Below are 144,179 nucleotides of genomic sequence, written 5' to 3' on the forward strand. Positions count from 1 at the left end.
GGCTCTTACTTCCTGGAGGAGAAAGGATGCAAATTTCTCCAAGAAGGGCCTTTGTTATCATCTAATTTCAGACGTTTTATAATACCTGTCAGCTTCTGTCTCAAGGAGAAGACCTTCAACTAAGATGGATATTAAAAGACTCCTATATTCTAGATTTAGAACGGTGTGTCTTTTTTTACTAAATCCTTCCACAAACACTTCAAAATATTTTGCTTTTTTCAATGTGTACATAGTTTCATTGATGTTTAGGGAAAAACTGAAAAAAAAAGTTTCTATCAGGTTCTGAATATCAGATCCAATTAGGCCAATTTCAAAAAAAACCTATTTCAAACATTTTGTTAGGTTTCAGCTGAGACAAACACTGAATATTTCTCTCAGTATCGAAACACTCAATGGACACAAGAGGTACCACCAAAGACGTGCAAATGATGCTTCCAATATCCAGAGCCATTCCCAAACATAACCAAAAAAGAAAAAGATTTAGACAATTTCCCCCTGCCACTGAGCACTGGCAACAGGCGGTAGGCCCCTAGCACCCCCAAATCCTATCTGGCTATATTCTGAGCATCACTACCCTGATGGGTGATCTGACTACACACACATAAACCCACATGCGCCAATCAGGCAGCAACATAAGTCAAGTTCTTAGGACGCAAAATGAGACAAACAAGAAGAAAGCCTGACAACCAACGGTTACCCAAAAGCAAAATTCACAAGCCATGATTCAAAGATCTATACCTTACAAATGTTTTTTACCTGCCAATCTGAAAGGAGCAATGTAACATTTTATCTTTCTCCCTTGACATGGCACCATAGATAGAGATTTGGGAGAAGTGACTTTGACAGGAATTCTCACCCTTTGCTGACTTCTACAGTCTTCCCATGATGCTCTCTACAGGCTCTGGAGCAAGCTGGGTGTCTCAGTGGATCTCATCCTGGTCACCAAAAACTGTGGAGAAGGAAAAGCAATTTCCCCTCTACCCTTCATACTGGGTGCTTGGCTAAGGCCCCTTTTTCTCTAAGGGTACTTCATAAATGGATAAGTATATTTAGGTGAAAAGTTCTAACTGTGGCCACCGTAATTTCAAGATTACCTTTGTTAAAGTTTAACCGCTTTTTCAGCCTTAAAACAAAATTTTACTTACCTAAGGCTTCAGTTCCAGCTTAAACTGGACCTAGTCTGACACCCCCGGGGACAGTTTCTAAGTTGGACCCAGAGTGACTAGGGTCCAGTTTCTGGACCAGTCCAGACAAAGAAATACTCAGTGTCTGAAAACACATAATGCAAAAGGTGGAGAGGCAGGGTGTGAGAGAGACCTACCCACAACCTTGAGGCGGAGAGAAAAGCAGCGAGCTCAAGGCCCAACAGCTACGGCGTCTAGCTGCTCACTGCTCCTAAAGGCCCACTGGGTTCCCTCCTCTGACTGCGGAACTATTAAAAAATAAACTGAGCACGTTAAAATGTTTAAGGGTTTCCTTGATCAAGTTCAACTCAAAAATGGCAACATTCAGTCAAGCAGATAGAAAAGAGCCCTGAGGAGCCATAAAAAAGAAAGACTTTCATGGACAGAAGGGAGCCGGTACAAGAAAGTGATTGAAAGGCAGGTTGATTATTGCAAAGTTACTTTCCTTCAGGGTTGGCAGGGATTTCTCAGGCAGATTACCTAACCAGTGCCCAACCGATGATTCCTTTTTGACTGGTTTAGGATTCCGTTTCTGGGAGAACTGAAACGAATTAAGTCCCAGTTTGGTGACAGAGGGCTTTAGCATAAGTGACTTCATTTGGGACCTAATGTCTTGTTTTTAACACATCTTAATAACCAAATCATACTATAATATGGATTTTTTTTAATATAAAGGCAATTAGCTATGTTAAAATACTTAACCATCTAGAGGCCGTAACAGACTGATGAGGCTGGGGTGCTCGTGGCCTACGTAAGTAAGCAAACAAACCACCTTAAGCCCACCAATGCCTCTGGGTTTGTAAAATCAAAATGCGAAGGCCATGTGTTCCCAAACAGCCAGCTAGGCTTTAATCTATAATAACCACTAATGTCCTTCCTTTGTTTCCTTCTTTGCTCTATAGAAGTGTCTCCTCTTAGCTCCTGTCAGTGGAGTATCCTAACCACTTCCAGTTTGGCAGCGCCCCATTTGAATCACTTCTTGCTCACATAAATCCTTATCATCCTTAATATGCCTCAGTGGATCTTTTAACAGCTCCAAGTTACTTTTTATTGTTTTTTTCCTATTGTCCTTTTATATTTAAGCTTCCAGTTTTGTGCATAGCCCTGGGCTTGGCATGTCTGATTTGATAATTCTAACCCACTGTGGGATGAGAAACAAAATAACTGAGCAACTGAATAGTATATAAGAATAACCTTTTTCCTTTAGTTCCTTGGCTTTAATGGATCCATGAAATTCATGATGAAGAAAAAGCTTTAAACTTCCTGTTTGTGGCTCTGTTTGCCTCGACTACAGTGGTAGAAGCACTAGCTGAGACCAAGCAGCATGCAAATTATGATATTTTACTATGCTAATTACATTTCTTTTGAGATTCAACACACTAATAGAGGAAATCCTTCTAACTAATATATTTGTTTGGGGAAGAGGCTATTTTTGAAATAGTTAAAACACAGGCTTTAAGGTACAAAAGACTCGCTGATGAGCCCCAGTTCTGCCATTGAGTGGCATGAGAGTTTAGAGAAGACACTTAAATTTACTGAACACAATGATCTTGCCTGCAGCCTAGGACAATACTGCACTCTAACAGAGCTGCTGTAAGTCTTAATATAACGCATTAATTCTATTGCAAAAAGCAGATAGGCCACAGACAATAAGCAATAACAAATCTAGGTTCTTATAATGATAATGAAGACTTTTTAGTGTAGTTGACATATCTATACTCTTTAAAAATTGTCTGACAAGTTTTTCTACTTGGCTTCATATGAGTTAGCACCATGTCAAGTGAGTATTAGCAAAAATCAGTGGTAAACTGTGAAAGCCTTCAATACTTCCTTTTAATTGATATATATATATAAAGGCAGTAAATTGGTTGTTTGGCTTTGGAGGGAGCTAAACAATTCCACTGAGGTCTATTTACTCTGATAATAGAATGGGTTCCACTTAGTAAGTATTTAAACCTAACTTTGCAACAATTAATTTATGTATTTTGGAATTGACGGTCATATTTTTCATCTTACTGTTCTTCCTTCATGGATTTTTCAGAAAAAAATATAATTGGGATGATATTTTAGTAGGAAATATATAACTTTGATGTAGCCTATGTCCCTGACTTAAGGTAAAGCTTTATTCCATTGTTGATTTTAGAAGTAGTTTGAAAATCTTAAAGTTCTGCTGTGCAATCTGACCTTTGCAACACCCCAAAAATGTAATGCTTATGTCCCATGCTTAAATTCCATTTTACAATATTTTGTCTTTTTTTTCAACAAAGCATAGTCATTTCAGACCACTGTAAGCTTGACACCTGATTTCACTTTTACAGCACCTGCCCAGAGCATAATTAGCAGTCCACTTTTGAAAAAGGACTTCCATACCGCACAGATGGCATTCCTCATACCAGACAAGCAACGATGTATGTTTGGAAACCGGCCAAAGTGTCTGCAAAAATTGTGAGAATTTCAAGACCGACATCTGAGCAAAAGGAAAAATTTCCCTTTTCTCTCAAACCGTAAGTGAACATCTGTTAAAGACTAGTCTCCTTAACTTTTCTTTCTATTTAGTCTCATCTGACTTGATATATTTTTAGTGCTATTTCAAAGGCTGTAACCAAATTTCTGTTTTATCTTGTGACACCCATATAATGGCCATTAAAACAATACTCCAGAGCTACATTTTGCAACTAATTTAGATTTATAGCTATTTCTTTGAATAGGGGATGTCATTTTATTCACGAATTAATTCAACAAATATTTATTGAATCCTACAACATGTCAAGAGCAGAATCAGTATTCATAATCGTGCAAATCATCCACTGCACATCTCCAAGGGATGACATTCACATCAGAATTACTAGTTTTACAACGATCATGATCATCACCAGGTGTTGCATTCTAATATTTTGAGACAGAAGTGGCCTTTTCTAATGCATAACAACCCAAGCTACAGGCTGGTGGTGGGGCTCCCAGGGACTGTTTAAGATGACATGGCAATGAACACAGCAAAGTTCTTGCTCTCAGGAAGGCTGAAATCACTAAGGGGAGGAACTAAGCAGTACCTACCTAAAGCTAACAGGAAAAACAATAGGACTTAAAGGGGCAGAATGTGACAAGAGGTAGCATTTTATTTAAGAAGATCAAGGATTGCCTATGAGGAAGTAGACACCTAAAAGGGATGAGGGAATAAGTCCAAGATACATGTGATAATAAAAAGCAGTCCAGGCAAGGAACTAGGGAAGGCAAGACTGAAATGAACGAGTCCTCAGGTAGTCGAGGGTAGGCAGGAAGCAGGAATGACTGGAGCTGAGGCCATGCAGAGGAGATGTTGGCAGACGGGGCGAGTTGCCAGTTGGTGGCCAGATCTGACTCCCTCGAGGCCCACATAAAGGTTTTAGTTTTTATTCCAGGCCCCTGGAGTGTTTTGTGTAAAGGAGGGACATGATATGATTTGCTTTTATAAATGTCTATAAGTGTTTCATTATGCACTACTGCTTTCACTTGAAATTTTCTATTTGCAAAGTCACCAAGAACCACTTATTAATCTGATTTGCGTTGTAAAGGAATGACCCTGGCTGCAGTGTGGAGACGTGATCACAGCAGAAGAAGGAAAGTAAGGAGGGCAGCTATTTCCAAGAGTCAGGCTCCCTACATGGCTTAAGTGGCTTCAGTACAAGACCAGTTCTTCTGTCCTCCTGCCCAGGGAGCCACCTAAAATCTCAGTGCTCTCTGATAGAGAATTGCTATTTCATATGGCTTTATTCATGATTACTATTATTTTAATTGCATTTGAACTTTAACTTTGAACGTGTTAAAATTATTTTGAACATCCTTAAAATTCACTTTAAAATTACCTTTTATAATTGGACTACTAATTAGCAAGAATGACAGAGAGTAAAATAGGTGTACTCAAATTTCTAAAATAATGACTTAGAGGCAAGTTTCTGTATAATCTCATAAAATTCCATTTAGTAGGCTAACAAACTTCTAAAATATATATTTTTTCAAATAAATAGAAATAAAATAGTAACTAGTAAATACGGTGTGTAAATGATCAGAGTCATTATTGGTTTTGCCACAGTATCTTGCAAATCTGTTGGCAGAAATACAATGATAGTTTAAAATACAAAAAGTGTGGTCATAAGTGTCCGCCAGCCCTTGTTCAATGCTCCCTCTCCTAAAGATGCTCCAAGAGTAGCTTTACCTGACCCATTTTTAAATACTCTTATGGGGACACCGGGGTGGCTCAGTCAGGTTAAACATCCGACTTCAGCTCAGTTGTGATCTCTTGGCTTGTGAGTTCAAGCCTCATGTCTGGCCCTGTGCTGGCAGCTCAGAGCCTGGAGCCTGCCTCAATTCTATGCTTCCTCTCTCTGCCCCTCTCCCGACTCACGGTCTGTCAGTCTCTCTCTGTCTCTCAAAAATAAATTTTAAAAAATGAAAGCCCTGTAAATAATTTACAGGGATTTGTAGTTTGATTTTAAACAAATAATGTACGTATGATGTTTCCTCAAAAAACTGGGCAAGTAGTGATATATTGTCAAAATTAGCATTTGTACTAAATTAAAAAAATAGAATCTGTACTAAATATTAAAAAAAAATTTAATGTTTTCAACTATCGATAATCATTTACACATGTGAAGAAATATGTTCAAATAATTTTAGGGTAGTGTAATTATTCTTAAACCATGTAATTTCTTTTTCATTTAAATCAAAAATATTTTACAGTAGGTCATTTAGTTCATAAAGGTCAGAATATACAGTACAGCCCAAGCTTGATGTATAGATATACCAATATCTATAGTATATAGATATTACTATATACTAAAATCACTGTGTCATTCCTTATATGAAGTGTATGTGATAATAATTTTATTTGCCAATACGTTGTGTTTTGGAAATTTTTTCTGGAAGCATCTTTTTTTTTTTTTTAAATTTTTTAATGTTTATTTATTTTTGGGAGACAGAGAGACAGAGTACAAGCAGAGGTGGGGCAGAGAGAGAGGGAGACACAGCATCCCAAGCAGGCTCCAGGCTCTGAGCTGTCAGCACAGTGCCTGACGTGGGGCTTGAACCCACAAAGTGTGGGATCATGACCTGGGCTAAAGTCAGACGCCCAACTGACTGAGCCACCCAGGTGCCCCTAACCCATCTTTAATAAAAGTAAATAATACTAAGTGGGGGTTTACTGAACTGGTTGAATATAATATGATGCAATAAAACGGTGTGGGATGGATGGCTGGGGTGTGAGGTCTGGGTGGTTCAGTCAGTTTAGTGTCTGATTGGTGATTCTGGCTCAGATCATGATCTATGGTAGTGAGATGGAGCCCCAAGCAGGGCTCTGTGCCAAACCTGGAACCTGCTTAGGATTAGTCTGGCCCTCCCTCCTCAAGCACAAGCATACATGTCTCTCTCTCCCTCAAAATAAATAAATAAGCTTTAAAACCATTTCTTTCTTGAGTGTTTTCTTGACTGTGGTTTCAAGCTGGATTTGAGTAAAACTTAGCTATTAAAGAAAAAAAAAGATATAAAAGAAAACATCTTTACTCCTTGAAATGTACCCCTAAACTATTTAACCATTTTAAATGTCAAGATGAGAAGATTATAAAAAATATACGACAAAAAATAATTCCTTAAAGAAAAGCCACGTTTAAATCTCAAAATACACATTTTATAGGTTTTCAGAGTTTGCTGGAGCAATGTTTTTTATTTTTTTTCTGGAGCTGTTTTATTCCTTTGTCTACTACCTCTAGCATTATTTTGTAAGAACTGAAAGCAGAAACATTGAGGCACCCATGGAGAAGGATTGTTCAATATTCTGCTCAACTTTAGGTAGGGAATATGAAAATATAGCAAAAAAACCCACACTTTTAAAACACATTTTTGTTTTTGCAAATCAATGCTGCAGATTCCGGACGTGTTAAAAATTTGAAATATTTAGAATACCAAACTCAATGTTAAGTTCTAAGTAGTCATGAATTCATTTTTATAAATAGATTGTGTTTTGCTGAAAAAAAAAAACGGAGTGCCAAGAAAATACAATTAGAGTATCTGCCACATGGTTCAAAGAACTATACCAATTAGTATTTGTGTTTGATAGTTTAAACAATGCATTGTAATCTATATACCACTCACTTCAAATATTAACTGAATTATCTTAATGACATTTTATTAGAAAAGAGGTTATGGAGTAAATAACTTATTCTTAAAAATCACCAGCCTAAGTATATTTGGAAGTTAAGCTGAAAACATATTACAATAAATGTTTCTCATCACTAACTTGATACTCTACTGTCTTGTTACTGATTTTGTTTTAGTTCCATAATAGTTTCCTCTAAACTTCTCTAAGAAGAAAATTAGCATTTGCCATTACAATTATGCTAGTAATTTTTTTATGCCTTTATTTTGAGAGACAGAGAGTGGGGGGTGGGGGGCAGAGAGAGAGAGAGGAAGGCACAGAATTCAAAGCAGGCTCCAGGCTCTGGGCTGACAGCTCAGAGCCTGACACAGGGTTTGAATCCATGGACTGCCAGATCATGACCTGAGCCTGAGTTGGACGCTTAACAGACTGAGCCCTGCTAGTAATTTTTTAAAAGTTATTGGAAACCAGTACCATTAAAAACATGAGGGGAGAGGCCAAGATGGCTAAAGAGCATAGAAGGTTTTTGTTTTTGTTTTGCATCTCTCCTCTCTGAAATGCAGCCAGATCAACACTAAACCATCCTGCACACCTAGAAAACTGATTTGAGGATTAACACAATAACCTGCACAACCTGAGCCACAGAACTCAGCAGGTAGGCGTCCTGCAGAGGTGAACTGGGGGAGAGAGTATGGGGAAAAGCTATGCCCACCAAACACAGCTGGAGAAAAGAAGTAGAAACAGCCACAAGGGAATGAACAAAAAAGGGAGAAGGGAGAAAAGAGAGGGTTTAAATTCCATTAAGACTTATAAAAGGGGAGCAGAGAGCCTGGAACCTTTCAGTGCATACCTGCTGGTGCTCTGGTGGGAGCCGCAATCCCCAGGAGCAGAGATGACGTCTGAGAAGGTCCTTGGGCCACAGGGAGAGGTGGATGGATACCCTGCTGGGAGGCTGTGTGACCTTCCAACAGCAAAGGTCCCAGTGGACCCCGAGAGCGGCTACATTCACTGGTTTGGGAACAAGGACGTTAAGGGTGAAGACTGGCGTCACATGTGTGTTGCGGTTTACCAGAATCCCTGAAAAGCTGCTGCTCCAAGATCGCGCAAACTTTTTCTGGGGTAGGCTGCACCTGGCCGCGTCTTTGGGCATCAGCAGCAGCACAGTCCGTCTCGCGAACGTTTCTGGGGGCACGCTGGCACTGGCCGTTTCTCTGCGATACCCTTCCCCAGAGGGTCTGAGTGGGTCAAAGCCATAGTTGCTCAGAAACGAGAGGTTGAAAAACACAGCTCCTTCTGAGATAAAACGCAGGGGGGCGGTGCTGCCTGGAAGCCCGATGGCCTGGTCGCAGACAGTGTAGAGCAGGGGGTAGATGGAAGCCAGAGACAAAGGAGGGGTGCTGGACTGCAGGTCCTCCGTGAGAGGACAGAATTCTGATGCTAGAACCGTGTAGCAGCGGGGTGACGCCATTTTCGTCCCTCCCGCGCATGTGCTGCACACCTACACGTGCCGCATCTATCCACCCCAATTAGCTAAGCAGCGCCATCTAGTGGATAATGGAAACATTACACCCAGCCCCGCCCAACTGGGCCTACCATACTCTTGAGAATCCAAGTCTCCCTGGTTGCTGAGTTTATGGACTATAAAGTACTTCCTACTTTGACTTCTAGGGGAAAATGGATGTATTTCAATCATATTTCACTCTGTTCATTGGTCCATCTATTCAATTTTTTCCCTTTCTTATTCCTGAATACAGAAAGAGAAAAAAAATTATTTTTATTTTTTATTTTTATAAAAAAGATTTGTATTTTTTACTATTTTTTTTTACTTTTTGTAAATTTATAAATTCTGTTTTACTTTTATCATTTCATTTTACTCTATTTCTTGTATTCATTTTTTAAAGTTTTCAAATATTTACATTTTTTCTTTTTTCTTTTATTTCCTTCTTTTCTCTAGTCTATCAAGCTTCTTTCAACAATCAGACCAAAACAGACCGAGTTCTATCATCCTTTATTTGATTTTGTCGTGTTGTTCTAAATTTTTAACTATTCTTTTTTTTTTTTACTTTATTAATTTTTTTTCTTCCTTCACGGTGATGAAACAAAGGAATTCACCCCAACAGAAAGAATAGGAAGAAGTGACGACAGCAAGGGACTTAATCAATTCAGATACAAGCAAGATGTCTGAACCAGAATTTAGAATCATGATAAAAAGAATGCTAGCTGGAGTTGAAAATAGCATAGAATCCCTTTCTGTGGAGAAAAAAGAAGCAAAACGTAGTCAGGATGAAATTTAAAATGCTACAACTGAGCTGTAATCTCAGATGCCATGGTGGTAAGGATGGATGAAACAGAACACCAAATTAGTAATACAAAGACAAACTTATGAAGAATAACAAAGCAGAAAAAAAGAAGTAGACTAAGGCAAAAGAGCACAGCGTAAGAATTAGAGAACTCATTGACTCATTAAAAAGGATAATATCAGAATCATAAGGGTCCCAGAAGATGAAGAGAGAGAAAAAGGGGAAGAACGTTTTTGTGAGCAAATCATGGAGGAATACTTTCCTAACCTGATAAAAGGCACAGACATCAAAATCCAGGAAGCACAGAGAACTCCTATTGGATTCAACAAAAACCAACCATCAATAAGCATATGATACTCAAATTTACAAAATACTCAGGCAAGGAAAGAATCATGAAATCAGCAAGGGGAAAAAAGCACTTAGCCTACAAGGGAAGACAGATCAGGTTTGGAGAAAAACTATGCACAGAAACTTGGCAGGCCAGAAAGGAGGGGCCGGATATAATCAATGTTCTGAATCGGAAAAATATGCAGGCAAGAATTCTTTATCTGGCAAGGCTGTCATTCAAAATAGATGGAGAGATAAAAAGTTTCCCAGACAAACAAAAACTAAAGGAGTTCATGACTAGTAAGCCAGCCCTGCAAGAAATATTAAGGGTGACTCTCTGAGGGGAGAAAAGACAAACAAACAAACAAAAAACAAACAAACAAAACCAAAAAGACCAAAAACAACAAAGACTAGAAGAGACCAGAGAACACCACCAGAAACTCCAACTCTACAGGTAATATAATGGCAATAAATTCATATCTTTCAGTACTCACTCTAAATGCTCACCTTAAACATCAGTGGACTAAACGCTCCAATCAAAAGACAAAGGGTCACAGAATGGATAAGAAAACAAGACCCATCTATATGCTATTTACAAGACACCCATTTTAGACCTAAAGACACCTTCAGATTGAAAGTAAGGGGATGGAGAACCATCTATCATGCTAATGATTGCCAAAAGAAAGCTGGAGTAGCCATAGGTATATCAGACCATCTAGATTTTAACCTTTTTAATGTTTGATTTATTTTTGAGAGAGAGAGAGAGAGAGAGAGACATCATGAGCAGGGGAGGGTTAGAGAGAGACACACACACACACAGAATCTGAAGACAGGCTCTGTGCTGACAGAGCCTGATGCAGGGCTTGGACCCATGAACTGTGAGATCATGACCTGAGTCAAAGCCAGAGGCTCAACTGACTGAGCCACCCAGGTGCTCCAGACAATCTAGATTTTAAAATAAAGAATGTAATACGAGATGAAGAAGGGCATTATATCATAATTAAAGGGTCTATTCACCAAGAAGACCTAACAATTGTAAACATTTATGATTCAAATGTGGAAACCCCAAATATATAAATGAGTTAATCACAAACATAAAGAAACTCATTGATAATAATACCATAATAGCAGGGGATTTTAACACCCCACTTACAGCAATGGACAGACCATCTAAAACAGAAAATCAACAAGCAACCAATGGCTTTGAATGACACACTGGACCGGATGGACTTAACAGATATGGTCAGAACATTTCATCCTAAAGCAGCATAATACACATTCTTCCTGAGGGCACATGGAACATTTTCCATAACAGGTCACATACTGGTACACACAAATCAGCCCTCAACAAGTACAAAAACATCAAGATCATAATATGCATATTTCAGAGCACGACACCGTGATACTCAAAATCAACCACAAGAAAAAAAATTGAAAAGATAACAAACACTTTTCCTTTGATGTTGTTCCCCAAAAATAGAAATGGAAGGAAAATTTCCAAACTCATTCCAGGGAGCCAGCATTACCTTGATTCAAAAACCAAAGATCCAAATGAAAAGGAGAACTACATACCAATTTGCCTGATGAACACGGATGCAAAATTCCTCAACAAGATACTAGCCAACTGGATCCCACAATATATTAAAAGAGTTATTCACCATGGCCAGGTGGGATTTATACCTGGGATGCAGGTTAAATACCCAAAAAACAATCAACGTGATATATCACATCAATAAAAGAGATCCTCTCAAGAGATTCAGAGGAAGCATTTTACAAAATACAGCCTCTTTTCTAAATAAAAACTCTCAAGATAGTAGGGATTGAAGGATGATACCTCAAGATCATAAAAGCCATATATGAAAGACCCACCTCTAATATCATCCTCAATGGGGAAAGACTGAGAGCGTTTCCCCTGAGGTCAGGAACATGACAGGCAATTCCACTCTCATCACTGTTATTCAACATAGTGTTGGAAGTCTTAGCCTTATCAATCAGACAAGACAAAGGAATAAAAGGCATCCAAATCTGCAAGGCAGAAGTCAAACTTTCACTCTTCGTAGATGACATGATACTCTATATGGAAAACCCAAAAGATTCCACCAAAAACCTGCTAAAACTGATCCATGAATTCAGCAACATGGCAGGATATAAAATCAATGCACAGAAATTGGTTACATTCTTAGATGCCAATAAAGAAGCAACAGGAAAAAAAATCAAGGAATCAATCCCATTTAAAATTGCACCAAAAATCATTAAAAACCTAGGAATAAACCTATCCAAGGAGGCGAAAAATCTGTCCATTAAAAACTATAGAAAGATTATAAAAGAAATGGAAGAAGACATAAAAAAAAGGAAAAGTATTCCATTCTCTTGGATTGGAAGAACAATTATTATTAAAATGTCAAAACTACCTGAAGCGATCTACATATTCAATGCAATCCATATCAAAATAACACCAGCACTCTTCAGAGAGCTAGAACAAACAATCCTAAAATTTGCATGGAACCAGAAAAGACCCCAGATAGCCAAAGTAATCTTGAAAAAGAATACCCAAGCTGGAGGTATCACAATTCTGTACTTCAAGATGTATTACAAAGCTGTAATCATCAAGACGATATGGTACTGGCACCAAAACAGGCACTCAGATCAACGGAACAGAATAGAGAACCCAGAAATGGACCCACAAACATATGGATAACTAATCTTTGACAAAGCGGGAAAGAATATACAACGAAAAAAAGACAGTTTCTTTAGCAAATCGTTTTTGGAAAAATGGACAAGGACACGCATAAGAATAAATCTGAACTATTATCTTACACCACACACACAAATAAACTCAAAATGGATGAAAGACCTAAGCGTGAGACAGGAAGCCATCAAAATCCTAGAGGAGAAAACAGGCAACACCTCTTTGATTTTGGCTGCAGCAACTTCTTACTCAACAGGTCTCCAGAGCAAGGGAAACAAAAGCAAAAATGATCTATTGGGACCTCATCAAAATAAAAAAGCTTCTGCACAGCAAAGGAAACAATCAGCCAAACTAAAAGTCCACCAACGGAATGGGAGAAGATAGTGGCAAGTGACATATCAGATAAAGGGTTAGTATCCAAAATCTATAAAGTACTTAACAAACTCAACACCCAAAAAACAAATAATCCAGTGAAGAAATGGGCAAAAGACATGAATAGACTTTCCCAAAGAGGACATCCAGATGGCTAACAGACGTATGTAAAAATGCTCAACATCATTCATCACCAGGGAAATACATATCAAAACCACAATGAGATACCACCACATACCAGTCAGAATGGCTAAAATTTACAATTCAGGCAACAACAGATGTTGGTGAGGATGAGGAGAAAAAGGAGCCCTTTTGCACTGCTGGTGGGAATGCAAACTGGTGCAGCCACTCTGGAAAACAGTATGGAGGTTCCTCAAAAAATTAAAAACAAAACTACCCAATGACCCAGCATTACACTACTAGGTATTTATCCATGGGATACAGGTGTGCTGTTTCGAAGGGGCACATGCACCCCAATGTTTATAGCAGCGCTGCTGACCATAGCCAAAGTATGAAAAGAGCCCAAATGTCCATCAACAGATGATTGGATAAAGAAGACACACACACACACACACACACACACACACACACACAAAACCACACACACACTGAAGTATTACTCAGCAATTAAAAAGAATGGAATCTTGCCATTTGCAACTACATGGTTGGAACTAGAGGGTATTATGCTAAGTGAAATTAGCCAGTCAGAGAAAGACAAATATCATATGACTTCACTTATATGAGGAATTTAATATACAAAACAGATTAACATAAGGGAAGGGAAGCAAAAATAATAGAAAAAGAGGGAGAGGGACAAAACATGAGACCTTAAAACATAGAAAACAAACAGAGGGTTGCTGGAGGGGTTGTGCAAAGGGGGATGGGCTAAATGGGTAAGGAATATTAAAGAAGACACTCGTTGGGCTGACCATTGGGTGTTATACATAGGGATGAATCACTGGAATATATTCCTGAAATCATTGTTGCACTATATGCTAACTAACTTGGATGTAAATTAAAAAAAATAAAAAAATATAAAACACTTATTTTTATAATTTACTTTTTCTATCTGCCTTTTAATCTCACCGTATAATCCTATAAAAAGCCCTTACTGAATTTTACGAGTCATTCCTACATTTATTTTACGTAATCACTCAAGAATATATTAAAACCCCAAGTGGGTGGAGGTTAAGTGCATTTAGTTACTTAAAAAAAGGAAAAAGGAAACTCATCTTAGGTCTCTGAAAAGGAAAATATAGACTGACAACCCTGGACGGAAGGGGTGATTGGGGTTGTGTTAATAATGAGTTAAAAATTTGTGGATCAGCTTTCGGAAAAACTCTGTAGTATTCATCCCTCTGAATCCTGCTGGAAAAATTGCTCTAACCATGATTCTATACTATATTCAGTAAGGTACTTTCATGCTATTTTAAATTTCCACGGAGCTACAAGTTCTGAGACAGAATTACATGTAAAGGGCATTATGTGAAAACATACCCTGGCCAGCCAGGATCCCAGTGTAGAATAAAAATGAGTAGAGTTCTTTCAGATTTTGCAATTTCTGGGGTCTTTAAACCTGATGATATCTGAGAATATCTTCAGTGATATTATCTTCAGAGAATTTCCTCAGAGAATTTTAATCCTAGAATGATGTTGAGGTATTATCTAGTAAACCTATTAACTACTTTTAAGATAGAAGCATACAGAAATACTCCAAAAAGATAGCAAGTTCTAATTAAAATTAATCTAGACCACTTGTTTACGTGTCCATGTGTTGTCACTGTGCTAACATATTCGAGCATCTTATATTGTGATCATTTAAATCAATTATGAATAAAATGATGCCCCCTTTTGGTCAGCCAGTGGCCTGTCCTGCCTGGTGATTATTCATGGTCTCTGGAGTCAAATTTCATTACCTCGTTTTAGAATAGCTCTCAACTCTCTAATAAAGTCCACAATACAAATGTCTCACATTTCCTAACTGTCATAGCTATTCAGAATCACTTTTTTCTACCTCATTTATCATACGAAATTATATTTCTTATATCTTTCTGTTTGGTCACTACCCTTAGTTCTCTTTTAGGCTGCTCCTAAGCAGTCTTTTCCTCTTATTGCTGGAAATTATTTTCCTGCCGCAATGAATTATCCTCCACTTTGTCCCTATTGAACTCAATCCGATTTATATCTTCCCGGTTCTCCAATTTATCAAGATGTTTTGAATTTAAATCTTAAAATAAGAAAGTCAGTTCACCCATGTAGATCTCATCAGCACAAATACACTTTGTATTCATTCGAGTGATTGATAGAAGTGTTTGTATTATACCTGGAAGGTGTCAATCTGAATGGTCTTCACGCCTAAAGTTAATTCAGAAATACTGCTAAGTGCTGTAATAATATTTTTTACACAAAGGGAAAAATGTGATATAATCTAATATTTAATATTTATTGAATACATATACCATACTAGACTAAGGAAATGGAGATTAATCAAGTCTATTTTGTCAGTATCACCAATCTAAAGAAAATGAAATTAATTAAATAATAAAGTTTTATAAATGTTTAATGATTAGTTTTCTATTTTTTTATTAATTAGTGGGGAAAGGGAGCTGCTGGAGATTTCTAAACATTTTAGGTTACAATAAGGAAGAAATGAAAAACAGTATTATAAAGCAATCAGTAAAACTTAGGTATCCAGTGTATGTGTAATAATGCATGAAACAAAATATATGAATATAATCCTTAACTTCTTACATTGGTAATGTCCATAAAAATTTGAATTAGCTCATTTAGCTTATTTTCACATCAAAAGCTGGGTATTTTGATATATAAACAATCATTGGATTCACATCTATTATTTGTAAGTTTCAAAATGTATGACTGTTCCCTTTACCTCACAACTGTAAATACTACTTTTTCCTCCCTTTTTTATCTTCAATTTCATGAAATACATGCAAAAATCCATTTCGCATATTCTTCAAATCAGAAAAATGGCTTAATATGTACGTATTCTTAGGTGCTCTTTGATTACTCAAGGATTGATGTTTTTCATAATAAACAATTTCAGAAACCAAAAAGAAACTGTAGATGATTCATTTATTATAATCACCTAGATATATGCAAATGCAGATGAATTTGAGACTTAAGTGTTTACATTAAAACCCGTAAAAATTTAGAAAATCACAATAGGGAGACCAAAATTATTTACAAAGGATCATTTATTAAACTTTTTTTTTACAAAATACAAAGATTGTTGTTCTGCATGAATACATCATATATGAAAAAATAATGTTTTTACTGAATCTAATTTGAAAACATTCAGAATTTTATCTTCTACCAACTTGAGGAGTCAATTTTGCTTTGCAACTTGTCCACTACCACCACCAATCAACGGGAAACCTTTTTCTTGTGAATTAAATCATACAACAGCTAGCATTTTCAAGAAATAAAACCAAAGTTTGTCATACAAAGCTCTTTCTGCAAGTTAACTGATTTGCCTATGATCCTAATTTTTTTGTCAAGCTATAAGATAGGAAGAATTGAGGAGCTAGGTAAGTTTTATAATAATGTATTAGCAGCAGTTGATAGAAAATGCAACATAAGATTTGTTTTGTCTGTGGTACAAGAATATGTCCTATCAGACTCTAATGTGTTTTTCTCTACTTGAACACAAGTAAGCACGTGCTGATTGTTTCTGGGATGACAAGATGCATAAACAGACAGGAAGCTGGTTCTGGTTGTCATCTTAAGTGCCTATTTTCATCAGCTAATATGAATGCATTGCTAAACTTAGTGAAGACAGGAAAATGACGTAAGGGTAATATATACAGAGTTAAAATACATTTTTTATCCACTTGAGTGATTTCAGGCACTGTGGCTATTCAGGATAAAATGCTTCATGGTTTATTCTCGATAGCAATTTAAGTGTCAGTGCAAGCAAAAGCAAATACCTGCCCACTGTCATACACATGACCTTGTACATCTGGAGTGTTCAAAGCAAGTTTATCTTCTACATCTTCACTCTGGAGGCATCTTGAATTAGAAGGTCTCATAGTTTGCTCTTGAAAGCAATTTAATTTTCAGTGCAAGCAAAAGCAAACATACCTTCTTACTGTCACATACACGACCAACACATCAGGAACAGTCAAAGCAAGTTCACCTCCATCTTCACTGTGGAAGCATCTTTAATAAGTGGCACTTAGTGTAAACCCTCTACAGATCATGAGAAACAGACTGGAGATGCCTGAATTTAATAATACTTAAAAATCACGATCATAGTCATCTCTCTGTGTAAACGATGTTTGAGTAAGGCTTGCCATCACGACATTTCTTTCCTGAGAATGGAGCTGATCCTCTCTGTGCATCATAAGTGTGCATGCTCTGAGCTGTGGTCACTGTCGTGGCTGTCTTCGTTTGCTAGAGAGTCCCCTGTTTGCTGGAGGGTGGCTGCACCGATCCCCGAGAGCTCAGAAGGAAGAAGCGTTCCCTTTTTGACATTCACCAGTTCCTTTTCTCGAGCTGCAGCTCCTTGCTGCCCTCCTTTTACCCTCTTCCATTTCATGCGCCTGTTCTGGAACCAGACTTTCACCTTAACAAAGAAAAGGAACAAACAAAAGAAAGAAACACAAGAAAGAAAATGAAATGGCATTTTTCCCCTCCTTTTTTGGTCATCAGTGAAAAAATAGCTCCTCAAAGACTTAGACAAGGACACTGTGAAGGAGTGACAATGAAAATAAACCAGCATTGAATTTAATCAGATCCCATACTTATGATAGTGATTTAAACTTGCAGAAGATTCCCACAAAGTAATCTATTTCATATTTTATGACATGCAGTATCAAAAAATAGATGGGAAAGAATGCTGCCACTCTGGGTTGCTCAAGGATATTTGCTTTATAAAGAGTTTCTAGGAATATCAGCCAGTATTTTAATAATTATCTTGGTCAAACATATTTTCATCCTAAGTCCTTTGATTTGACATGTAGCTGTCAATTCCTGACCCAATCTGCAACATACTCAGAGGGCTCCTGGGAAGCTACATCTTGAAGGACCATTCTGTGCCGTTGCAGCCCACTGCTGCATTCATAAAGCTGTACGTGACTGTGTCACCTCACTGTGAGTTCATCTTGTAAACTATATATCATATTTTGAACTACATATCTATATATAACAATATATATAGATATATAATTCACATAAGCTTTGTAGATACAAGTTTTCCTTCTAAAATTTAATTGAATTTGCCTAATACATTATATATAATCATAAAACAAAAAACTAAATAAATTTACATTAAATGACCATTTATTTTCAGAACCCAAATAATATTGGCATCATTTTATCTTCTCGTTTTAGAGGAACTTTATGTCCCTTTCATACTGTGTGTCTCATCTTTGTGGATTAAATGTTCCTTGTACATTGCATTGATCTGTCTACTCCATTCAAAAACTGAATTTTGTGCTTATGATCTCTAATCCTTTATATAAAACAAGCAAACATAAACAACAGTATTTTTCACAATAAGTGACCTGAAAAAGTACTGTGTAACTTTGCTTGTGTTTTAGGTTTATCCAAATTGAATGTTTCTAACTACAGGCTTCTTGACCTATCCACATTGATTCAAGAGACTAGAATCATTCATTCTTTATGATTATGTACTATTCCACTGTATGAATATACTAGTTTATTCACTGTTCTGTCCATGGGCGCTTGAATTCTTTTCTCTTTCCCCCTTTTATAAATGATGATGCTATAAACATTTTTGCATTTGTGTTCTGATAAGCATATGATAGAACTTCTCTGAGTATATAACCAGGGTTTACATCAATGAATCACAGGGTATATGAACATTCAACTTAACGTGATAATACAGAAAAACTGTTTTCTAAAATGTCATCAATTTACCCACTGCCGCCACATACACACATAGAGTTCAGAGTGTAAAAGTTGTTATGGATCCACTTCTATATCGATTTTTATCTAATATCATGACTATAAATGTGACCATATTCCTATTTTGCATTTGCTGATTACCAGTGAGTAAAGTATATTTAAAATGATGCCTAAATCTTCCTTGTGAAATCCCTCTATATATCCATTGCATTGAAGTCTTCTTAATTTACTTTTATTCTTTATAGACTTTTAAAATATATTCTGAATGCTAATTTAATGCTTTGTGCTTACATGGCTGCTACTATATTCTCTCAATGTATAGTCTTTTTCCTTTCTGTTGAGTGTCTTTTGATATCCAGAAACCCTGAACATTAAAATTTGGGGCTCCTGGGTGGCTCAGTCAGTTAAGGGTCTGACTTTAGCTCAGGTCATGATCTCTTGGTTCATGAGTTCACGCCCCACGTCGGCTCTGTGCTGACAGCTCAGAGCCTGGAGCCTGCTTTGTATTCTATCTCCCTCTTCCTCTGCCTCTCCCCTACCCCTACGCACGCTCTCTCTCTCTCTCTCTCTCTCTCTCTCTCTCTCAAAAAAAAATATTAAAATTTTTTTAAAATAAAAAAATACTCAAATTTATCAATTGTTACCATTTTTATGTCTTCATTAAGAACTCTCTTTCTGCTGAGGCCATTAAGATATTTTTCTAAGTCTTCTTCTATGACTTTTAAGGTTTGCATTTCACATTGAAGTGCTTAATCCATGAAGTATTAATTTTAGTAAACATAACAAAGATCAAAATTTACTTTATTCCATATGGATAACAAGTTGCCACAAACCTTTTATTAAATAGTCCACCCTTTTTCTCCAGTGATCAGTATTTCACCTTTGTCTCAAAGGTTCTCGAACTCAAGTTTCCATGAGTGCCACAGCTTTAATTATTAAATATCATAAGTCTTTCTATATGGTAGAGATAGTTCTGTTTTAGTCTACCTCAGGAATATTTTCAAAATTCTCCACTTTCATTTTAGAAACAATATTAATTTCTATAAAGGCACAGTGCTAAAAGGATGGTGAAGAGAAATATATTAAATTTCAAAAAAATATTTATTTTAGTGCTCTTCAAATCACAATGCTCCCTCAAAATTAGTACAATTTCCTCAGATGTTTGCATCAAAAAAAATTAACTAAGACATTTCTCAACTCTGTGTTTTCATTGGCCTATGAGGCCATAACTGAAATTTTATATCATACATTGTTCATTCATACATTAATCCATTTGGCAATTTAAAAAGATAAGAAAATGTTGAAAAAGATTAAGGACTCAGATAATGCAGTAAAGGAAGACTGACTAAAAACTAGCCGATTGGGGCACCTGGCTAGCTCAGGTGGTAGAGTATGCAACTCTGATCTTCGCGTCATGAGTTCAAGATCGCTAAAAAATGAGGAAACTTTAAAAACAACAAAAACAACAACAATAACAACAAAAACTAGCTGATAGGTGTTCATGCGTTATTATCACTTAATAAGAAAACAATCAGTAGTTACCTTTCATTATATACCTGTTTAAGGCTAGGCAACTCTACTATTAGTGTTGTTTATATAATATTTGTAATAATCACAATTTTTTCCAGATATCTTTAACTTATTCCTATTTTATAGATGAGGAAGTTGAGACGCTGAGGTTAAGTAACTTGCTTAAGATTACACAGAGGGGAAAATGTGGTATGAGAATTTAAATCTGGGGGTGGTTTGGCATCAGATTGGGCTTTTGTTGATGTTCCTGTTATATTTCAAACCCCTACATTTTAAGTAGTTAGAAGACAAAAGTAAAGCTTATAAAGTATGTGAACTCCATCCATATGATTACTATCATTCATATAATTCTCCTACACGATATAATTAGGTTTATAAATATGACACTATTTCCTGTACTATAATTTAGGTAATTACACTACTCAATTTAATTACCTTTGCAAGCTTGACATTGCATGTTGCACTAGATCCTTTCCACATGAGTTGGGTTCTACTCCTGGCTTCACTTCTGAGTTTCTGTGTGAATTTGAGAAAATTATACTTCTCTCTGCCCCAATTTTCATATTTGTAATATTGGAATAATGAGCCTTTCAAGATTCTCCATAGGGACATTTTCTCCATGGACAATTCCAGATGGAAGAAACACATCATCATCATTGTCACCAAGAGCTGAAACATTCAGTCAAAATAATCTTGGCAGAAAATGGGAGGAATAGGCTTCTTTTAAAATCTACACTTATTTCCTTTTCTGGGAGAAGGGGCACAGTAATTCTATAATAACAGTATAAAACCTGTAATGTGCAATTCTAAATAAGAAAAATGTAAGAATATGGTATTGATTTTAGAGCTCATATAGGCTATTTTCTGTTGTTTTCTGTGTTGCCATGTGAAATTTTGCCATTTTTTAAAAACAGGCTGATAAAAGACCTTCATAGTATTTAATGGTAGCTATATATCCATAAAGACACATACATGTATATATGTGTAAAATAATTTGATAATTATAAAGTAATTATTTACTATTTTCTTTAGAGGCTGGATAACTTATTTGATACCCAAACTACATGAAATTAATAACAAAATAAAAACCAGAAACAATTACATGATTGGTACATCCTATAAAAATGGAGATGAAGAATGCAAAGTCAGTGCATCTAGATTTATTTTCAAATATACTATAAAATACTAAGGTGAAATCACATGAGAGAAAGATTTCGAGGAAAAGCTTACGTTTTCCAATTAGCACCACAGTATTAAAAACAAATCTACAAAAGCAATTCCCAATCATAAAACAATATTCCCACTAGAATATTAATACCACAGTTTTATAAATAAATAAGCCATAGTTTAATTTAGTATCACTTTATAATCCAGCGTTATTGGTTGAATTGAAAAAAATAGTTTTTGTTTTGTTTTGTTTATAACTAAAGCATTAATACTAAAATGTCTAAACCTTCATAAAAGATTTTTTAATGTTTATTTCTTTTGAGAGCAAAGAATGTGAGTGGGGAAGAGGGACAGAGAGAAAGAGAGAGAGAGAGAGAGAGAGAGAGAGAGAGAGAGAGAGAGAGAATCCCAAGCATTCTCCACGCTGTCAGTCCAGAGTCCCATATGGGACTTGAACTCATGAATTGCGAGATCATGACCTGAGGTGAAATCAAGAGTAAGACACTTAACCTACTGGGCCACCCAGGCACCCCCTGACACTTCATTTTTTAGAAATAAATATACTATTTATTTTAATTAAAGCTTACACATGTGTTTCATATAATGATCTGCATTTATAAACTAAACAGAGTAAAGCTAATCTCCAATTTCCTTGGTGACTTTCAAGCTCCATTTATTCATTCATTCATACACATGATAGTACTAAATGTTAGCAACAGCTACTGTGTGAAAAAATGGAAGGAGTTGGAGTGAGGAATGTACAAATAAATAAGACAAAGTCCCTAGGCATTCAGAGTCAAGAAAAGAGTCATGTAAGTAACAGTTTACTGGCTGTATATGAGAAAGCCTTTGGCATAAGAATTAGCTTAATATTTTATAGAATATCCTTAAATTGGGGTTCTGGGTGGCTCAGTAGGTTGAGCATCAGACTCTTGAATTTGACTCAGGTCATGATACCAAGGTCATGGGATCAGGCTCCGTGTATTGTATGAAATGAAATGAAATGAGGAATATCCTTAACCTGTTGTTCTGGTTGGTATCATTGCTAATTCACTATTAAGAGATCCCCCAATGTTCCATGATGTGATATATACACTATTCCTAGGTTCTAGGTGCCCCTCTGCTTATACTGCCACATAATTATTGTAACAAATTATTTATTTCCTCTGGGAATCTTGTGCTCTTGATGTTATTGGTCTCTGAATATTTTGTCCCAATAACGTAGATTAATATCATAGGTTATAAGATATTGGGTCATCAAACATTTTGCAGACTTGAAAATAAATCTCTCCATCTTGGAGCATGAAATATAAATTCTGTGAGTTTTTATTATTTTGGGGATCCTAAAGCCAATTTATATTCTAGACTGCCATTTTTCCTGAAAAGTACTAGATAAATGATTTCTTTTTCTTTACAAATATTTTCATTTTTAAGCCTTGATCTAAGGCAAGATTGCATATATAGTGTGTATTGTTATGTTACATAGTGTGATTAACAACTATGATAAAAATAAATTCTTGGGGCACCTGGGTGGCTCAGTTGATTAAGTGTCTGACTCTTGATTGCGGCTCACGTCATGCTGTCACGGTGGTGAGATTGAGCCCTGCTATCAGCACAGCGCCTGCTTGAGATTCTCTCTCTATCCCTCTCTCTCTGTGCCCCTTCCTTGCTTATGCATGTTTGCTCTCTCATCTCTCTAAAAATAAACTTAAAAAAATAAAAAAATAAATTATTTATCCCAAGAATCTGAGTTATGAAAAAATACTATTATTCATGAAATCAAACTATATGAACCAAACCTTATAGACTCTTAATACCTAATCATGCAGGTATTTTTCAAAAATATTCACATTAAAAAGTAACAAATATATAATAGCCTGCTGTATTATAATAGTGAATACTTAAAGGGCTCAGTCATATGCCTTACATTTCAGAACATTTACTTTTTGAAGAATTCTCACTTTTTATTCCTTACTCAACAATGTATTTAATACCTTTATTGTCTGGATGATCAAACTACTATTTAAATAAAAAGAAAAGCATTTATTCACATCTTGACTCCTTTAACTGAATAAAGCAGCCAAGATATTTTGCTGTGATTAATTTGTTTGAATGATATACTTCAGAATCTAGTGATCATATTTTTGTCTTTAATAATACTGTGAGAATCACTGTTGCCACTTGTTACACATTCATTTTACATTATTACTTAATTTACTTAGTCGCTCACATTACAGCCTTCTATATGAAAGTTTACAATACCGGATCTTTTAGGGTTCACAATATATCACTGGAAAACGCAAATGAAATACACGTCTGCAACTGCCACACAATTTCCTAAGGCGGCCACAGGCAAATAGGTGGAGAGGATGCTGAACAACATAATGCTATAACCCATATTTATTTAACATCATAAATGTCTGTCTTTTGAAGAGACAATTATAACACCAAACATCTGGATGAACACTATTTCAGTGACATATCTAGAGGTCTCTAAACATCTGGAATTTGTAGCTTTAATATTTCAAATGTTTTCATTTGTATCTAGGCACTTGAAATACTGTAGACATGGTCTAACAAATATTTGTTCACGTCTTTACCACGTGAAAACACGCAAAGAATAATTTTATAAGTACAATTTTCAGATGTAATCACATTCCCTGTCATGGCAGCTGAACTGGTGAGCCAAGGTAAATAGGCCCTAGAAAGACTTACCCACATAATTCAGTGGCAAAGTCAGCAGCTGAACTGAAGAATTACAACCAAGAATGCTCCATAAGGTAAACATGAAAAATGAGGAAAAGAAAGCTTCTGTACTCTTCCTGCCTAAATAGACTTATATCTTGTAAAGAAAAGGAATCCCTCAGCTCTTTCCAAGAAATGCATGGGAGCAGCCACTTGACTGCACTGTTTCCACAGACATGCAACGTGGGTTTGGGAAGCAGTTGTTTGCATGTGTAGGAGGCTGACGGGTGTTAGGATATATTCCATGACTAAAGACTGATTCTTGTTTGGATGGCTGCCTTTCATGTTTAGCTTTTATTTCAGCACGATGTTTATGGACAATGGGTCATTTCCACATCTTTATAATTTTTGGTTTTGAAGCCTCTTTTTCTTTCCTCTTTAGAATGCTTGACAATTAGGCTCACTAAAGGTCATAAAGCATTTACTATTTTGAATATTTTTAAACAGACTAAATACACATCAGCTGTTGGGAGCCATAGGCAAATTATATATTCAACCAAATCAATAAATTTTTGAGGCAACAAATGAAATTTGTTATTATAACAAATTACAATGTGATGGGTATTGTTACAAGTCAACAGAGCATTCTCCTTTCCAAAAATGCAAACCAAAGTAGCCTTTCAGATGGTGAGCAAAATTCTTAGAGGAGTGATTCCTTTTGACTGATTTTTTTTAGGAATGTCACAGTAGTAATAGATGCTAACAATAATATCTTTTCTGTCATACCTAATGAAATTCAACTTAAATGGCCTATTTCAATAATATTAATTTATAATGAAAATCCATTACTCCTAACACTATTTTTCATACAGTTAAAAATATGTGTACTTTTTAATTAAGTGAAATACTGTTAACTAAATGAACATAAGACTTCTGCAAATTTGTGTGGATATTTAATATTTAACATTTCCAATCAAAATTAAATCAGATACCTTAATCTTTTATTGTGTTAAAAAATTCTTGACTAGCAAATCTTTACTCTATAGAATTTATATATTCTGAGCCACAACTGGTACTTATTTTGTTGTCTAGTTGACCAACTAGAATGGCAGCATTTGTTCTCAACATTTTGCCATCATCTGGGATGATGTTTAACAATCACAACGTATCATGGTCAGTATATACGAGTTTGACTAACAGACAGACTCCTCTAGCCTTGATCTAATTAAGTGAAATCTATCAAATATAAAGATGTGGTTGAAACTTAGGAGCACACTATTCTTAACAGGACACTAGAATAATGGGCAACTTCTTATGATTCAATCTAAGAAATTAATATTCTGACTATTTCTAGACATCCTCAAGTTCATTATTATAAAATATATGAGCCTTGGGATGCCTGGGTGGCTCAGTTGGTTGAGCGTCCAACATCGGCTCAGGTCATGATCTCACAGTTTGTGGGTTTAAGCCCAGCATCGGGCTCTGTGCTGACAGCTAGCTCAGAGTCTGGAGCCTGTTTTGAATTCTGTGCATCCCTCTCTCTCTGCCCTTCCTCTGCTCATGATCTGTTTCTCTCTGTCTTCCAAAAATAAATAAATGTTAAAAAACAATATAAGCCTTCACTACACTTGTCACTTCATTTTTTAGATATAGGAACCACCTCCTTAGAACCAATATTATTTTAAGAAAATAGTAATTATTACTATCATATTCATATGTACTGGCAACAAAAGCATCAATGACCTTAACAACTGGGAAAAGTTCAAAACTTAAAAAAAGGTCCAGCATAAAAATAAGGAATAATAAAGAGATGGTAAGTTAAAAATCTATTCTTTTTTGAATGTTTATTTATTTTGGGGAGGGAGAGAGAGTGAAAGAGAGAGTGCATGCACAAGTGGTGGAGGGGCAGAGACAGGGAGACACAGAATCTAAAGCAAGCTCCAGGCCTTGAGCTGTCAGCACAGAGACCAACGCAGACCTCGAATTCATGAACTGTGAGATCACGACCAGAGTCGAAATGAGCCACCCAGGTGCCCTAGCATTGTACTTTAAATGGTGATCCTGTGATGCAATGGTGTTATGTTTCAGAGTGTTATTGTTGATTTAATGTTTAAGTATAAATATATTTCTTTTTGTATTGAAGAAATTGGGAAATAAAATGTGGCAATTCTGAGATGTAACAGAAAATTATCTTTATGCTTTCATTATATCAGTTTGATGAAAGTCCACAGCAAAAACCTGTAAAGCAAAGTTCAATAAAGTTGCTAAAATAAAGGCTCATTTTATATATATATGAATGCATGTGTATATATCCATATATACATATATGGATACTTCTATCTCTATTCTTAACAGCATTTAAAAATTGATTTCTTATATATTTTCAAGGATATTTCAATTATGGTAGGGCTTTATTTTTCAGAGATTTTGTCTATATTATTTCACATATAGATATTTACGTTTGTAAACTATTAGAAATCAATTGCTTATTTCTCAGTCTTCTACTTTATATAGGTAGTATTTCTAAAAATTAATTTAGGAGAAGCTTAAATATTTGACGTTTTTATTTATAGACCTTGCTTTATAATCGACAATCATACGTTACTCTTCTTATATCATAGCCTGTCTTTTGTAGTATGTAAGGCAGTTCTGATTCTGGGTACATTGTCAATATGCATTTCTTAAAAGTAACAAAAAGCTGAAAAGTAAAGTAAAACAAAACAAAACAGAAGTCCTCAGGCAATACCCCTCTCCATTAAAAACTAAGATTCTGTCATGTTCCACCATCAACAACTCTATCCTATGCTTCCCGCCATTTTTCCGGGGGAGTAAACTCATATTTATGTATCTTTTAAAATGGCTGGCACATCATGATTTAAGCAAAAAACATCTTACTATTGCTGCAGGTGACTGTGCAATACTACTCTATGAAATGAGAAAATGTTCTAACATCATTGGGTATACAGGTTGTCTCTAATTACCTTGAACAGACAATATGTCTGGTAATGGAGAATGATTTATTAGCCAAAAAGTATCCATATGAATGTATAGAAATAAACTTGCAGAGGACATGAATTGTGTAAACTGCCGAGCAAAAGGCAAAACCATTGTTTATTTGGTACATGGAAAATTCTTCTTTATAGTGATCCAAAAAGTAGATGCCTGTTTTGAAAATATTTGGCATTGAGCCATTTAATGATTTATGAGTGACAAACAAAGCATAATCCTTCTCATTTCCACTAATGGAATATGATCCAGCTAGGTGGGATTTTCAATTTATCTTGGCAGAGGTATCAGGGATTCGGTCTGTTTATTCCAGTAATCTTTGCTAGTTTACAATTCTGCAATATTGCACCTTTTATTAGCTTTGTGAAATAAAAGGATCCCCCATTCTTTTTATATTTCGCAAACTTAGCTGTACAAAAATGTCCATTTGTCACTCCTGCTATAGTTTTATGCGGCTGCCTTCCCTCCTCTTCCCACTGTGAGATATTAAAAAATCGGCGGGACTTTCTCCAAGTGTGTCTGGATGGATGAAAAGGCCAGAATGAGCATGTCAAATGTAAACATACTTTGGGACAGGAGGGTCTCTACACTGACTGGCTCTTCAAAATACTCCGAGTGGCTCTGCCAATTGAGGATTATTAGCTGTTGATTGAGAATACGTCGTAAAATAGAAACTGTGAGATAGAAGCTGGGAGATACTGGACTGAGAGCTTCCACAAGACAGTTATATAGTTAAGCATACTTGAAGTTCAATTTTGTTCTAGTATCTCCATTTTTATTTGACATAAAATAATGTTATTTAATACCTGCATGCTAATGTGGAATTACTTTACAGAATGAGCCTCTTCTTGGTCTTGTTTGACCAGATGGAATTCAAAGCGGATTATAGGCTCCCCTGACCTACAAAGGCACTGAGAAGACTCTAACATAAGAATCTGACTTCTCTGTGAGATTTCAGAACTGTTCTTCACATAGGGGTTTGAAAATTCAAGTCCTGAGTGATATTTAAGGACTCAACATATCTTACTATTTTCCTTAAGGGAAACCTAATCATCATAGAAAATCTTTATAATTACATGTATATGGCCTATAATAAAATGTAGCAAATATATTGATTAGTGATTTATATCACTAAGCAAGGTAGGAGTATATACAAATAACTTAACAGTTATACATATATATATATTTCATGTGTGATTATATCGAATTTTTACATGAAAGTACACCTAAAGACTAATTCTGATTATAACGTAAGTTTCCATTTAGGAAAAAGTTATTGCTTTATAACAATTCTGCCATAAATTGTTATAGCTTTTTTAATATTTATTTTTCCCTTTATATTATATACCTATGAGTTCTACCTTTGCGTTTAAGTCTTGGAAAGCTTTTATAAAGTCAAGAAAAATATTTTAGGAGATTGAAAGTTCTATTAAAGTTAAGGAAAACACTGCACACTATGGAGTTAGATATAAGTGTCAGGTCATTTTAAAGTATGGAAAGATAAATCTTGAGAATGGAAATGAAAAAAGTGCATGTCTATAATTGGAATATTTTACATCTGGAAATCCTATAAAAGGGGTGTTATTTAAGAATATATAGTGTTAGGCTATATATTACATAGATAAGCATGTATAGCATTAATTCAAAATCAAAGTAATAGAATTACTGTAAAACCATTAAAAGAAGATGAATGAAATGGGTTCAGTTTATAATGCTATATTTTTAACTTTAAAAGCCCAACCTTGAGAAAATAAACTGAAAATACCTCACTGGGACAAGAGTGCTGGCATCTTGGAGGAATGTTTTCAGACCTTTAAGACTAGCAAAACTGATGACTGACAGCATACAATATTTTTCTGATAAACTTAGCACAGTAAAATTCATCCCAGAGAACATAAATAAAGACTTCAGATTCTCAATTTAAGATACTGCATGTGCATAGAAGTCTAGGAATAAAATGCACATCTGGCATAACCAGGAACATTTTCCCATACAACCCTGTCATTCCTCTTTTGTAACATTCAACACTCATCACGGTTGTTAATACTTGTTTGATTTTTGCCCTTCCATGAGTTCTAGCAGAGACTTGTCTAGCTTATTTTAGCAAGATTTTATTTCTAGCATCTAGCTCAACAAATATTTGTATTACAAAATAATTAATTCACTATGCCTTGCATGGCAAAGATTTTTCACCCCTCTGGTTGACAGTTGTATTTCATAGTTTATGCTAGAAATATTTTCATATTTATTATGACATACAGACCTGAGTAGAAGCAAGAGAAGGTAGCTTGTTTTGTTTTGTTTTGTTTTGTTTTGTTTTGTTTTCTTAAGTAGGCTTCACACTCAGTGTGGAGCCCAATGTGGGGCTTGAACTCAGATCCCCGAGATCAAGACCTCAGCTGAGATCAAGATTTGGACACCTAAGCAACTGAGCCACCCAGGTGCCCAGAGAAGGTAGTTTTAATTTCCATTTTGTGCCTTAGGGAAATTGTTACCTGCCTAAGAATACACAGTTCCAATTGGACAATCTAGTACTTTTGTTCAAATTTTTATCGTGATAATTCAAGTTTTTGGCCCACTAAGAACTTGCTTTTTTTGTTGTTGTTGAGAGAAAGAAAGCATGCAAGCCAGGGAGAGGGGCAGAGGGAAAGAGAGACAGAATCTTAAATAGACCCCAAGCTCAGTGTAGAGTCCAATGCAGGGCTTGATCCCACGACCCTGGGATCATGACTTGAGTAGAAATTACAAGTCAGATTCTCAACCAACTGAGCCATACAGACACACCTAAAGAGTTAATTTTGATTGGGAAGTTGGGTTCCACATGAATATATCTCCCTTTGATATTAACTTGCAAAATTGCAAACACAGATTTTTATAGGATAAAAAAATCTGCACAAAACCAAATTTCAGATTTTTGCAAACCCAGTTATATCTCAGTTTATTTTTTTTGCTATTTTCCCCCTATAAAGCTATAGTTAGATTGTTTCAGTAATGACAGATCTAGGTAAACCCAGGCGTATAACAATCCACTTGAGCCCAGTCAAAATTCCTCACCTACAAAATTGTGAGCAAATTAAATATTGGTTATTGGTTGAAGGTACTAAGATTTTTGAGTGCTTTATTAGATATAAAAAGCTAACTGATACAAAACTGATAGGGGACCTTAAAAAAAAGAAAATCCAAAATTTAAAATTGGGAGGGGGGATGCCTAGGTGGCTCAGTCAGTTAAGTAACCAACTTCATCTCAGACCATGGTCTCACAGATCATGAGTTCAAGCCCCACATCAGGCTTTTTGTGGACAGCTTGGAACTTGGAGCCTGCTTCAGATTCTGTTTCTCCCTCTCTGTCCTGCCTCAGCTCACTCCTTCACTCTCTCTCTCAAAAATAAATAAACATTAAAAATGTAAATATGTGTGCATAATTTTGCATATAATTGCACATCACTCTTTATCAGGAATGGCAACTCATGAAGAATACGAAATATCCAAAGTACCTTCAAAATTCCCAGGCCAAATTTATAGAACTGCTTCTAAAATGAATTAATCTAAACTAAATGTGAAGCCTCTGCTTTCTAATCAAATAACCAGGGATAACCATAGCTATCTCCAGAATACCAAGAACAGAACCTTGATGTGTTCTTGACTAAGGGAGTGGTACTGCACCCATTATTTCTGTAACTTGGAAGCAAATCCTAGTTTGTTTCCTTTGTGTATCATATAAAACATGATTGCATTTTCTAGAATTCACTGTCTATATATGAAGACATTAACCTTTAATTCCTTGCCTCCTTTATATGCTCCCAGTTTTTTAAAAAATGAATGAAAAAAAACCTCAGATGTCTGGTAATGCAGATTTTGGATTCTCCTTTCTTGCATGCCAAATGTTGTACACTTACGGAGGGAATTTTGTATGTGAAGTTCAAGGGAAGGAGAATGTTGTGCTTCACAATGTAGGCGCTAGTCATAATATTTAATAAAGTATAAACTGCTAATCAATAAAACCACATAAAAGTGTTTCTCTCTATATTTCCACTATCCAGAAATATCCCACCGAAAGCTGAAGCACAGAAATTAGCAGAAGGAAAACAGATGATTTTAAAAATTGGATAAAATAACTTGTTCTCCTAAGATAGTATTCATTTGTCCACACCCTGTTGGTATTTCTTTGGTTCCAATGGGATCCCTGGAGGAGGTGCACACAGTGAAAGAGGAAATGAGACTCCAGTCCTGGGAGTGCCAATCATAACTGCACTGTCCATAAAGTTGTTTGGATTTGCCTTTCAGGAATGTTTTTCTAAAGATTAGCAACTGTTGACCATCAGTAGTCTAGATTCTCCCAGGGCAAATCCGAATCCATAAAAAGAATGCACGGGAAGCACTATTAGAGCAAATAAAACCCAAGAAAGAAGCTAAAATGTAATTAATTAAAAAGTATTTTTTTAGGTTTTATCACTGGGGGCAGACAGATTATTAATAATTTCAGCGTTTTATGAGTTGATGTCAGAAGTTTTAGATTTTTGGGACCAATATAATTTCAAAAATAGTTGGGAAATATTACCAATAATCGACAGGCCCTTCCTTGCTCCCATCGTTTCCCAGCCCCCTTGAACTTAAATGGCACTACTGATGATTTCCGGACCATAGAGTATAAATGGAAGTGACATGGGTCATTTCCAGGTGAAAACATTTAGAGGTCAATGCATGAACCTCCAATTCTTTCTTACCCCCTGTGGTTACCAAGGACACCACATGTTGAGATGCCAGAGAGTCAGACTGGGTCCGCGCGTGTTTGTAATACTGGACTTGTAAGTACGAAGAGTGAGCAAATAGTGAACATTTTTGTTATGTCATTAAGGTTTGGGGGTTAATGTGTTATGGTAACGTAGCAAACCCTGTCCTGAGCAAGAGAGGAAACTAGCATGGGTTTGCCAGCTCTCTATTATACCAAATAAGGAGATTTTAAAATGTAAGCAAACAAAATTGCTCACTATATGCCATCATTATATACAAGAAATGGTACTTTAAAAACAATTACAGAACAAAGAATGATTCCTTAAACTGAATATAGTTTTCCTGAAAACAGTGCTATTTTATCCTTAATTTTGTTATTCTGCTGTGCCCAAACATCATCATGCAACACAAGACCTGTCTTCCATATGGTATTTAAGAACAGCAAGTCTAGATATTTCAAAAATGGCAAGAGAAGATTACTGATTCAATGCAATTAAAAATACCATAATCACAATAATGTCCAACTTTACCTGTCTTTCAGTGAGGTCCAGATTCACTGCTATCTCATATCGCCTCAGTCTGGTCAGATAATTATGATGGGCAAATTCTGCTTCAAGTTCTCTGATTTGCTCTTTGGTAAAAGCTGTCCTTTCCTTCCTGGGTTTGCTATTGACTTCTGACTTATAATTTCCTTCCTGGGAATCTGAAAAAAAAAAGGAAGAAAGAATTAAATTTACTTCATTCGTTCAAATGCATTCAATCACATCATTCATCCCAGAAGCATTTATGTAGTAACTACTCTTATCAGGTACTGTGTGAGACATGGGAAAAATAGAGCAGAGAGAGTTAAGGCTGATCTCACAACAGGATAAGATACATTTTTTATTTTTCAATCTCCTCTCATGTGACACATGTGACTCATCTTCCAAAATATAAACAAAAAAATGTAATGGCTCTTAATCTGCTATTATAATAAAAAGATCAATATAGAAGATAAACCATTTCTAGAAAATAGTTTTAGGTGTAAAATTGTGTCTAGTAAGTTTAACATATATATATAGTTGGTATCTAAGTATGACTAAATTTTTTAATTCCTAAAAAAAGTATTGACTTAGTATATGAACATTTAAGCAATTGAAATGTTTAGCAACTAGACCACAAAAGCCACTTCAAGCTCAGACAAAGCATACATATGAATATGTTTAACTGACCTTTAAATTTCTGTTTAAGTTCAGCTTCTTCATGGACAATAGCATTGCTATTCTTTTATTTTGCATAATACATATTCCAATGTGGAGTCTATAAATAAAATTGTGTTCATATAACTCAAAATATGAAAAGTTTTTTAATGTTTTTTCATTATATATGAGATAAACATAAGGTGCACAACACCTAACCAAAGCTCTCCAAACACCAAATCTTCTATTGCCATGTAGAAATAATAATAACTTAGGGAATACATTTCCATCTTTTTTTTTTCTGGGAGTTTAAGACATAAGTAACATATAGTATTTCACTTATCCTCATCATATCACTGAGATGTATGTTAGAATTCTGAGAACAGAATGTGTGCCTATGATGGAAAAAAATCCCACATAAACCAATAACAGGGCATTGTACCAGCTGGAGTAATTCATGTTGAATCCCTCTTCAGGGAAAGAGCAACAGAACCAAGGTAAAGTGGTGTGTTTGTGCTCTCTTAAAAATCACTTCACTTCTCTATTTTTTGCGCATATACACACACATTGCGATGTCTTCATCAGGTAGAAGTACAATGAACTCTTCTTGAGCCCAAATGAGAGAATCTAGGAAAATGATGGTTAATCAAATATTACAAAGAGTGACATTTTATTTTTTAAATTGACAAACGCAATATGAGATACTTTGGGAAAGATCTTTTTGGGCAATACTTGTTTCTTCATTCAATGATGCTTAAATATGCTAAGTACTATATGCATATATATATACATATTTAAATATGCTAATATATGTAGCATTTTATATATATGTAAATGTTCTTTTATGTCTGGCTGGAAAGTCTAACTGAAGTCAAGAGGGCCCGGCATAATGGGAATCCACTAGACAAGGTCTAATGTAAAACAGTTTAGTTCTGACTCTTTCTAGAATCTTGTTTGGCCAGCTGTAAAGCTGTGTAGGTCCAGCAATGGCAGCAGCTACCCAAAGCCTGCATCAGAATTTTGGCACACTGGCCGTTACTTGTTGTCTGAGGGATCACAGAGCATGATTCACTGATGTGGTGGCAGAGTCAGAGATTCCTCAGATTCCACTGACCACAATTCTGGGCTTCTCACTTACCCTGTATTGACTGGCTCCCTACCTTGCCAGAGCACCCGGGGCTCCATCCAAGGCAAAACTGGTTTGTGATATGTCACATACAGGCTGTACTTTAGATTAAGCCACTAGGACCATATATACATTATATAATAAGTGGAACCTGCAGTCCATCATCCACTTTTTTTTTTAATCTATAGATTTACCAACCTCTTCATCTTTGGAGCATTTAGCTAACCCAAATCTTCTCGATGACTGTTTTAAATTTAATTTCTCCATTGGTTATCCTGGCAGACTGGAAACTCAGTCACAGCCCAGAATATTCAGATAAGTCCCTCCCACACGATCTGTCCTCACGTGAATCAAAACTTGTATTGCCAATTTGGAGCCATGCTAAGTCTGAAATCTGCAGTTGATTATTCTTTATATGGGGACAATACTCTTTTCCTTTCAGAAAAGCAACTCTAGAAACTGACGGCAAAGCCAGAACATTTTTTCTCATGAGCAATTCAATTTGAATGATTCATGGTTAACAGTCCCTTACATAAGCATGAATGAACAAATTCACAGTGAGGAAAGCCTATCAATTTATATTTATTTTTGAAATACTTTAACTTTTGTAGTATTCAGAAGTACTTAAGAACCAACACACACACACACACACACACACACACACACACACACAAATAACAAGCACACAAAACTTGGGCCAATGCTTATAAGAATGGTCCTTTGGAGTTGATCTAAATACATGTCCATTCTAACTAGAAATATACAACAGGAGGTTTATACATCCAGTGACTGAATTTAAACAAAAGTCTGGCTATAATTCAAAATTTAAATCCAAAAGCAATTTATGAATGCTTGAGTTCCAAACCAAAGTAGCTCAGTAAAATCCAGTGACTAAAACAATGTGAACTGTGCATACTTAAACTTACTATAATCGTGCATGGATTAATTATACTACAACTAACATGATGAAGAGTGGGTGTGTGCTTCCCTAATTCATCACATAAGAGAGAGAAGGTCAATGTAATTGAGGCAGCACCAGTGTCAATTAATTCTGTGGACAATTTCATCTGTGTATCTGTGATTCTGTTGTGGTTTTCACCAGGTTTGCTCCCACATTTTCTGTCCTATTGAAAACAAGATCCTTGGGACTACAATTCTGGACTTGTATTTACTATAATCTTTGATTAATTTTTTTCTTGCACTTCCTGAAGCCCATCACTTGCTGACCCTGAGGCTTCCACTACCATCACCTGACCAGCTTTTCTTTGGTGGAAAATGGGTGGGAGACTTGAGCAAGGCTTTTGGCAAATTGCACACCAGCTTGCATCTGTTTCCCAGCTGTTTCAACGGAGGCAAAACTCCCTCCGTTTTCTTCAGCCTCCCATATCCAATGCCAAATGGTAGGTGTTGAGGGGGGGGAATCTGGAAACTGCCTTACTTTCCTCCCTACGACCACAAACAAAATGTGACCATCTGTACAGTATGTTCCAATGTAAAATATTACAATTGTTGTTTCTCGTCTCAGATACTTTAATGCACATGTGGGTGTACTCTCACACTCCCTCGCTGCTTGGAGGAAATGTTGACTTATGTGTTCAGGTAGAGCTGGCGGTCCCAGTTCCCTAACCTTTTGCTCCCTGGGACTATGCTAATGGAAGAAGTCTGCAATACTTCCGTGGAGGATAAAAATTGCCCTCCAAGGATCATTTCTGTCTAGCATTTAGAACTTCTCCACATGTGACTTTTTATTTCCCCTAGTACAAGGGGATGCCAAAAGATAATAATGTTTTATTGAAGACAAGTAATGTAAGGGCTTGATCTGTTCACTAGTGGCATAGAATGCTTTTTAGCAAAAGAGAAATATTAAGGTATGATTGAGTATGTTTTTTGGCAACCCTGGGTAAGCTTATTAACTTGTTTAAATGAACATAATTTACCTATGTCTGTAAAATATCAAAATGTAAAGGAATGTCTCTATAGCTCAGACTACAATGAATGTTTGTTTCATATTCTGAAGAAAGAATGAAAACTAAGCCACAGCCTATTTTGGTCCTTTGCAACTTCTTGTATCAATGTTTTGTATTCTATTCAAAATGACAGCTATTCTGTTACTATTAACAAAGCCGCACAAATCGTTGGCATAGGAAGCTGATAATTATCTTTACATGGGCATAAGGATTGTGGATGGAGATGGAGAACTTTATAGAATAATCCTATTGATGCTAGTAATTTTCACATTTAAATGGGGAATAGACTTCCTTATGGGAAATTATCCAACTTGATACTCCACCTTCTTAATGTGTAGGAATTTCAGCCTTTCCAGATTTCTTTTTCCAGAGTAAACAACCTTCCTTGGTGATTCTTAAATCCTCTTGCCAATCCACAATCCACTTTCCACATTTGAGAACCATAGTCTTAGTGAGCTTCTATTACTAATGAATGTGTCTGTTATACACTGAGATGTTACAGGAAAAACAGGGTTGAAAACCATTATATTAATATCCACAGTAGAAATTTGCACTGGAAACATCCACTATTTCTTGCACCTTTGATGTGAAAAACACACAGCTATAATAATTGCATCTTTTTACTTATAAAGCAAACTCAAGTTTCAAAGACAAAAAAAAAAAAGAAATTTCCACTTTTTAGTTTAGTAAGAGCAACCGTAATAGTAAGAGTTGTATTCAACATGCAAAAGTCATTCAATGAGCTGGACCACTGCTTGTCAACTGGTAGATGCACTTTTTCATCATCCAGCCTCCTGCTCATTGCTTCTTCGATTATTGATGGGATTGTCTAATATGCACTCAAGGATAAAGTCAGTCAGATAAATCTCAGTTTGTGTAGCCAACTATATGCTTTGAATAAATAATTTAGAGCTTATCCTATTTATTTCTGTTAAAGGCATTTAGATTCTTACTTGGTGGGCTATATGAAAAGATTCACTGTATATAGCTAAAACTTTTATGTAATAGAATAGTTATTATTATAAATAGTAAATTTTAGTTTGCAGATTTGACTGTTTCCCATTACCCTTAAGCTTATATTTATAAAACTAATTCCTAAAATGAGATTTAAAAAATTAGTGTACATTGTGTCAGTATTAAGCAATAACTGATAATATCAGCAAATATTACAATAGTAACTTATTACACAATCATGCTGTATGATGTAATGACAGGAGAAAAAAATGAAGATGTAAGATACTTTATAAAATCTATATATTTTTAGGTTACAATTTAAAATGAGAGTGAAAGAGAGAGAGAGAGAGACCTAAAAATAGCACAGAGCTGTTCCTAAGTTGGTACCAATTTAATAATTTAGTGCAAATATAGACATAAATAATTTGAAAATGTAGATCTCCTAATTTGCATAAACAAAATAAACCACTCTAAAATCATCCACAACATGAATGTAGATGGTTCCACAAAGTAGACAATGATCTTGCCTTGGCATTGTATTGCATTCCTAGAATAAGCTGACAAACGTAACAAAGTCCTTCTCTTTGCTTCCTCTTTCCTCAATAATTTTGAGAAAATGGCAGTAACAGGAATTTTAGCCAATTTAAAATAGTTTCCTAGTTTTCATCCCTTTATATGGATGAGTAATGTTTCATTGTATATATATATATGTATATATATATATATATATACATATGCCATATTTTTATGGGATATATATTTATCCCATAAGAAAAACACCATAGGATTTCACTCATATATGGATTTTAAGACCAAAACAAATTACAAAGATAAAGAGTCAAACAAACAAACAAACAAAAAAGAGACTAAACAAATTTGGGTTGCTTCCATATATTGGCTATTGTAAATAGCACCGCATTAAACACAGGGGTGCATAGGTCTTTTTGAACTGATGTTTTTATTTTCCTTGGGTAAGTACCCAATAGTGAAATTACTGGATCATATGGTTATTCTATTTTTAATTTTTTGAGGAACCCCCATACTGTTTTGCAGCAATGTGGATGGACCTAGAGGGTATAATGCAAAGTGAAATAAGTCAGAGAAAGAAAAACACCATAGGATTTCACTCATATATGGATTTTAAGAACAAAACAAATTACAAAGATAAAAAGTCAAACAAACAAACAAAAAAGAGACTAAACAAATTGGATGTTACCAGAGGGGAGTTCAGTGGGGGGAAGGGGAAAGTGAATAAAGGGGAGTAAGGGTACACTTATCTTGATGAGCACTGAGAAATGTATGGAATTGTTGAATCACTATATTGCACACCTGAAACACATATATATGTTTATTGTTATCTGTTGACAGTACTTGAATAAAAAATCATTAAAAAATAAAAGTTACATATTTAAAAGTTTTCAATGTTTATTTTTGATAGAGACAGACAGAGAGAGATAGAGACAGAGAGAGACAGAGAAAATGGGTGGGGGAGGGGCAGAGGGAGAGAGAGACACACACACAAATTCTGAAGCAGGCTCCAGGCTCTGAGCTGTCAGCACAGAGCTTGATGGGGGGCTCGAACCCACAAACCGTGAGATCATGATCTGAGCCAAAATCAGACACTTAACTGTCTAAGCCACCCCAGAGCCCCAAAAGTTACCTATTTAATAGCTCATTTCAATTTCTTACTTTTTATACCCATCAATATACGAATCCATTTTTACCTTACAGTCTCTTCTTAGTGGAGTTCCTTTGTTTTTAAATAGTGACACGTTAACAACTGATTTTTAATTTCATTGCATTGCTCTTCTTATTATTTATTTACTGTGTAATTCTTTCTGATAGTAAGAAGATATCAGCCTAATTGTTCTTCCTTTGTGACATAAATACAAAATAAAATACACAAAGAACTAACAAGTTTTGATGAAATGAGCACAATTAATATTGTACAATTCCAAATACATTTAATAAAATAGTAATTCTGTTTAAAATTTAAAAAGAGAGTCACCTGCTTGGCTTGGTTAAGCATCCAACTTTGGCTCAGGTTATGATCTCATGGTTCATGAGTTCAAGCCCCACGTCAGGCTCTGTGCTGACAGCTCAGAGCCTGGAGCCTGCTTCAGATTGTGTCTCCCTCTTTCTCTGCCCCTCCCCCACTTGTTCTCTCTCTCTCTCTCTCTCTCTCTCTCTCTCTCTCTCTCTCTCATCAATAAGCATTAAAATTTTTTAAATAAATAAATAAAATATAAAAAGAAGTCAAAGACACACAAAATGGGAATACAATGCAACTTATTTCAATCAAATTTAGCAAAGCTTTAGTTCCCACTACCAAGTTCAAAGTATTTAACACAAAGACAAAACCAGCATATGTCTTTTGGGTAAATGTAAACTTCTTCAATCTTGCTACATGCTTATAGGATTAGAAACTGGTTACATATGCCCAGAATTGACTTTATGCCTCTTGTTATATCCCAGAGAAAAAAACATACACTACAGAAATATCATGGCCATCTGTCCAACATAACAAGGCACATGTACATGTTTGAATTGTGCCTGTTAGCAAAAGACTTCACAACAATCACCATTTGCACCTCCGGGGGGAATCCCTAGTGAAGAGCTGCATTCCATTATATTTTCCTGATTATATTAATTTAAAGAATGCACCTTTCCTCTTAGGTCTCATCAAATGATCTTTATTCCTTTCTTCCAGTGCTTACCCCATTCGGTCACTACATGGATCCTTTACTTCCTCAACTAGAATATAAATGTCTGATCCATACTACTCTTCTCATTTATTCAGTAATTGAAGGCAAATATAAAGAAAATCTGGGTGCCTGAGTGGCTCAGTCAGTTAACCATCTGATCCTTGATTTTGGCTTGGGTCATGATCTTGCAGTTCATTAGTTTGAGCCCCACGTTAGGGTCCGTGCTGGCAGTGCAGAGACTGCTTGGGAATTCTCTCTCTCTCTATTCCCCTGCCTGCTTGTGCTCTGTCTCTCTCAAAACAAATAAATAAACCTTAAAATTTTTTAAACGAATATATAAAGATAATCTTGGCATTCACATTTACATCGTAATACATGCAGACACAACAGACAAGGGCATGAAGAGGATGTATACCTCATATGCACACACACACCCATTTACCTTCCATTCAACAAAAATGTCAAGCAGTGGTTTATAATTATACGATGTTGAAGAATATAAAGGGAGAAACTTCAGATTAGGGGCAATAAGTAACTTGGCAGGGCCAGAAGAACTGTGACACATCTAATTTACAACTGTCAACAGGGTAAAAAGTACTGAGATCTCTTGTGACTTCAGAAAACGTCATATAGCTTTTGCAGTGAGGTACCAATTCTACTAGCAGTTTGGTAAATTCCTTGGGACATGGAGCAAGGAGAGCTCCCAAAAAAGGTATGTGTGCTTTGCTTTGTTTTATTTTTATTCTGGAAGACGAGTCTACATCTTCTAAGAGTGTGAGGGCTTGCATTTATGTCATGGTTCTGAGCCTTTTTTGTCAAGTCACCATAGTGACCCTAATATATTTTTAGAGTAGTAAGTCTTATAAATTATTGAGCTTGTTTTTATCTTTATATCTCCTTTGCTTCTCTGAACTCTAGACTTTAGGTAATTTAAGATTAAGAAATGTGCTTTATTAATCTTTATATTCCCAATACTAAGCACCTAATTCTGAATCTCTGCTGGATCTTTGATTTTCACACTTTGGTTGTGGATTATGATTCTAGTTGCAACTCTAAGGGGTTTTGTTCTGTTATTAGAATCTAAATCACCTTCAGCTTAAAAAAAAGAGAAAGCATCACAGCAATACTGCTTTATAGTGACATCACAAAGCACTTATATACACCAATTAATAGTAGATGGAGATGAGAAATATCACTTTCATTTTATATCTATAATGATTTCTCTAAACATGTTTAGGTAGAAAAGTACCAAATCAGTGTCACTATTGTGAAACTGAAAACCTGAATGTTATACAAGTGAAGGAACAGACTTCACACAGATTATAGTTACCGCCCTTGGCACTACTGATTGACATGTTGGACTGGATAATTCTTATTACATTTCTATTCAGTGAAATACAAACATATTCAAGGTAAAATGGGTGGTGATCTGGGCATTGCAGGATGTTTAGGAGCATTCAGGGTTGTACTCAGGAAATGTCTACAGCAACCCTCAAGCCCATTGTAGCAGTGTTCAATACTGTATAGGACTCCCAGTTCAATTTAAATTCCAGATAAACAGGGGCACACGCATAGGTGTCTTAGTTGTCTAAGTGTCTGATGATCTCGGTTCAGGTCATAACCTTAGGGTCATTGAGATCAAGCCTGCACCCAACGAGATTGAGCCCTGTGTTAGGTTCCTTGGGATAAGCTTGGGATTCTCTCTCTCCCTCTCTCTGCCCCTGCCCTCCTCTTGTTTTCTCTATCTCAAAATAAATAAACATTAAAAAACTTAAAAACAAACAAATAAATAAAATTTTCTTGTCAGTTCCCTAAGCTATACCTCTAGAAATGTTGAGTGTCAATAGATCTCAGAAGAGTATTAGGTTTTTATAATACATCAAAGCACATAAGAGCTCTAATTTAATTATTCTATTCAATATGTTTAATACATTTGGATTTAGTTAATATATTTTGATTTAATATGCATGAATTTTAGAATTTGAATAGATTCTTACAAATCATCTATTTGTAAACCTTCTCTATTTATATATGAGAAAAATGAGACTCAGAGTGACTCAAGGGTCATTGAAGGTCTCATAGTGTCATACGACATTTCTAGGCCTCAGGTGTCAGCTATAGAAATAGACATAAATACAGTTTCTGAACTCACTAAATACCCATCACATATTTCATGGCCTTTTCCTAAGAACAAAGATTTGAGAAACACCACCATTTAACTGTGATACTAAATATGACTATGAAAGCCAAAATCTGCGCAGAATCTTTATTACTCAAGATGTCAAATGCACAGATGTTAAGAGCATAGTTTCTGCCACTAATCTGCTTATTCAATCACTAAACTTTCTTTTCTCTCATCTTCAACACAGAATTAAAGTGAAGGGGATTAAATTAAGTAAATCAGTTGGCACAGTGCCCACAGATTGCAGGCACTCAAGAATCAGTTGCAAGGTCTAGCCATTCTTAAGGAAGGACTTTGCACCCCAGAACCTCAGTGATTAACAATGATAGACTGATAGAATCAGGATTTAGAAAGTTGGGTTATTTTTTAACTGTAGGAAAATTTGGTTCTGAAAACAAAACTCAACCTAAAACCTATTAAGATTAGAATATACATAGTAACTAGCAAACTTCTATTTTACATTGAAAATTAATGAATCCATAAACCTATCTGTGTTACTTTTGATTAGTCTACAAATGAAATGAAACTTAAAGTTTAATTATGACTTTCCAATGGGACTGTTGAGGTAACAGTTTATAAGGCTCTGAGGGAACAACGTATACATTTCTGCTTTCTCTGAAAGTTTTTATTTAAAAATTTGTTAAAACTTAATCAAAACTGGCATATCCAATAAACTAGAGTCAGGGTGTGTGTGTGTATTTCTTCTTCTTTAAAGAATCCTGGCAACCATTTACATGGATTTAGGGAGATAGGAGTAACATTCTGCTTTGAAGTTAGACCATACAAAACATTTAGCAAACACTATTAAATGGGTTAAAAAATCAGATAAGGGTGATCTACTAAATAAATAAACCCACTTTCTTAAAAACTGTGAACTTATTTATTTGCTTGGAAATATTGTCTGCTAATAATTTTCATCACATAGAGGATTTGAGAAGTAAATCACTAAGTTATTGTTTAACCTCAAAAATAATCAGAAGATTAATGGCAAATAATTTACAAATTGATTTTGATTTAAATTCACAGTAAAAAGGAAAATTAAAAATAATAAATAAAGGCTCCAGGATGGCTGAATTAGTCAAGCATCTGACTCTTGATTGTGGCTCAGGTCATGATCCCACAATAGTGAGATCAAGCCTCACATGGGGCTCTATGCTGGGCGTGGAGCCTGCTTAAGATTTTCTCTGTCTCTCTGTCTCTGTCTCTCTGTCTCTTTCTCTGTCTCTCTCTCTGTCTCTCTGTCTCTCTCTCTCTCTCTCTCTCTCTCAAATAAATAAATAAATAAATAATATAGAAAAGTAGTAAAATAAAAACAATCATAAAATACCAACCAATCTGGGATTCTGGCCCATACACTAAGCAGCAGTTAGTTTACTTTTGATTGCTGTTTTTAGAGTTAAATGCTTTGTGATCTATTTCTCTAGTGCAGCTGTACCAGAAAGAAGGAAAACAGTCTTGAAGTGACTCATGTGCACTGAAGTCAATTTGTGATTATTTTTGTAAAGGGATTTTCCCAACAGGAAGAAATGTAAGACTTTAGAACTTACATTTATGGAATGCTCTTTAAAAACCCTCCACAAATAGAATTCTGTTCACACTGACTAAGGAATATTTGCTTTCTATTAAATAAATAAATAAACAAAGAAACAAATAATCAGGGCTCTGTGGTTAATCAGCTACTTGTGATTTGATAGTTTACCCAAATAATAATCAATCTAATGTAAGTATGTTTGAGCATATTATGAAAATGATAAACACATGCTGTACTAGTCACATCATCCTTTTTCTCCTCATCATTGTTACCACTGCTTACTACTTATATATATGTTCTGAGTTGGGAAAAACTGCAATGAAGTTTACTTGAAAAAGATCTGAAGAATGAGATCTAAGTATGGGGATAAAATATAACTGAAAAGGATTTTTTATTACAATTTTTAAAATTGACATCCAAGTTAGTTAGCATAAAGTGCAACAATGATTTCAAGAGTGAAAAGGATCTTTGATGAGAAAATATTAAGAAATTGCTGGCCTATGCTATAAAGAATATGTAAGTGAAGGTGGTTGGTGGCAGACACCAGAGAAGCCTGAATAGTTTCAAGAGTGTAAAAGATTATGAATAAAAGAGGAAAAGATGAGGGGTACGTGGGTGGCTCAGTCGATTAAGCGACCAACTCCTGATTTCGGCTCAGGTCATGGTCTCATGGTTCATGGGTTCAAGCCCCACGCTGGGCTCTGCACTGATGGTCTGGAGCCTGCTTGGCATTTTTCTCTCTCTCTGCCCTCCCACTCTTGCCATCTCTCTCTCTCTCCAAAAATAAACAAACATTTAAAAAAAGAGACAGAGTAAAAGATTAGGTCTCCATTTAGTTTATAAATATTCTGACAGATGGAGGAAAAGGTTGATGTCAGAGAGACTGATTCTCGAGTCTATTTCTTGCACAAAGAAATGTGTGAATGATAACTGAGTCTGAAGTCCGCCCGTCTATGGAGAAAGGGGTATTAGATATTGACAATATTGTTGAACAGTGAGGCTCAATAATGAAGTGTCATTTATATACCAATTTAGGCTATAATCCATCTTTGAGCCAGTTATCTACAGCCTACTATGTGGAGAATGGTGTGATATATGTATACATACATGAATAATTCAACGTGTCATGTGTTATCAAATGAACCAGTCCAACATAGTACCAATCCCAAAGTAGTTTATAATCAAGGTGAGAATAAAAGCTAAAGATAAATGCTAAAGATAAATCCAAATAATTATAAATAGCTATTTGGGGTATAAAATCACAGAAGCTGTTTATTAACATTTAAAGTTTGGTAGTGTATAACCTATGTTTTTGTCAGGTCATTTTGTGGGAAATGCCTGAATAATATCATTATTACTAAATTTCATAGGGTGGGGGGATAATTATTAAAAGATACACATATATATTTGCATATATTATGGATTCTAATCATCTACCCATGAAGCCTTCCTTCAATCCTACATATGATAAAAAAAACATGATATGAAAAAGCCTTAAGAACTGATACACAGGAAACTTCTAAGACATTTTTGAAAGTCTTACATGCAGTTATACATTTGACATAGAAACCTAAGAATTTAAATGCAATTATATATGCATCCATAATATTTTACATCAAATTGAGGCATGCCATCAAAACTCATGATTTAATAAGTTTTCACAAGTCTTAGATTACAGCCTATAGCTTTTGAAATGTTTCAAAAGCTTATGAGCATGAGATATTAAATAGCATTAAGTATTCCACCACACTGTGGAAGGAAAGGGGCTAGAAGTATCAACACTTTTGTTGTACTTAACCCTTGAGAGTCAACACCTGTGTTCTACGAAAAGCATGTACAATTTATCCTAAAAGGTAATTTTCCAACACACACACACACACACACACACACACACACACACCCCATATCCTCTGCTTCTTGTAATAAATTTTAATCAGTGAAGAAAATCTTAATATACATTTTTTAAAGTTTTGCATTGATTAAACAGAATTGTTATTATAATTAAAGCTGTATCAGTTTACAGCTTTACATATTGTTTAAAGCTTCTACATATTTGGAAGGGAAGCATGACCAAGGGGAAAGTAGCAGGAGCTTTAACCCAGCCAACCGGAGTTGGAAATCCACTTGCTACTTACTTACTATGTGGTCTTCTGAGCCTGTCCTCTGAAATTCAGATTCCCCATTTACAGAACCCACATGGGATTGTTGTAAAGAGGAAAATTAGGGAATGTAAAGTGTGTATATCTAAGATGTAGTACCAATTCAATAATATACACCTATTTTTAATAATATTATTAAACTAAAGACATATCATGAATCAGACTTAATTAACTGAAATTTTTACTAAATCATATTTATTAGTCTTTTAATTTTATTTGAATCACTTAAATGTCATTTCACACCTAGCCTTTACTGAAATACATCTTGATGTGTTTTTTTACAATGAAATTGATTTTTAAAAGGAGGTGGTTATATATATTTTTTAGCTCTTTCTACGAATCCATATTTTAAAAGACCCAGCTGTGCTCATACTTTCTTTGGCCAATCAGCAAGGTTTAATTATGTTTCCTATAAAAAGTAAATGGGTTTTGCAAGTCGGTATGATTTTATGTCTTTCATATTTTCTTTTTACTGCTTCGTTACTAAAAAGTGGAGTCAAAATTAAAGTACATTTTTTTGTTCTGCGCATAACTGAATGGCACTCTCTTTTATTTTCAAAGTAAGCCAAATAAAAAAAAATGTATGTTTGTATGTGTGTAAGGGTATGTGTATATAGTTATATTCTAAACATTTAAAATATTGTATTTTATGTAATCAACATTGGTCACATATACATGTAGTCAAATTCATGTACATTTCTAGTACATATAAAAAACATTTGTAGATTTTTACATTTTTTATCACTTGTGCAATATTTTAGTCCTCTTTTTGAATTATTTGGAATGAATCATACCCGACTGTGTACTGGTAGGAGCGAAAAATGTTGTCAGGTTTGTACAAGTTTCCACTTTCCATGATATAAATACTCGCGCTCTGTCAAATGTCACCTCAAGCTTCCTGAAAATTTAACAATTGATCCCTGAAAGTCCCTATTAAAGTAACTCCTACTAAAAAGGCCCCAGCACAACAGTAACACGTTACTATTTCACAAACTAAATTCTGGTATTCAGAAACAATTATAAAATCATGAAGCGCAATGTCTCCAGTAATAAAGTCTTAGAAAAGAAAGAATGATCAGGCTAAGAGCGTACACTTAGTTAATTTGGAATTGACCTCAATGACTAGACAACTGTATAAAGCATTTAAATTGTATTTCTAAAGTTCATCTATAAAACTGACATCAAATTTCTATGATTCATTAATAACCCTTATTGATCTGATAATCAATTCACCCAAATGAGTTAATCACAGAGATTATGCTCATGTTATTATAGGAAAAGAAAGGCTAGGTGGACCTTAAATAAGTGAAAAATATTTCTTTTTAACCTTACGCAACTTATAATAAACCATCACAAATCATAGCTTATTGACATATCCAGCAATAATCACCACATCTAAGTGTTTTTTTGTTTAAATGAAACAATAACTGTGCCAAACCTAAAGCATAGTATGAAATACCTCATGAAGAAAAGGACCACCCTTCCCTTATCCAAATACCGGAAACTAAAAGTATAGACAGAGTCTCATACCAGTGAAAAGAAACTCCAAACTCCCCACAACTGCAATAATATTTTCTTTTAAGATGGAAATTGGAATTATTTTCTGTCAAACATATTTCTATGTTGTACTTCATTGAAAGTACTTCAGGAACTTATAATTTAAAACAAAGGAAAATGTAAAACATCATTTGGAAAAAGACAATAGAATTACCTGAACTGTTGGGACCTTCAGCAAAGAAAGAAAACATTTCTCAGATGGTCTCTGGACTATTATGCTATTTTAAGTACTATACAACATAACTAAAATATACAAAGCGCCTGGTCTCTAGAAAGAAGTTGGCTTACAAATAGTAAACAGAAGGAAAATTACATAGAAACATATATAACATTCTGAGGAGTTGTGTAAGTGTTTTCTAGTCACATGCAGTTAAGTGTGTGCCTATGGGTATGTATATGGGGCAGTACTAAGGAGGGAGAGTTTTTCTATTTTTAAGCTTACATTTAATTACAACATCAGGGAATCTTCTATAATGGCCACTTACTATGAAATATTGGAAATTAAAAAGGATGTAGTTATAATTAAGCTCCATGTTAGTAGCCCCACAATAAATGTTAATTAATCTACACTAAAACACTTAAGTTTTGTGGCCACAGCTATAGAGATGAAAATGCCAACAGCAGTCTTGGAAAACCTCAGTGCTCATCCCTGTTCATTAACCCAACAGTTGTAATTCTTTTTTCTCAGATTTTTTGCCAGTGTCACAGATTTCTTAAATGGATAAGTGAGATAATACACATCAGAGTGTTTCATAAACTTCCCCATAAAAATATACCTTTACTATAGACAGTTTCTAAAGCATTTTGAGATCTATTTTCACAATATAATCGTATTTTTTTCTCCCCAGACATCTGATAAAGTGATATTGGCTTTCTGTTAACTACCTCACATACCTATACATTTACTTCTTTCCACTCTGGAATACACTACTTCTCAACAAGAACAAGCTGTCCTTGTAATGCAGAAAAAGTCTTAAACTTGAGTTTGATAAAGTATATCAAACTCAGTAAAATCCATGCTATTAAACATTTGTGCTACTAGGAATACTGTATTTAAGTGGTTATGTTTTAAATGCTTATTATATTACAAACAGGTCTCTATCAGGTAGTTAGTTGCCTATAGAGTGATGTCTTATTAAAAATATTCTATGCAACATGAGGTTTACATAATGGAAAGAGAAACCTCCATAATTCATAATTGTATATAATCATCAATTTGAGAGGAGCTTTAGTTTTCACTTAAATAAATCATACTGACCTAAAATTAAAATCCAAAGTTTGAAAGAATAATGATTGAGTGAATCTATGTTAAACTTTCCACTCTAAGAGAGTAATTGATTTAAATAACTGTTTTCTCTTTATTGCTAGTTCATTATCCTCATGGTACTATACAGTATGCTGTTCATATGTCAAAAAGTATTTGCCACACTGAATGAAATTCAGCCACATATTTTATGTTTATATACACGTGGATATGCACAAAGAAACAAATATAATCAATACGTTTGTCATATGTTAAACCATTATTAAACCTTATGTTTTACCTACTGTTCATAAATAAGACTCAAATGTTAGAAAATTTTCTTAATTTATGTATTTCAATAGTTCTAAGAGAAGAAAGTTTTTAATAATGTAACTAAAGTTTTTCTGATTGTGATTATGCTCTAGAAGCATCAAATGAGGTTTTTGTTGAAAAAAAGAAATCATCACGCAATTCCCACAAACCGATAATACTTAAAGCATGCGTGAAATGAGTGTTGGAAGAACACTGTCAGTGTTCATTTTTACCAATAATCCAGGTATGCCTCATGAAGTCACCATAACATTATCTCAGTGAGGTCTCTGTGCTTTCCACATTAAAATGGCAAGGCGTTTTCAGACATATGGCTCAAAGATATGTTTTAGTAAATGCTGTAGCTAAGTTCAACAAGCACCAAGATTCTGCTTGTTACGCAAAAGTCTACTTTGATGGCTTGATTTCTTTGTCTTCTCATATTACATCATTTCCTTCCCTTAGTAATTGTAGGCATTAACATAGCAAAATCTCAAGGATCATGATCTAGGTTCTAAAATGTAAAGACAGGAAGCTCAATTTTATGGAACATGAAACTAAAGCTGCTGTGAGCACTTATTATAGACTAGTGGCAACTCTACAAAATGGAAACTTTATAATTGTTTATAATTTCCGACAACAAACAAATCACAAAAAGTGTATTACGTAGTTTGTATAAACTGCTGGAACATAATTTCTCATTTTAAAAGATAAACATTTAATAAAACAATAAAAAAATTTAAAGTTAATGAACCTCACTTTTCCTAGGATTACCATGTAGGCATTAGCGCATCTTCTTACAAACATATAACTTCAGAATTCTAGTTTACTTTCAAACTTCTCCATCTACAAACCTTGTTTTGGAGGGCTCATACAACAAACTCAAATAATGGAAACATAATAATCTGAAAAGAATTTCCTTCATTCACTCATTGAAGTGGGAAAATCTGGCCTTCAAAGTACTAAATATTAACATGTTGACCCAATCATGCCAGCATTTGAATTCATCCTTATGGCATGTGTTTTTGAAATTAAATCAATACATATTGGAAAACAAATGTCAAGATTAAGCAAGCTTTTTTGTATTTGTATTTAAAATGTCTTTAAGATTTAGTATAGAATTGGCTTTTTTGAATTATTATTATTAGTCATATGAATAATAAATGTTTACAGATAAAGTATGGCTACTTTTTAAAAGATAAGACTTCATTAGCATTATTTCATTGAATAACAAGACAATTTTGAATCATATAATCTTATACAATTAATGCTCTCTTTTTCTTGAAAAACGTAGCAACACATAAAAAAATAATTTTATGCTGTTGCAGGTGAAGGCAAAAAAAACAGGAAAGCAGGGATCACAACACATAGTAAATAAACGACAGATTTCACTCGGAAGTTTCAAGATGGCTCTCTATTTGGAAGCTGTATAATCATTGCTGGGATACAGAGGAAAGGATAGCAGGCCAGAGATGGGGATCTGGGTCCTTTATTGTTACCATTAAAGTCTTACATAAAACTGTCTCCACATTCCATAAAAATGCCATGGTTCTTCAGGAAAAATATAGACCTGAGACAATAGTTTATTTTGGCTGTAACTAAAGTTCCAGAACTGAGGAGTTACTGCCAAGAAACAGGAACCAGCTTTGAGAAAATTTAACTGACCTAGGATGCAGCGAAAGTGCTGCAGCATTAATACCCTGGTGCTTCAAGATCTGAATCAAGGGTCCTTTGTTAAGAACCTTGCAACATAATTAATCATCCAGAGGAAGTAAAGAGCTTTGAGGTTGGAGTCTAGTTACCCAGGGAATTCCCTTTTCCTCTGGCACCCACTTGCCAGTACAACTATAAAATAGGAGCAGAAATGTCTCACTCTGTAAATGATTAATATGGCTGATTTACATGAAATTAAGTTGCTCACTAGCGAAGGCACAGTTGACCTGGTTCCAGGGAGGCCCTCCCACAACTCCCTGAATAACCAAAGCAAGTCACCATCTCTGAGATGTCCCATCTCTGCTCCCCTTACTCTTCCCTCTCAAAATGGGGGATTTTCCAAAAGCTGAACCTCCATAAAGAATTTCCATATCTAAAAGTTCACAACTTTTAAGGTGTCAATTGCCATAAGAACTCCACTCAAAAAATATTTATTGAATACTTATAAACAAATTGGTAAATAACATATCTCATAACTTCATTAAGGAGCTTATAAAAATTGTGTATGTGTGTGTTTGGTGAAAATGTCAGAAAGATTTTTTTAATTCAAAAAAAGCTCAAAACATTAAAACTGGGTGCCAGAAGAGAGATACAAACACCTATGGATAATCAAAGAAGGGGAGAAAAATCACATGAAATTGAAGAATGTTTCGTGAACGGATTACACTTATGGTGGCTCTGAAAGAAAAGGCAGAGCTTCTACAATTGAAAATAGCAAAAAACGGCTTCCAGGTGACTGGGAAAATAAGAACAAACCTAAGGTTAGAGACTGAGTAATGGGTGCAGAAAACAGTAGTTACCTGTGGTAGAAACTGCAGATGGGAGATATGATGGAAGAGACAGGCTGAAGCCATGTGGTGCCTTAAATGACAGGTTGAGGGAATTACTATGTTTTTAAGCAGAAAAAAAATGTTCTGTCACAGTGGTAAGGAAGAGATAGACCAGGCCAGATCAGAATACTGTGGCAGACAGGCCATCTGGAGCTCAGGCCAGAGCCCTAGTCCAGTAAAGAGCTTGGTATCCCATGGAAAAGTCCAAGAGAAGACCTTCAAATTTAGATACACTATAGAGATTAAATGGTGGAATGGATCCATATATTTTGCAAAAAAAATTCATCCTAAACTCTCAAAGTTTGTAACCAGATAAGCCTAAAGCTGCAGATCAAAGGTTTGAAAATCTACAAGGAAGAAGGGGTAGAGGGCTCACCAGCCCCACCCTTCTAACTGCCCCTTGGACATTCTCACATTGTTGTCCTGTCAGCCCTATAAGGTAACGAATTTTGAGTTAAATTTTCCCCCAAAACTAAACTAGCTTCTTTTTCCAACCTGTAATCCTTGACAGATTTTGATACTTTCCATTTTTTCTCCATCTCCCACAACCCATTAGTCACAATGCTGTGTAATTGGGAAACAACACCTGAATCAGGTTCAGCATCTTGTACGAAGATTACTACAATAGTCGCTTAGCCTAATTCACACTTGTGTGCCTGCTTTCTAGGCCAGTCAGAATTTGCTTTTATGCTGCCTTTTACAAGTTAGTTCCTTTGGTATCAAGGAAGGTATACCATATGCCAAAATGATGCTGGTCTCATCACTGTATCTCAAGAATATCCCAAGCTAATTCCATCTCCTGCAAATGCAATTATGTATAAAATGTACACTGAGTGCTTGCTGTGTGCCAGAACTGTGCAAGGTACTGAGTGGGCACAAAGAGGAGTAAGAAATTATTCTTGCCCATAAGGTGTTCACAGTGTTGAAGAGGCAGAGGTAGAGGGACCAGGAGACAAGGAAAGGGATGAGGAGAAAAAGGAGAAAAAAAAAAGGAGGAGGAGGAGGAGAAAAAGGGGAAGAGGAGAAAGAAAAGATAGAGACACAAAAAACAAGGATTCCAATTATTTTTTCCTTTGTACTTTTCTGTTCTTAGAAATTTTGAAATATAAAATCAAAATGACTAAAAAAATTAGACTATATAATGAAGAAGATGCTAATAGAACAGCGGGATTTCCGCTGTGGTTTGAGAAGAGAACAGAAGCACTCTGCCTGATTTTAGCTAAGAAGAAATCCCAGAGAAGGCAATGTAAGCCAGAATGTAGACATGGAGAAGAGTTTTCCCACGAGAGAAACTGGGACTTGCGTTAAGATCAGGGTGAAGAGAGGACTTGATAGAGCACCTGGGATGTACTCAGAAAATTATGTACCTCAAAGTGCTAGAAACAAGGATGTGGGGATAGAGGAGGGCGAAGGCCAGGGTAAGCCTATGAGAACATTTGATTTCCAATGTTGAGTGTTTTCTCTTGATAATAGGAAGCCACTGAAGGTTTTAAAACAGGGAGTAAAAGATTGATTATTTAATGTCTAATTTTATTATCTATAAATAAAGTATGACAAATTTCCTCTCTACTCCTATAAAAATCTTCATGTTACTATCCAGGGTAGTTAAAGGCAGGAATCATTTAATATATCATCACCAGCAACACTGTACAACAGGTACTGAACCAAAGCCAAACAACTAATTCTAGCATAATCTTGATAGTCAAAGATGATAGGCTACTGTCTCTGGTAAAGTTCCAATGCGATATCATTTCTAATCACTAAAAAAAGGGAAATTCTTGATTAACATAATAATTCTACAGTGTTCTTAATGTTGAAATAATAATAATAATAATAATAATAGCTAATCCCCAAGTAGTGCCTATAATGTGTCGAGCTCTATTCTAAGCACCTACATTTAATGACTTAAGTAATCTTGCATTTCAAGAATAAGGAAACTAAGACAGAGAGATATTCAGTAACACATGCAAGGTCATATGGCCAGCAAGGAACAGAGCTAGGCTTTAATCCTTAGGAATCTTCAAAATCTGTGCTCTTAATCATTGCACAAGACAATCTTGCCCAAGTACTCCAGTTTTAACCCATATCAAAAGACACCCTACCAAAAGAAATGTAAAATAAGGAGGAAAGACCATGATGAGTAACATTTAATGGCTTGTACCTTCCCAATCTAAAAACTTTAAAGCCATACATGATTTCAGAATTCTCAAGGTCTTTAATTACACAGGTAACTATGTCATTAAGAGACCTATAAGATTACTTGGTAGGTTTGCTCCCCCAACACAAGACAGCTAGACATTAGCAAGTATATCTTGGGGAGAAGGAATAATCTAAAACCCACCCAATATTAACACATCTTCTTCTCAGCCCTAGATTCTACCAACGAGGGATCTAAACAGCAGGCAAAACACCATCCTTAATAGTGTGACATTACTATTGTATATTATGATAGGAGATTAGGTGTCAACTGCTTTGAACCTATGGGCATCTCGGCAATAAATTAATTTTCTTTTGACTTTTCTGAAAATTTGATTTCAAGTGCAGTTATTTTTTAATTATTATTCAGCTTAGAAGAAACTAGGTTAGGTGAACTAGCTGTGTGAGTAAGATATTCTATATGCCTATTTAGAATCCTCTCACAAAGTATAGAGCCATGTAACTACCCATGTTTTCTGAATACTCACACTTAATTAATTTATAATATTTTCAACAAAACATATATGACATGATGCATGGAATATATGTTGGGACATTTGTAAACCCTAGTCATGTAAACATATCTTTTATTCCCAGCCAAAAGAAAATGTTTCTATTTGAAAGCAGCACTAACATCTCCACACGGGAAGAGAAAATATTTACTATGAGTATGACTAGTATCATGGACTATACAAAAAGCTAAATAACTTTTATTATGGTATAGTTCATATAAAGCTTTTCTAAAGAACTACTAAGCCATATTTTGAATTAAATTAACCTTTTTTGAGATAATTATGGATTCATTTGCAATCCACAAATAATGCAAGGAGATTCCATGTACCCTTTACTCAGTTTTGCCAGTAGTAGTCTGGCTTAACTAGAGTACAATATCACAGTCAGGATATTGGCATTGAAACAGTCATGATACAGAACATTTCCATCACCATAAAGATGCTTCATGCTACCCTTTCATAGCCACACCCAGTTCCCTCTGGGCTCCACCACTTCTTTAACTCCTAGCAACCACTACTCTGTTCTCTATTTTTATCAGGTTTGTCCTTTCAAGAATGTTGTATAAATGGAACAATATAGTGTATAAATTTTGAGATTGCCTCTTGTCACTCAGTATAATTCTTTGTAAATTCATGTAAGTTGTTGAGATTCATTGACTGTTCCCTCCACTTTAACTTCCGCCAACCCCCCGCTTCACGGGGTCTTTCACAGAGCAGAAGTTGTTTTGCTTGAGTAGAACAGTTATTATCTTAAAGTATTTTGTTTTGTGAAGCTTACCCCTTTCCTGGACCTTTGCCTAAAGACAGCAAACTTCTGTTGGAGCTTTTTATGTTCATGTTTGTTGGTGTTTTGAGGTTGCTGGCTTCTTCGGCTCCAAGTCTGGGACATATAAGGCAAAAGTACGCCCAGGGAACTCACCACCATGTCATTTCTTGGGTCTCAAAATCATTACCCATTCTGCTTTCCTATCTCTATCTTTAAGAATATTTTTAGGTTTGTTTTATATATAATGTCCAGTGTTTTTATTTGTATTCAGTGAAAAGAATCAAGAAAAGAACGTATACTCTTTCTGGAAGCAGAAGCCCCAAATCTACTTTTAATATATAAACCTACTTATGAACTATGCAGTGTTATTTTAAAATATGAGTATAAAAGCCATAATGTTGCATATTTTTTTCACAAGCAATCTCTGTGTTTATTTGCGAGCATAGGGATTATTAGTAGGAGAAAAGGAAATAATCTTATACTCTCATATGTGTTTACAGGATACTAATCTCATATCTACATCTGTTTTATGTCAAAGGATGCCTAGTGCTTATACCTAGAATTTTAAACGCCTGAGAGTAAGGTACACCAAAAATTTATTTTTTAAAGTTGCATGCAATTTAGATTCGTCATTCTCCTTCTACAATTATTCGGGGACTTATTTATTCTTAATCAAGTATTTGAACATAAATTTTTTGTCCGACATTGTCATATGTTCTCGGAGTTAAAGACTCAATTCCTGAAGTCAAGGTTAGGAGTTATGGGTTAATAAATAATTTTAATGCAAAATGGTTCATTCAGAAATCAAAGGATACACAGTAAGCTACAAGACTAATGTGAGGAAGGCAGGGAATACATTTTTTGTTTTATTTCAGTGAATACCTTTTCTAGAGTGAGTTAAGGATGGCTTCAAGGAGAAAGTGACATCTGGAGTGAGATTTAAAGAATGAATGGAATTTCTGTAGATGCAGAAAGAAAGGTATTCCAGACAAAGAAAAGCAAGTGCAAAATCTTAAAACACAAGAGCATAGAGTGCCCTTCCCTTTGTATTCTGGGGTTGAAGGCCATCACGTGGAGAATGCTGGAGAATTGGGAGAAAAAAAATTGGCAAGAGGGTGTGGGCTAAGAGCAACATGAAATGTATTCATTTGAGGATTTTAGTTGGGGCAGGGTTAGATGGGTGCGTCTGAATAGCGGAAACCTGACCTTAATTTTTAGATCCTCTCCATCTACACCTCCCCACAGGAATTTCTGAATTCATGCACTATTGACATTTCAGACCCAATAATCATTTCTTGTGGGGAGTGTCCTGTGCACTGTAAGATATTTAGCAGCATCCTCAGCCCCTGACCACTAGCGGCTAACAGCATTCCACACATGAAGGTAATATGTCTTTCAATACTGCCAAATGTCTCCTGGGGAACAAAATCACCTCGGTTCAAGAACAAGTGATGTCGCCTTAAAGTTTTAGCAATGAGCTTGACACAGAGTCAGTGGTTGATGAAAGATATACCAGTGGTTATACTTCCATTTAAAAAAAAAAATGAGAGAGGAAGAAGTATTAGGATAAACTGGAGAGGAACTCTTGTCATTATACAGGTGAAAAACTGTATTCTAAGCTAAGAAATTATGGTAAGGGAAATATTAAAAAGTGATTCAGAATGTAAAATCAATAGTCTTTCATAACTAAATAGATGAACAGCTCTGCTACTGGAAAATGGCTTTCTTCTCTCCTTATCAGAAGTGTCATGATCTGTAGCTGAGATCTTAGAGCTAAGCTAAATAAGCATGGTGTGAGACAGTAATATTCAAACCATTTCAATTTTCTCTTAATTGATGAATATATTAACATTCATTAAATTGATTTGGTTAAATGAGCACCTTCATAATATATGGGGCCCGAGCTTTTAGACACTTTTTTGCTTTTTTAAATCCACCACAGATTTCTAATTTAAGTAGAGCATTTTGCCAATGAGAGGCACTCAATATGCACATTATAAATGACTGAATGATTGAAGGAGCAGGGGAGATGAATCAATCATCCTAAAAATATGATCAACCATTTCAAACTGGCATTCTTAAATGGGTTTTCCATTTATGGCTCGGCAAACACACACTGTTCCCTGTGTAACACAGAATGCATTTATTATACGGCTGGCAACGATTAGGGCAGTGCTCTGTATAGCTACGAAAGAGTCATTCTCTGAAAGATGTTAATGTCACAAAACCTAAGCCTGCGATTTTGGCATTATTAGCACCATTCTGTCTGCTTACGCTAGTTGACAAATTTTCCAGTTATAGGTAAGGACTGTCTGAGCTACCAAATACAGTCTCTACAACCATCACGGTTATATTTAATCACATTAGATAACATTATGAAATGGAAGGAGTCTAGTTAAATAGGATAAGATAAAAATAAGTTTATAGTTAGACCTTTGCAAAGGTAATTATTTTTATTTTAGGCAAGACCATCATTATGCCCTGGAATTAAAAAGGACAAGATTACTGCTCCTCCATTACTGTTTATTCTCTCTTCTGGGGTTGACTAAAGAATTCTAGAACAAAAAAAACAACACTACTATTGTTAATTGTCTTCTGGATTATTTTGGAGGAAAAATAAAATCAGCCAAAGACTATTAGAGAATTCGATATTTAGCAACTTTGAGGTCTCCAAAGAAGGGTGCCATCTTTATGTAACACATAATACTTTTTCTCTAGGAATGTGTCTGAGTTTCAGTGCTTTTTAGTTCTCCATTTTCCTAAACTAAAAACAATTAAGTATATATGGAAAAAATCTTGAATCAACTCTACTTATAATCAACAAAACAATGTATATATCAAATCGTGCTTTTAGCATGAGGAGAATATTAGCTGTACAATATTCTAATGAGATTTCCTTTTTTTGAGAAAGAAGACTCAAGTGAGGAAGAAATAGAGAAAGAGGGAAAGAGAGAGAATCCCATGAGAGGCATAGAAAAGGAGGGGGGAGAGGGAAAAAGAGGGAGAGAGGGGGAGAGAAGTGGGGCTCACCCAAAGCAGGCTTGAGCTCACCTGATGCAAGATCATGACCCGAGCCAAAGTCAAATGCTAAACTAACGGAGGCACCTGGTACCCTCTAATGAGATTTTAACTGTCGGTAGATCAGAACTTTTGAATGATATTGGATTCAAAATAAAGAAATAAAGACAAAAGTAAGAAAATTAAACATACCTTGTAGTTGCCAGGCAATAATATTTTCAAGGTTGAGTAATGCATTAATCCCCTATAGGAATATGCAGACTTTTAGTTTCCATAATCTTACGAGCCAAATTTTGATATTTTTGGCTTAAAACAATGGAGCAACCCCCCCATTCCTTCAAAATTTTCCACATCCTCTTTAATATCCAAATAGAGGAGTGACTGATATTTTGGGTAATTTATTTGTATTTCCTCTTGATATTTATAAAGAATGAAGCCACTCCAAAGGATTTATGATTGCATTCAGTGCATATGAAAATTTAAAAACACAGTTATAATAAATCAATAAATGTCTCCCATAACTAGAAATCAATAACCTAAAAGATTATCAACGCTGTGGGAACCAAAGCCCTAGGTTTAATTTTTTTTAATGTTTTATTTATTCTTGATACAGAGAGAGACAGAGCATAGAGGGGAAGGGGCAGAGAGAGAAGGAGACACAGAATCCGAAGCAGGCTCCGGGCTCTGAGCTAGCTGTCAGCACAGAGCCCGACGCGGGGCTTGAACCCACTAACGTGAGATCTGACCTGAGCCAAAGTCGGAGGCCTAACTGACTGAGCCACCCAGGCGCCCCAAAGACCTAGGTTTAAAAGGTCTGTATACCTTCTTATCAAATAATTCATGGATGTACATTACTCAATCCACAAATGCACTAACATAGTGGTCATTCTCACATCTGTAAATAACCAAAGCTGTACCTGTGGATAAAAAAATCAACTTTCCCATTTTAGCCACCAATGACTAGGGCCACACTGAACATCCTTGTATGACACTCTTTCATAGCCACAAACTGCATTTTGTTTAAAAGCATTGGGAATCTCTAAAAACCAATATAATTACAGATCTATTGATGAATAGGTGATGAGTGGAATGATTCAATTTTCAGAAGGATATAATGAAATAAGAACTCTCATACTGTGGCCAAATCTGTTACTATCATGCAAGAGACATTTCTACAAATATCCTACTTTTAAAATATTTTTATTGAAGCATAATTGAGATACACTTTATTAGCTTCAGGTGTCCTATATAATGACTCAACATTTGTATACACTGTGAAATGATCACCACAGTAAGTCTAGTTACCTAGTTACCATCCATCACTATATCTAGCTACAAAACTTTTTTTATTGTGATGAGAACTTTTAAGATTTACTTTCTTAGCAACTTTCATATTTACAATACATTACTGAGTACAGTTACTGCACTGTATATTACATCCCCATATAATGATGATAACTAATCATCAGGGAAATGCAAATCAAAATCACAATGATAAACTATCTCATATCTATTAGGATGGCTCTTATAACAAAGAAAATATAACAAAAGCTGGCAGATGTGCAGAAAACTCTCATGCATGGTTGGTAGAAATATAAACTGATGCAGCCGCTAAGGACCATATGAAAGTTTCTCAAAAACTTAAAAGTAGAACTACCATATGACCTAGCAATTCCACTACAGAGTATTTATTGGGAAAAAAAAAACAAATACACTAATTTGAAAAGATATCTGCACCGCCATGTTCACTCCGTTATAATTTATAATAAATAAGACATGGAAACAACTTATGTGTCCACAAACGCTTGAATGGGTAAAGAAGATGTTGTACAAACATATACAATGGAATACTACTCAGCCATAAAAAGGAATAAAATATTTCCATTTGTGACAACATAGACAGACCTTGAGGGTGTTCTTCTAATTGAAATAAATACCATATGACTTCATTTGTATGTGGAATCTAAAAGACAAAACAAATGAACAAACAAAAGAAAATATAACTCATAGATACAAAGGGGAGGGAAGTGGAGGGCGTAAAACATGGGTGAGATGGATCGAGGTCTAGCTTCCAATGATAAAAAAAGTCATGGGGAGGTGACATACAGCGTGGGGACTATAGTAAATAATGCTGTATTGCAAATTTGAAAGTTGCTAAGAATATATTTTAAATGTCTGAATGGCATAGTCCTAAATTTAATTTTTAAAAGATTTTATGCTTTTTTTAAGTAATCTCTACACCCAGTGTGGGGCTCAACCTTACCACCCCAAGACCCAAGAGTCTGATGCTCCACTGACTAAGCCAGCAAGGTGCCCTGCACTGAATTTATTTTTAAAAAACAAAAGAGCGTGAAAAGTTTTTGAAGGTAGAACTATTACAAAATTTGCATGGTGCAGGCATCCTTAAAGTAAGGACAAACTAGTGTAAGTCATGCAGTGAGAGGCATAGGTATAACAGCAGCATCATTCCAGTCACTGAGCAACGGGCAGACTCAAACAACTTGCAGGTTTGATGTCCCCAGTTAACTTCTGGGTCTTTCAACATCATGTATTTGGAAAAAAATTAAATAAATAAATGAGTGCATGCACGCACGCACACACACACACACCTGAATACCTGAATTCAAAACTTAAGATGAAAAAATTTTGTAGTTCTAATGAAAATTTTACTTTGGGTCAATTGGTTTTTGCTTTTGTATTATTTTGTATGGTGTTTGCTTTTTAGTATTATGATGATTTAAATGAGTATCAACCACAGTCACATCTGCTAAAAAGCTAATAACTACATAGAAAAGACACATTGGGAGACTGGTTCTGTTACTGAGATTAATTCCTAAATCAAAAATAAAGGATGCAGACAAAATTTAGGAAAAAAAATAGCAATGTAGCCCCTTTTTAAGTTTAATTTTGGAATACACTTACAGTTTTCCTTTTTAATGGCTGATTATTTCCTTAGTATCTTATTTATTTTTTAGTCTTTCTAAGAGTTTTAGCATTTGTTTTCTCTTTTTGTCATGCCAGTTATGTGAACTTATATTTCCCTAGTGGATTGATGGTTAGAATAAATGTGCATTTACCTTAAAGGAATTCATTTATTTTGGTTGACATAAATAAAAATAAAAAATAAGTTTGGAATCCTCAGACTAAATAAGCAAGCAAACAAAAAAGCCCTTAACAACGGAAGCTTGATATGTACTCATTAATCAAATCCCTGCCTTGCTAATAAAAGTTCTTATAAAAGGATCAATTACCATTTGATTTAAAGTAGAATATGAAATGCCTAAGATGAAGAAAAGCTAAAGTGCTAATGCAGTTGAGGGCAATAGGCCTCAGATTTCTAGCCTTCCCTTTTCAAGTTTCCTGTGTTCCCACAATTCAGGCTTTCTACTTAAGACGTTTCCAAGGGCCCTACAAAAGTTCAGTTTTGGCTTCGTCCCTGCACTTGTGCTGAATGTCAAGGTTTGAGATTTGTTTGAATTCCTGCTCTGTGGCTATCTGCTTTACTTTCTAGCAGGTGTGAAGACCCCATGGCTCCTTCTGTTGCATCTCATTTCCACTTATTAAATACTTTATCTTGGAGGATGAAGCAAAAGTAACTTTCACGTTTCCTGGCAGTCTCTTGCTTCAAAGGACTTACTAGTGATTTGTTTATTTCAGAGGAAATGGAGACCAGTCAGTGATGACAGATTTATTAGTTAAGTGGACATCACACACACAAAAACCTTTTCTTACAGTTCAGGCTTCCTTCTAACCACAATCTAGATGTTCAAGACAATGTCATGTATTTGCCAAATCAAACCCATGTGATTCAATATAGTCAAGTTTGTGAATTAATATGACCTCCTCCTTCACATACACTTCCATGATAACTCAGAGAAGAGAAAATAAGCCAACAAAACAAAAATTATACTAACTTAAAAGAAAAAAAAAGACATCCTGATGAATTGGTGACACTGAATATTTTTTGTAAAACCACTGAAGGAATATTGAAACAAAAACTCATGAATTGCAAGCATTCAAGTAAGAAGCCTGGGATTCAGAAACAGCATTTACAACAAAGGAAAACTGTCAAATTCTTATCATAAAGTAATTTCAAGTCAAACAACATTACAAATGTAATTTTTGTATTAATCACTGATAAAATATTTCCTACTGTTTAAATTTTCAGCATAAGTTTAAAGAACAGACATCAACTCCAGAATGACCCAAATTATTGCTGCTTAATGAATGACCAATTTTACCAGGAAATAAATGTCACACAAGGCAGACACTGGGATCTCATCAGTGGAAATTAGAGCCCAACCAGATTCATTTTTTAAAAATAAGCTAGCTGTGGGGCGCCTGGGTGGCTCAATAGGTTAAGTGTTCGACTTCGGCTGAGGTCATGATCTTGTGGTCTGAGAATTCGAGCCCCGTGTCAGGCTCTGTGCTGACAGCTAGCTCAGAGCCCTGAGTCTGCTTTGGATTCTGTGTCTCCCTCTCTCTCTGTACCTCCCCTGCTCACTGTCTCTCAAAAATAAATAAATATTAAAAAAAAATAAAAATCATCTAATGTTCAGTATTCATTTAAGTCGAATGGACAGTGGTAACTCAATGATAATATCACCAACCTAAAAAAGTACATTTTCATGCTATCATTACTCCTATTGTAGAAAGTGACCAGTTGAGCAATCTTCAAAAGGAAAATTTCAGCCATCTTAATAAATGAGATGAAATTTTCATGTTTTAGAACTAAGAGAAAGATACCAAATTGGAAGTTATCAGTACCAGCACTGCATACATTATTTTAGGGATTCCACTTTCTGAGTCTCAGTTTTCTCATTTCAAGATTAAAGGAATGGTTGTGATGAATTCTAGAATCTTTTCCAGCCCTAACAGTCTATGAAGGTGCTTAAATATCACCTGTGGGGAAAGTCCTAACAACTCTCAAGATAAAGATGTAGAGGAATGCCAACAAGACTGAAGAAGGGAAATCTAGGAAGGATTAAGTCATGTCGCTTGTTTCACAATATTCATCTCAAGTCAGCCCTAGAAATATGGGAGAGCTAATGACATCACAGTTATATTAGTAAAGGGCCTAATTTTCCCTTGCCGTATCAGGAGGACATCAATTTCATGCCAAAAATAATGCAGCATATATATATTTAACCACCTAGCAAAGTCTCTTACTTTTCACTCTAATTTTATCAAATGACATCTTGATAATAATAGTTTTGAATTGTGAAGTTTAGCTATCTATGATCAATTATTACTCCACAAACCTTGGTGCATATGACAAGGAAAGCTTAAATCTTAAAACTGAGGACATGAATGAGAAAGCCCTAGAAATGCATTTTATGCATGAGTCTAAGAACCCAAAAACCTGCTCATCAGTTCATATCTTCTTTATCTTTTTCTACTTCGAAAGTAGAAAGTATATAGTGAATTGAGGCATTTTCTAAAACCTTCCTGGATTTCTCTGGGTATTTTCATATCCTTTGCTACATTACATATGTTCTATCATAGTGTTACATTCAGCTGTTTCCATCTTTGTCTTCACTACTATGGTCTGGACCCTTCTAGAAACCTCAAGGTGTTCTATTCATCTTAGTGTGCCCACCACACAGAATCAAGACCCTGGCACATAGCAGGCATTTAATGAAGTAAGTATGAGTTTGTGAATTATGATGCTGCTGAAACACCTATGGCATTGGTGCCTGGGGCGAAAGGGAGGAAGGGGTACAATTTGACACTAATTACTATTTATCTAAAAATAGTTATTCTCTGAGCTACTTGTTTTTAAAGAAGTCAATCTGATCTAAAATATTAATGCTGCTTCCTAATATTAATCTTCAGGTGATTCAAAATGAAGTGTAACTCTATTAGAAAGTCTAGGGGCTCCTGGGTGGCTCAGTCAGTTGAGTGTCTGACTTAACTGAGCATGGAGCCTGCTTGAGATTCTCTCTCTCTCTCTCTCTCTCTCTCTCTCTCTCTCTCTCTCTCTCTCTCTCTCTCCTCTTCTCCTCCACTCATGCTCTTGCTCTCTCTCTTTCTCTCAAATAAAATTAAAACAAAATATTAATAAAGTCTAAAAATGAGGAAGTTTTTTTAATATTAGGAGAAGCATAGAGAAAATGTGAGAAAGTATTTCTATGACCTGCAAACAACACAACCACCTCATGAAGATAATCCCTTACTAATATTTCTGCTGTACCTTGTGATAGACTGTTCTCCTTCCCTCCGTCAGCACCTCTTTTAAATTATGGACCCACTTTATTCCATTCACCTTGAATAACATATTTAAATGTCTTATTGGTTTAGTTTGGCTTCTTGTATTATGAGTTTTCAAGGTAAAATCATCCAATTTGGGAGTCAACTATATCTCCTGTGTACTAACATGCATTTAATTACTTTATTGCATCTAATTAACATACTTTAATTAGTGATGCTTTTGAAAATACAGATGCTTCGCAGATGCAGACTATTTCTTTTTAGTGGTTTCTATTAAAAAACACTTCTTAACTCTACTTACAATGCTTATGAAAAGGATGCTTTGATTGGAAAAAATTAAGATTTTTTTCACCTAAAGTAAAAAAAAATAACAAATCACCATTCATACAGATTACCATAACCACACATTTATGCACCATTGGCCACCCATATCATATGAGCAGATTTTCGATATAAAAGTAAACTTATAAATTTCACTCACCGAAAACTACTAACATGCTTTCCCTATTCTTCTTCTATACTGATATTATAACTTTAACGTAAATTATACTTGATCTGTCCTGATTCTGTTCCAAAACCTCTTAAAAACAATGGGAGTTTCCTGGACACTCGCATATGCTTGGCCTAGAGCTATAATGTGTATATTTGTGTTTGTGTTTTTAAGATAGCCTGCGTATAATCATGAGCATTTTTCTATATTTCCATACTTGAATGTACACTCTCCACTCATAAATTAACGTGGATGTATAGCCAGTGATATCTTTGCTTAACATGTAGTGCTTGTATTGCCTTTTCTCCCACAAATTGCTAGCAGTTCAACCGCAATTAGTTACCAATTAATCTTTATTAAAGATGAATCCACTGATGAACAGTCCTCCTGCTTCCCACATATTCAAAACCTTCAGTGGGGGCAACCTAATTATGTCATGTATGGGCACAGCCAAACACGCAGACGTCTCCCAGTACAGATGCGGCACTCCCCATACTCCACTCTTCATTGCATTCGCTCTTTTCTTATGCCAAAGTGAGTGCTTTTTCCTCATGTTTTCTCCAAATGTTCACAATCTCCCCTAATAGGCTCCTTTGTCAGCTACCTGACTTGAAATTCCAGAAATCACACCAGGGACTGTGAAAGACCAAATCTTTTGAGAGGCTGTAAAAGTTAATAATTCTTTGTCATTAATTGCCCCTGTCTGATTCTATTAAGTTTTCATACTTTCCCCCTGGAAAATCTAGCCTAATTCCTGGCATGTTCCCCACCCTTTCCCAGAAAAATGTTCTCCTCCCTATTCCTCAAGAGGCCTGGAAGAATCTCCCTAGTTGACCTTACATTTTTAAATATGCTTTGTTTGCCCTCTCCACTTCCAATATTCTAGGGTTTTTTTTCACATTTATATCCATTATTATGTTGTGTTTTACTTTACTTTAATTCTGTATTTATAATTCAACCATTTAATATTTCTGACTTTGCCTTTACGTTTCTAACTGCCCCAATTCCAGGCTTATGGGTTATGTTTAATTGATAATTGTTTTAGGATACATTTTGGCCTCTTTCAAATCAAGAATGCATTTTATTTCAGTAAATATTTGGTCAACCAAACAAGCAACAATGTATCCAAAAGTCTTTTAACAAAATAATGATCTTTACATTTTACTTTCAGATAAGCTTCAACTTTTACATTTACACATTTAACTGTATTCAGGTTGGTGTTATATCTAAATTTGCATAATCTTTCTCCATTTGAGGTGACTCCCATCCTTGGAGACTCTTTCAGTAGTTGAAGAGTAAGGGAGTTTGTCTTTCTGTCTAGAGGCACTGTTCAGTGGCACTTTCTAACAAATGGAAATGTTGTGTATTTTACTGGTTAGTACATTAGCCAGCAGGCACACATGGCTGGTAAGTATGTGGAATGTGGTTAGGATGTTGAGAAATTATTTTTAAATTTTATTTAATTTTAATTAATTAAAAATTAAATAGCCATATGTGGCTAGTGATTACCATACTACACAGCATAGAAGAGTATTATGATTATTGGTGGTACACACAGTGACAGTTACAGAAATGCCCATTTTTAGGAAACCTATAATTTTTATTGAGCAATCAGGTCTGACATTGCTCTCCATGTGCAGAAAAGTATAAAATTTAAAATATAAAGTCCCTGCATCTCAGAAGTTTTCCACCTAGAAACAATATCCTAAACCAATAATTCTCAATCTCAACCTAGAATCATGTACAGTTTTGAAATATCCAATGTCCAGATGAAATAAGATTTCTGAAATTCATTTCAAAATAATTAAGACAAGGTGAAGGAGGAGTAGGATGGTATAAATGACATAAGACATTTCATGTGCTGATAAATATTGAACACATTGGACATAAGAGTGTTTGTTATATGATGCTCTCTATTCTCTAAATGATGTAATTTCATATTATACAATTCAAAACAATTACAGATTAGCTTAATCATAATCTATGAAGCACTAGTATTTTTTAAAGCGTGCCCCACTCATTCCAACATAATATCAGTGTTGAGTTACTGGTCTGAATAAAGGAATCTTATGACACCATGTTAGCGGGAAAAGCCAGAGGCATGAAGAATCTGCCAGTTATTTTTCCTTGTGAAATGAAGGAGTTATTAAAATAGAATCAATATCAGAGTCAGGGATAACATAGTTCTTAAAAACTGTCAAAATGTATTGCAATGCAGATTAATTTTAACTCTTTTACAGAAATTAAGCCCAACTCACATGCACAGGTAGGCTTACTACAAACTTCCCTTTCATTAGTTCATATGATTTGTGACCAAACTCAGAACCACAGACGAGATGGTTTTTGGAGCTTGCTCAGCCTCCTTATGAGCCAGGATGCCTCATGTGCTCCACTTGTCAGTGTCTTAGATCCACATTTTCTCAACATGTAGCTTGGATTAAATACAGTTAAGCAGTCATACTCAAGGCAGAATCCAAGGCATTATGGACTGAACTAGCATCACTGCATTACTTCCTCGTAAAAGGGACTTTTCCTTTCTTTTCAATAATTCAGCCTACTTGAAAATAACCCCTTTTTTTTCTTTTTCACAGAACCAAGTGTTTGTGCCACTGTCCAACACAACACTGCAGACCAATTGATATTGCATATTTTCCCTAATTGCCCCATGACTTCTAGTTTAATTTACTTTTTTGGCTTTGTTGGACATTTTAAATACTACCATTACATGGCTATATGCAATGTGCTCAACAATGCATGGCACAACTTCACAGAATGTTTATAGAATCTCATGTTTCACCCAAAAATAATGGACCAGGGCATTCCTATACATTAATTAACAGGAAGTTAGGCTGGACAATCACTGAACTGTTGAAAATATAGCCATCTTAACTTTTGAAATGTAGGATTTTTTTTGCTGATTTATGATAAAGTTTTTAATAAACCACATAATCGCAGGCATTTGACCTTAGAAAGCATCCATAAAAGTCACTCAGAAACAAACACAGATCATTACTTAGGCTGGATATTCATTAAACTCTCCTGAGAAGGTGTCATATGCAAGCTTTTAATGACAATAATGAATATATATTGAATAAAGGTATTATGGGCTATGGGATCAAAACACAAAATAGATCTGGCAGGCAGCATAGAGAAATACACACATGCAAAACATGTAAAACTAGTGAAATGTAAATAAGATTAATGAATATATCAATATCAGTTTTCTGGTTATGCTATTGTATTATAATTATGCAAAATATAACCATTGGGGGATACTGGGTAAAGAGCATACAGGATCTCTATATTATTTCTTACAACTGCATGTTAAGTTACAGTTTTCTCAAAAAAAAATTAAGGGCGGCAGGCATAAATAAGTTTATTGAAAACATACTGGCTAAAATAAAAGAAAACCCAATGTCAGCAAAACTGACCCAGTTGACCAATAAAGCCTTTAATGATTGAGTTGGGGAACTTTTGCCCATTCATATATAGCCCTAAATTCCTACCAAAGGAAGCTAGATGATAAGTAAGTAATATCACAAGGAGTCCCTAACTAAATGTGAGATGCAGAAAATCTTGTGGAAGACTTCTTGACTACAGCTATGACGACATGTATTTAGTTACCCATATAAGGAATACCAGAAAACTGTTTTAAAGTAACACAAATGCTAAACATTGTGTTCCAAAGACTAATGAAAAGATCACTTTTGGGGTGCCTGGGTGGCTCAGTACGTTAAGCATCAGACTCTTGGTTTCCACTCAGGTCATGATCTCATGGTTCATATGTCCGAGACCTGAGTCAGGCTCTGTGCTGACACCATGAGATTCTCTGCCTCCCTCTCTCGCCGCCCCTCCCCCACTCGTACTCCCTTTCTCTCAAAAATCAAATAAACAAACATTTAAAAAATAAATAAAATGCTTACTTAAAAAAAAAAGAAAAGATCACTTTGCCAGGAAAACACTACTTTGAATTTCTATCTAGTTACATATATATAATATGTATGAGATTATAAGACACATTATGTTATATTGTACCTAATTACATGTTGTGTACACGTGATAGTAAAAGAAACTTGGCTACACATAAGAGAGTAGAAAATGTAGTAGGTGCATCACTGATAGACATTAGCCGCTCCCTGTGTCATTTGCATCATCAAAGCCTATAATTAAACATTCATAGCATGTGAAATAATTTCAATTTAATGTAGAATTCCAACAAGAGGAAGGAGAGTCAAAGTATTGCTATATATTAAATGTAGGATTCCATTAGGGAAGAATAAAAAAAGACAAAGATACTAAGAAGAGAACTACATCAGGAGTCCTGGTGAGGAAACTAAATTAAGTGCAAGAGACATCAGTACAAAGAAAAAAAATAAAGGAGAACGTAGAATAGAATGGATTTGAGCCAAGCTATGTAGGAAGAGGCTACATGGCTGAGCCTTGAATATAAGTCTAACAGAAAAGGAGAAATTATCATTTGAGACCATTAATGTGAAAGCAGTCTGAATGTAAATTAAAATTAACTACACAAAAGAGGAATTATGTTTTATTACTTTCAGAATGGTGTTGTGCTTAGAGGGAAAAAAAGGAAAAGAATATTTCTTGAATGAACTGGTTTTTTTTTTCAAATGTTTATTTTTGAGAGAGAGAGAGAGAGAGAGAGAGAGAGAGAGAGAGAGAAAATCAGCATGTTCCTGTGTGAGCAGACGAGGGGCGGAGAGAGAGGGAAACTTAGATTCAAATTGGCCCTCTGCTTTCAGGGGGAGTTGAACTCAGGAACGGGGAGATCATGACCTAAGCCTAAGTAGGATGCTTAAATACTAAGCCACCCAGGTGCCATGACTGTATTTTTGATGTTTAATTTTGTGTTTTGAGGGTCTAGTGAAAACCAAGGATCTGGAATCATCATGAAAGGTCATTGTTCCAGTGTTTCAGAAGTTGTATGGTCCAATGTGACGGGTCTGGTGTTTACAGATTGTGAAGAAGGTGGTTGGGCAGGAAAGGAGGAGAAATAATGAAGGTAGGGCCGGTTATCAAAGGCAAAATGGCCAACCACTAACATTTCTGAACATTTTATATGTGAGGAGACTGCATTCAAAAAAAATTTTTTTAATGTTTTATTTATTTTGGATACAGACAGAGACAGGGCATGAGAGGGGAAGGGGCAGAGAGAGAGGGAGACACAGAACCGGAAGCAGGCTCCAGGCTCTGAGCTAGCTGTCAGCACAGAGCCTGACGCGGGGCTCAAACCCACGAACCGTGAGATCTGACCTGAGCTGAAGCCGGAGGCTTAACCGACTGAGCCACCCAGGCGCCCCAAGAAGACTGCATTCAAGTAAAAACTAAGATGAATACTTATCTAAGAATAGAGATAAAGTTGATGACTGTGACAAGGGAGAGTTCCTAAGTGTCTACTTGAGCTACTCATTATTTTGAACACAAAAAGCTAATACTTTAACGGTAAAGCCTAATTTAGCAGAATTCACTTGAGTCAAAAAATTTAAAACATAAAACAGATTCTTCAGTTCACAAATGGTTACCCAAAATATGATTCTGCTTACATAAATATCTATTATTTATATATATAATACAACAAAGTTTAGCCACACATTACCAAATACTGAACCTTAGAAATGCTATGATTTACTGTATAAGGTGTTACAGGCAAATTGGTAATTGATAATAAGACTTATGTCTTATGAAGCTCAGAAACTATAACAGTGTTTATATTCATAAAACAAGAATGAAAAGTGACTAAGGTAACCATAAAACCAGATTTAGAGAGAGGTAGTTTACACCCAAGTAAAGCACTTCGTCAAATTCCATTTTATTCACTCAAAAGCAGTAGCCAACATTTTCAGTGATGCTGAAATTTATTTTTATTGGGAAAAGCTTAAGATTTCAAAATATTTTATGAGATTTCCCTTTTAAGGGCACTAGGCTGAAGTCAGGATATCGAAGTTCAGCCTCCAGTACTTGGCTGAATGGACAGACATTACTTAATTTCTCTGGGCACATTCTCTCATCTAGGAAATACATTGATTGAACTGTGACAAGGGAGAGTCTTTTGGTATCTTGATAATTCAGATTTTAATGACCTATTTAAACATTAAAGATTACAACTCATTAAGAGAGTTGACCAATCAAGCATACCTTGAAATCCAAGAATAGTGAACTAGATAATGTCATTGGCCCTTTCTTATCATGGACTTGTATTATGTAACATTTAATGTTCTATTCTTCCTGGACCTCTCTCCCTATGCCCTCTCAGCCCCTCCATTATCCAGCAGAGAAGCTATCACTAGTGATTTGAATTCTTTAATTTTAAGGGTTGTATTGCTATGAGTCAAGAACTTTGAAGCGTTAACTCTGGCATTTAGAGTTTTAATACAGTATTTAATTTTTATTTATTTGAAAGTAACTGCCTCGGACCATCAGATAAAATAAAACGTCCCTAACATGCTTTTCTGAATTCCTCACATTGAACTGTGGGCATAGGAGAGGTGGATGACTAAGCTTACCAGAGTGAAATCAGTCAATCATCTAGGACTTGAAACTCAGGTGAGTAATATGTAATCTCAAAAAATTATTAAATATAAGTAAATACACAAATGAGTAAAATATTGTTGCTTTTTCTATGAAAAACAAAATTATCAAATAAAACTGTTTCTATGTATTTTATGAGGGATACAATACATTTTTAACCTTCCATCATATCTGCATATTTAACCTTTCATGAGGGTCTCCAAATGAAACCACCAAAAATAACAAGGAGCTACAATATATAAATTCTCTCTGCAGGAAACTTCATAACATGACAAAGAATATCATGGCAATTCCTAGTTAACACTGACCTGAACAGAGACCTGAAATGTCATTGTCATATTCAAATCCCTTTGGTTTAAATTCTGCTCCCTTTTGACTAAATAAATACCCTTTTGTAATGTTGCTCTTGGGGAAAAAAAAGTGTTTGATGGAAAAGTGGCAGGAGGCATCGGAGAAAAAAAGGTTAGGCAATGCCCAAGAAAAAGATGCTTTGGAATGGGAATCTTAAGAGTGATTAAGTGAAGGAAAATTGAGTCCTTACACAACCTAGTCTATAACTTGCTTTACATTTCAGGAAAATGGCATAGGACTTACAGTTCTAGCAACAATTGCAGATTATTTAAATCTTTAGCTACCTTTTAGGCAAGTAACATTCGCTATAGCAAGATTAGTGGTAAAATGCAAATAAACAGACAACATAAGATAGTTTTTTTTTCAAATGGGGTACACCCATGACATAATTGTACCTACACTGATACAAAAATAACAACACTTACTAACCCAGATGTTGTTCTAAGTGCTTCATATTCCTTAACTCACTTTAATTTTTTGGAAACTACAGAACAGAGAGGTTACATACAGCTAGCAAATTAGCAAGACATTGGGGTTCTTCCAGATTTACATTGACATTTCTCCTCTGCAGCCTGAATTCCTTTATGACTTCTATGGATTTCATTACCATGACTAGTATGGTCTGTTTCATTGTCTTCTGATTATATTTGTCCAATGGAAGGCAACAAAAGAAGATTGGAAGTAATGAAGAGAGTTTACTGTATGATATTTGATACAGGCTGCAATCCTACAACTGATTTTCCCACTTTGCGAGAAGCCTTCCTTCCTGTTGCTCTCCCTAGATTCTGGATTCTTTCAATAGCTCCCTCTATTTGCCACCTCAGGTTTAGAGGAGCTAACGTTTTCCAAATGTGGGCAAACCCTGGATGATTGATTATTTCCTGTTGCTTTCCAACATATTGCTCACCATCAAATAGTCATCATCAAACTCTCTTCATTTTCAGTTATCCCTTTGAGTGTGCCATCTATTTCCTTGTCTGATAGGATAGCTAAGAAATAAGATAAGTCCTTAAAGATTTATAAACTATTGGCTAATTAAGCAAAAACAATTACACACACACACACACACACACACACAGTATTTCTGTTACTTTTTATTTCCCCAAATATCTGAGAATCCAAGAATAAGTTTGGTAAAGGTCATCTTCCAGGAACAAAGAGTAGTTTAGAAGAAAAGATATCTGTAATTCCTTGAATTTTGAAGGTGGACATGCAAAAGGTGATAATCCTAGAAATGTGCACAGCAGCAGGCCCCCACATTTGGATGCCTAACCTCTGGCTTCTCTGTCATTTCAATCTATTGCAATGATTTACATCTAGATGCTGTCTAATTTAATGCATCCAGATCCATTTGTATTTCATATTTAAAAATTCCCAAAGGAAATGTACCCTGTAGTTGGAGAGATATTCATTGCTTAAGACAGTAAACATACTGAGAACTTATTTTACTTTTTGAAAAATATTAAGGAGAGATGTCACTTCATTTCAATCTATCCAGTTAATAGTAAAGCTCTCTTTACATGGTTCTTAAAATGAGGAAGCCATTTGCTAAATTATCAGTGTGCTAAAAAAAAATCAAAGCTACATTTTATCTACTTAGTTCCCTTAAGTTTCTGATCACACAATTCTATATTCCCAAACTTCATGTTTTAGCTATTGAAAGAAAATCAATAATTTGTGAAATTTTCTTGGTTATTCACTGTACATTTGGCAAGAGTTACTGCCCACTTGTACTTTTCCTTTCAACTAATAAGAGTATCCTTCAGTTTAGTTTGCTAGTTTTTCAGGAGGCTAAGAATGATCATCTGAAAGTTTACTCAACAGTCCAGACAATATAAGAAGCTGTCTCTACAGACACTTGACGACACATTACCAGTACATTCGCAAAGAACTATCACTTTGCAAAAAACTAAGTTTTTATTTGGGTGTCGTTTCTGGCAAAGCTTTAAGGCTACATTTTTCAAAGAGCAAAATTCCAGGCCTTTAAAATTCTACTGGCATCCACCCGCCTAAGCTGGACCCTCCTCTACGGTTTTGCAGAGCCTGAAAGAAAGATGACTTCATCTTAATCGTTTTCTTGCCCATAGTCATGTAAGATAACTGAGGCTTTTCTTTTCTTAGAGCATTATGGGATCTCGTGAAGAGTGTGGAGAATAATGAGCTAGAGGAAGAGAAAAACAAAAGAAAACAAAAACTGCAGGGGAGTTGGCAGATTTGACTTTAATGACTATCATTGATTACCAGCTTCGGCCTGTTGGACTCTCCACACAGCTGTGTATGTTTCAAACCTAATATTTTATTTTCTAACTGAAACATTTAACATATTGAGGTCTCTAATGTGGATGTTCTACTTCAGATGATATTTTATCAAGAAATTAAGTTTGGAATTTTGTCAATTTGTTAGTGTGTGTGTGTATACATATATATCTTCATATAAACAGATTTTTAAAAGCGTGCTTTAAGAATAGCTGCAATGTCCTAGATAATTTAGCACCCTCCCTGCTTTCTTTTCACTACTAACCTTTCTACTAAAACACAGGAGAAACTAATAACTATAAAAAATAACTCCTTATATTCATAATTCCAGCCCATCTAATGTACCGAGGCTTCAAGAAACATACCTAAAATACATTAGAATGAAAGTTTATGAAAACAAAGAGGACATTTAAATACATTTGAAACATTCAAATTGAATTGATTCTGTGAAATTTTGAAGAGCAATGATTTTTTAATTTAAATCTGTAATCAAAACCCTAACAGTTTTACCACTATGATTTATTCACTTGTAAACTTATGTTATATTTACAGTAAAAGTAAAACTTCAATGATATAAGACTTAAGTCACCAAAATACAGAAATAGTTTAGAATCACTAAACTTTTAGGACATGCTAACTTTTTAAAGAAGCACAGCAGTAATATCATGTAGAATAAGATCATATTTATTCATTTTTAGATCTATATAGCATATAGTGAGCTGATTATTTCTGAAAGTATTTTCCTCTGTTTCATATAAACTCTTTCCAAGAATGTATGCATATAGTACAGATTTTACCTGATGATTCTTGTTCAAATGCACATGGAAGAGATAAAAAAGCACATCATAACCTATTTTCAAACCTTATGAAAACCAGTATTCTAATACATGATACCAAATTTACAGACAGTAATGTGTAAATTCAGAAATATTACATTGCTGTGGAAAATATATCATAAATGAAAGTTTTGTGAATAATCAAAAACTTTTTATTACATATTTAAAATTCCAAATACAGAGAAATGAATAATTCAACCAAATATGAATTTATACTCTTATCAAGTAACTTTCTATTAATTTAGTAGTAAACATGTCAAAAAGTTTCAAATAGAAATACTTGCTCTAAAATTTAAAAGCTATGTCTGAAATTTATACGGATGTATCAATGGATATATTTCTGGTTATTCTGAATCTTAAAATACTATCTAACACAACTTACTGAAAGGGAAAATAAATTCCCTACACTTTTATAACGTAAGTAGAAAACCATTAGAGACAAGGGCATTAGATTTAAATTAATTCTGCTTTCACATAGGTAATGCAAATTGAAGGCTGAGACCTAAATGACCTTTACCATTGTAAGTTTTGCTCCCGGAGTGCAATAAAATATTCTGCAAGGTTTTCTCCAGTTGGATTTTGAACCTCACCGATGACTAAGATTTAGGAGCAGCGCAAACTTTTCTTTACTGTGTTCCTCCATCCCTACTTGCGGGTTTCAGTTTAACATAACTATTCCAATAGATAGTCCTAAGAGCATCATAAGAAAAACAGGAAAATTGTTAGTGCTTCACTTTCTTTACAACCTTTCCAGAAAGCTTATTATTGATAACTAAGCCATATTAATGACCAAAGCACAGAATACAGAGAAATAAGCTGTGACAATAAAATGTGTTTTATTGGTTAAACACATTAAATAGGAAATACATCATATCTCCCTCAATTTCTCTTTTGTGGACTTTGGTCTTGGTTAGTATTTCATCCTTTTTTTTTTTTTTTTTAATTTTAACCACTAGAATCAATCACCAGTACCATAATGCAGGAAATAAAATTTAACTGGCTACTCAAGAATTAATTGTTCTTATTTTATTATTTCAATTAAGGGGGGGAAATGCTACTCCTGATAGATTCAATTCATTTACTAATATATTTTCCCAGAAAATGTTTTATTATTATAAAAAAACATTATGGTAAAAATACAGACAATTTGAGATAAATCATCTATAACTATTAACATATATTAAGAAATTCCTAAACATTTTTATTCTCTAATATTTTTCCATTCTTTGCATATATCATTCATAGGTGTTTATAATCATTATAGAAATGCTTAGAAGAGAGACATGCTCTGAAATTTTAGAAATAAACTACTTAAGTGAACACAGTGTAAAAACTAAAATACATTATTCTATTATATTTAGGTGTTTCTCATTTGAAATGAAAACCTAAAGAGCCCTCACATCTTTGTTTCTGGCTGCCATTTTTAGTATAGCTAACAAAACTGCACAGCATATATATTTTTTAATAGAGTAAGTGACTAAAAGTGGTGCCATTACCAGGCCAGGTACATGTAATGGATTTATATGTGGGAAGTTTTTACGTTATTTAGCTATTAATTCATACTCAAGTTATTTCTGAAATTTAAAAAAGTTCATTTTTATATCAAATATGGAATTAATCTCCCAAATTGCTCTGGATCTAAGGGGGAAACTTTGTCCACTTTTGCGATTTCATTTTTTGTGTAAAATTGATTTCTTAGGGTGTTTAGGACTTATAATAAACATTATGTTATTATAAATGCCAATGCTCTGATGTAGGGTCGATGTTTTCAAATCACACAGAGGGAAAACAGGGTAATATACTTAAAGCGGTTTTTTCAGTTTATTAGTAGAGATCAGCTTACAGGGTGCCAACTTAATGGTTTCCATTCAAAGTTACCATAAATAAGGATTAAAATTTTAAATATTCAGAGCTGGGTTTCTAACCCAGATGAAAGTGTTAGCATAACCACGCTTTGCATTTAATGCTTTCTTTTCCTTTTCAAATGAACTATAAAATAAAGATATTTACAAAGATTTCAAATCCATTTCTATTTTTATATGCATTATTCTTTCCATTCATTGCTAACTTTCAACAATAAAGCACCTTAGTCCTAAAGGGACTGCTGTTTTTGACCTTTGAGTGTAATCATTTGAGACACTCATGGAGGTCAATGGTACTTAGAATTTTTTATGTCAGGTCACCATTTTAAGATGTTCACACCTAAAATTAATCTACCACTCCAAGAAAAAGACTTAAATGATATTTTTTTATTCCATAGATTTGAGACACTTATTTTGTTCATTATTCTTCTATAATTATCAAGACCCAATAAATTATTTTTAATTCTAGAGCAAATGCTGAAAAGCTATAGTCCAGTAGCATAGAGATAATAAAAATTATTATTCCTTTCCGAAAACATGATTGAAATGTGTAGAAAAAATTACAATATAATACCAGAGTTAGAGTGGGTAAGACATTGCTCTGTATTTAAGTTCCAGAGAATTAAGGTAATGCTTGCTTGTCATTCTGCATAGCCAAGCATATAGACAGATATAATTTGGCAACAAATATTTTATGATTATCAGAACTATAAATATTTCTAATTTTACAAGAATCTAATATTATTCAAGACCTTGTAAAATCCACATCCCCAAACCACTCACTTCTTTGTAAATATAATTTTTATTTTTTTAATAAAATATGTGCTTATTCAACTAATTTGAATAAGAAATATTTATATATTTATACTGTATATTGCCTGCATTAACTAAAGTTGGATTGACTAATCTGTTTTCGTCATTTTAACAAAAAGTGGAGACTTTATACGTATTACTACATTGCTTGGAGAACAATCAAATGTAATTGAAGTCAAGTAATTCGCACTACTTATAGACATTTTTTCAGAATCACCTGCTTAGTATAGATTGTTTTAAGTGCAGTTGTAAAGTTTTGATTTTTAAGAGTTCGTTTGAAGACATCACAGATGTTGGCTTTGCTAATAATGCTGGAAAGCATAGCAGGTTCAAAGTTGCAAAAATGTTGAACACATATAAAAAATAACAATGTGCTTCTCCATTAAACTTGGCTATTTTCAATTGTCAATAAACTATAATGAAAGCCCAAAGTCCATAAATATTTGTTTCTGACCCTTAAGCTTCTTGAGTTTGCATATGTGTGTGTTTGGGAGGGGGAATGCATAGAAATGTACACTGGAAAATGTTACCTATTATAGTTTTACCATCATTACCATGGATAAAAATTTCGGTCACTTTTCAATATTTTATGTTGCTTAAAATTCTATTCAAATGTCACAGGGTCATGCACACATATACATACATGTAGAATCTGCATATTACATGCAAGGATACAGAATTTTGGTTCTGACTTTGCCTTGAATTTACACGCCACATTTACTTTCAATTAAAAATATACAGTAATTATAAACTTTCTGACAAGGTCTCTACTATGCATGATAGGACTTTCATCTAATACAATTTCAAATTTTCAAGAGCTCAGAAATTAATCTCATTTTTAAAAAATATTGAAATATTGAAACTGCTATAAACAATATGAGATATGTGTTAATAATATGCCAAAATTATAGTGGTTTTCTACATTGCTTTAGTTTCTGTTGGATCAGAATACCCGTATACTACTATGATATGAAGTAACTGTAAACATTAATGTGAAAGACCAACTGAAATATCACAGGAGAAAGAGATCTTGAATCTAAATCTACCTAAAGATCTAACAAACATTAACACAAATAGTGAAACTGCCAAATTAAATTTTATTTTTAATGAGTATACATATATTTAATGGAAAACCATCACATTTCCTTTCAGTCAAAAAGTTCTTTCAAAATATCCCACCATGAATAGTTCATTCTAACTCCCCAGTGATTCTACCCATGGTGATGACTAATTGTATTTCCCACTCAAGATCTAATCTATTACTACTTTATGTAGCTGATGCAAATTTTTGTGCTTGTTTTTTCAGTACTCTAATTAGTTTCAACATATAAATTTATTTTGCTATATCATTATTTCCCACTAGAAGAAGGTAGCACTATTAGGATAAGTGGTTTTCTTAAGAGACTTGTTATTAAAATAATAAGGGAGCCAGTTCTTGAATATCGCTTTATTTCCCTCTGACCAAAATAATATGTGCCTATATGAAAATTCAGTTTACCCTAAGAGGCTTAGGTGCGTTGATTCAGTTCAGGAAAGGTCTGTCATAGGTTTTTCACTGCATAAAGTTAAATGAGCAGTAAGAGATCCTGTGAATTGCAAAAGTTACAACCTGAACTGGGATCTGTTTCCAAAAAAGTTATATTGATATCAAATGCTGAGCCCAAGAAATGAACACTGTATTTGAAAGGTGACTTTTTATAAAAAAGTGAAGATGGAAACCTTCTTGCTATGGTTAACCTCTAAACTCTGTTTTAAGAGAGTTTCACGTCTCAGTAAAAACCATTAGAAATGAATGATGCTGCTGGTAAGTTTCTAAGAGGTAAGCTAATTTGTGATGGAGCATTAAAAGTTCACCCCCTGACCTTGAAAAGTAAAAGGTGGATTTTAAGTTTGTGACAGAAGAATGTATCCCAAGCTAACGCGGACGAACAACTGATACCACTGCCGCAAAGGAACCTGAAGCATGCGGCTCAAACCCCGCCATTTACGTGGAACCTTACCTAAAGCATCATAACAAGACAAACACTCTCCAATCCTTCACATCAGTATCTGCAATTACCTTCTAGAACTTGTGAAACCAATCCCGCAGAGGGAGAAAACGCGTAAATCTTATATTGAACAAGTGACACTTTCCAGAAAGATGTAACGCAGGCTGTGCGATAGCTCCAGGTCCTTTAACAATTTCATAACGGTACAGATTGTTAGGGGCTTTACGGAGTTGCCCGGCAAACTTCAGTTTCTCGGGACTGCTCCAGTTTACTTGGCGTTTAGTAAAGTTCCCGTTTGCGTGACTACACCGGTTATCCCCACGTAGCTCGGCGCCTCCTGGGCGCACCCTCACAGACCAGCCTCAAGCACTCAGGGAACCAATACTACCCGGGTTGCTGTTTGTTTCCAAACACTTGCCTCCCAGAATACTCAGCTGGAGAGCATCTTACTTTTCACATTTGCAACTCAGATTTTGTATTTAGATTAGCACACCACGAACACAACCTACTATTTAAAAATCTCTTTTCCTCAAGAGTCTGATCATGTATTTACCAATCTCTGACACATTCCTTAAAGTCCTCTGAATTCCTAGATTGTCTTCTTCCCCAAGAAAGGGAAATTTTTACCATTTGGAATAGGGTGCTATTTAAGGAACTCTGAAATCAGAAAAAAAAAAAAAACCTGAAACTTTTTTTTTCTCATACGTTCTGCCAAGTTCCACTGCAAGTTCCAAATATTGTGCAATAATTTGGAAATCCAGTTAACGATGGGAAAAATCGAGCCACTCGGAGTCGGGAACTTGCAAGGGAAAAGTCAAGGCGCGGCAGCCGCACGCACACCCAGCAGACGCTGCATCCCGGGGCGCACTCCCCTCCCCACCGCTCAGATGGAGGTCACGCCTCGCAATCGATTTCACATACTGTCACTTGTCCTTTTTTCTTAACCCTCTGGTAAACTAGTTGGAACCTTGGAGAGATTAACGCGGTTGGCTGCAGTGTTGCCCTTGGGAGAAACACGTGCCCCCAAATAACGGGACCGAAGCAGCCCCACCGAATCCGGCGGCGGGGAGCCGGAGAGGGCAAGACGCAAACCGCCTTCCCCGCAGCCTCCCAGTAGTATGAGGGTCTTCCAAGTCACCTCCCCGCCCTCTTTCGCCGACAGGGCCCCGAGCGCTCTCACCTGAGCTGTCGCTTTTCCTTTTGCCGCCACTTCTCTTCTCCGCCTCCGCGGGTGACAGCGCCTGGCGGCCGTATTCCCCTGGCGCGCACGCGGCCCCGGTCGGGGTGCTGGCCCCCAAACTGGAAGAATTGGAACACAGGACCGGCGGGCTGCTCCCCAGCTCCGGGGGCCCTCCCGAATCCGGCTGGAGGCAGAGGCTGTGGCGAGCCGCACTCGGGGGGGAGGACATCTGCGGGAGGTGCCAGTTGGTTTGCAGAGCCTGGTGCTGCTGCTGCTGGTGGTGGTGGTGGTGGTGATGGTGGTGGTGGTGGTGCCCCCTGTGATGCTGGCTGGCAAACATGCCCTCCTCGTTGGGGTATCCCGCGATTATGCAAGACGAGGAAGAAGTGGAGAGCTCGGGGTAGGACATATGGTCGGATCTTCCATGGAGGGCGAGAGAGGACTGGGAAAACGGGTGCAAGCCTTGCGCCGTGGCGTGAGGGCTGCGCAGGCAGCCAAAGAGCGGGTGTTCCATAGCATGCAAGTCTCAGGTTCCAGGCAGAAGACTTCACGATGCTTCCGAAGGCTACCACCCTCTGTCACCTTTCACTGGAAATCGTGTTTTCCCCCTCCCAAATAAATAACCGCCGTTTCTGCGGAGCTCGGATAATCCCGGTCCTGAGTCCCAGCGGCCAGTCTCCTGTACATATAAACACTCGGACCCGGAGAAGCTTCCCTCCGAGCTACTCAGATGTCAAGAGTAGGAGAGGTTGAAGCCAAAAGAAGGTGGTCCCAGAGAACTGCTTTCAGGGGGAAACGGCTCGGAGAGGTTATAAATAGAGTGTAATGTGAGCTGGGGGCTGGCTTAGGAGCCCGGCGCTGACCACATGCAAACTCCCTCCAAAACTCCCGCTCAGTCTGCGCCACGCGCTCCGGGTTCCACTTCCTATCTCCGGCTGGACGCGCGCAGTGCGTCCACGCCCGCCCGCCCGTGCCAGCCGCCAAGGCTGCGAGCCGCACGCCTGGCGCCTAAACCCCAGCCGGGGCGCACAGCTGCTCCCCCTGCCCCGGGACGCGGCGGCCGAGGTGCTCCGCGGCGCACGCGGCCCCAAACTGGGAACTCAGTGTCCGGCCCGCTCCCCTCTTAGGAAAGGTGTCTTGTCAGTGCCACTTGGGCTCTGGCACCTGCAGGATTGCTAGGGGTACGGCTAGCGCTTGAGGAGCACGAAAGGGGAAGGAGGAAGAAGGAAAAACATCAGAGCTACTTGAGCGCGCGCTCAAAGTGTTTCAAAGTCTACATAAACGCGTGTCCTGGGCGCAGTGGCGCGCCTAGCTTTTCGCAGCTGCCATCTCTGGGTGGGTTGTTACTGGGCTCGCATCTGGTGCCCGAGGCTTCTGGCAAGTGCCTCATGGCAGAAAAGGGCTATTCTCAGCGCTGAAAAGAGAGAAAACCGAGGGGCGGCGAGAGTTGCAGACGGCCAGAGACGAGAGCATCCTCACCTGCGGTGCCAGGTGGGGTCTTTCTTCCTTGGCTTTCTGAACGTATCCTCCTTGCTTTCCTGGTCCCTGTCAATTTCCTAGCCATTGGTTCCCCCAAAACTTTTCGATCTGGAAAATCCGACGTGACATCGTCCTGGTCACATGTGATGTGTATACTGCACGCACATTTGCAGTCTTTCCCCTTAGAAGCCAGCCCATGTCTCCTCACCTCCCTCCAGAAATTCACCCTCTCTTCCGCTCAAAAACAAATCAGCTAATGGCACAGCTTCTACCCCTCACCCCTCACGCCCAAGCCCGCAAGGGCCATGGCTCCATTTACTGGTAAATTTTACAGTTTGATATCCTCCAAACTCGCTAAACCTGGGTGCTGCTTCAGGTCTCCCAGATTGCAATCTGGCATTATACAAAAGGAGTTAGAAAGCTTGCCGCCAGTTAATTAGTATGAGCGACGGCTGGGCTTTGATATAGCCACTTGCTTCCGGGATGACACTGTCTGCTGGGGGCAGAGTCGTTTACACAAGGCCAGCAAGCCGCACGTAATAAGCTACAGAAACAGTCAAGTCCTGCCTGGGACGTGTGGCATCAGAAGATCCGCACTCACCTATACTGCCCAGGAGCCCCAACATGCCACCAGCAGTGTAGCCCCATTATTTTCATTGTCTCAGGTGTCCAGAGGGTGGCTACGAGGTCTTTGAAGTTGTTAATGGGATTAATGACGACAGCAAACCGAACCAGCCATCTGGTTTGAATTAGGAAAAAGTATTGATGAATCTTTGAGAAGTGTCCGGGAGGCAGAACCTTCCCTCCACTGGTCCCTCAGGTTTCAGCCTACTTCTCTCTTGTCTGTTAAGCACTACTGCAGAATAGTGGCCTCTCAATAAACCTTTACATCCGTGTGAAAGTTCGAATTGTTTTCCATTGCTTAAGAGGTGGGATGGGGTGGGGGTGATCAGGAATTCTGAGATTTGTAAGCGCGGCTTTCTTTAACGGAAATTGAGCCCTATTTTGAGGGAAATTAGTTTTGCAGACTTCGTTAAAAAAAAAAAAAAGCTAAAACTTTTGTTCACCAGCTGCTCAGCTTTTCAGTCTGGGTCTGAGCTGGAACCTGCTACAAGCGTTTGACGGTAAGACTTTCTTTGCCGCTATGTTTTGGGAATCTAATATTGTTTTAGACTTCGAAATGGGGTGTTCTGCAGGTTGCACGTTTCTAAGGGTTTTAAGCACTCCCAGGATGGTGTCCAGGTCTTAGATCTTAAGAATGTTTCTTCCTGCCACTCCCCACGCCCTTGGCTCTTTAAGGATAAAAAAAGGAGGGGGTATATTCTTCTAATATGGTCGGAATATTTTTTGAATTTTCATTGTGTTTATGGTTTCAATATGTGCTCTGATATTAAAAGTTGAAGTACAAAGAACAACACTAAACTTCCCAAACTTGAGTAGCTCCTCTGTAGGGATTATGGGTGAATGCATTAAAGGCTTTATCCAAGGAGAAATTTAGGCAACCATCTCCATAAACAGTAACCAGAAATATTTACATAATATAATGGTGTCTACTAAAAGCATTATCGAAAATGTCAGACAACGCTAACTAAAGATACACTGGATCTAGACAGATCAACAAAAAAACATCCACAAAGGTCCCCTTTTGGTTTGCATTACAGTGGTTTAGAGGGAGCAAAGCAACTGAGAAATGAATGGGTTTGAATTTAACCAGCATGGTTCAGGTAACTAGTAAGGAGCAAACACAAACTTTTCACTCCAGGAGCTGCCAGTTCTCCTTGAACCTGTCCAGTGATTGTGCTGGTTTTGTCTCACTTAACTGTGTCAGATGTGAGCAACATGGCCAGAAATTTCTCTACAACCTGCCTCAGTCAGCCAGCCTCTGGAACTATGGGGCTAGAAGATTGGGAAAGAAAAGTTAGAAAATATTAGAAAAAGGAGTCTCTTTGAAAGTGCACAATTAGAACAAAAGCTCACAGGAAAGGCCTTTTTAATTGAAGAGCCAAAACGCGTAATATCAGTAAAAATGATGAAGTCTAGATTTCTAACAGAAAACATAACAAAAAGGGTGGTGCAAAAAGGGAAAGAAGGTTTTGATGCAGTCCAGCATAAGTATGACTTTTTAAATTTTCTCTGAATTTCCAAATATATAGTAATTATTCCATAAAGCTTTTAGTTCAAAATTTTCACTTACTAGAATATTTGGAATAAGAAAAAATATTGATTTTTATTTTCTAAGCCATTGGAAAAAAATGTTTAATGTCCTAACAACAGGAAAAGTTCCTAACATTTCCTTTAACAGCTACTTCAGAGTCCACATCTATATCTTAATATTGAAAGATGCCTTTTTATATATTATGAAGAATAGTGAAAAAGAAAAGATTATAGAATTTTTATAGTTTTCATTTTAAACTATACGTAGTCCAGTGTTTAGCCTATATTTATAATATATTTTGAATTTTTCTGAAAAATATTCTCTTAATACCAATATTTCATGCAAAGTTTTAATATCAAGCAGTGCATTATAACAAGAGCCTGAATATAGGAATAATGTGAGCTGCTAGTTTTCCAGAAACTGTAATCAAAACTATTTAAGCATGTGCTAGGCTCTTTAAATTTGACAAATATGCACTTCTATTATTCCTTTGCTTAACAAAATATTCAATAGTAAAAGAGATTTTTTGTAATTAAGATTATTTCATTTGAAAGAGACTAGAACTTAAATTAAGCAATCTGAAGAGTTTAAATCTTAAGAAACATGATGCTTCTTTTAAGAGTTGCTATTCTTCTGTACATTTGTGTCATGAGGTATGATGGGAAAATATTTAAAATCAAGCATAATCTTTAGCTAAAGATATTATAAACTTTGTCTTGCATTTATCTGCCAGACAAATTTACTTCGGTAGCATATAGACATGATGTATGAATTTAAGTATGGAAAATTAAATCGGAATTGGAATTCGTCTCTGAAACTTGTGTTGTACATAAAAATATGTTTCTGCTATATTTCTCCAAGAAATAACAGTTCTGTCCTTCTGTTGGTTCTTCTGGAATAAAAAATTTTGAAAATATATTATAATTTGCTAAATACTCAATGGTAATTTGTGTGATTTATAATGCACTCCAAGTTTAAAAACTAAGGAATTGCCCTTCACCAGGAATTATGCATTCGCGTATTTCAGGAACAATTTTGCTATGGCTAATGTATGTTATTAGATGATTGTATATACTCTTATTGATTTTTAAAGTAAGTTGTGATTTTTAGTAATATAATTTTTTAGTAGATAAAAGTTGGTGCTTTCACAATAAAATTTGCTGTTTCTATATTACTAAATGAATACTTAAACATTACTTCACAAAAGTGTAAAATAATAGGCTATATACTTTGTTTTTCTAATTTGTCTTCTTCCTACATTTAATTTTATTTCTTTCATAAATTGGTGGTTTTCTTCAAGTATCATGTAGTAAATAATGTTCAGAACACTAACATGAAATATAGATCATGATTGATAATTTTAAATTTATAAGATTTAATTAAAAATAAAAAATATTTGCAATTTTTCATTATTCCAATTCCTTTCCACATACATTTTATGAAATTCTAATTATCCTTTGGGGTGTATGCAAGGAGGATTAAGATGAAGAGACACCGACTACCTCTCAAATTTCAAAAACTTCTAAGTGAACTTCCTTTTGTCCACCTGTCTTAAATTCAGAATTATTCAGCAGTTTTCTTATAATGCACATGGGAAATTACATTCAGTTCCCACATTTTCATTTGCATTCATCTTGTATGTTATTTTTGTTGATAAATGTATACATCTCAAATTGCCTCCCTGATACACCTAACTGTAAGAAGTATAGGCACACTAATGCAAGACAGTTCCCTAATGAAATGCTATATTTTACATTATATATTCTATACCATCAAACTCATAAGCATTAAATTTCTATCCACAATTTAAGGGAAATAAACCATTTATTTCTCCCATGTCATAAAAAGCAATGCTATACTTTTAAGTGGACTGAATTTAGAACAAGTTCATAAATCTTAGAGAAAAAAATCATTCGAAACTAAACACGGGAATTATAGGTAAAACCTTAGTCTTCTGTTTTAAATTTTCCAACCTGAAGAGTTTAACATGACTAATGTAATTTTGGCACAATGGTAGGTTACTCTTATGTGTTTTTATTTTTCATGCTTCATCAATTTGTAGCATGTTTTATTCTTAACGTGGTTCTTTCATTTTGAGCTTGGGTTTATGATTTGAATCACTAAAACTCCCTGTGTTTTAGCTCTGTTAGTATGGCTCTCCCAAAATATGTAATTGCACAGTCTAGTTTTATATGATCCCAACTCAGCAAAGAAACACCAGCTGCCTTTGATATCAATACTTTTGTTTGTAGGAATAAAAAAAATGTGGGGCACCTGGGTGGCTCAGCCGGTTGAGCGTCTGACTTCAGCTTAGGTCATGATCTCACAGTTTGTGGGTTCGAGCCCCACATCAGGCTGTGCTGACAGCTCAGACAGAGCCTGGAGCCTGCTTTGGATTCTGTGTCTCCCTCTCTCTCTGCCCCTCCCCAGCTTGTGCTCTATCTCTGTCTCTCTGAAAAATAAACATAAAAATTTTTTAAATAAAAAAATGTGTATTTGTGTACTAAACAAAATAGAAAGTTAGAGCAAAAACACATGAGGTTTTATAATATACTTTTAAGACTTTAATATTAGTACCTTGATATGATCAGATTTGTAAAAGACTTTGAGAATATAGAGTATTTTTACACAAGGTAATGGCCATGTGAAAATGGATCCAAACAAGAATGAAAATGATTAAATGATAACTATCTGCTTCTGTCTCGCTTGACATAAGGAATTAGAAAGGCGATAGGAGGACAAAATAGGCCCAGGGAAAACCAGAAGAAGGCATTTAGCAGGTGAAAAGACAGAGAAATAAGACAAGCTTAAATATATGAAAAATAATTATACATTTGATAATACAAATATGTAATTCATAAGCCACATACATTTACAATGATGGTAAAAAGATCCCAGGTGCATGTTTTAGTTTAATTGGAATAAAACTAAGTAATCAGAAAGGTTTATGTTTAAACACATACACGGCATATGTATTTTTAATAAAAGAGATATTAACAAAATACTGTTCTGAGAAACGGTTTGAAGCAATCACATGCATACAATGTGAACGTTAGGTACAGATGGGATCCATGCCTAGACAAGGACAAGCTACTGAGTATCTGAAATTCTGAGTACTGGGTGCCTTCTTGACATACAAACCTGTAACCTGAAACTCAGTGTAGTCAATTGTTTTTCTAAATTTCATTTATTTTAGAGAATGATTTCTGCTGAGTTGGGGTAATGGTATACGGATGGGAATGAGCTGTTTTCAAAAGCTTTCAGTGGCTGAGAAAAAAGAAAAAAGGAAGAAACCTATCGGGCCAGCTGCATCTTCTAGCCCTTCAGAGCACAAGGGACTCCAACAGACTCAAACTTAACCAGAACCCTGGAGGGACATCAGCTCTGAGCCCAAGGGCCCAGCATAAGGCACTTACTCAGACCATCAGCTAACAGTCCTTTCCACCAACTACAGAGACCTGTGATCAAAGTGAAGCTTTCTCTACCTTAGGTAAAAGCGTATCATTTCTAGATGACACTTCTTCACAGGGTGACCACAGAAGATTCTTTCCCCCTCCTTGGCTTATTCATGTTGCATGAGCCTTGCCTAATAACCTGAGTGGCTAAAACCACCTTGTTCCAACTCCATGTTTCTAATGACTAATTCTTGAGGCATAAATAACGAAAAGGAAAAGAGAGCTGTGACGAAAAAGGTCAAAGCAATGTTGGAATACTTTATGATAAAATACAGTAAAACTTATTACTGATCTTGAAAGTAGACTACACAGTAATGGGAAACCTGATAGTTCCTTCCTCTAATCTAGAGCATCTGTAGTGATCTGCAACAGCATTTCTGCAAATAACTTATGAAGGATGTGTGCTGGTGACAGTGAGGTTAATGTTCCTATGAAGACATAATCAAAGTCAATTTAAATAAATTTCACCCATAATCATATACAGTAAAACCTCTACTTACCACAAACAACTTTAATATTTCCCCAATATGTTAAATATAGAGAAATAAAAAATGTCATGATATGACTTTCCAGGATAATTCCTACATTTTATTTCATAACAGCTTTCATTTGTGGACCAGTATTACCTGTCAATAGCTTATGAAATGCCTGGATTACTCCAAGTTTTGTTCTTAGTCAAATCATATATCCTATCTTGTTCAGTTAAAAATATGATTTGATCAGGGTAATAATCTGAATCCCTTTGGATTTTTAAGATCAGATTTTCCAAAGTATGTGGCATATCCTGATCTGACAGACTTTGCCAAAGCAAATGCCCAGGTGGCAACACTTAGAATTGTTTTTTCAGGTCCAAAAATAAACATATAATTAGAAAACTCTGTAAAGCTCTCCACTGTTGTAGGTATGGTGACACAGTTGGAAGTACCTTTAAAAAAGACATAGAGAAGTGCACAGAAGCTAGTAAATGTTACACTCTGTAAATCTGAGGTTGTTGAATTAGCTGTTGGTGTTCCTCTTTCTGTAATAATATTAAAGACTTGCCAATCCATGTGTAGTTCTTCATGTAGACTCATTTTTTTTAAATAGCAGCTGGTATTTGTGACCAAATGTAACATAGACATGGTTAAAATAAAAAAGTGGGTAAGTTTCCTTGCACTGCAGTGGCAATTCCAGTGTTCAAAAATTGCTAAATTCTACCTCTGATTAACAAGGCCCATGGTGGTCTCTCTCTAAACAGCATCATTGCAAACTTGGTTGCTCAACTCAGAAGATGCCACCTTCAACAAGCTCCTCCCTCCTTACCCCTTTCAATTATGCAATCAATCCTCAAGTAGAATAGTCCCAATTCTACTTTAGCATTCATTAACTGCAATGAGTTAATTACCAATGCCATTACTTTATTTTTTAAATGTTTATTAATTTTTGATAGGGAGAGAGAGAGAGAGAGAGAATGAGCACATGTGAGCAAATGGAGGAGAAGAGAATCCCAAGCTGACGTCACATTGCTGGTGCAGAGCCTGATATAGGGCTTGAACTAATAATGAACCTTGAGATCATGACCTGAGCCAAAACCAAGAGTCAGATGCTTAACTGACTGAGCCACCCAGGCACCCCTTAGTTAATCACCAATGTCATTACTTTAAATGGGGCCCCCATCCTTCTTGCTTCCCTTATAGAGGATTCCCAGTGGTACCCTACTTGCATAGAGCATTGCTCCATTTCCAGAGGCAAGAGGGAGAATTGGTTTCACCCTTAGCTGTATCACTTTTTAACTCTGTGAGTGGATTCATTTGCTAAGGCAAAAGAATACTATAATCAATTAAATATGACAATGTTGTGAGTGAACCTAACAAGATGCTGAACATAATGTGTAATAATTTTAAGGTATATCTAGAGCTGCACTGTTTAAAATAGCATCATGTGGCTGTTGAGCATCTGAAATGGAACTTACCCAAATTAACATATGCTTTAAGATTAAAAGACTTCATGAGAAATTCACATGATTTCAAAGACGTCATGTGAAATGAATAGACTTTTATATGGATTGCACGTTAAAATGGTAATTGTTGGATACACTGGACTGAATAAAGCATGCTACTGAAGTTAATTTTCTTTCTACTTTTGAAAGTAGCAACTTGAACATTTAAAATCACATAGGTGGCTTGCATTGTATTTCTCTTGGAAAGCACTTATCCAAGAGACTAGAGGATGCCAGTTAATGTTTACTCTCTCTCATCCCCCACCACCTTGCAAAAAGGTACCAAATTACATATATATCCATCAAAATGATGTAGGACCTGAAATATCTCCATAAGTTGATCCTCTTGACCCCTTAGGAGCTTCACAATGTGGTACCACACAAGAAAACTTCCCAAACAAAATCTCAAGGAAGCAGAGGAAATTCCTGGAGCAGCAAAACATCCTATTTGAAGACATTTAGTTACTCCTTTGTATATCAGGAGCATCGTTATTAACTAACTGTTGATATGCTTGGAAGAGTTCTTTTAGCAATAGTCTTTGCCAAGAAAGAAGAGCAATGTGTATCATTCATGATGGACTAGACAATACTATCACAACGCATTAACCTCTATATCTTAAGCCTTAACAAAAGTTTAGTTCTTATTCCTACAAATTCTGATACAAGACAGTTGGCTCTCCACTCATCAAGTGAGCTCATGAAATTGTCACCTCAACATGTTTCTCCAAGATATCACAGCAGGGGTAAAGAGAGGTGGAGGGTTACATGCCTGGCCTTACATGCTTTGATGCAGAAGTGATACATGTCAATAACTTACAGGCCAGAATAAAGTCTGATATACCTATAAGGTATCTGGAAAATATTCTAAAGCACATGACTATTTGGTGAGCAGTGAATGTTTCTGCCACATCAAGCTTTAACAAACTTCAAATTTGTTCCTAATAGACTTAGACCTCTTAGCATTTTATGTGGATGTTTTCCAGCAAAGTGTCTGGCACAGAGTAAACACTCAATAGTTATATTCAACAGAGCACTCAAATCTGCAAGTTTCACTTTATCATTAGCCTTTGGTACCCAGGGAGCTGCTATCATTAAAGTGTATCTACAATATAACCAAAAAGAAAATTTGACCAATAAGATGTTCAGCCCAGCTTCAGTTGTTTTTTGTATTTTTTGCTTTGATTTTTGCTCTAGAGCATAGACACATTCCTAATTTTCATTGGAATTAGAACATTTGTGTCTGTATGTAATGAGAATACATAATTCCCTCAATTCTGAATAAGACATAATAATAATGAAACAAAATATCTCTGAAACTTAAGATTTAATATCTATATACATAATCTACACTTGATTCAAACACTTGGTATATATAAATTATGGTAACCACTAATTGTTATATAGGTAATGTCCGGACACTGTTATCTCATCTACACCTCAGTAATCTGAGACAGCTATATCAGATATATATGCGTCTCACCTCTTATTATGCTGATTAAAATCTGTATTATTTTAGTACTGAATCTCTTCTAGTTCCAGAATGGTTTGGCTGATTTATAGTAAAATCTGATATAATAATTTCACATAAAATATTAAAACTTTCTAGAGCAGCAAATCTTAATTATCAGATGAATTATCTTTAAAAAAAAAAAAGGAAGTTCACTACAGAAATCCAACTATGGAAAGCAAACAGTGAGAAGTACCTCAGTTATGACAATTATAGGTAAAGGGGACCTGGTACACTGTCCGCTTAAGTGTTCCCCATTCGCCTTACCTATCACAGGTTTGTGTGTTGCACCTACAAAGAAACAAAAAGTTCTAGAGATACAACCTGAAATCCACTAATCATTAAAAGATACAGTCAGTCCAATAAAATGGCCCCTGAAATGCCAGGCCTGTGTTTTCTTGGCCCATTAATTTACTTGATAGGCACATTCTGGGCATATATTTGAGTCACATTATTTTCTTTTATTTTGGCCTTCAAGTGTCTAGTTATCAATTCCTTCAGGCTCTCTAATCTAAAAAATATATATAAAGTTATACTGCCAAAAACTATGTAGAAATATTTTAGTAGATAATATTTTAATGTAATAATCCTGCATTTATCAAGAATCCAAATTAGAAGAAGATAGCTATCTGAAAAACATCTCCATAAGATCTGAAAGGCATAATGCTATTTCATAGAATCGAAAAAGGGTCTTGTTGTGATGAGCACAGGGTGTTAGATGTGAGTGATGAATCACTAAATTTTACTCCTGAAACTAATATTACACTATGTGTTAACTAACTGTAATTTAAATAAAAATTTGAAACAAAAAATAAACAAATAAAATAAAAAGGATCTAATCCCTAAAGAATTCAGTGCTAGAAAAACAGATTACCAGATAGGAAAAGGAGAAAAAGGACACACATTGCTAAATTATCAAGGAAGAAATCCAGATGATCAAGAAATACAAAATACTCTATGTTTATTTGTAATGAAAATACAAGCTAAAGAAGATATCACTGTCCAACTGCAAAAATGATAAAATTTAAAAAACAAATTGGTTGTGGTGACAAGACTTTAGGAAAATAAGAGATCTCATAGACTATTGATAAGAGAATAATTAAAACACCCAGCTAAGATAAAACAAGCAATAAATAAAAGGCTAAGTTTTGATTCCCCAATTCCAGATAAATTAGTACAAAGTTAATTCAAAGTTAGTATATATATATATATATAGCCAAATATCTCAAAATCTTGTGTATAATCAAGTTTCTGAAGTAATATTTACTGTATTGAAAATACATATCAAGTAATAAAAAATAATTAAATGATTTATGACAAATCATTATAATAAATACAATATAACTATGAAAATTATGTTCTAAAATAATTATAATATAAAAATGAGTTATGATATAATGTCAGAAATTAAACAGTCTACAAACATATGTAAAAGATGATCCAAATACAACCTCAGTATACATCTTTTTTATGCATATTTTATATATTTATTATATTATAGATATGCATATATTTGACATCAAAAAATATACTCCGAATGATAACAGTTTAATGTTATCTGTGGCTGGTCTTAAAGCTATCTTATAATTTTGTATAATGAATGAATACCAATTTTATAATCAAGAAAATGACATTTTTATTTCTATATAATTATCCTATAAAGGAGAAAAAGCCTTTGTGCTTTGAATAAACCTTATATATGTTAAATAATTCCATTATGAATAGACATAATCGTCATGTGATTATTGATTAGCCTGTGTCAAATGCATTAATTATTTTTGCCTTATCTTGGCCTTAGAAACTCCTGTTCTTCTCTAAATAATATCTGTTGCTCTAAAACTGTATTACTGCACTATCTATCTGCAATTCACAACTAATCTGAAACAATTCAAATGTGAAAGATCAATTGTCTGCGTGTGCTGGGTGGTAACGCATATGGAGTGCATTACACCTAAGACTGAGACTCAGCAGTATCTGGAGTATAAACCAAGGTATTGTCTTGGACAAATAGTCTTTAATGGCTTGAGTTATAGTAAATTTGAAACTAATTTTTCTCCCATGTGTGGATACAGAGATTGGGTGAGGGATTTATTTTTCTTTTTTGGCAATGGCAAGGTTTAATCGTTAGTGAGAGTCAGAACAGTAGAAGGTGTTCTCATATTAAGGTATGACAAGAAAAAGTTCAGCGTATCACATGACACTTTCTATTGTCTAAGAAGCAGGAGTTGCCACAGTGTTAAAGCAGAGTTTACAGGGTTTCAGTGTCTTGAGATTTTCACACAAACTAGAGTTCAAACTGTTACCTTTTCTCCCAGTTGATATCATTTTGGGAAATATGCTAACAATGCAAAAATAGCACATTCAAATTTCTAACACATAACCAAAGTTTTCTTTCCTTACTTCATTACTGAGCATGCTGAACAAGAAAACACAATTTAACATTCATTGGAAATAAAGAAACTTCCTCTCTCTCCCTCATCCTCTTGTTTTTATCTCTATCTAGCACATGACTTAGATACTATTATTGGAATCTTTAATACCAAAATATCCTTGGTATCATCAGAGTTTAAACCATGGTAGAAGTTCACTGAAATGTAAAATTAAAAACAAATCTTAGAGCTGGAAGAGACTTTAGAAATCATCTAGTTCAATCCTCTTTATTTAAAAAAGGCACATAGGCCATTGACAATTTATGAATGACCCATAAAGTTTTAAATTATATTGGTAATTTGATAATGGACTCTTACAAAATTTAAATCCCAGAGAGCCAACATATCTGATATTATATTTCAAAGCAACATTGATGTTTGCTATTATTTCATTATTATCTATCTCAAACTCTCATTAAGGATCTAAATGGTCTCTCTTAATTTTAGTTACATATATTGCTTACCTTCAGGGAGAAACTACAAATATAAATGATATTCACAGATATAGGAATTCATAAAATCTAGATGAATGTCCCTTGAAAATGTTGGCACAGTTCTTTATTTTCCAAAATTCCTTACTGAAGTATAACACATATTTTTAAAAGTGGGCATGGTTATATTTTGATGAGAAAACTGGTCTAAGAATTCCTTTTTTTTTAATGTTTATTTATTTTTTAGAGGAAGAGAGAGAGTGAGAGAGCGTGAGTGGGAGAGGGGCAGATAGAGAGGGAGACACAGAATCAGAAGCAGGCTCTAGGCTCCAGTCTGTCATCACGGAGCCCGACACGGGTCTCCAACTAAGGAGCAGTGAGATCATGACCTGAGCTGAAGTTGGATGCCCAACAGACTGAGCCACCCAAATGCCCCTAAGAATGTCTTTAAGATCGCAGACCAAATATAGTCCTCCAGTCTCTAATGTACGGATGGAAAACAAAACATTTACCAACTGAATTGTTCATTATTCATCATGACTTTTTCCTCCAAATCCCACCAGATCTGTATCTAGCCAGGCCACAACTGACAGTCAAAGCAACGTTAACTCGTCAGGTGCTTGCTTTTGCTGAGGACTTTAACATAGCTATGGTCCCCCCAAAACCGTGATGTCACTTAGTACTGACACCACAGTCAAGCTCATATACAAGGGCGTATGTACACAACATGAGCCATCAGATGTGTGTATATAAGGAATTGTATCTGGGAATAAGAAACGTTTAATTTATGGAAGCATTTGCAACATATCAATTATCACTGATACAAATGCCCTAGATTGCTGTCTTCTATCACACTATTACTGCATAAACATTTTATTTTTTAAATGTTCATTTTTAATATGCATGTTTTCCAGTTGAAGAAACATTTTAAAGCAAATTTTGTTTTATATTTAATTCAATTACAAAGTTAATTCTGCTGTTAATAATTTGACACCGAATTTCTAAGTGGTCTCAGTTAATACATGTTAAATCGTGAAAGAACTAATCTGAAGATTGAGAAAAGTGGACTGTCCTAATTCACATCAGATGTTAATATTTTATTTTCCCCTTAAACTTTTAAAAGATTCTTTTATTTTGTATAACCAAGGCTAACTAAAATTAATTGTCCATAAAAGTCTCCTTGCAAATATATATTAGTGAGGCACTATTATGACTACACTTCAGGAAGGTTAATAGCAAATATTTTCCATTGGCTCTAAGTTATAATATTGTCTCAAAGTCCTATCATCTTTTAGAACATCAACATTCTTTTTTTTATGTTTATTATTTTTGAGAGAGAGACAGAGCACAAGCAGGAAAGGGGCAGAGAGAGGGGCAGAAACACAATTCAAAGCAGGCTCCAGGCTCCAAGCTAACAGCACAGAGCCCGACACAGAGCTTGAACTCATGAACTACAAGATCATAACCTGAACTAAAGTCAGACACTTAACCAACTGAGCCACCCAGGTGCCCCTAGAGCATCAACATTCTATACTTTAAAAGACCATTTTAATTCATGCCAAAATAAGTCATATAAGCAAGCATTTTACTATACACATAATTAAGCTGTATACTAGGAAGACTTTGTTCCATGATATCTAGTGAATATGTTTTTTTTATTGTAAAAAATGATAAAACTGAATTATTGTAAAAAATGATAAAACTGAAAGGCTTGTGGAAAAAACTGTGGTTAAAGGAAGAGTTTCAAGACTTCAAGCTACAAAATGTGTTAGATGGAGAAAAACATTTTATTTAGCTGATAAATGTCAGACTGTACCTCTCTTTTTATCTTGATTTATTTTGTTCCCATTCAAAAAAAATTACTATATTTGACAAACTGCAGCTGTGGTAATAGTTTTGTTTTGTTTTTAACACACCTGACACAATGATGGGAATATTTGGTTGTAAAATAGGCCATAAATTTCCATTTTAACAGGTCAGATAAGGAGTACCTAAGTCGGTTAAGTGTCCCACTTCAGCTCAGGTCATGATCTCACTCTGGTCGTTCGTGGGTTCGACCCCGAGTCAGGCTCTGTGCTGAGATCTCAGAGCCTGGAGCCTATTTCAGATTCCACGTCTCCCTCTCTCTCCACCCCTCCCCCAACCACACTCTGTCTCTGTCTCTCTCTCAATCTCTCTCTCTCTTTCTACCTCTCTCTCAAGGATAGATAAATGTTAAAAAAAAAATTAAAATAGGTCAGATATGGCTTACATCCAAAAGGTGACAGCAAAACATTTACACAATAAAATTTGCCATCAGCTCAGCATTTCTAAAGATGTCAAGAATACGAATATACACCACTTATTTATTTTTTTAAATTAACATTATGTTGATAATAAGTCTTTGTGGAAAACATGAACAAGTGTGCCTTTGAAGTACATGCTCTACATGTGCTGTAGAATAAGATAAACCAAGGACTGAATTTCTGCTCCATTATTTAATATTGAATGATCTTGGAAAGGTAACTTCATTAAGCCTCAGTTTCTTTTCTATAATTAGAAGAATTGTAGTTAGGATTAAATGAGATTAAGCACGTAAAAGATCTGTATAGTATTTGTTACAATATTTCAAAAGCATGTCTTATGAAGAATAAGTTTTCTGCTTCAGGCCTGTTAAATATGAACAATTTATAAAACTCAAATTAGACTGAAGTGATGTTTGCATTTTTAAGAGCACATGTTTATTTCAAACGTCCACAATTGTTGTTTTCTTAACATCAAGAATTTTAAAAATTACATAGTCTCCAAAATAATACTATGTGCCATAAAAGAAAATTATACTTTTAATCAAAATATGTCAATATTGAGCAGAAATCGCTAACTAAAATAAAATGAAAACCATTTTCTACATTTTAAATTTTTTTAGTGTGTTTATTTTTGAGAGAGAGAGATTGAATGTGAGTGGGTGAGGGGCAGAGAGAGGGAGACACAGAATCTGATGCAGGCATCAGGCTCCTAGCCATCGGCACAGAACCTGACATGGGGCCTGAACCCACAAACTGTGGGATCATGACCTGAGTGAAGTCAGGTGCTTAACTGACTGAGCCACCCAGAAGCCACTTCCACTTTCTACATTTATATGACAAGTATCACTGGTTCACCTGAGAGATTATGTTCCATCTAAGGCACATATATTCTATTATTATGCTTAGTGCAAATGAAAATCATCAATTATAATTTGCTTCTATAGTAAAAAAAAACCCCTACAGATTAAAAATGTCAAATGAATCTCTATACTGTATACCTGAAACTAATTACACTGTATGTTAGCTAACTGAAGTTTAAATTAAAACTTTAAGAAAAGAAAAAGAAAAAGGGGCTCCTGCTGACTCAGTTGATTGAGCGTCCAACTTTGGCTCAGGTCATGATCTCATGGTTCCTGAGTTCAAGCCTCACATTAGCCTCTCTGTGGACAGAGAGAAGCCCTCTTCCAATCCTATGTCCCTCTCTCTTTCTGTCCCTCCCCCACTCATGCTCTTTTTGTCTTAAAAATAAACATTTAAAAAATATTTTAAAATAAAAATATACTTCTATACATTTTTAAATCAGGATCAATACTTGCTTCAATAGGCACTAAAGGACACACATATTATATTTGCCAGCATTTGGTTGTTATTGACTGTTGTTTGAAATGACAACTAGCTAGGTTTTTAAAAATAATTGTTACAGATATATTCTGTGCTTAACCTTTTTTTCAATGGACCTCACTTTTCTATTTTCAATAAATATATATAATTATTCACTCTATACTAAACCATTTTAGTTTTAATTATTAAATACCTATCTAGCTTTGCTAGATAATTGTTAGCAATAAATTCAAATGAGTGAGACATAGTAAAATTCCATCTAGCTCCAAAAACGCCCTCAGTCATAAAAGTAATATTTAAAAAGTATACAAAGATTTCTGTCCTGAGAAATTGTGTTATATTTTTAATAGGACAAGATTTACAGACATGAAACAGTTAGGTAATAATATGAAAATATATAAGATGAGATCGGGCGCGTTCAGGGTGGTATGGCCATAGACATGAAGATATATAAGAATATATATTCTTGTGTAATTAATGAATATAAAGAAAAAACGCTTTGTGTATTAAATTATGCAATGTACCTCTTGTAGGAGGATAAAGTAGCATAAATTTGAAGGGAGTTTGGAATTTCATTTACAGGGAATGTTTGTACATTGTTTAGGGCAGCAGGTGAGATAGGCAGGTATTTTCAACTGATTATATTTGAGTATCAAAGAGATTGTTACTTATGGCAATAGTATACATCCTTTGGGGACAAAGAGAATATCTTAGTTGACAGAATCAAAGACATCAAAAAAGGATCCTATCTAGAGAGGAAGGTGGGGAGTTTTTCATTAAATACATGGAACTTAAGCTAAGGGCTGATTGTTGAAAAGATTTCTTTGTCAGATATATTAAAGCTTGCATCAGAAGTAAGAATAAAAGTAATGCTTGGCTGCCAAGTGATCAATGAAACTATGACTATGGATGCGTTTTCTTAAAAAGCATAAAAGGTTAACAATACAAAAATAATAGCTCAGCCTTGTAGTAGCCTTGTATTTAGAAAAGGATTAAAAACCATAAAGAAGGCTTGGAAGGCTTATCAGAAGAATTATTAGAGAGCAAGTGGCAAATAAGCACATTATCCTGAAAGCCAAGAGAATAGAAAAATTCTACAAAGTCTACAAATTCTACAAATGATGAATAGTATCAGATAGAGCAGAGCTATTGTGCACGATCATATTTGAAAACAAGACTCAGAGAAGGATATGGCTAACGGCACAGAGAATGCTTCATCAGAGCAGCAGGGGATCCAGAACGCAATAGGAAAGAAGGAAATGAATGCACTACTTTTCAAAAATCTGTATATGAGCCAAAAAAAAAAAGTACAGTTATCTGAAGGAGAAGCAAAGATAGTAGAAGTGTTTTTGTTTGCTTGCTTTCTCCTAAGAAGCAACTTTTTCAATTAATTCATTTATTTTTTAATTTACATTCAAGTTAGTTAGCATATAACACAACAATGACTTCAGTAGATTCCTTAATGCCCCCTACCCATTTAGCTCATCCCCTGTCCTACAACTCCTTCCACAACCTCTGTTTGTTATCTATATTTAAAAGTTTCTTATGTTCTCCTCCCTGTTTTTTATATTATTTTTGATTCCCTTCCCTTATGTTAATCTGTTTTGTATCTTAAATTTCTCATATAAGTGAAGTCATATGATATTTGTCTCTCTTGGACTGATTTTGCTTAGCATAATACCCTAAAGTTCCATTGATGTAAGTGTAAATGGAAAGATTTCATTCTTTTTGATGGCTGAGTAATACTAGACTGTATGTATGTGTGTGTGTATATATATATATATATATATATATACACATACACCACTCTTCTTTATCCATTCATCCATTGATGGACATTTGGGCTCTTTCCATACTTTGGCTATTGTCACTAGCACTGCTATAAGCATTGGGGTACATGTGTCCCTTTGAAACACCACACCTGTTTCCCTTGAGTAGATACCTAGCAGTGCAATTCCTGGGTCATAGTGTAGTTCTATTTTTAACTTTTTTCCAGAGTGGCTACGCCAGATTGCATTCCTACCAGCAGTGCAAAAGAGATCCTCTTTCTCCACATCCTTGCCAACATGTGTTGTTGCCTGAGTTGTTATGTTAGCCATTTTGATATGTATGAGGTGATATCTCATTGTGGTTTTCATTTGTATTTCCCTGATGATGAGTGATGTTGAGCATTTTTCATGTGTCAGTTGGCTATCTAGATATCTTCTTTGGAGAAATGTCTATTCATGTCTTTTGCCCATTTCTTCACTTGATTATTTGTTTTTTAGGTATTGAGTTTGTTAAATACTTTAGAGGTTTTGCATACTAACCCTTTATCTGATATGTCATTTGCAAATATCTTCTTCCATTCAGTAGGTTGCCTTTTAGTTTAGTTGATTGATTTCTTTGCTGTGCAGAAGCTTTTTATTTTGATGAGGTCCCAAGAATTCATTTTTGGAAAGAAACAACTTTTAGGAAGTTAAAGTTAAAGAGAAAAGTGATTATGTTGCCATCATCTTGCACATGCCAATATCTATTAAGTGGATAATTGAGAACTAATTGGAAAAAGTAAAAGTTATGAAAACAAGAGTATTTTTGGAAGCTAGAGAAGGTGACAATAGCTGGTGAGTTTACTTTAAATAAAGAGAGAAGTGTGTCACTTATAACACACATTTTATAAGTCACCATATCTTTTCTATACAATGGGATGGGATTGTGAAGTTATAATAAAGTTTGTAAATGACAAAAAGGAATACTACTTGAAGGTCTTAGTTTCTCTTTTCTAGGTATATTTCTCTCTCAACCTCACTGTTTTAGGATGCTTGTGTTTGATATACATTCCCCCAAGTATCTACAATAAATTCTATAATAAACATTAAATTATACAATTAGTAAATTTTATAATATGTAATAGTGTAATCAAAATATAGACATCAAGATTCTGACCCATAAGAACTTGGTAAAAAAAATCAACTGTTGGGGCGCCTGGGTGGCTCAGTCAGTTGCGCGTCTGACTTCAGCTCAGGTCATGATCTCACCATTCGTGGCCTCGGGCCCTGCGTCGGGCTCTGCGCTGACAGATTGGAGCCTGGAGCCTGCTTTGGACTCCATGGCTCCCTCTCTCTTTGTCCCTCCCCTGCTTATGCTCTGTCTCTCTCGCAAAAAATAAACATTTAAAAATATTTTTTAAAAAATCAACTGAATGACTCTTGTTAATACCTCAGTAAGTTATTAAGCATGCAACTTTTAGGCACCTATCAGAAGAAAGTGTTTTGCACTTCAGGTGATGAATTTCTAAAAGAATCTGTATTTCATACAAATACAAAACATGCTTTATCACCCTTAAATCATAATTCATCTTTCTATGAATAAATTGATTGGGAATTGACAAGTTCCATCAAGCAACTTTCCTGTTTGCTTAAATATAAGATAGCACACTTTCCCAATATTATCTCACAGGAAATAGGAAGTCACATTTTGAATCTTTGAATCCCTGTATAGTTCATGTGGGTCACTGTCTCAATTATTTTGAACTACAAATCACCAGGTGGAAAAACATATTAATCTGAAAGAACTTCAATATACAATGGATATTAATGCTTATACAATTTACTCCACAATTGAGTATTTTAAAAAAGAGGAAAATCATTAAACACAGATTTTAATTTTTTTCCTAGGAAATGACCTCAGAATTATAGGTGTTAGACGTCTAGTTAATTTAGGGTGCCATAAAGAAATCTTTTAAATACTATTTCAGAATAGTGAATAATTAAGTAGTGAGATCAAGCATACACACTTTGAGGAAAAATAAAATAATTTGTCTTTCTGTCTTGTATTATGTGAACACTTACATAAGAAGTGAGAAAATTTGTGTGTATTAACACACAGTTTTAAAATACTCTGCATCGTAAATAGTATTGAAGGTATGGAGGATTATGTACTCTTGAAACTGCCTTGGAAAACTCAAAACATGACTCCATATTTACTAATGCATGGATGGCAAGGTGTATATTAGGAACATAAATGTATCAGAGTAAATTCATTCTTAGGCTTCCATAACAAATTACCAAAAATGGAGTAGTTTAAAACAATGGGAATTTCTTTTCTTCCAGTTCTGGAGACTAACAGTACAAAATCAAGGTGGAAGGGCCATGCTCCTTCTGCAAGTACTAGGGAAGGATCCTGTTTTCTTTCTTCCTACCCTCTGGTGCCTGCCAGCAACACTTGGCATTCTTTGGCTGCAGGTACATTATTCTTGCCTACATAATTACCTGACCTTGTGCACTGTTTCTTTTTTTTTTTTATAAGGACACCAGTTCTACTGGATTTAGAGTGACTCTACCCTAACATGACCTCCTTTTAAACAATAACGTCTGTAAAAACCCAATTTCCAAATAATGTAACATTCTGAGATTCTGGGTAGACATGAATTCTGTAGGGACGATATCCAATCTAATATAGTGAAGGAAAAGTATTCCAAAAAAGAAGAAAGTAGCAAGATTTCTAAACCATATATTATTTTATATAGTGTATAACTTAATGTTTTCGAAAATTGGTACATTAAGTAATCCAGACACATGACTAAGTGTTTGCTTACATCACAACATTTATATCTATCCAAAATGGTCAAAATCTGTATTTTGCATCTTTCTATAGGAGAAATGATCTTATATTCAGGCACAAATGGTAGTCTGATGAATCAAATGGCTTCTTACTGATTATTTGCCCCCTCAGAAAGACCATGCTACAAATCTAGACTCTTAAGTCCTTCACCCCCTAATGTATTAATCTGCTGCTTCCCATAGTAATTTAGGGAGAGGAGACATGCTTACCTGAAATAACTAGGATGAAATACTTTCTGACTCCATAATATCAATCATAAAGCCTGTAAGTGCATAGACAAAGTGAAAATCAATGAAGGCTTCATGTAAGACATGGATTGCAATTTGAAAGTATTGGACATTAATATGTGACCCTCACCTCCAAAAGCTATGCAAACATGGGTGAACTATTACTATCTCATTGGTATGATGATTGAGAAATAACCATACACTGTGTTGTATGTTTTCTTTTTGTTTTTCTTGAGAAGCAATAGATGATATATGTAGAAGACTAAGTATATAACATATGACTTAGGTTTCCTGGCAAAAATGTATATTGGACTTGGCCTTCAAAGATTTAGAGAGAAAAGAAGAAAGAAAAAGAAAGAAAAGGGAGAGGAGAGAATGAAAAGAAATGGATACATGATTGTATCTCCAAGCTGTATCTCTCTGGGATAAAAGATGCACTCTTGTCTTTAAATGAGGTAAACACAAAAACTTTGCTGAAATTCCATTTATGGAGATTAAAGTGTATGAAATTAGATTTGAACTCTCCTTTTGAAAAAGGAATATTTCTTTTATTTTTCCATTTCAAAGCATCCAGATATATTCACCTCCTTAAAAATTAAGAACAACCTTGTTTCAGTGTTGTAAAAAAGGAGGAAGGAGAGTGTTTACTACATTAGGGGGTGAAGGACTTAAGAGTCTAGATTTGTAGCATGGTCTTACTGCATTCTATCTAGCTCAACGACCTTGGGCGAACTATTCAATCTCTTTGTACTTCAATATCCTCATCTCCACATGGAAAATAATAATACCTGAAGTATTATTGGAGTGAGAATTTTTAAAAATATTTTTTAATGTTTATTTATTTTTGAGAGAGACAGAGAACGAGTTGGGGAGGGGCATAGAGAGAAGGGGACACAATCTGAAGCAGGCTCCAGGCTCTGAGCTGTCAGCACAGAGCCATATCAAGTAAATGGAACAGAACTTGGCAGAGAGTAAGTGTTCAGTAATTGTTAGCCATTGTTCTGTACCACCTCTAGTCCCTTAAGTATTAAGCAAACAATGGCATCATTTGCATATTTCCTCATTTTAACAATTCTTTAAAATATCTGGTTTGATTTAAAAGCTGCCTTAATGTTAAGTCATAGTATAATTTAATTTGAAAGCTGAAAAATGTTATGTTCCAAATGTTACTTTAGTGAATTTGAGGACTCCCTGACTTCTAGCTTTTATACCATTTAAAACATTTTAAAAAATAATGTAATTTGACTTTTAGGCATAGTCTTTCAGCTTTAGCTCTTCTACTTAAATTGTATTAACTTCAAAGTTGTAGTAATGTGATAGACAGGAGATCCTGGACTGGATTTCAAAAATGCCATTCTGTAATATCAACAGATTTCTGAATAGAAAATACTGATAAAAATGCTAATGTTACTGTGTTGTTAATGCTAAATAATACAATATTTAATCGTGTGTAATATGTATAATATAAAAGTATAGAATTATACCTATGGAAACTAACATATGAGAAGAAATCTATACCATGGAAGTACATTATCCGTAGTTCATTAACTGAAGGTAATAACAATTCCTATGGAAGGAGAATTCCTATTTAAACAAAAAATGCATGAAAAATGAAATTACTAAAAATATAAACAATAAAATTCTAACTATACTACATGATATAACTATACTATCAGAGTTCATATAAAGTAAGTAAAATAGATACAAGGCATTTCATTTTAATTTACTTACTGTACCTATGCAATAGGAAAATATCAGGGTCTACTTTCCCTGGAATTCCAATGAAATCTGTATAAAATGCATTTTCTCTGTTAAATGAAATCTTCTGAGTTACCATAAATAATTGTTAACCCTCACTTTATATAACAGAGTAAGGAGAAATTTTTGAGTAACTTTATTTCTACACATTTGCTTTGTCTAACTTAATTTTACAAAAACCAGGACAAATCAGTGTTTCATATGCAGTTCAATACATTCTTACTTAGACATAATCAAATATTTCTAGGAAATAGTTTATTCTATAATTATCCATTTTTCTGAGCCATAAGACTCTAGCAGTTGTCAAATCTTACCAATTCTATCTCCTAAATATGTTTAGACTCTTTCCCTTTCCCTTCAAAATCATCTATATTGCAGTTTGTAAAATAACTTCTAAGTTCTTTTGTTTCTAGTAAGACCCTCATCAGATACAGCCTACAAGGGTACTTAGGTGAGTCAGTCTGTTAAAGTGTCTGACTTTGTCTTGGATAATGATCTCATGGTGCATGAGTTCAAGCCCCGCATCAGACTCTCTGCTGTCAGCACAGAGCCCACTTAAGATCCTCTGTCCCCCTTTATTTCTGCCTCTTTCTGCTCATGCTTGCATGCTCTCTCTCCCTATCAAAAATAAACAGTAAAAAGAAAGAAAGAAATCCAACTTACATACTGTTGTCAGCAGAATAAAACTCAAATCTGTTTCTTTATACATGTGAAGGTACACATACAATGCCTGACATATACAGAAAGATAAAATTTTAAAGCAGAACACTATTGTCTTCCTCCCCTTTGAAAATTCCATTCCTGGGGTACTTGGGTGGGTCAATTAAGTGGCCAATTCTTGATTTCAGCTTAGGTCATGATCTCACAGTTTATGAGATATGAGATCAAATCCTGCATTGGGCTCTGCAGTGATACTATGGAGCCTGTGTGGGATTCTCTCTTTCCTTCTCTCTCTGCCCAACCCCCACTTGTGGGTGTGTGGGCCTGCTCGCTCGCTCTCTCTCTATAAATAAATAAACAAACAAACATTTAAAAAATAAATTTTAAAAATTCTCTTCCTAAATTGGCATATTGTTTTTTTGTTTTCAAAATGAAAATCTTTTGCCTTTATAAATTAATTGGATGAACTTGGCACAAGAAACCCAGACTCAAAGTGACTTAACAAGATGAACGTTTTATTTATTTATTTAGTTAGTTAGTTAAGTTAGTTAGTTAGTTTTCCCCATTTAAAGCTGGTAACATTTTACTCATTTCACTTTTTACTTTTTTAAATTTAAATTCAAGTTAGTTAAAGTAAAGTATAATAATCTTGGCTTCAGGAGTAGAACCCATATCTCTTACATGTGACATCCAGTGAAGAAGAACATTTTTCTTTAATGTTTACTTATTTTGAGAGAGAGCATCAGCATGAGCTGGGAAGGGACAGAGAGAGAGGGAGAGAGTGGATCCCAAACAGGCTCTGGCTGTCAGTGCAGAGCCCAACATGGGGCTCAATCTCACAAACCATGAGATCATGACCTGAGCCAAAATCAAGAGTCGATGCTTAACTGAATGAGTCACCCACATGCCCCAAGAATATTTTAAATTTCACATACCAGTTTAGAGAGATGAGGGGCTCTGGCTAGGGGCTCAGCTCTGCTTTTCAGGTTTTTGACTGCCTTGTATCAACTAATTATTCTCAATCTGACTCCTTTCTTGGTTGCAAGAGGCTTCCAACAGGAACTGTGGAACTCCCACCATGCATCTAGTTGGAGAAAAACTGTTTTTCTTTTCGATGGAGCTAGTGTTAAGTTTCTCACTGATTTCAACCTGTTTATATCCACGTACTCCTGGGTCAGTTATTAGAGAAGGAATGAAATTACTATAATAGGCTTATAGATATTTGGGAAAAAATCATCTAGAAGATAATGAATACTGAAGAGTCAATTACACATTGTCTTCATGTAACTTAAAGGTTTTCCCTGTTACAGCCCCACAGTTGCCTGCACATACTCTAACTGCTAATTATGACAAGCTACATCTTGTTTCCTAAATGTGTCATGCTCTTTTTCCCCCTTTGCCAAGAATGCCCTTCACCATGTCTCCATTTGACTCATCTTAAGCACTCTTTAAAGGTTAACCTAAGTACCAACTTTTCTGAATAAATGTTTCTGATTCCATCAGACTGAAGTAGGAACTCTTTTCTTATGATCCTGCTTAATTCAAGCACAAGTATTTCTCAACTTCCTGAACATTAGATTTCTTGCTACAGCACTTCAAAATACTAAGGGCCTGAAACCACTCCCAAATATTCTGATTCAGTTGGTTTGGTATGGAGTCTGGACAAGGGAATTGTTCTTTAACTTCTCAGGTGATTCCAATGTGAAGTCAGGGCTGAGAATTGACTAGGATATTACTTGCCACATCTATTACTACATATTTATCATTCTCTCCTACTAAGTTGTGAGTTTTTGAAGATGGGACTACATTTTCTACCTTTGAATGCAAAGCACCTGAAAAGCATGTCTGATACAAAGTCAGTACTCAAAATTAGTTATGAAAAAGGCTGAGTTTCAAAAGATGGTTATTTCAATTCAACAGCTATTAATTGCCTACTGTGTGCTGACCTCTATAGGATGTGTTGTTATACAAAAGTAAATAATACAGTGTCAGCCTTTAAAGGAAGTTTTATTCAATGCAGTGCTCAAAAATGAACATACTGGATAGTAGCATCAGAGTACCATATCTTAAATTACTCTTCCAGAACTTCCAATATCTTCAAATCAATAGAGTAAGTCATTTTTCCCTTAAATAATACTCCTTTACCATAAGTAAAGTAGGGTGTTGTATATATTTATAAATACATAAAGTCTAACTATAAATAGTTTCCCCCTTTTTGTCTTTATACAAATATTTAAAATATAAAAGTTCCTATTTTATCTGAGCTTCAAAATAAAAGTGCTAAAAGAATCCAGCAAGTTTTACTTTGGTCCAGTATCCAAGGAAAGGCAGGTGTTCACCAAATAGAATGAGAAAATTAAAAGCAGTCTAACTGTAGAAAGTCCCTTTGAGCCACAAGTTTAAATTTTTTAATGGTTTTACAATCTTCTCAAGCTGTCAATGGAAAAAAGTGGCTTGACATTGAACACATACCAAGTCAGTAGCATAACTATTTTATAATGTCTGATTGGTCACTGAAAAAAATAGTTTAAAATTCAATCCATGTGATGGAAATGCCACTTAGAAAAAGACCATTCATACTACAGTGCTGCAGGAAAATTGTGGTTATAACAGTTCCCATTTCATTCAGCAACAGGATTCTTAAAGAATTACAAGTGGAATCATTCCTAGAATACTGCATGTTGAGTATTATTAATATAAATCTTACCATCATAAAATTCACCATTAATAAGAAAATATGTTATTATGTTTTCATTCTATAGGTTAAAAAAACTTTATATGTTAAATGAAGATTCTCAGATTAATTTATGGGAACCTTATGGGAATATCCATTCATAATTCCTCCAGAACATGCACACATTAATTTAACTGAAACATACTGAATACTTGCTGCTCTTGTTTCCCAGAGTGAAGGGGTCTGCCTAGACATCTGGTCAACTTTCACTTATATTAGTCATAGGTTTTAAAGTCTTTTTAGGAAGTGTATGAGTGGATATTAATGATTATGGGTTACAGAATTACAGATTACCTGAAATAGAAGGATTTATATGTTGAATAGCTGTCTCTACCATGCAAAAAAAAAAAAAAAAAAAAAAAAAAAGAAAAGAAAAGAAAAATAAATGGATTTCTACTACATTTAGAAATCAGAAAGAGCTCCCATATTTCAGTATTAGTTTTGAGGCCTGTAAACTTTTAACTTTTAAGTCTGTGCTAATTTCAGCTAAATGTCAATTACCTAATTTTGAAAATTCCAAACCAATTGATTTTTTTTTTCTTAAGTTTACTTAGGAGGCAGAGACAGCATGAGTGAGGAAGAGGCAGACAGAGAGACACAGAGACAGAGACAGAGAGAATCCTAAGCAGGCTCCGCATTGCCAGTGCTCAGACCACCACAGGGTTTGAACTCACAAACCATGAGATCATGACCTGAGCCAAAGTAACAGTGAGATGCCTAACCTACTGAGCCACCCAGGTGCACTTCCCCTCCACTGATTTTCTTTTATCCCTATTTTCCTGTCTACCTTGGGGCTTTTTCCTTGTTGATTAGCAGTTTCCAAAATGAAAAGGGCATGGATGGGGAAAGAAAGCATTACAAATCAAACAGAATTGGCCCTATTTTAGTTATTGGCTTTAAAAAATGACTTAGTAGTTCTGTTTGGTTTCTTAAATAAAAGCAGTACTAAGGTCTTGCTTTGTTGTTGTTTTTTTTCTTATTATTAAGTTTACTTATTTATTTTGAGAGACAGAGACAGCATGAGCAGGGAGGAGCGGGGGAGAGAGGGAGGGAGAGTAGGGGAGAGAGGGAGAGAGAGAGAGGAAGAGAGAGAGAGAGAGAATCCTAAGCCAACTCCCCACTGTGAACACAGAACCAGACTCAAGGCTTGAACTCTTGAACTCATGAAACAGAAACCATGATACCATGACCTGAACTAAAACCAAGTCAGATGCTTAACCGAATGAGCCACTCAGGCATGCCTGTTTTGTTCTGTTTTTTAAATAGATTTTATTCTTTAGGTTCATAGCAAAACGGGGCAGCAAGTATGGAGTTCTCATTTAATCCCTGCCTCCCCACTATCAACACCCTTGACCAGAGTGATACAGTGAAGAACACCATCACCCAAAGTCCACAGCTTCCCTTAGTGCTCTGTCATGGTTGGAATATTCTGTAGGTTTTGACAAATGTACAATGACATATATCTGTTGTTATGATATCATACAGGACACTTCCTGCCCTAAAAAACCATCTGTGCTCCTCCTTCTCCACAAGCCCGGGCAGCCACTGATGGTTGTACAGCCTCCATAGTTCAGCCTTTGCTAGAAGGTCATACAGGGGGAAGTATATAGTACATGATGTTTCTGGCTCCAGTTGAGCTTCTTGGACTTAATAATATGTATTTAAAGTTCCTCTGGATCTTTTCACAGCTTGATAACTCATTTATTTTTAGCACTGAATAAAATAATATTCCATTGTCTGGATGTACCACAGTTTAACCATTTGTTTTCTGAAGGACATCTTGGTTGCTTCCAAGTTTTGGCAATTATGAATAAATGCTATAATCATCTGTATAGGTTTCTGTCTGGACATAAGTTTTCAACTTATCTCAGTAAATACCATGGAGGATCATATAGTAGGACTATGTTTAGTTTTGCAAGAAGCTGCCAAACTGCTTTCCAAAGTAGCTGTACCATTTTGTGATCAATGAGAGTGGCTGCAGCTTCATATTCTTGCCAGCATTTGGTGTTGGCAGTGTTTTGTACTTTGGCCACTCTGATAAGTATGTAGTAGCATCTGGTTGCTGTTTTTTCAATTCCTTAATGATTCATGATGTGGAGTGTCTTTTTATATGTCTGTTTGTCATCTTTATATCTTCTTTGGTGATGTGTCTGTTTAGGTCTATGGCTCATCTTTAACAAATTTCTTTTCTTATTGTTGAGTTTAAAAAATTCTTTGTATACTTTGGACAACAGTCCTTTACCAGATATGCCTTTTACAAATATTTTCTCCCAGTCTGTGGCTTGTCTTTTCATTCTCTTAACATTGTTGTCCACAGAGCAAAAGGTTCTGTTTTATTTTAGTGAGGTCCAGATTATCAAATCTTCCTTTCCTGGACTATGTCTTTGGTGTTATATCTAAAAAGCCATCTCCATATCCAAGGTCATCTAGATATTCTCTTACATTATCTTCCAGGAGTTTTATAATTTTGCATTTTATATTTAGGTCTGTGATTCATTTTAAGTTCATTTTTTGAGGGACATAAGGTCTGTGTCTAGATTCAACTTCGTGTATGTGGGTGTTCACTTATATTAAGGTTTTGATGTGGGTTTTTTTTGTGTGTGTGTGTGACCTATGTCCTTCGTGATAAAAATGGTGAACGTTTTGGGATGACTGGGTGGCTCAGTCAGTTAAGCAACTGACTCTTAATTTGGCTCAGGTCATGATTCCACAGTTTGTGATTTCGAGTCCCATATGAAGCTCTGCACTGACAGTGTGAAGCTTGCATGGCATTCTATTTCTTTACTCCTCCCCTCAAAAAATAAACAAGTAAACTTTAAAAAATGTGAAAGTTTCTTTACATTTATTATTTTTAATTTTGTTTTTATTTATTTTGAGAGAGAGATAGAGAGCAAGTGGGGAGGGGCATAGAGAGGGGGAAACAGAATACCAAGCAGGCTCATCATGCTGTAAGCATGGAGCTTGAAGTCACAAACCATGAGATCGCCACCACAGCCAAAATCAAAATTTGGACGCTTAAGTGACTGAGCCACCCAAGTGCCCCACATTAATTTTTTAAATGCATTGCAAAGTTAACAAAAGCAACAGCTATTAAGGCCAAAGAATCACAAATCATAAATGCAACATTTATGAAAATAATATCCTTTTGGAGTGCCAGAGTCAATTGGTTAAGTGTCTGACTCTTGATTTTGGCACAGGCCATGATCTCAAGGTTTTGTGAGATCAAGCCGCACATGGGGTTCTGGGCTGACAGGGTGGAGTCTACTTGGGATTCTCTCTCTCCCTCTGTCTGCCTCTCCCCTGTTCACTAGCACATATGCATGCACATGGGTGCACCTCTCTCTCTCAAATAAACTGCAAAAAATGCTTTATAAAGGCATCAGAAAAATATACAACAGAACACATTTATAGGAACCAGAAGAAACATTTCCTTATTACATTTTAAATTATATATCACTAGGAAAATGGTGAATAGTGATTTCACTATTAACTTGGATAGTAATTATTAATCAGACAAATTTACACCTATACCTAAACCAACATTTGATGTCTGTAAACAGGATGGCATAGTTCCTACAGTAAAACGCAAGCCACTGCTTTGCAGAAATGCTGAGAAATGAAAAGCAAGGAAATGAAACATCTAGCACATTCATTCTGCCTCTAACTTAATAATATATGTATCTTAGCAAATATCTATCCTTTAAATGTGAAAAATGCACCTTTAGCATAAAAAGATATGTGGTGTGAAGGGTTACGTGTCATCGTCTGATACTGTGAAACATTAAATGTCTTTTTCTCAATACGCAAGTAATATCCTTTTCACCATGCTTTATAGGATGAAAAGTCAAAAGCTGTGGTGAGAGTGTATGTGTGCTCTCACATGCTCCCATGTGCACACACACGCTCTTTTACCATGTACATGATGAGGTAAAGAGAGAATTTTTTTCCAGGACTTTGAGAACTGCATATTTATAAATCTTCCTGAATCAAGCACAAGACAGTGTTTAAAATGATGAAATAGATGGGCGCCTGGGTGGTTCAAGTCAGTTAAGCATCGACTTCAGCTCAGGTCATGATCTCGCAGTTTGTGAGTTCAAGCACCATGTCAGGTTCTGTGCTGACAGCTCAGAGCCTGAAGCCTGATTCAGATTCAGAGTCTTCCTCTCTCTCTCTGCCCTCCCCTGCTCATGCTATGTCTCTCTGTCTCTCTCTCTCTCTCTTAAAAATAAATAAACATTAAAAAAAGTTAAAAAAAAAAAGGAACAGAAATGAGGAACAAAAATCACTGACAAAAAAACATGATATATAAGAGACTTAAATGTATGTGTGGAGAAGTTACATTGATTAAAGTTTTGGTGAATATAGCTCCACACACACTAGTCCAATAACTTGTCCATATCTTCTCTTTTCTATCCTAGGTATATTATTAAAATTAGCAGATTTCCCTTTTCTCTTTCCTTTCAACCCCTGATCCATTTTCCAGGCCCCCAGTGATTCCATGTCAGCAAGCTATGTTTTTGACTAGACAAATAGTACACAGATTTATTCCTACAGAAACAATCTCTGGTAAAATCGTAGGGTGTCTGCTTGAATAATACCCAGAAGTTAACTGTGTACTTTCCACTGGCCAGAAATAACTCATAGAAAATGAATCCACAAAGCAGTCAATGGAATATTATTATAACCCTCTTGGGGAGCCATTGTACTATGAGAGAAATCTGGTAGGAAACCAATCTTCATTTTACACACACACACACACACACACACACACACACACACACTGTACTATGGTATAAACTCTGGTAAGAGTAAGTCACACAATCTGTGAATAGTTTTCACTTGAAGTCACATAATGCTATCTTAAGATCCTTTTCATCTACACTGTAACATTTGACATCCATTTATTGCAGTTTTAACAGTGACAATGACCTGGACCGCAGTATTCTAAAAGGAGAATGGACTGACTCTTACATAAAAATGGACATGCATTGGAAAGTTGTAATATGGGTAATATAGAATAATATGGAAAGCTGGTAATAAAGGATGTGTGTCCTTTAAAATTCATCCCAGAATTTATTTCATGAGGAAGAAAAATCTCACACTTCCAGTGAATACAGGGATTCTGTATTTCTGGGGTTAACTATAAACATTAATTAGACAAATATCTTTTAGTAAAGTCACTTTGGAATTTGGTGGCAGGGATAATGCTAAAGGTATGAAAAAATAAAGATAAAAAAATTTAGAAATAAACTCAGTTTGACACATGAGAAAAATTATTAACTTTTTAAGTAAGAATGTTTGTTGGCATAACATGGTTCTGCCAATGTGCAAATTCATGGTTTTATGCTATACATGTACTAAGTTTTGTGTTAATTTAGGAGTTCACACACTTTTGAAACTTTCTATGAATGGACTTGAATCTAATGTCCTTGAAAACAAAGAATGGTGATTTTGATGAAAGAAATCAGGGCACAATTAAAAGTGGAGACATCTCCATTTGCATCAATCCAACTTAAGTATATCCCTTAAAGGGAAATATCATTAAGAAGTAACAGGGGCGCCTGGGTGGCTCAGTCGGTTAAGCGTCCAGCTTCGGCTCAGGCCATGATCCCACGGTTTGCGGGTTCAAGCCCCATGTTGGGCTCTGTGCTGACAGCTAGCTCAGAGCCTGGAGCCTGTTTTGGATTCTGTGTTTCCCTCTCTCTCTGACCAGCCCCCCTGCTCACACTGTCTCTCAAAAATAAATTTTTTAAAAAAGTAACAATATTCTAGCACAGGGATTTGGAAAATCTTTTCCCCTTCCAAAATGATATTCCAGGGAATTTCCAGGCCTTTCTTCCCTATTATACTTGATAGCTTACTATCTTATCACCTCAAATGCTGATGTTTCCTAGAATATCTACACATCTATACACAAACATACTAACTACTATACATTGTGTTCTCTTTTGTCATAGTCACATTTCTCACTTCATCTAATTTATGGATGGTTAGTTGTTTTTTTTTTTTCCTCCTAATTCTGGGCAAGAACATGATTTACCATGTCAGGAATGAGAGTGAAAAGGGGCTGAATGAAGGTGCAGAGAGCATGCCCATGCCTGGCGCTCCTAAATGTCTCTATATTCTTAATGGGCAAGACATGAAAAAATGAAGATTGGAAGAAGATAAAAATGGAACCCCCTCTATACAGTCCCTTCGCTCAATTTGCTAATAAGTATAAAGATTTTTTTTAAAACATCACTGGTCTTCTGTAGGCTTCTATGTTCTCCTTCAACAACAGGAGAGCAAAAAGATGCAGTTGACTTCAACCTACCAATGGAAGGAGACAATTAAGAGAGTCTGGTGGGAACAGGCAAAGCCAGGAGAGAGGGTAATTATGAGGCCAAATTCATGCCTCAAAGGAACACAAAAAGAATGAAAGAAAGATTCCTGGACAAAGAAGTGTGCTCCTAGTAGAGCCTTTGTTCCAGTCCGCATTTCCACTCCTTCCCCAGCCCTTCTAGACCCCTTACCCCAGGTGTATTGCCACCAGCAATAGCTTAGAGCTCATGATATGCCAAATACAGCAACGAGGCAAGGTGTTCATATTCCAGTGTCAGGGCTGGCGTGTGACTGTGGCCACTAGCAGAGAATTTTGACTGAATAATCCTTTTGTTTGCTTATTAATTAATTTATTTATTTTGCAGTGTTCTTTATGTACAATACCTAGACAAAACAGAACACTGTGGTTCCGGATGGAAATAAAACCATCACTGACAACATTGTTTTATGCTCAATAAATATTCATTAAAGCACTTTAAGGATACATTCCAATTTGCAAGCAAAAGAAAATAAAAATTTTCTTAAAGGACCACAGGTTTCTTAAATTGTTGATTATCTGATGCTCAACGTCACTCATCAGGGAAACACAAATCAAAACCACACTAAGATACCACCTCATGCCAGTCAGAGTGGCTAAAATGAACAAATCAGGAGACTATAGATGCTGGCGAGGGTGTGGAGAGACAGGCACCCTCCTACACTGTTGGTGGGAATGCAAACTGGTGCAGCCTCTCTGGAAAACAGTGCAGAGGTTCCTCAAAAAAACTATCCATAGAACTCCCTTATGACCCAGCAATAGCCCTGCTAGGGATTTACCCAAGGGATACAGAAGTGCTGATGCATAGGAGCACATGTACCCCAATGTTCATAGCAGCACTGTCAACAATAGCCAAAACATGGAAACAGCTTAATGTCCATCAATTGACGAATGGGTCAAGAAGATGTGGTTTATATATACAATGGAATACTACATGCCAATGAGAAAGAGTGAAATCTGGCCATTTGTAGCAATGTGGATGGAACTGGAGGGTATTATGCTGAGTGAAATAAGTCAGGCAGAGAAGGACAGATATCCTGTGTTTTCACTCATATGTAGATCAGGAGAAACTTAACAGAAGACCATGGGGAGGGGAAGGGGAAAAATTAGTTTAGGAGAAGGAGGGAGGCAAACCATAAGAGACTCTTAAATACTGAGAACAAACTGAGGGTTGATGGGGGAGAGGAATGGGGGAAGGGGGCTGATGGGCATGGAGGAGGGCACTTGTGGGGATGAGCACTGGGCGTTATATGGAAACCAACTTGACAATAAACTATAAAATAAAATTGGTGATTACCTGAATATGGGTGAGATTAAAACGTGTATTTCAAATTTATTAATTTTTCAACTTAAAGTCTTAATGTTCCCTTCCACAAAATGATAAAGAATGGATTTCAATTACTTTAATCACCATAATTAATTTACTATGACTTCTCCAAGTAGATGTATTGGTGTAAGGTTTTCTTACTTTTAAAGCATATATAATTTATATCCTAATTATTATTATTTTTTAAAATAAGCTTCATGCCCAGCATGGAGCCCACTGCAAGGCTTGGACTCACAACCTGGAGATTCCAACCTCACCTAAGATCAAGAATCAGACACTTAACAAACTGAGCCACTTAGGCCCCCCTATACACTATTATTAAGACTAAATATTCCCTCTTTTTCTCTATCTAGATAGATAGATATGTATATACACAGACCAAAATCTCTTTAAAGATTTATACTTACACATAGAGAGAATAGGTAGAAACAGAGATATTTATATTTTGTAACTAATATATATCTTATATCTAATATATGTTTTATATCTTATATCTAAAGATATCTGTATTTCTAGAGATAGCGAACCTTTCATTTTTCTTAAGAATTAGGATACAAACACACACACACACACACACACACACACACACACACTTCCTTAGCAATAAAGGTATAGGGGTGTGTGTGTGTGTGTGTGTGTGTGTGTGTGTGTGTGTGTACATCTACCACCTCAAAATGGAATACAAACTGGAAGAGTACTAAAGATTTCTGCCATAAAAATAATAAACAGAAAATGACATGATCTGAAAGGTACTTTCTTCCTATACAATTTTCATAAGATTTTAAATTCATAAAATACCCTTCTAATCTGAAGAAAGTAATCCTGTTTTTGAAAAAGACATTATACCAAAAAATTTATTTCTGAGTCCAGCTTCAGATATAGGGAAATATCTGAAGAGACATTTTACAGCTAGTCACACAAACTTAACTTTCACATCTATAGTGAGTACCACATGATATTTAAAAAACTCTATACTACCAAAGAAATAGAACATTATAATATTTAATGTTATTTAGTATATTTCATTTTTGTCAATACATATTTTAATTGAAGACACTTTTAGGAAGAAAGGAATGAATTAATGAAAAATAACACTGAGATAGTAGAAGAACTACAGTGGGCAGCTGGAAGCAATAAGCCGAATTTCTGACTTCTTATCAATTTCCAATCAAGTGTTTTGACCTTGTATTTAGATATCTGAAGATGAAGATATAATATAAAAGAGTTTAGTTTTAAAATGTTTTGCATTTCTCCTAACACCTTAAAAATGTAACATGTGTATCTGTGATACTGTACTTGATACACTGAACCACAGAAAAATATTTTCTTGAACTCATTAGGTAAATATCAAAAGGTTTTTATTTTTACAACTTCTACCCACAAAGTTATCCTCAAAACTGGAGGTATTTAACAGTATGATATGAATCTATGGTTCACAAAGTAATAACCTGGTTACCATAAAATCTTAGCTACCTTCATATAGTAATAAAGACTCTTCTTGAAAACGATATTTACTTTGAGAGCCAGTTTCTAAACAACTGTATTTTCCCATATAATTTCATTTATGCAGATAGTTATTTCCAGTTTTCTTTTCCATTAGTAGAATATTTGTTGTGTTAAATAGCATGTCTAGAGAAACAAATTAGCTTAAAAAAACCAATTCTGGACTCTGTAAACTGCTTACTATTGGGTAAGAAAAGCTCTTTCAGATTTGTGACTTGGAGGCTGTCATAGCCAGGATATCTCAATGTTCATGATTTACAAATGCCATTACCATGATGACAAAACTTCAAACAGTCTTGGAATAATTTAGACCTCTGATGTTCTAAAACTCTAAATAAATATTCTAAATACATACATAAAATATAGATTAATAAATTCAATTAATACATACAGATTATTTTTCCCAACTAAACACTATTATAATGAAAAAAGTTAAATCCTAATGAGTGACTAAAAGCCACTGACTTGATTTAAAATCCACTCAAGGGATGCCTGGGCTGCTCAGGTGGTTGTGCATCTGACGCTTGATTTTGGCTCAGATCATGATCTCAGGGTTATGAGATCCAGCCCAGGATCTGGCTTTGCACTGGGTATGGAGCTCGCTTAGGATTCTCTCTCTCAATCAGTAAAATAAAGCAAAAAGCAAAGTAAAAAGTAAAATAAAATAAAATAAAAAATGAGATTTCCTTTAAAAAATAAAAATAAAACCCAGTCTCAAAGCAGCACAGGCTGTGTGATGACTGTCACATCTCATTCTTTCCCACACTTGTATCCTGATATCAGGAGAACACATATTTGGATTCCCAAATTCTTACCTCCCTAAGGGAATTTTCATTTCCATACAATTCTCCCTAGTGAATATGAACCATCATTTTATACTTATAACATTTCTTTCAATATAGCAGATGCTAAAGATAACATATTTACCTGAGTCACACTTTCACATGACACAATGCATTATGAGTCTTTGGGTTATAGCTGGAAATAAAAGTGATCTACAGAGGCAAAGAAAATATTCTAACAACATAATTTAGATGATAAAACTATTTTTTTACATTGCCTCTTTTTCTATTTTCACATTTGTGGCAAGATATAAATGCTTTGAGATGTCTCAGAACTGAATTTTAAAATTTAAAAAGATATAAAATTCTATTTTTGACTAAAAATGTTAAAAATGGTACAACAAAATGTAATAGATTTTAATGCCTCAAATTTAGAATGCTTTCTGGGTGCTCATCTTATACACACCCTATTTAAATACCATGTGATCTCTATAGAAAAGAGAGACGCTAGAGATATTATCATCAAGAATATTCTTTATTTGCTTTTAATATGGAATGTCAATCTGAAAACTACATATTTTACATAGCTTTTATGAAATTTTTCAGCTATAATTATTAAAACATGGATACTCTTAGGTGACTAATGAGCCCTACTAACTGTGTAATCCTTTGAACAAAGACACGTTGCTAATTATTGTACATGCACGTTGTTTTAAAATTTATATTTTAAATAGAGAACACAAACCAATAGGCTATACCTTTTCAACATAATTACGTTTTAATTTATAATAATACTGTATCTAGGGAAAACTTCTAAGAAGTGTTTTATTGTTGTTGTTGTTGTTATGAAATGATCCATAATATGTACATGTGGAAAATCCCTATTTTTCCAGTGGACAGATGTTTTGAACTTGTGTTGACTGAACCATAAAAATGGCTGACTCTACCACTAAGGAAATTAAATCTGAAAGATATATTTCCTTGTTTTGTTCATTTTTTTCCCCCTCTAAATAACTTGCTTTGCTACAGACTTCAGAATCCTTTCTCTTATACTTAAAAGTATTTATTAACCTCTCAGGTATGTGAACAAGATAGTCAAATCAGTTATGTGGCTGAAAACTGATAAAAAATAATGCTGTGCCTTATAATTTATTATTATTATTGTTACTATTATTATTATTATTAGCCCTGCATGTTTTTAAAAGTTTAGATGTTCCAAAATGGAAAAGTTGCACTGGGAACAAAATATGCTTAGACCTACAGATAAGAAAGGCCATGTTTCCTAAAAAAAAACCTCTACTTCCCACTCTTGCATGATCCACCACTGAAACCCAGATAGATGGAGGGGAAAGTATAAAAACAAAAAACAACTTAAAAAAGAAAAACTGGAAAATGTGCTTAAGTGTTGGAGAAGTTAGATTCTGTCAGGAACTGACCAGACTTAGATATCTTAATTACCTGGCGTAACAGCCCAACAAAAGTACTTGACAAAATACAAAGACATTTCTGAGAATTACCTGGAAAAATCAATACTTGATATGTTTAATACCTAAGAACATTCCTCCAACACATTAGCTAATATGAAACTGGCTTTCGAAATTCTGAGAAAAGACTGCAATGATGTAGTCGAGTGTGACACTGAGCCACACCCTGTCAGCGCCATCTATCACTTGCAATTTAAACTACAATGGAAAAAGAGACTAAAGGCCTCTGACTTCAAACAACCTAAATAATTTCTTACCGTGTAATATGTAATTGCATCTAATATGAAACATTTTATTTTGAACTCATCATTTTCTATTTTTTTCTATGGCCACATAATAAATGATTTAGGTAGTTGCCAGTTAGTCAGAAGTATGTAGTCACATAATCCATGAATATATAGAGACCTACATGTCACAGAAAAATACAGTTTCCTAGACTAATTACTATTTGAAAATTCCATTGTTTTCATCACAACCAACATTTTCTCCAGGATGATCAAAGTTTGATCACATCTTTCTAACTGTGTTGGTATGTCATGCAGTGAATAGTCTATGTATGTTTGGTTTCCTCCAGGGTCCAAAAAAATCCTACCTTCTGTGCTAGTACAGATATGAGCCTGATATTTAAAGGCCTAAAAGGTTAGTCTTTATTTTTCTCTTGTGGCACTTGAAAATAAGTGAAATAAAACTTACTACTAAATCATTAAAGCATTCTCACAAGATGTTTTCATACAGTCACTAGGTTTTGAGCCTGTGGAATAGGAAGCACACTATGGTAAACTGTGCCTTGGAGCCCTTGATTTAGTTAAAAGACGTTAAAGTCTGTCATGGGCAATGGTATACATAAGCTTCTCTTTCCAAAACTAACAGTCAATTGGCTCCTTTCTCATTTCCTTCTCCCCTTGTCTTCTTCTTCTTCATTCTCCTCCTCTTCTGACAAAAGCAGAAAAATTATTTGAGCATTCTGAAATAAATGTCCTTTTGGAAATGTCTCTCTTTTCACTACACAATTAGAAAAGCAGAAGAGGCTATACAAACTAGAGAACCACTCCAAACTGTGAGGTTGAAGGTAAGCAAGTTTCCATGATGAAACACAAATGCTTCCCCATGGGTAATTGAATTGGCTTTGGCACTTGAATCTACTTGAAAGATTGAAAAAGATAATTTGCTTATAAGCATAAACAATAAAAAGTTGTACACATGAGTTACTTGCCTCAAGGTATTTCTTCTTTCACACATAATCTCCATTATGTATTACAAATGAAACGAATGAAAAAAATATTTGTTGGATCCTAAAGCTCTATTTGGTTGACTTCTTCTTTAAAAACTTTATAAAGAAGTTTAAAGGCCCACAAATAATGTTCCAATTATTTTGCTTTTAGCAAAAAAAGAGTATTCAGTTTGCACCGGTCCAGACCTCAGCCATATAAAGGCCTTTTCCTTTTTGGAAAGAAAGCTTTTTATACCCTTGGTTGACTTCACAAAAAACAATCTGGGACACAAATGTAGGCAATTTAAACTAGTTGTATGGGTGAAAATCTCTCTGTCTTCATCTCACTCAAAATATTACCTAAATGTAATCTGAACCATTTAGAGTAGCTCTATTTAAACCGTGTTATGTTTTCAGTAGTAAAGACTGATAACTTGATAGTTCCCAAGGGTTTGATTCTTACAGTTTAAGTACAGAGTTGACATTACATGCTATTTTCCAAAAATCCCCAGGGCTATGTTAGAGATGAGATAAGTAAAGATGTATAGAGCAGTTTAAAAATTTGTGGGTATCTTCAAACCTAGTACTATTAGTCAGCTTCCTTACATATCCATAAATATCAACTTTCATAAATATCGTCTAATTGGGAATTAAAAGAAAATAATGAAAACTTGAAGTTCTAAATATGTATATATGTATATATCAACTGTACTCTGAATATGCCATTAAAAAACATTTCATAGGTATTATTTTTTTTTTTAGAGGTTTTGAGATCTTCAGTCTCTAACATGGAATCAGATTTTCATTACCCGAATGAAATCACCAGGCTCTCAGTTCAGGCCATCATAATTTATCCTCTGGAGTATAGCTGATTCCCTTTCTTGTCTACGTTCCTAACCTTAGTCTCACCATTCTTCGATTTATCCTTTCCACAGTTATCAGATTGATCTTTCTAAAGTGTGTACTACACCATCGCTGCATAAAAATACAAGCTGGTCCTCAACAATGGTCTCTCATGATGACATTTCATATCCTTACTTCTCTATCTCAAACCCGAAACTCAGCTACACCAAATCAATGGCAGGTATATTATTATTTTATTTTATATTATTTTATTTTATTTTAAAGAGAGAGCATGAGTGGGGGAGAATGGCAGGTTGGGGAGAGAGATGAGGGGAAAGAGAAAGAGAGAGACAGAGACAGAGAGAGAGAAACAATCTCAAGCAGGCTCCATGTTCAGCATGGAGTCCGACATGGGTCTCAATTTCACTAACCTGGAATCATAAGCTGAGCCAAAATCAAGAGTCAGACGTTCAACCGATTGAGGCACCCAGGTGCCCTGACAGTTATTTTAAAGATCTTGAGACTGCATACACACATGCGCTCTCTCTTCCACACAGTCCTATCCACAATCTCATATGTTTAGAGCATCCTCACTCATTTTTCAGTACCTACTAAAATGAAATTATGAGAACTCTTTCCTGACCTCTTGAACCCCTCTATCAGAATGCATGCCTGATTCATTTAGTAACCTTGGCACTGGATAATGTGGGGAGGAGCAAAGATTTCAGCTGTTTGGCCATTTGCTAGCTGGATATGTCACTCCCTGTGGGGAGTTGCAAAATAGGCAGGGGAGCGCCACTCCCTGTCAGAGAAGCCAAAAGACCAAAGATCAACCGCCTGCAGGCAGGGTAGTATCAGCCCCTCAGGTGCTGTGCTAAAACACTTTAGTCTGGTTCGTCTTTTACTCCAGCCTTAATCCCTTAACCCTGTTTCCTAGCAACCGACCTAGGTCAGCTGCCTTGTTTTCCCGCCTTGAAACCTTTATAAGAGACAGTTTTCGGAATAAAGCTCTCTCTCTTTCTTGCCTGATCGGAAACCGTGAGTTGTGTCTTTACTCTCTGTGCGTCCCTTTTCCTGCCCTTTCTCTCCCTCCCTCAGAAAAAGAACCCACGAGGACTCTCCGCCCTGCCGGTCAGGGTGGACGAGACAGGTACGGCCGAACGCCAGGACGAGTGCACCGGGACCGGCTTCGGTTAAGACAATTGGCGCCTCAATGCGGGGCTCAGTGAAGGAAAGCAACACCAGCCTCCGAGTTAAGACAGGATACTGCCTGACTAGTTTGTTGATCAATATAAGTTCACTGAATAAATGAATGGATGACAGAATAAACAAATCAACTCAGTAACTTTAGAAACAAAGAAACTGAGAGGTAGTTTAAGAAACTTATCTAAGTCCACTCTTTAAAGAAATTGGCAGTATAACTCAGATGCCAATTTCATTCAGTGTTCCTTCCCCTTCTTATATCTTGAAAGCCGTTCCAAAATATCATAGTGTCAATAGCATTAGTTTATGACTAAATCTTAATTACATACAATATCTTGGTAAGAATAATATGCTGTGCTTTTTTCTTTTTATTTAAACCAAGTGTGTAATCTAGAACAGTGCAATTTGAACATAGTAGCCTCTGCCCCATGCCTGAGGGAGACAGCACAGCTCTGGGAGCTGTGAGTAAGCGGCAGCCCTACCTGTGAAGTAAGGAACCAGGCTGCCCACTTAACCCTCTTTTCCATGGTTTCTTAAATACTTGCGTTTTCCTGACTTTTTTTTTTTTTAAGGTTGGAGAAGTACAGCCAGCTGGCCAGAATCTGCTTCCCATGTGTTCTTAATATCTTTTATTTCCCTAAGGGCTAGCCTATGCTTCTCAAACCTGGCTACACATGAGAATCACCAGGGTAACTTAAAAAAAAAAAAAAAAGTGTGAACCCATAACCAAAGATTGTGATTAAATTGGTCAGGGTGGATCTTGGTCAACAGTAGGTTATAAAATCTCCCATCTGATTCTGATGTGTGGCTAGACTTGACCATCTCTACTTTTCAATTTTTCAGATGAAATACCAGAATGGCATGACCTTTTATTCAGTCTGCACATCATTTCTGCACACTACTTCCAGGGCACGGGATATTGCAGGCTCAATACATACTGACTCGCCAAATGTGGAAAGAATGATGCATTTGAAAAGATTATTCCTTCCTTCTGTTTTAGTTTGGGAATGTGGCTAGTCCATAATGCCTATGAGGACCAACTGGAAGAGAAGAAATCTCGACTCTTTACCATCAACGTGTGACACTGTCTTGAAAAGAATATACTAGAATCCGATTCAGACTTGATTTTGGAAAGCACCATCCCCCCAACCCTCCTCCCCTCTGGAAAGTTTAGGCATGTGGTCAAAGAATATGGGTACAGAACAGGGAACCAATTCCCGTAATTCATCTTTAATTCCGGATATTTTCTTACTGAACTCCCCTTCCACTAAATTAACTTCTTTGTATGGAATATGTAATCGGAAATAGGTCCTACATCCACGTTAAATGTTAAAAAGATACTGTCAGGATTAACAAAATTAAAGAACAGCGATAGAAGAGATAATAGCACTTCACTTAACGATAGACAAGACAGTAACACTTCAGTGCCTTATGCCTGCCTAACCAGTGATGCTTCTCCTGAGACATTAATTTCGGTGTTAGCGGAGGTTAAGGGAAAGGAGTTTGCTGCTAATGTGCCAGTGATATTTTGGACACTGAAACCTTAGGGTTGTGTATTCTAAGGGCTGGTGACCAATTTCAGTGTATTTGGCTTAATAAGCATACCCTAGAACGAGCGGCTAAGAGAGGATAGAGAGAATCGCCAGGGTAATCCCAGGCGCCGCAGCCGGAAGGTGCACGCAGCGGTGGCGCGCCGGCGTCTCCTCCGCGACCTCCGCGACGGCGAGCGGACTGCGAACCCCGGGCAACTACCGCACTGCACGGGCCTGCGCAGCCCAGAGACCCACCTGGCCTACAGAAAGTTCTCACTCTCCGCCGCGCCGCACTGCTGCGCACCCTCGCCCACATCTCGGCTGCCGTCGAGGGCCCCTACAGCCCCTTCCCTGGCCATTGGCGCAGTCCCCGGAGACCTCAGGGATCACTTCCGCCTGCCGCACTGCCTGCTGGGGGAAGCCCGGCCGGAAGTCTGCCTTAGAGGCCCACTCTCACCTGCAGGGCCTCTTGCCCTGTGGGACCGCCTTTAACCAAGGGCTGAAGGAGCGCCCCTGGGCCAGGCACAGGACAGCCCCGGTCCTGCCAACCTCAGTCTCCCACCACTACCTCAGCCCACAGCATCTCCCCGGAACCCAACCATTGCCATCCTCGCTGACACCCTCTTTCTACTCGAACAAAGGCATGCAGACGCCCACCAAGGGAACCACAGGTACTGCCGACTGTGCAACGTCAAGTTCATCAAGTTCACAGGTACTGCTGTCTGTTCACGTTCATCGTCCTTAAGAACTATTACGGTTCCTCGAAGGCCAGAGAACATGTGAAGTCAATCAGCCAATCAGAAAGTATGGACTGGGGACCACTTTCCATGTACCTCCTCCCCCCAACTTCTCTATCCAGGAACGAAGGCCAGCTTTCCAACCTGCAGCGCTGTCCAACACCGCCCCCGCCTGGACCCTTGGTGCTTCATAAAGTTCAGTTTGATGAGCATATAGTTCAGTTCGAAGGAGCAGCTAAATTCCATTTGAATTAGTTCGGAGATTCTCCTCTATCTGAAACATTTTTTATTTTTTATTTTTTATTTTTGGAGAGTGTGAATCAGGTAGAGGGAGAGAGAGAGATGGAATCTTAAGCAGGTTCCATGCTCAGCCCAGAGCCCAGGAATCATAACCTGAGCTGAAATGAGTTCATTAAAATAACACTTTCCTTAAGTAATATGAATAATAAAGAGTTCCAGAACGTAGATATCTATGCACTTTGATTTCTTTTGGTAAAAAAGAGATGTACCCTTCGATGGACAAGTTTCCAAAGAAGGCTTTTCATAAAAAAGATCAGAATGTGGAAAGAACCACAGACTTGTGTGATGCAGGAAAAGCAAGAACTTAAAGATGAGGAAAGCATTTTAAATGTTACTGATACTTCATATCAGTAAGTTATCTTTTTCTATAGTGTAGATCAGAATATTATTTACAGCAACAAAAATATTTTGTGTACTTTTAAAAGGTTTCATGCATACACTGGTAAAAACAAAAGGAAAAAATGCTGTCATTTTGAGGAATTATGATGATGATTGTTAATATTTATGTGCCAAAGCAATAACAACAAATGTTATGTGGAAGGTAACATTGAATTGTAAAAATTTCATGAAATATTATGCATTTTATAGGGCCAAGTAAACCTAGGCTTAAATGATTAAATCACACATCTAGTCCTATAGCTGAAATGTGGCACATGCAAAATGCAAAACCAAATCCGTCTTACTTTAGAGTCTGTGATCTTAACCACTCTGTTTTGTTATACTTAGAGGAAAACTTTTCCCAATTTCTGGAGTTAAGGAAGTGGAAAATTATCCAGACTAGTGGCAATGCAAACCATCTGAGAAGGGAGAGTCAGGGAGTGTGGCTTTCTGAAAGACAGCCTTTCATCACAGCTGGTGTTCTTGGGAACCCTAGTAGAGACTCTGTAAAAAATATTTAACGTGAAAAACAATTTGTTGATACTTCAGTGGAGGGTTGATTGGAAAAAGAAAGATAAGTCAGAAGACTATTTTAGTAATTAGAATGAAATAAAGACATGTGGACTTCATTTATGGTTGTCAAAATATGTGGAAGTTGGTAATGGAGAAGTAACAGACAATCTAAATTTTCAGACTAGTGGACTAAAAAATTATGGTGCCATTGGGAGCAATAGGAAAGTTGGGAAGCGTCCATTATTTGATGACAGAAAGAAAAATAATTCATATTTTACTGGTGGTGAAATCAAATTGTAAGCAAAGATGTAAGATAGATCTTTTCTTATTCAAGTGCATTGTCTGCCTGTTCTAAACAGATCTTCTGAGTGTGTAGCTCAGAAAATCAACATCAAATTTATATTTTGTGGTCTTTGTCTTATTCTTTGGGATTGTGTCTTCTCATTTCTTATGCTTATTTCAATAACTGGATCATACACTATGTTATGCCCTGATATTCTGTCTTCTTTCCCACATATATCCAAGGTCATGGAGACCTGTAACTCAAACCGTTGGTTAAAGTTTCTAACTAGCAGTAGCTCTTTGATGCTTTATATATACTTGGATCTTTACGTATTCACAGATATACCTAATTCTCATGGTGCCATATTTTGCCTATCACCTAATATATCACCTTATAACTATCCCTAGCTAAACTTGAGTCCAAAGAAATATCATCATAGATATTTAACTAGTTTCCAGAGACTAGCGATTTCCAGTAGGGCTAATTCTACTGGGCCATAGTCCAAATACATATTTTCTTTGGTTCCCCCACAAATGCAGTATTCCTTAATTTTATTTATGATAATAGATGAAATGTATTACTATAAATCTATACACCAATAGCCACTATACCATAATATTTCCTTTCTCTTACTTTTTTTTAATGTTTATTTAAACACATTGAGAGAGAGAGATTTGGAATGCAAGAAGGGGGTGGGCAGGGAGAGGGGAACACAAAATCTAAAGCAGGCTTCAGGCTATGAGCTGTCTGCACAGAGCCCAAACCCTGTTGCCCAATGAGGGGCTTGAACTCACAAATATCATGACTTGAGCTGAATTTGGATGCTAAACCAAGTGAGCCACCCAGGCTCCCCTTCTTTCTCTTACTTTTTAAACATGGATTCAGAAAAATGGAAAAATCACCAATAACCTCAAAATTTTTCTTTCTAATTTACTCATGAAAGTCATTCTTATGTTTGACTTGGTCCAATTCATTCCCCATAAGTAATCACTACTGATTTTCCTGAATATGCTTTTCTGACTTCCATGTGCACATACGTACTTTAGTACATTTAGCTTATACTTATATTATATTTATTATATTCATTGATTAGTTTATTTGTTTACAAATTGAAATCATGCTGCGGACATTGGTTTGGGTTTTTTTATCCACTTAATAAATATAATGTGTAGCTTTAAAGGTCAATACATCATATGATTTACTAGTTTTACTAAACTTTGAATGGAGGTGCTATGGTTTGTTTCTCATTTTATTGTTAACTGACACTGAAACTGTAAGTAATGTTTCCAAAAAGTATTGCTCTGCATGAGGATTATGGGTATGTATTTTTGTTTATGTGTGCTGTCGGGCTAGTGGAACTGAAGAATAGATTCTTAGAAGTTGAATTACTGGGGCAAGGACTGTCAAATTTTAAAATTATATACATAGGGGTGCCTGGGTGGCTCAGTTGGTTGGGTGGCCGACTTCCGCTCAGGTCATGATCTCATGGTTAGTGGGTTCGAGCCCCACATCGGGCTCTGTGCTGATAGCTCAGAACCTGGAGCCTGCTTTGGATTCTGTGTCTCCCTCTCTCTCTGCACCTCTCCCACTCATGCTCTGTTTCTGTCTCAATAATAAATTTTTAAAAAACCATAAAAAATAAATAAAATTATATACATATTCCAAGATTCCTCTTAAACCCATATCAACTCTAATATTTATGTGTGCTCTCATTACCACACCCTTCCCACCACTGAATGTTACTTTTTTTTTTTTTAATATAATTAAGTAGCTTTGTTTAAAAAGTTTCATTCTGTGGGTACCTGGGTGGCTCAGTCTTTTAAGTGTCTGACTCTTGATTTTGGCTCAGGTCATGAATTCATAGTCCTGAGACTGAGCCCCTTATTAGGCTCCTCACTGGGTGTGAAGCCTGCTTAAGATTCATTCTCTCTCCCTCTCCCTTTGCCCCTCCCCTGCTTATAAACAAGTTTATGTTAAAATAATGAAGGTGAGGGTCTTTTTGTGTTTGCTATTTACATCCCTTCTTACATTAATTTGCAACTTCATTTCCTTTATTCATTTTTAGTAAAAGAATTTTACTGAATTCTTTTCAAAATTATTTACTAAGTTTATTTTCACAGATTTTACAAAATATTTCATATAATCATTATTCTTTATTAATATGTTACTGACATCTTTGCTTTGGTGTAATTTAATAAGATTAATTAAACTTATTCTTCTGTTTGAATATATTTTAAGCTTTATGATTTAAACAATTGTTTAAATGGAATGATTAAAAATGTATTAAAGCAGCCACAGTTGACTTTCTTTTTTGAATTGCAATTAAGCAAAGACTACATGGAGACATAGACTTCATTTATCCAAATGCACATACAATTACAACAAACTCACAACACACACATGCTAGACTTTAAAAATGTGTAAAATATGTCAGCTTTGTAGTGTCTGACCTTAATCACTGCAGTATGTTGAAGGAAATTTTAAAAGTACTTAGCAGACATAATTGTGAGTACTTGTAAAGAATTTAAAACTTGAGATTATGCTTGGCAGAAGTACTGTTTTATACAGTTCTTCATGTGCTGTATTTTTAAGGCATGGCTAATTTTTAGCATATGTATGGGAGGCAAGTATAAACAAGTATACCTACTATGTGGTCTCACTACTAAATAGCTTCAAAACTTCATATTGATTATCAATACAATAAACCATTGGAATTTAGGACTAAATTTATGGGCAATAATTAGATTACAGTAAATATATTTTTAAAAATGAGAACTGAGGAGTTAAAAAAATAAATAGGAAATGAGAAATTGTAATTGGAGAGAGATGCTCAAGGAATAAATCCCAAATCACAAAAAGAATCAAGATAAATGTATTTATACAAAGGAAAATTTCCTTCACTCATTTTCTCACCTTTCTTTCAGCCCAATCCCTCTTAATTCCTCTAGGGAAATAAAATCAATGAATAGAGTTGAATAGGTTTATCCCCATATATTAATAGAAATCTATACCATTCTTTTATTATTTTTTTTCCTATGAGTAAATTAAATCAGCTAGATATTTCCTTCACCACTCCAGAGCATTTTGGGTAATGAAAAAGACATCTCTAAGAGAGTTTCAGAAGAGGTAGTTCTTGTTGTCGGAGAATTATAACCAACACAAATGTCCACTGTCTTCTAAGCAAATAGTTGTTATGCAATCAGGTTAAACATTATGTATATTAGAATCAATAAATATGGCATACTTATGGTATGCTAAATACAATGATGAGGCACACCAGAAAGTTTCTTTCATGAAACTCAAATATATTTTAACAAAAACACATTTCAATTCATTTTATAACAATATATAAATATATGAGTGTATAAGTAATGGGCTTTGGGTTCTCAGATAGATAGAGTCTCGTCCCGTCATTCCCACTTTCCAGCTATATGACATTGGGCAATTTATTTGACCTTTTAATTATGTTGTCAGGGATTATTTCTTCTGTCTTTCCAGAAAGTTTAACGGAGGAACACTGAACTAGAAGTAGCCCTGAGGCTTGATTTCCACTCCTTGCTTCTTACACCTACTCACTTCAGTGAGGCTTCAGTTTCCTTACCTATGAAAAAAAAAAGAGATTTGATCAGGAAATTTCTTAAGCCTCATCCATATTTTAGACACAAAGAATCTCTGTCTTCACTCTCAGTTTCACATTCACAAGGTAAAATTAGCTTTCTTAGTGTTCCCTCATTCCTTTATTTTTAAGTTCTCTTGCAAGACTTGGAATCAAGGAGCAAACTAGGTTGAAAGTTTTAAAGTTTCAAAATCTCTTATTTACTGGAAAAAAAAGAAAACAACTTGCCATTAGCTTTCAAACATGATAGGAGTTGTTTTAAGAAACACAGTCTACACTACAACTTATTTCCCAAGGGCTCTGTAAGAAAGGCCACTCCTAAAACTTACATTTTTGAGAAAGGTGGAGCTGAACTCTCATCTGTAGAAAACATCTGTCAGAATATATGACTCGCTGCCAGAAACCCTCTTTTGGAATCCTTTCTTAATAACAACAATGTATAACAAAAAGATGCTTTGTATTTCAGTAATGCCTTTATTTAGACCACCTTTCCAATCCATTTATAAACATGTCTAAGAAACACAGGCTATGTCTAGACTACCAAGCAAAAAAGGCACCAAGATTGAACAGGAAGAGAGTTACAGTATTGCTTAACTGCTGTAGTCAGTGGTCTGAATATTCACATTAGTTTATTCCATTGATAACTTTCATAAAGACTATAGAAAAACTTTAAATTCTGTGGCAACAGATTTAACTTAAATTTTTCTCAATAGGTTTAGACATAGGTAAAACATCTTTACTAACTGTGATGGGTGCTGGTAGCTCAAAAAAATGTAAGCTATGCAGGACTTACCTACATAAAAAATTAAAAATAAAAATAAGAGTGTTAAAATCTTTTACCCATTTTAAGTTTTGTTATCTTTTAATTATTGAATTGGATTAATTCTATATATATTCGAGACAAAAGTTCTTTCTCAGATATAAGTCAAACAAATATTTTCCCCAGGCCTTTGGTTCCCTTTTTGTTTCTATAACAGTGTCTTTTGAAAATTAAATGTCTTGTAATTTCATATAAATATCAGAAACAAATTGTTAATTTCTAAAATAAAGTCTACTAAGATTTTGATTGGGATTTCACTGAGTCTAAATAAGAATTTGCAGAGAATTGATATTTTAACAATACAGAGTCATTCAAATTATGAATATAAGACATTTCTCCATTTTTCAGATCTTTATTTTATCCCAGCTAGATTTTATAATTTTTCATTGTAGGGAACTCACACTTCTTTTGTCAAATTTCTATCTAAATATTTCATTTTTTGATAAGATTATCATTCTATTATATCAAACAAGTCCCAGTTGTTCACTACTAATTCAATAGAAATATGATGAATTTTGTAAATTGATCTTCTATCCTTGCAATTTCATTAAATTCATTTACTAGTTCTGATAGCTTTCTTTATAAATTTTGTAGGGTTATTTACAAAGATGATTACCTTTTATTCTTTTTCTACCTGAATGCAGTATAATGTTGAATAGAAATAATGAAAATGTACCACCTTGCTTTGTTCCTAATCTTAGAGATAAAGCATTCAGTCTTCCACTATTAAGTATAAACTGTTAGTTTTTCATATATGCCCTTTGTCAGGTTGCAGAGATTTTTTTCCCCCCATGTGGATATTTGAAAGCATTCAATCAGACTCTACAGCGAACACAAATCTGAGACTATTACTTAGAGGCAAAGAAGAAGGTACAAAAGCAAAAAGAGATTGCAAGCAAGCGACAGGTATCTGAGAGACACTCCACAACAGATTTCCCAGGCATGCATAAGTCTGTATCACACATGTATCATCCTGTGTCTCCGTCTTGAACAAGCTGATCTGTACAAGGAATTCTGGCTTCAGGACAGTTCCCTGAGAAGCTTCCATTGGCCATTTAATTGGTCACACAGGCTTGTCAAAGTGGTTAGGCCAGTTGCAAGCATCTGTAAAGAAACTGATCATTAGGGTCATCAGGAGGGTTTCCTACCCTAAAACAATATGCAATAAACTCAGATGCCGTTATGCGGTCTAAAAGTCACAAACCAGACATCCAGGCATTACTAGAAATAAAGAGCTTTTCTACTCTAGTAGTAAACCAACTCATTATCTCCTTACAGTCTGAAGTTCACTTCTATGCTTACTTTGTTAAAAGTGTTCACCAGAAATAGGTGATGTATTTTGCTAATCATTTTTCTGCACCAGTTCAGGCAATCATATGGTTTTACATTTGTGAGCTGTGAATAAAGAAAATTACACTGGTCAATTTTTAAATCTTAAACAGGCATCCCTGGGATAAGCCCTATTTGGTTTACTCTTAAATTTGATTTCTAAAATTCTGTTGGTAATTTTTACCTTTATGTTCATAAAGGGTATTCATCTTTAGTTTTCTTTTCTTGTAATGTTTTTATCTGGTTTTTGCATCAGGATCATAATGAACTTACAGAGCTGAGAGGTGTTCCTTTCTCCTCAACTTTCTGGAAGACTTCTGGTAGAACTGGTATTATCTTTTCCTTAAATATTTTGTAGAATTTTCCAGTGAAGGTATCTCATCTTAGATTTTTCTTTATGGGAAGGCTTTAACTAATAATTCAACTTCCTTAATAGATCTAGGGTGGTCCAAAATGTCAATTTTTTGAGTAAACTTTGTTGGTTTGTGTCTTTCAAGGACATTTTCTAGTTCATTGACAAATTTATTGGCATAAAACTCATTTTATTTCCTTATTGTTCTTTGAATGGGATACAATTTGTCGTGATATCACTCATTCCTAATTTGGTCATTTGTGTCTTCTCTCCTATTTTCTTTATCAATCTGGTTAGAGGTTGATAAATTTCATTGTTACCCTCAAAAAAGCAGCTTTCACTTTTAATTTTTTTATTACCATTTATTTCTATTTTCCACATTTATTACATCAGTTCTCTTTCCTTAAGATTTAATTTTCTCAGAGTTTGCATTTCTTAACATAGAAGATTACTCATTTGATAATGTTCTTTTCTTATAGTTTTTAGTGCTATAATTTTGTTTTTAAGTACAGTTTTAACTGCATCTCAAATTTTTTGATATGTTGTTTCATTTTTAGTCAGATCAGAATATTTGCTAATTTATTTTTCCTGTGTTCTTTGATCCATGGATTATTTTAAAAATTGCGCTGTTTCCAAATATTTAGGGATTTTTCCAGAATTTCATTGTTATTGGTTACTCATTTAATTTCGTTTTAGTCAGAGAACATCCTTTGTTTGAGACCTTTAACTTGAGACTTCTTTTCTGGCTCAGAATGTAGCCCTTCTTGGTAATGCCATGTGTGTACATGAAATAAATGTGTATTCTGTTGTTAAACGGAATAGTCTGTAATTATCAGAGAGTTCATATTGGCTAGTAGTCTTGTTCATGTTTTTAGTAACCTTGAGGACAACATATTTATTTTACAAGTAATTGAGAAAAGGATTCAATCTGGCCCTATAGATGTGGATTTCTCTGTATTTTTTCTTATAGTATCATCAGTTTCTTTTTCTTGTATTTTGAAACTGTTATTTGATGCACACACATTTAGGACTCTTATATACTAAGGCTGGATGAAATGTTCCCCTTTATCGTTATGAAATGACTCTCTTTACACCCTGTAATATTCTTAGTTTTGAAATCTATTATGTCTGAAATTACTACAGCTATTTCAGCATTGTTTTCACTAATGTTAGTATGTTATTGTCTCCCATCCCATTATTTTTTTACCATTGCTATATTTACATTTAAAGTGGGTTTCTTTTAGGCAACAATAGTTGGATCTTATTATTTTATCCAATCTAACAATCTCTTTTAATTAGAGTGTTTAGACCATTTATATTGCATATGATTATTGATATTATTGATTTAATTATCTCCTTGATTTCTGTCTGTCAATTTTTTTCTCTTTTCCTTTTTTGTGCTTCTTTCAGGTGGAGTATTTTTATGATTCCATTTTATAACCTTTTTGGTTAGCTATAATTCTAAATGATGACAAATAAGCATATAAAAAGATGCACATCTTGAATCATTATGGAAATTCAAATTAACATTACAGTGAGACACCACCATATACCCACAGAATGGGTAAAATTAAAAAGTCAAATAACAACAAATATACAAATATTGGTAAGAAAGTAAAATAACTAGAACTTTCATGGACTGCAGGAGGGAATATAAAAGATGTACAGCCACTTTATAAAACTATTTAGAAGCTTCTTAGAAACTTAAGTCCATACTTATGTTATAATCTATCTATATAACAATTAGATATTTTTCCAAGAGAAAAAAAGCATACGTTCACATAAAGACTGAACACAAATGTTCATAGCATCTTTAGTCATAGTTGTAACTTGGAAACAACTCAAATGTCCATCAAAAGGTGAGTGAATAAATTGTAGAATATCTATGCAGTGGAATTCTACTCTGCAACATGGATGAATACCAAAATAATTATGTGGAGTATAAGATCCAGATAAAAGGGGGCTCATAGTGAATGATTCCTGTGATGGTTAATTTTATGTGTCAATTTGATTAGGCCATGGGATGCCCAGGTAGCTAACTAAATACTATTTATGGGTTTGTTTGTGAGGGTGTTTCTAGAAGAAATTAGCATTTAAACTGGTGGACTGAGTAATCAGAAGTCCTTGCACAATGTAGATATCATCCAATCCACTGAAGGCTTGAATAGAACAAAAATATGCCTCTGTAGGTAGGATATCTATCTCCTGCCCTAAGTGCTCCTGTTACTCAGGTCTTTAAAACTGGACTGAAATCTACTGTAGGTCCAGCACTGCCCCTCTCTCTCTCTCTCTCTCTCTCTCTCTCTCTCTCTCTCTCTCTCTCTCTCCCTCTCCATTTCTATAAAATTCTAAAAAGTACAAAGTAATCTAGAGGACAGAAGTAGATCAGTGTTTCCCTGGGGATGGGGTATGGTGCAAGAAAGTGAGAAGAAAGAATTACAAAGGCTAATGGGAAAACATTTAGGATTAGTGAGTAAGGCCAATAAGACCCACATATACATAAATACACTTAGCTTGATAGATATTAAACACTAAATATTCTAGGTCAACTATATCTCAATAAAGCAGTGAAACAAAGTCAATGTAAGATATTTTCCACTAAATTCAAGAAGAAAGTGGAGGAAATCTCTGTTATAAAAGTTCCAAGAATATGATGATCACTGAGTACTGGGGCAGTTATAGGAAATATGAAACTTAAACTGTCTCTTGATATGGTGCCTGGGTGGCACAATTAGTTAAGTACCTGAGTCTTGATCTCAGCTCGGGCTATGATCTCATGGTTCATGAGCTTGAGCCCTGTGCTGATGGTGCAGAGCCCACTTGGGATTCTATCTCTCCTACTTTCTGCCTCTCCCCTGCTTGTGTTCTCTCTCTCCCTCAAAATAAATAAACTTTAAACAACTTAAAAATTTTGTGTCTTGATGGTAATGGATATGTTCATGAAGAGAGTTTATGGTTAAAATGGCCCCTGATTTTGGATGGTGCTAAACACCATCAACTTCCTCTAACTTTTCACTAAAAGGATGTCTCCATATGGTCCAGGCAGAAAACAACTGTCTTTTATTTTCTTTTTGCCTGTCCAAAAACTCTTCCATGGGGCTAGTTATGTCCTGTTCTTTGGTGACATCTAAGAGCTCTCTCATGGCTTTATCTGGACTTATTTAGAAAATGTCCAGACTCATTAATTGTCAAAACCCAATTACATTTAGAATCAGTAATCTCTCTATCTCTCCCTTGTTATACCTGTTCAGGTATGGAGTCTGTAGTAAAAAAAAGAATGTGTCTTTACCTTCTCTTTTCCTCTCTTTTCCCTACCCTTAGCTTGCTAACTTACATTTCTGTCCTCTCCAGGGTGAAAACATTTGGAAGAAAAGAGAGGCAGGGGGAGGAATGATTTTACAATCTAGTACAATTATGATTTTACTTTAGCATATGTTTAAATTTGACTCTTCTGTCATGGAAGATTCTATTGTGCTTCCAGTTACTTGAATAACATCTTTCCATTTGTCCTTTGCTCCCCAGCTCATGATTCCTCCCTCATCCTTGGACTTCTGAAAATGTATCCATTTGGTTGAGGTAATATCAACCTGCAAATGGGCCTCTTTCAGTTGATTCCTAGCTAGCTTTTTCTCATTTGGCAGAGTGCAGATTGCAGAAAACACTCACTTATTGTAGGACGTGTGTGATGGCTACCTCATCTCTCTGTGTCTCAGGGATTCCTCAGGAACTTGCATGCTCTTTCCTCACTCCAGAGCATATATATAAAAGGTCTCCAAATGGTTTGATTAAAACTCTTCTGAGTGACTTCAGTTAAGAATAAAGTACCATCCTTGCTTTTCTGATGCTTTGAGTAGAGGGAAGTGGGGGGGAGAGGGGTGCGGGAAGAAGGGTGGAATGCCATAGCAGTTCAACAACTTTATCCAAAGGTGAAAGAAGTATCCTTAGCTTCTTCAGCCTCAAGGCTTTTATATGCTGATGAATACTTAACTAGAGCTTGAAAAAAAATTCATTTTTCTTTCCTTACTGTTTTCTTTGCCAGTCCAAGGTAGGCAGTGTATCACCTCAGTGTGGAATGTGGAAGCACTTGCTTGCTATTGTTTTCTTCTTGGAATCTGAAGCCTCAGCCAGAACTAAAAATGAAAGGTTTTCATTTTTAACATCCTGGTAAAAGAATGTATATTGCCAGGAATAGGATATAATTGAATGTGACTATCAAAATCTGTGGTTTGCAGAACATAAGATTGTAAGAGACATCATTTAATAGCATCTTGAAAGTTTGTGTGATTAGAGGTAGAGTTAGAATGTGTGTGTGTGTGTATATATATATATATAGTTTATTTGCATTTATTTCAGACTCTGTGTTGGTATGGTATTAGGATTTAATTTAACAAAACAAGATTATGCAGAACTCTAAAAATGTCAAAATGTTGGAAAACAATCTTAGTAATATAATAATTTTCCATAGAAGCTATCAAAATGAAAATTATATTTTGAAAAATAGTTGTTCTTTATAATATCACAGATTTATCCAAATTGACATTTTAAAAAATGAATTGCCTCTTGCAACTAATAATGCATGATTGATTGTTTTGGGCATGGGATAATATGAGCAAATGCCAAATAGTTTTAATATATTTTGAAGTTATCAGTCAGTTTAAGGTTGAAAAATTCATAACAATTAAAATGATAAAGTCGTTAAAACTATTTCATAAAGCAGGGAGAAATAAGTATAAACTTTCTAGGAGATGTGTCAAAGACCAAAATCCAGATAAGAAAGGAAAATGGTTCTATTCAGGCATTCCAATAAGGAGAGCACCCAAGATCTGAACATCAGAGTTTCTTAGCTGGATGGTTTGCTTTGGACATTTATTTTTATTTAATTTTTTTATTTTTTTTAAGTATGATTCTTTTTTTTAATTGTTTTTTATTTTTGAGAGACAGAGAGAGACAGTGTGAGCAGGGAAGGGTCAGAGAGAGAGGGAGACACAGCATCCGAAGCAGGCTCCAGGCTCTGAGCTGTCAGCACAGAGCCCGATGTGGCGCTCGAACCCGTGAACCATGAGATCATGACCTGAGCCGAAGTTGGCCACTTAACCAACTGAGCCACCCAGGTGCCCCTGCTTTGGACATTTATAAGCAGGAATAAACAATTTCTAGGCAGGATAATTATATAATAAGGATTGTTTTTATAATCAGGGAGAATCTCAGTCAGTCAGCCGAATAAAACATGTTTATCTCTGTGTCTAGCTAGTATAAGGAAATAAACATTTCTGCGAGTCATTTGTGAGACCAAATAAGTGGGAATTTCAAAGATCTATATCTGGCCTTGTAATAATTAAGGAAGAGGTTATCTGTGAATCTTAATGGAGTCACATAAAAAGAATGAACTGGGAATTTTATCCAAGTCATGTGGGGAAGGGTGGTTCTTGGCTGTAAGCCATTTCCTGGGACACATAAGTTTGGAAGAATCTAGAAAATAAAGTAGTGTTAGAGATTTCCTAACCACCACTTTTTTCTGGGAGCAAAAAATCAGGTTAAGGTCAGCAATGTCACAGTTACTTCTGGGAAGGGATCAAAGGTTAAATTAGCAAATATTTCTTTCTGTAGTTTTTTTTTTTTAATGATGGCATTGGTGTTTTACAAATAAACAAATAGTCTCAACTTCCTGCCTAACACATAACGAGGTTGCAATTCATCAATCCCATTCTCACAACCAGAAAAAAGCTGAACTAACTAACTGAAAATCAAAAACTCTATACTTAGGCCATAGGGAAGCCGGTAGGTAAAGGGGAGTGGGAGATACAGGCTTCCCGCTATGGCATGAACAGTCACAAGGATGTAGGGCACAACATGGGGAATACAGTCAGTAGTGCTATAACAGTGCTGTAGAGGGACAGATGGTGGCTGGGCTTGGGGTGAGCACAGCATAATGTACAGACATGTTAAAACAGTATGTTTCACATCTGAACCTAATGTAACATTAGGTTACTATACTTCAATACTTTCGATACTTATACTTTCAATAAAAACAACCACTGCCACTCTACTTAGAATCATCAGAGAATTGAAGTTACAGGGCAAGCCACTACCCTGAAAACTAGAGACAAGGGAATACACAGTTCACCAAGAACAGAAACAGCCAGACAACAGCAACAGGTTGTAATATTTACGTGTACAACACTTTACCTAGAGTTAACAATAATATTTTATACCCTTAATTTCTTAAGAAGGTAAATCTCATATTCAATGCTCTTTACACAATAAAATATTTTTTTAAAAAAACAAGCACAAGTATAAGTGACTAATTGCTAGCGACTGCTCTTGGACTACCTTGACAGATTAAAAACTCCTGGGCTAAGCCTGAAAGGGACTGCTGTACATTCTGAATTTTACCTCCATGAGTCAAATTTCTCAAGATGAAAATCAGAGAAAAATCTGTCATGCTTCTGGCAGGGAAGCATGGGATGGAGATTAACCAACTGGAGATATACTTGTAGTAACTGTCCTTTTTAACAAAGGTCTGGCCTCAAAGAAAATTGTTTTACCAGAAATAATGTCACTCACCAGTGAGGAAGAAATAAGGACTTTCTTAGACAAAAATTGAGGAAATTTGTTGCCACTAGACCTGCTTTGCAAAAAATGTTAAACGTTCTTCAGAGAGAAGAGAAATGATATAGGTCAGAAACTGAGATCTATAAAAAGGAAGAGCATGAGAAAAGGAAGTAAATGTATTTAAATTAAAACATTCTATTTGTATTATTTCTAATTGATCTATCAGTCACCAGTATACTTAAAATAATAACAGCAACAGTATATTTGTTGATTATAGCTTATGGAAAAGTGAAATGAGTAAGAGTGGTATTACCAGGGATGACAGGAATGAACTGGGGATGCTACTATAAGAAATCTGCACTATCAGTGAAGCATTACAGCGTTGTGTGAAAATGTACTTCAATTACTTATAAATATGTGTTAAAACTCTAGGGCACTCTCTAAAAATTTTTTAAAGGAATATAAGTGTTTTGCTAAGAGAAGTGAGAAAATGGAGTCATATTAAATCCTAAGCTAAACCAGAAAAGGGGGGAGAATAGTAAAGGACAAAAAAAAAAAAAACCAAAAAACAAAACCAGAACAAGACCAATGAAAGAAAACAGTAACAAATATCATATAATTTGAGATTTAAACATGTTAAAAAATAAAGGAACATTGAAAAATATACCATTCTAGCACTGATCAAAATGTAGTTAGAGTAATGATATTCATTCCAGATAAAGCATACTTCAGGCTAGAAAAATCATGAGGGATAAAGAAGATATTACATAAGCATAAAGTTCTCCAGGAAGCATACAATCTCTAAGAAGAGGTAACAATCTTTAATGTTTGTATGCCTAACAGAGGATGTCAAAATACTCAAGACAAAAACTGGTTGAACATGAATGAGAAATAAACACATCCACTACTATTATTACAAATTTCAACATCTCTCTATTGATAATCGATAGCTCCAGTGGGCAGAAAATCAGTAGGCACATAGTTGAACCAAACAGCACCATCAATCAATTGAATCTAATTGACATTTATAAAATATTTCATCCAACATCATAACACACATTCTTCTGAAGCTCATATGGAACTTTCACCCATGTAGACCATCTTCTGGACCATGTAACATACCTTAATAAATTTAAAAGAGGAGAAATCATATAAAGTATGCTCTGAGTTCCCAATGGAATTAAACTAAAAATAAATATAAATAACAGAATGATAGCTGGAAATTCCCCAAATATTTGGAGATTAGATAACATACTTCTAAATAACACACTATTCAAATAAGAAATCTCAAGAGAAATTAAAATATATTTTGAACTAAATAAAAATAAAATAAAAATACAACACATCAAAAGTTATAGGATACAGTGATAAAAATGCCCAGAAAGAAATTTATGACATTGAATATATGTATTAGAAGAGAAGAAGTCTCTAAATTCAAAAACCTAAGCTTCAAGTTAAGGAACTAAAGGAAGAAGGACAAATTAAATCCAAAGTAAGCAGAAAATAAGAAGTGATAAAAAGAACACAAATTAAATTTAAAGCAGGAAATGATTAGATAGAACCAAGGGAGAAAAGCTGGTTCTTTTAAAGATCAGTAAAATATAGAAACCAAGAAAAAAAGACAAAAGATACAAATAACGTGTTTAAGAAATGAAAGAGGGGACATTAGTACTGATCCTATGTTAAAGGAGTAACTCTATGTCCACAAATTTGATAACTTAGGTGAAGTGGAACAATTCTTTGAAACGTCCTGCTTTTGTTGGAACCAAATTTTAAAAACCATTGTTTTAAATGAACTTAGACCACCATGATTTTTAAACGTTTTTGTCATTTTTATAATTATTTTAACATTGAATTGACATTTGCGATTTCTCTTACATCTTACAATAACAACAAAAGCAAACACCTATAACTAGATATCTGCCTATGCATACTTTTCCCCCTTAGTTATCTGTTGATAAATCTTCACTTTGGGATAGGAATCTGCCCCATCATGCATGAAGAAATCCATCTATATGCCAAAACCCAGCACAAGGCTTATCTACAACTATGTAACACAAGAGAGAGAATGTTCTTTTTTGAAGATTTAGGAACCTAAATATCTTAAAACAATGTATTATAATAATCTATAGAAAACAGAGGATATATATGGGAAGATCTATTTAATGTTCTTTCAAAAGATAAAGAAAAACATTATCTGAATCCTTTCTAAAAATCTAACTTGATTAGTTACTGGATACGAATCACAATTGAAGATTCAAACTATGTTCTGTTAGACTCTCCTATATAATAAATAGGGCAAAATGCAATTCATCATAAAGTCTCTGTCAAGAATCGTCACTGGAAACAAGCCTTGTGGAAGGAATGGCCACATCATTGAATCTACATGCATGTGCAGAGTACACTGTACTTTTACAGTGTAATTTAGCTGATGAACCAAGGAAAACAATTTCCTTAACTTAGTTGTTGTTTCTAAGTCTTTCACTAAAGTTTGCTACCAAATTCTAAAGTCCAGTGACATTATAATAACTGGGTAAGAAATAACATGACTTATGTCCCCTATAAATAAAAGTTAGCTTATAAATAATACATATCATTCTAACAGTGATATTACGTAGCATGATGTTAATCATGTATCATTTACTTAACCATACATATTATAGTAAATATAATGGAACATTTATAACACAGTTACCATTAAGTAAGCTTAATAATAAAACTCTTAAAATAGTAATATATCATGTTCTCCAATTATACACATTTTACAGTAGGCATACGCAGATTCTTTCAAAGTATTTCCCTGTGACACTCTGAGGTGCATATGATTTTCCTAACTACTTTTACTCATTATGTTGAGTTCAAAAATGAGTGACATATGTTTAACATTACCTGCTGAGGAAATTCCAAGTTTACATTCGCTAGTTAGCGTAAGCAAATGCTTAGAAACACAGAAAATTTTTATAAACTGACACTACCTGTCATCTGTCAATGTTAACATTTTAAAACTAATAGGGATGCATTTGCTGGCTGGAGTGATCTCATAAAAACTATGCCCAGACAAAGTTTGGGGAAATGAACATAAAAGTTTCTTGCAGATGAAAGAAGATAAGAGAATATTTGGAGAGATCTCAGCTGGGCCTCTTCCCACTTTGCGTGCTGTCTGGAAAAGATGCCCAGGAGCCTTCTTGAGTTCCAAGGAGGGAGAAGGGGTGTTCTACCTGGGTTTGTCATATTAGGATAATTTAGAATCGTCTGTGTATCTGAACTAGCCAATATGTGTGACATAATCAATGTGCAAGCTGCCATCACGCATGGAGTTGTCAGGATGTAAGAGCGATTAACGTATTTAGACTCGAGTATCATATCCATCTCACTGGGCTGCCACTTTATCCAGAAAGGCAGAGGTGCCCTTTTTCTAGCGTCGCTTTGTAGGCTGGGAGCAGTCCTGCCTCTATAGCTAGGATGTTGCCATAGGCGAATTGCCACTGAGCTGAGATGTTTTAACACCTCATCTTGGAATTCAAACTCCTGTTGCTCCAGCAATATTCTCGCTGGGTATGTCTGAACTGTCTATCATAATCCACTACAGGTAAACAGGAAGAAAAACAATCTCTGGAACATACCTGAAGTCCAGATAATCTAGATGGTAGGAATCTCTTCTTCCCCAAACTCTCTTCCCAGTAAAAACCATCTGTCATCTCTAATGACAAGTCTGTGGAGAAGAGAACTATATTTTCACACATGGTGGCTAGAAGATTGGCTAGGAAATACTTCTATCAAAACAAATTTCTAATGAAGAGAAATTTAAACTTTGAGAAGTTAAATGATAAAAAGAAAGAGAAAATATATGGGAGAGTTCAGAAATCTCTAAATAAGAATAGATTTTGTAAGGTTAAACTGCATCACAACAATATTTTAGAGATGAGACAGGACTTCTGGTACGGGGGAGTGAAACCCTTGGTATATCTCCACAAAAGCAACATGGTATCAGAAAAACCAATTCTTTCAAAACTCTAGAAATTGGGGCACCTGGATGGCTCATTCAGTTAAGTGTCCCACTTTTGGTTTTGGCTCAAGTCATGATCTAACAGTTAGTGAGATTAAGCCCCACATTGGGCTCTGTGATGACAGCATGGAACCTGCTTTGGATTTTCTCTCTCTCCCTCTCTCTCAAAATAAATAAATAAACATTCAAAAAATAAAATAAAGAATTCTCTCTCTCCCTCCCCCCCCCCAAAAAAAAAGAATTCTAGAAATTAACCAAAGGCTTACAACAATCTAAAGAGTGATTATTCAAGAAAACAACTACTTAGTAAAATCAGCAGGGTATTTGATGCTGAACTTTGCCTACTCCCATTTCTCTGTCCACAACAGTGCAATCTATAACCACAGTAGGATATTATTTCACATCTACAAGGATGTCTATGAGACAGATAATAACAAGTGCTGATGGAAACATGGGGAAACACATTGGTCAGGATAAAACTGCTACAGCCATTGTGGAAAATGTTTGGCAGTTTCTCAAGAAGTTCAACATTACCCTACCATGAGTAAGCAATTTCACTCCCAAATAACTACGCAAGAGAACTGAGAGGACATATCCCCACAAGGACATGTTCACAGTTCTCTTATTCATCATACCTGAAAACTGAAAAACTGACCATCAACTGCAAAGACAAAATAGATGGAAAGATAAAATGTGTCATATTCATACAACGAAATACCATTCAGTAGTAAAAACTGTTGACACAGGCTATGTCATAGATGGACTTCAAAACATTATGCTAAGTAAAAGAAGCCAAGAACAAGACACCACGTATTGTAAGGTTCTATTTTTATGAAATTTCCACAAAAAGGCAAATATTTACAGAAAGTTGATTAACAGTTGCCTGAAGCTGAAAATAAGAATAGGGATTAACTATAAATGGGCAAAAGTGATCTTATTGGAGGAATAAAAGTGTTCTAAAACTGATTTATAGTAATGGTTACACCACTCAATAACATTTATAATCACTAAATTGTAATACACTTTAAATGGGTATATTTTATATGTGAAAATATATACACAATAAAAACATTTACAAGAATATTTTAAAATAATCCCCACTTCCAGCAATCAGGGATCACTTTGCTAAGCACATGGGATCACTGGCTTGGAAGTCTGGTTGGACAAAAGGCAAAATTTCATTTGCTAATAATTTGCTATATTCAGTAATGAGAGCAAGGATAGAATGGGGAATTTATAAAGCTGTATCTTGAGGAGGCTTTGAATGAAAATCTATTGAAAAAAATGATCTTTATTTTAAAAGGGAAATCTGGGTGTGAAGTCTAATTCTGGGACAACAATCAAATATATATAAGAAGATATCTACAAGAAGTCGTGGGCCAAGATGGCAGAAGCGCATGGAAGTATTTTTATGCATCTCTCTTCCTGAAATACAGCCAGATCAACACTAACCCATCTTGAAGACCTGGAAAATTGATTTGAGGATTAACACAAAAATCTTCACAACCTGAACCACAGAACTCAG

The 144,179-nt window shown here is 35.4% G+C and overlaps 1 protein-coding gene across 1 annotated transcript; it reads right to left on the minus strand.

Moving 5' to 3' along the window:
* Window positions 1-16,196: 16,196 nt before the first annotated feature.
* Window positions 16,197-81,288, minus strand: MEOX2 (mesenchyme homeobox 2). The gene is made up of 3 exons (XM_029957476.1): window positions 80,486-81,288; window positions 32,538-32,710; window positions 16,197-17,584 (listed from the first exon to the last, which is right to left on the minus strand). The coding sequence occupies exons 1-3, from the start codon at window positions 80,997-80,999 to the stop codon at window positions 17,360-17,362; spliced, it is 912 nt and encodes a 303-aa protein (XP_029813336.1). The 5' UTR covers window positions 81,000-81,288; the 3' UTR covers window positions 16,197-17,359.
* Between the last annotated feature and the right edge of the window lie 62,891 nt (window positions 81,289-144,179).

Source organism: Suricata suricatta, chromosome 2 (assembly GCF_006229205.1).
Source record: "Suricata suricatta isolate VVHF042 chromosome 2, meerkat_22Aug2017_6uvM2_HiC, whole genome shotgun sequence".
Lineage (NCBI taxonomy): Eukaryota > Metazoa > Chordata > Mammalia > Carnivora > Herpestidae > Suricata > Suricata suricatta.

Coding starts and splice junctions, on each gene's coding strand:
- MEOX2 (XM_029957476.1), bottom strand. CDS start 80,999: ATGGAACACCCGCTCTTTGGCTGCCTGCGCAGCCCTCACGCCACGGCG. Junction 32,711..80,485: donor AAGGAAAAGCGACAGCTCAG/GTGAGAGCGCTC, acceptor TTTTTTTTTCAG/ATTCCCAGGAAGGAAATTAT. Junction 17,585..32,537: donor TGGACCTCACTGAAAGACAG/GTAAAGTTGGAC, acceptor TTCTTTGTTAAG/GTGAAAGTCTGGTTCCAGAA.